This window comes from Pleurodeles waltl, chromosome 8 (genome assembly GCF_031143425.1).
Source record: "Pleurodeles waltl isolate 20211129_DDA chromosome 8, aPleWal1.hap1.20221129, whole genome shotgun sequence".
NCBI lineage: Eukaryota > Metazoa > Chordata > Amphibia > Caudata > Salamandridae > Pleurodeles > Pleurodeles waltl.
The window spans coordinates 305,884,888-306,029,066 of record NC_090447.1 but is presented as its reverse complement, the minus strand read 5'-3'; positions in this window follow the sequence as shown (position 1 = coordinate 306,029,066).

The window sequence follows — 144,179 nt, the reverse complement described above, 5'->3', positions numbered from 1 at the left end:
AGGAGAAGTTCCTGGCGCCTTCCGTTGTTGCAGAATCTTTGGTTTCTTCCACCCTGTGGCAGACCTTTTGCACCTTCATCTGTGTTTAGTGGGCTCCTGCCTCCCCCCCCCACCCCCAGACACTTGCATGACTCTTGGACTTTGTCCCCTTCCTTTGCAGGTCCTCAGGTCCAAGAATCCGTCTTCAGTGCTTTGCAGTCAGTTGTTGCCTTTGCAGAGTCCCCTATATCGACTTTACTGTCTTTATGGGGTAGTAGGGTAACTTTACTCCTACTTTTCAGGGTCTTGGGGTGGGGTATCTTGGACACCCTTAGTGTTTTCTTGCACTCCAAGTGACCCTCTACACACTACACTAGGCTTGGGGTCCATTTATGGTTCGCATTCCACTTTTGGAGTATATGGTTTGTGTTGCCCCTAGGCCTATTGTGTCCTATTGCATCCTATTGTATTCTACAGTGTTTGCACTACTTTTCTAACTGTTTACTTTCCTGATTTTGGTTTGGGTGTGTATTTTACTTACCTCCTAAGGGAGTATATCCTCTGAGATATTTCTGACACATTGTCACTAAAATAAAGTACCTTTATTTTTAGTAACTCTGAGCATTGTGTTTCTTATGATATAGTGCTACATGATATAAGTGGTATAGTAGGAGATTTGCATGTCTCCTAGTTCAGCCTAAGCTGCTCTGTTATAGCTACCTCTATCAGCCTAAGCTGCTAGAACACTACTAATCTACTAATAATGGATAGCTGGACCTGGCACAAGGTGTAAATACCATCAGGTACCCACTGTAAACCAGGCCAGCCTCCTACACCGTCACATGCAGCATATAGCTCCTGCAGCACCCTTCACAAAATGGTGCTAACTTCGGGTCATATTTACGGAGATTTGGCGTTGATCAGTATAGCAAGTCACCTTGCTGCGCTGTTCTACGCCAATGTAAAAGAGCAGGAATGCAATGTATTATTGCAATGCGGTGCATTCTTGTCCTTTCCCCCTGCACTGGGGTCGTTTTGGCAGCCTAGCGTGGGTTAATTAATTTAACAATACACAGATAAAGTGAGCAGTCATATTTCAAACAGTATGTCGATTGTAAGCGTGCAATGACCCTCTTTCAATCTCACGTGACATTTTCTTGCCAGACAATATTGACTTTGCCATGTACCAGGCATGTAGTAGTTCTGTGGGTTTTCAGATTTACTGTTCACCCGACTTTTGGGTTAAGTCATTGAAATTCACTTGGCACTACTCTATGATTTAGTAAAATGCAAGGAGTAATATCACAAGTTGTCTGCTTTAGGTATATTTAGCGAAGAACATAAGCTCGGGCAAGGTACAAAAATGATAGTATGCTGACATCTAGTGGGCAATGCTACACTATGCAGTGTAAACCCTTGTTTTTGCATCAACGGAAATCCGGGAGAATCTACATAGATAGAGAAATGATTGTGGATTTATTCATTCTGTAGAGAACTGAAACGTTTCTTATACATTGCTTTTTAAATTAATTTAAATAAAAATAAAAAAAAATACTCTAAAATCATACAGACGAAAGCTAACACTTTCATTCACGTCGAAGAACCAACACTATTCAGATCACTTTTAAACTTTCACTTTTGATGTTCGGCTATTACGTACCTATCAACATCATAGAACCACTTGAAAAAATGTTCACGGGCTCAAACACGGTAAGGGTCATTATGGGTGAGACTAGTGTGGCACTACCAGCTGTCTATGTGATTTATAGGGAGCTGCTTCCCTCTCACTGTAAAATCGTGACAGTAATAGAGCTCACCACAAACTGTCCTGGATGGATGAATTAGGTACTGATTGCAACAATCAATTCTTTGTAAAATTTCACAGTGTAGAAGATATATTTTGCGACAGAAAACAGCGTGACTCCTACCTTAATAGCAAGTCTAAGAGAAGAACTTCTACAAAAGGAAAGCGTTATTAGCACTCTCTTTTTTAATTCTGGCTGTCATTTGTTCACTTCACAAATGCATGCCAATGTATCCAGGTCTCTTACACCGGCATCCTTTTTTAGGTTTAGCTTAGTTCAGCTATTTACTAATCGTTTTGTAATTAATATACCGAGCGTGGGCTTTGAGACAGCCCATTGTAGCCATTAGTTTACTTGGGTGATCCCACTTCAAGTGAATATCGATTGTTACTCCGCAATCATTTAACCTGGAGTATTTTTACATCGCATATGTATTCACATCTGCAGTTCATATTAATGTCAATTTAAAATGTATATGCAACGTAATTTATAATTATATATGCACACTTCTATATATGTGTGTTTGTGTAAGCTATATACATATTTATAAAGATAGATGATAGATTCAATTTCAAATATTTAAATTAACTTATTAGATTTAATGTAATTTTATTTTTACAATTATATTCAAAATAAATATTTAATTTCCACATTCTTAAAAACTGAAATGTACTTTTTAAAATGACCTGATATCAAATGCACCTATACTTACACATCCTAATTTATATAATTCCCATATTACTACACACTACCCATCCCTGAACCCTAAAACCCCGTACTACTGTAATCACTACCCATCACTGAGCTATAAACCTCCTTACTAGGCCTATTTACTACCCATCCCTAAATCCTAATAAACTCCTTTCACTACGCAGCCCCTAAACCCTAAAATTTTTTAATAAGCCTATTCACTACCCATTCATGAGGCCTAAAGACCTATTATTACTCATATTTACTACCCACGCATGAACCCCAAAACCCTTATTGCTCATGTACAATACCCATCCCTGAACCCTAAACACTCCTTAGTGTCCCTATACACTACCCATTCCTATGGCCTCATGCTTTTCCACCCTTAAACACAACCCAGTCCAGAATCATAAAATCTCCTTACTACCCCTATTTACTTCCTTTCCCTGAAATCTAACATAACCTAATTATTTCTATAAATTACTAATCCTTGAACATCAAAAACGCTTACTATCCATATACACTACTCACCCTGAGTCCTAAAACAACTTACTACCTCTATACGCTACTGTTGGAAAAAGGGTGGACACCAAAATGTCATTACAAGATTTATTCTTGATACAAGGACAATAGAGGTAAGTAAACAACACGACTAGCAGTAACACAAGTCTGCTTCTACCACCCTTCTCCACTCTTATGTCATTGCATTTCACCACTACACTCTGTTACATACATGCATTCCACACATTCCATTCCCCACTCATTCAACATACAGTAGCAAACTACCACGTATCTCACACCTTTACAATTAAGCACAAGGCAAACTGCCACCATACATTACAGCAACATCTAACCTACCCTCTAATCCTATATGAAATAAGTTTGAACAAAATTGTGATTAAGCTTTACAACTGACAATTACACCCTTAACATCTAATCTACCACATAATCCCACACCTAACAGGCAATAAACGCTTAGGGCCTGCTTTACAATGCCCTTGTGCCTCCTTGCGCCACACTAGTGTAATTATTTTTTGTGCTAATGTGGCGTTAAGGAGGCCCTTCCACAGCCACATATTTACAAAGTGGCACATTGTAAGCATGGGGGCGTTTCCCTGTAAGGAGGTCCGGAAAAATGGGACAATGAAATCTACAAAATTACCTGAATAATTTTTTCTATCATTTTTAATCCTGCACAAGGCAGGCGTTAAACTGACAGACCCATAGTAACCTATGGGGATCCTTTGTGCTTTGCTGTACTAGCTCCATAATTTATGGCACTAATGCAGCAAAGTGCCACAATAGAGTCATAAATTATGACGCTGTTATGGAACCGACCGCCATGGTGCCTCGTAGTGTAAATATGGCACAACCATGGTGTTGTTAGGTGGGGCAGGAGCAGTGCAAGAAAAGTGCTGCATCTGGACCGATGCACCACTTTCTTGTAAATCTGGCCCTTACATTTCATTCCAAGTTATTCCACACCTTCATATCTTTGCATACCATCAAGCGGCAGCCCTTCATGCTGATCTGGGTTTCCTAAACAGCTAGCCCCATTACTTACACTCATACCCAACTACCTATCACCGATACCAGGAATACATTACCATTGTTTTGAACTCCATCAACACTCTCGCTTGAACCTCCACCACACTTCCCATCCACCTGGTTACTTTGAATAAAGACACTCTTCCCAAATTCCTTATATCCCTTTCTTGGAGTCTTTACTGCTGTGTCCATTGCTTCACTCACTCTCCGAGGATTTGACCACAATGCTTGTCCCTTTTGTCCAATACCAGGCCTCTTAATCCTTATCAAATCGGATACCTTAAGGGTTGACTCCTATTGCTCCCTTTTCACCTCCCAGCTTCACATCCATTGGCTGCCCCATTTTTGCCTTACTCTCTCACTTCCACATATTCACTAAAGTTCACCTTCCTTTCTTGTCTTTGCAAACACCAACATCGAACATGTTTATTGCTTGGTTTCTGACCTCTTAGCAATTCAAATGGCAGTTTCTCTATATGACCAGAAGGTTGCCTGTCATGTCTTTCTCCAGCATAACCCTGGCTTCAGATCCAGTTGTTTTGATTTATTGATCACTTACTCTATTGTAATGTTTCACCAAACCATTCACATTTGGTGAAATAAATCTACCCAGACGTGCTTAATTCATCTTACTGTCAAAAATTCAGTATTTTCTTTGAGATAAATTCTAAACCGTTATCTGAAAATAACTGTTCTGGGATGCCTTCCTGATAAAACACATCCTGTAGGAGTCCTGTAACTTGGGGGCATATTTATACTCTGTTTGCACCAGATTTGCATTTTTTTTTTAATGCAAATCCGGTGCAAACTTAATTCCATATTTATATTTTGATGCTATACCCGCCTACCATCCAAATATTGGAGGTAATGTCATTTTTTTACAGTGAAACCTACCTTGCATCAATGAGATGCAAGGTAGTCATTCCCGAGCAAAAAAAGACTCTAAGGCCTTTGCGCCTTATTTCTCCTCCTGTGCAAAAAGCACGCATAGGAGGAGGAGGGCCTTAAATAATGGCACTAAGCCTGTTTAGTGCCATTATTTAATGCCTGGGTCAGGGCAGGAGTTACGGGACCTGTGGGCTCATTTCCATGGTCGAAGACCATGGCAGCAGTCCACAGGTGCCCTTCCCTGCCCTCAGGGACACCCCCAGCTACCCCACCCACACCTGGAGGACACCTAAGTATGGGGGGGACCCATCCAAGGTAAGTAAAAAAAAAATGCTTACTAGTGCCATAGGGGGGCCTAACTTGCCTAATTCCCCTGGGCATGACCATTGGGCAGGGGGGCATGACTCCTGTCTTTACTAAGACAGGAGTCATGTCCATGGGGGTTGTGCGTCAAAAAATGCATAACTTTTTCTGACTAGCGCCATTATTTGACTCACAACCTCCTGTTTCCCCTACGCCTCTCCCACCCGGTTAGCATCATTTATTTTTACGCTAACCGGGCCTTGCCACTGGATAGCGTCATTCCTTAAATATGATGCCCTGTTGGCGTCCAGGAATGGCGCTAGCCAGCGGTAAACTTTTTGATGCAAACCTGTGCTAATGGATGTTTGTGTCAAAACGTATAAATCAGGGCCTTAGTGTTTCTCAAAATTTTTCAGAACTACAGCCCATTTATATATTGTAGCTTTGCATAGAACAAATACTGCCCAAGCGCATTAAATCACTATTTTAAGCACAGAAGATTAAGGGGTTGATTTAAGAGCCCCTAGTGCCTCCTTGTACCAAATTAACATAATTTACAAATTTACAGTGTGGCACAATGCATGCATTTCACCACTTTGTGACCCTTTGCATTACAATATGCCTGCACCAGGCATCTTGTATGCAAGGCAGGTGTTCCCCCATTAGATTTCTTGCATAATTTTTTTCTGATCTTTTAGTGCCTGTCAGAGCAGGGACTAAAAGGAGGCACACCTTTGTTTGTTTTCAATGGGCCTCAATGGGCTTTGCAGGAGTAGCATCACATTTTTTATGCTAATCCTGCAAAGCTCCAAACTAGTGTCAGAAATGTTGATGCTAGTTTCCCTAACTACCGCCATGGTGTGCCGTATCTTAGATATGGCGCACAAATGGTGGCGTTAGGGGGCAATACGGGGCGCTGCACTTGACGCAGCACCACCTTTCTTAAATCAGGCCCTACGTTATTTGTCTACAGTAAACACCAGGACTAGAACCTGGTTCTCACATCCAAAGTCAGCAGCTCTGACCATTATGAAACATCCACATTTCTCAATTCCCATTTGAAAGTCATACAGAAGAGGGATGATTGTGTATGATCATGCATAGTGAGCACATTCTCTGTTGAAATGGCCTTGTGAAGTAAAAAACAGCAGCAAAAACAATTGGAAGTTATTGGAAGGTTTACCTGTAGTCTTGCTTGGGAATACTTGCAATAATGTGTGTTTTAATACTGGACCAATGACATAGTTTAGCATCTTTGCACTACTGATGCGGAAACACTTTTCTGGTTGGGGACACTGACATCAATGTTACATCACTGAAGTCATGGGGATTGTGAAAATACCTAGCTTTGCACAAAGTGTAGTAAATGTATTTAGCAGGAGAATGGCAAGAGTGTAGTTTGTGGCTGGTGAAAATTTGGAGCACCCTGACACAAATATATTGCTAAAGCATCATGCAGTAATGCACTGTCATTTACAGATAGCACATGTTCCATTGAAATGCTAACTACATTTGAATACACACATACAGTTTAATTGATAAAACAATATAGCACATAAATAATAATGTGTGGCAATTGGATTTAAGTGAATATCTATGATTGGCCCATTATCAAGTAAAAGCATCTTCATTTGTTTCGATCCTATTAAAACCTTTGTTTCTATTACACCTCAGAATTACCGTAAACTGCTTTATTTTTGCTTATCTAACTGCTGATATGTTCTGAAATGTGAGTGCAGTTCATTCTCAGGCAACTATTTTTTTTCTGTGTTACAAAAAATGACATCCTGCAGCCTTTCCATTCACACTCCCTTGCTCCCATCAAGATTGCCAGAAGGTTCACTTTAAAACCTACTCCAACTTTGAAGCCAGAGAAAGAAAAGTAAGCACCACTTCCATGTTAAAAGAATAGGCAGCAATTTACAGAAAGACATAGCTTGACATTCGACCTATGTCTTTGAAGCACAGCACTTTATAAAATAAATGCAAAATGTGAAGGCATCTTGTTTTTTGCACTTTTTTGGACTCACCAGAAACCGCCTGTCACTCCACCAGTAGGACATGACCCACAATTCAGGTAACACTGCTGTAACTGCTTCAGTAGTAACTCCATCTCCCATCTGCACTTGTGACCACTTAGACCAGCACTCACTTAAGACTAGTGAAGAAGAATCTTTTTGGGGCAACATAGAAATTAGTTCTATGAAGGCAACCACCAGTTTCCTCCATGATCCTTCTGGTAATTGAACTACACACATGGGAGCAGTTAACACACAAGCTGGCTTGTCTCTACATCCACACACTGACCATTCTCTTATCCATTTATCAATTTTGGTATCCATCCCAGGCCATCAAAAGTATTCTCTGAACTTCCTCTAAGTGTGTGACATATTTCAATGACCTTCATGTGCTAATGATATAATCTCTCTCAATCCAACAGGTGGCACAATTTTGTCCCCTCATTCTTTCTACATTCTTAAAATTTACAGCCACCTCAAGCTCTTCATCATTATGCTTCATCATCCTCTCTCATCTCCTCACTATACAATTATAACTATAACTTGTATATTATATCTGCCTGTCCATTCACTCTTCCAGGCACCTATTTTACCCCTAAGTGATTCACTTGTAACTTGGATGCTAACATCACCAATCTAGGTGTCAAAGCCTGAACTTTACTAGGTGCCAGCTAATTCACTACTGAATGTTGGTCAGTTCTTAACCAAAAATTACTTCCCCCTAAACTAGTTCAAAAATATTGTACCACCCATGAACAAACCAACAGTTCCTACTCAATCATAGAGCAATTTTTCCCCAAATCATGTAATGCTCTTGACCCATATACTACAATCCTTTTAGATCCTCAATCCTTATGTACCTACACTGCCCCTAACGCATATCCATTTGCATACATTGCTAGCACGTATTTCTACCCACTTATAAATGGTTTTAGACATGGATCTTTCAAACTTTATTCCTTTAAGCTCACAGGCAACTCATCATGTTCGCTCTTCCATTCACACTTGGCATTTTTCATTAGGAGCCTACGCAAAACTTCTACTTTGCTTGAATGGTTTTCAATACACCTTGAGTAGAACTCAGCCCTAAGAATGACATCAATTGCTCCTTATCTACAGGAGACTGAGCATTTGTGATTGTCTTAACATGATCATTCTCAGGCATTATCCTGCTCTTAAACGTTTTATGACCTAAATATTCTACTTCACTTCCGCCCATTACGAAATTTATAAAGGAGCAGTTTTCTGGCTAATACTTGTGAACTACCCTAAATTCCTCTCTGTTTTGAGTAGATGTTATGCAGCACTCTGATCCTGAAAGGGCATTGTTTTAACTTATACTTGTTGCTCTCTTGAATCTAAACTATACCTCTCTGGTGAGCTCCAACAAGAGTGAAAACACATGCATCAGGGGTTGCTTTTATTCATTCCAGGTTGACTTGGATGGTGTTTTACCAGTGCAAAGCTGTGATTCTGTGGCTGAAATGCTAACGTTGTTTGTCATTTTTCTGCTCTATACACTGTGTAGATATGTAGATATAGGTAGGTCAGAATTTCCAGAGGAAGTGTTTTTTGTTTTGCTAATAATTTTGGTGCCTCGTGACAAATCTGCACAAAACATTTTTAAAAGAAAGTAATTTCATCTCACTCTTTTGCAGAAAGTTTTACACTGATGCATCTAGCAGGGAACTACTGGTGTCCAGATATGCTCTTATTGGACAATTTAAAGAGGGCTTATCAATCCCGTCTAGCTGGTCAGAATATGAATGATATGTTGTACCAGCCATACAGGACTCCGGAATAAGGACCCTGGGTCATGAAAATGAATTAACAAAAATGTAAGTGGGAAGGATGAGCACTCCATGACAACCAGGGGCATGTAATGGGGGGTCCAAAATCTGAACAACATGTTGTGTCAGCCATAACAGGACTCAGGGACATGTTCCTCTTTGAAATGAATTGTAGTTAATACTGGATGTTGAGGGTAACAAAAAGAAGCACATATAAAGAGTGACAACAGATTTTAGTCACAAGATAAATCACTTGTTGGTAGTGTTACACCCATTTTAAAAACTTTGTATGTTCTCAGATGATTTTACCCTGTGAAAAATGCTGACACTCTGCTGAGGTATGATGAACCATGTTTAAGAGAATAGTTTTCGATCTCAATTTTCTTAGAGTTTATGGAAAATGTGCAGAAGCTAAAATGAGAGCACATGTTCAGTCTGATCACAAGAGCTTCCTTAACCATGTGAGAACAAAGTCTGATATTCTGAGCCAATCATGTACTTCCAAAAGCAGCAGCCTTTTTAATTAATGCCTGAGTGTTCTACTGTCGCTTCACCCCATTTTTCTAGTGAACAACTAGAGCGCTAAATTTCTGCGTTTGTGACAGGGGAATGCCACATCTGAGCACCATCTTGATGAAATTAAAGCTGCAAGACATCAAGCATTTCTTTTAGAAAGTAATAGAATTGGGGGAAGGAAACCAATTTTAGAGACATTATGGCTGGTGCAATCAAAAGCTAAAAACTATACATATTTTCTATGAATTATCAAATATCTTCCTCATCAATGTCAGAAAAAAAATTAGTATGCTGTGTGAAACCTACTTTCAACACCAACAGCAGCTGGTAGGTTGATTACCTAGTGTTCCACTGGAGCTTTACCGCAGAGCTCTAATGAGCAACTAGTGTGCTAAGAGTCTGTCTTTATGACATATGTGTGGCACACCTAAATTCCAAATTGATGGAATCAATGGAATCAATGCTGTAAAAATGAATGCATTTCCTGCAGAGGAGTCTACAGCAAAAGAACAAAATAAAGTGGTACTTATTATTATAGATAATATGGTTAGTGCTCTCTAGCGCTAAAATGAGGACACATTTTGCATTCTCAAATCTTACTTGTGAATTCCAATAATACATTCTGAAATGCAGAAAGAAACATGTACTTCCAATTGCAGGAGCACTCTGTCAGTTAACTCCTTAGTGATCAACTGACGTTTCACGATGGCGTTCTATTTAACAACTAAGAATTAACATTTTGTAATTATGAAAATGTGCAGCACGCTTTAAAGTAATCTTTATGGAATCCAAGCTGTAAAAATGACAGATATTTCCTACAGAAAATACTCTCATAAATTAGCAAAATGATGGATTATTTTTGTCATAGAAATTATTGTTAGTGTTGTATAACTATAAAATAAGGGCACGTTTTCTTCTCAAATAGTTTTTTCATCCATTTCAAGGGTATTTCTTGCTAATAGTACATTTTGATATCCTTCCTTATAGACTATACTGTTCAGCTTTGCTTGATGTCTCCTGCTTCTACCATGTAGGTTCCTTCCCCTTTGGTGCCATTTGAAAAGAGTTACATAAGCTTTCCTGTTAACCCAATCTCACCTCACTTCCTGACATATCCAGCCTATTCTTCTCTGTCAGGGGGAAACAAAAACAAACCCCAGATCATCATGTGTTTAACCCTCTGGTAGCTTGACACATATCAGTGAAGCTTAACTTAGAGGCCAAGTCTAAAGTATTTATGCAGCACATCAAATTGTAATAAAGTGAAAACACAACACAATAAAGATTCCACACCAATTTAGAAAAGTAGTGCAACATTTAATATGTGATTTGACACCAAAATGACTAAATCCAATGAGTAGAACCGGAGGTATGCATATTTTTGATATTCATGTAAAAAATGGTGTTAAAAAGCACAAAGCATGAAATGTGATTATTGGTCAGGCTGGACTGGTAAAGATCACAAGTTTGGGCTGACATGATGGCACATTAGCCAGACACAGGGACCCTTAAATATTGGATGTGTCACACTGCTGCAGCCCTGAAGAGCTGAGTGGCTGCGATGAAAGGTCCTGCTTTGTCATTGAGGATGCCATTGATGTGGGGCTTGTGATGTGTCATGTACCGGCAGTCCTAAAGAAGCTGATGGCTGCAATGCGGAGTCCTGCCTGGTTGTCAAGGAAGCTTTTGACTAGGATCTTGTGATACGAAGTCCTACAGTGAAGGGGAGGAGACTTGCATCGTTCAGTGGTGGTTCCAAAGCAAAGCTTCAAGGAGTACCTTCAGATCCACATCCAAGGGTTCAGGACCGCAGTGACACCAATTGAGGGTCAAGACTCACAGTAAGCTGAGTCCAGGTGCTGGTTTATGGGTGGTGGAGCCTGTCTGTCCCTGAGACTACTGATCCGGAGGCCAGCCAACTAGCCCTCTGAGTCACTCTGGTGGTCCTGGGATCAAGATACAGGTTCAGTCCTTCTTGATCAGGTAGCAGGGCAGCAGGGCAACACAGTAGCAGTCGTTTTTGTAGAGGGGCACAGCAGTCCTTCTGAGTTTTCCACAGGTCCAGAGGTGTACTGAAGAGTTAGATGTGAGGGTCAAAAATGCAGAGCTGGTGCCAGTTGTGAAGTAGGAGAAGGGGCTGGAGATTTACAGACCAAGAGATATTTGGAATGTCATGCCTCCCTGCCATGGGTCCAGCTTGTCTGGGGTCACAAAAGACCAATGTCATACACTTTGTGATTGTCACCAGGTAGAGCCTTCATGATGTGCGAGTGTGGTAGGTGAACGCTCGTCCCTCTTATCAAGTCAAAGATGGTTCATCCTGCCAATACCTACAGCCCTTTGTTTTACTGTCTGGCAGCAATTTACGAAGACTAGCTACATTCAGTCATTTGACCCAGGATTCAGGCAGCAGGCGCCATATACTTGCAACTAGAAAATTCCAACTTTCTAAATTTAGCATTTTCAGAATTGTGACTTAAAATCTGACTCTAGCAAAAAGAGGACATTACATTACAATTACAATTACCAAACTCAACATTCCTCTCTACTCTTAACTGAATAACTAGTTTAGACATTTTTCCCTACTAGGGCATGCAAAAGTTGAAAGTATATGTCCAACTTTTCAAATGTACTGCACCCTGCTCTGTGGGCTGTTTAGGGCCTATATGAGGGGGGACTTGCATGTATTAAAAGAGAAGGTTTAGGCCTGGCAGAAAGTTTTTTTTTGCCAGATCAAAATGGTAATTTAATCTGCATACACAAGTTGCAATGACAGGTCTGCTATATGCTTAAAGGGCTGCTTAAGTGGGTGGCACAATCAGTGCTGCAGGACCACTAACAGTATTTAATTTATAGGTCCTTGGTACAGGTAGTACCACCTTACTAGGGAATTGCAAGTGGCAAATTGGGTGTATGACAATTGTACCTTGTGTACAGGATAAAGCACAAACACTTTAACACTGGTTAGAACTGGAAAGTGCATGAAGACCTAAGGCCAATTAATCCAAGATCAGAAAAAATGGAGGAGTAAGGCAAAATGTTTGGGGGAAGACCAACCCAAGGCTGACAGATCTATCACCCATATGTAAGCCTTAATACCCATAATGGCAGAGTACAGATATTTCATAGTAGGACAAGTAGGAATTAATGGTAAATATGTCCATAAAGTGACATATCCTCAGAAAAAAATGTCAATGTGGAACGAAGCAGGGGGGGTTCTAACCATCCTACAAAGAACTAATATAGCATGCTAGCCACAGCAAATAAATGTTTCACACGCAATGAACAAGTGGACAATGATGGGATTTGTGTAAACTTTTAAGTTTAAACTGGGTACATCAAAGGCAGCAGAAGTGACAGCTTTCCTCACACACAACACAGGCACCTCACATGAGGCATCAGTGCATGCTTCTCAAACAGATAGAACAAACATTCTGGCAAATGAAAGGTAACCATAAGAGCTGGCCATCATTGCGGATGTCTTTTGAGCCCAATAGTTAGGCTGTCCTAGGAAATAGTATAGTATAATGGTGGTTGATGCTTATAATTCGCACATCTGAAACAAAAGAACAGTGTCCAATGATGGATGCAGCGAGTCCTTGGTCGGGTGCTGACCTGGTAACAATACCCAACCACTCAGGGTATTCAATTGCAAAGAACAAAGAAAGAAAGAAACCTTCCTTTGAGCCGTGCTGGAAAGTCAATTTCAAAAAAGAAAATACCAGGGCACTCCAGAAACTAGTCCACCGTGAGCAGAAATCCAAAATCTTTGATTCCTTATGTTGAAATCATAGAGAAGATAAATGTGCAGAAACAGCCAACACGTGTTTCGTCCAACAGGACTTTTTCAAGGCTTAAACAATGAAAAGTGGTATTTCTTTAAGTACATCAATACATCACAAAAGTGGTGAATAACAATTGGAACATCAAACGAGTAGAAATATTACAAGAAAAACTTATAGAAAAAGGGTTATTTTTAAGAAAAAAAAATCAAAAAAACTATTTTTGAGTTGAGATACTCTCATGCTGAGTCAGAGACCAGAGTCTTCTAAGAAATGCCAAACATATAGTGCACTTACGGAATCAGAGATGGTGAAATGATTAATAAGAAGCTAAACTAAAAAACAGATATAATTATTTGAAGACACAAAACATAGTTGTTGGATAAGAGAAGTAGAGCAGGGACTCTATGTTCAGAGCTGAAAAAAGACAAATAGATGCCTAAAAGAGCTGGTGTGATGTGCATAAAGACATATAAAGACCCAAACGTAGTAATAGAGAAACACCTCACCCATATGTATGAGCACATGAACAGTTTATGTGTAGATGGCCAAAGAACAGCCCTATATATGGTAAGAGGTTTCGCCTGTGATGAAGACTGATTGATTTAAGATAATGAGTGAAAAAGATTATCTCTAGAGAGTAAATTAAATATAGTTAGTAAACATACCAAAACTTTTTTCATTTATCCGAGGGAAAGTGTCCAAAACGAATAATGCGACTGGATTACTTCCTGAATTGATTAATGATGTTTCCTAGTCATAGGCAATGTAGGTTTTGTATGGTGTTTGGGCCGATATGCCAGCAATCCATGAATCTTGTGTGTAGTACGTGTTAGGGGGCCCTGATAAGTCCAATTACCTATGGAACGAAAAGTATTTTTGAAGATAGGCACCATAAGAGAGACCCACCGCTAATCAAACAAAAATTACAAAGCAGAAACAATATGTGAATTCTCAGGCGCAAAAGTAGATACAGTCAGTAGTAATGAGACTGAGAAAGATAAGAGTCTAAAAGTGATACAAAAAGAGGTTGTGAGCTAATGGGGAAAACCCAAAAAATAGCAGTGAGGGACCCCATGTGCATTTGGTGCACCTAAAAACAGAATGGGGACCGGTAAGAATGGTAAAAAATTTGCTGTTTAAACTGAGGACTATACACTGATAGTCCTGGCAATTGCGACAAAATATACCTCACAAGTAACGATAATAAGTATAAAAAACTGTTTTGAGTAAAGAAGAGCATGACTGCATGATGGCGGTCCTGTATTTGGGAGAAGTATACAACAGCCAAAGCGTGCATGTGAAGTTAAAATAGAATAACACCGATACCAGTAACACACGTGTAAATGAATGCAAACCACAGGAACACTAGTGTGAGCAAGGAACCACTTACCCATACTCTCCCGGTCCCTGGAGAGTCGGACAGGCCGATTACGGCATGCGCGCGCTGTGAGATCAAGGTAACACAGCGCCCTGCCAGTGACTCCATATATAAAAGTAATAGAAGTTGAAAGAGGACTATATTAGAGGCAGAGTGATTTGTAACCGGAGCAACTGGGAAACCATGGGGGCCATCTTAGGAAGTGCAATATTTGCTATTTAGGCAAAGAAGTCTCTACGTATCATGGCGAAACAATGAAATACGAGGACACTTATACTCGGGAAGAACTTGATGAAATTAAAGAATAAAATGAGGATTAATTAGAGGTGGGTGAGTCACATGGTGTAAGTAAATAGACCTAGATGAACAAGATATTTCGTGTTTTAACTAAGAGAGAGGCCGCATACTCACAATAGTGTGAGAACGTGGCCAAAGAAAGCACCGAGTTGCAGAAGAGACTGAGTGCACTACTGTATAGATGTAAACATGAAGAGAAAAATAGAAATGAATAGTCAGGCAGGAAAGGAAAGAAGTGAGAACCCAAATAGACATATAGAACAAGTGAATTACTTATGTTACCTAACATAGTACCATATGCATGCAAAAACTGCCCAAAATCTATACAATGTCTTGTTATATAGTGTATAATGTCTAGCCCCAAAACGAGGAAACCTTGTTAATAAAATATTCATTACAGGGACGTCTGTAGACCGGGCCAAATGGCACCGGATCAAGCGTGCATGGGGAGATATACAGTGTGCACACTGATATACATGTATATATACATTTACAAGTCATAAGCGTACACATTAGAAATATCATAAAGAAAATTAATGAAATAACCAAGACCAAAAAGACAAGGAGGTACAGGGAGACACAATGTAACATTACAAGAACACAGGTGATTCCTTATGTAAGTTCAGGCCTTTTTCCACGGCTCTCAATTTTATGATCCACCTGCTCTCAAGGCGTCTCAGGGACACAGTCCTATTACCTCCTCTGGGTTGTTTGTTTAGTGAGTCGATTCCATGTACAGTGATGTCCAAAACTTCTCTTTGTCCATGTGCCTCATTGTAGTGTACTGCAAACGGATAGTTTGCGTTGGATACGCGAATGGCTCTCAAATGTTCCTGTATTCTTTCTTTTAGAGGCTGGATAGTACTTCCAACATAAATGAGACCACAAGTACAGACAATACAATACACAACAAAATTTGTATTACAGTTGATAAAATGCTTGATTTTGTGTGTGACGTGTGTTATATTGGAAGCATACTATTTTATCTTTGATGTAGCTGCAGATGTTACAATGGCCACACTTATATGAGCCTGGTGGGGGTTTGGGCAACCAAGTGTCATTGTTTGCAGATGGTATGAAGCTATGGCATAGATGGTCACGTAAGGTTAGTCCCCTCTTATATGTAATGCTTGGTCTTGTTGCCAAACCGCTTTTAAGTATGTTGTCAGTCAGCAGTAATGGCCAATGTTTCCGCATGATTTTGAAGATCTGGGTACTTAATGCACTATGGTTTATAATAAGAGATAGTTTCTTGTGTGTCTTAACTTTTTTGGAACTAATGAGAAGGTCAGACCGTTTGATTTTCTTAATCCTATTGCTGGCCTCTTTCAAAGTGTGAGGGTGGTAACCCCTCTGTGTAAATCGTAGTTCCATGTTGTGTAGTTCCTTCAGGAATACCCAGTCTTCACTACAGGTCCGACGGATCCTTGTGCTTTCCCCAAAGGGGATTGATTTTATCTGGGACTTCGGATGAGAGCTCATGGCATGTAGGTTCGCATTACATGCTGTGGGTTTCCTGAACAATTTGGTACAAATCTTGTTGTGGTCAATGTAGAGAGTAAGGTCTAGGAAGTTTATGGAAGACTTGCTGGCTTCATATGTGAATCTGATGTTGAAAGTATTCGCGTTGAGATGTTGGATAAAAAGCATCAAAGAGTGTGCATCACCAGACCAGAACAAAAGGATATCATCAATATATCTTCCCCAATACAGAATGTGTTGTGTTAGGGTGGGTGGACAAAATTGCCACACATGAGTTTTTTCTAAGTACCCCATATAGAGGTTAGCAAAAGATGGAGAAAATTTGGCCCCCATAGCCACTCCTTGTAGTTGGCGATACCAGCAACCATTATGTATAAAGATGTTGTTATCCAGAACCGTGCCAAATAAGGTCCAGCAACATGTTAGAGTGTTCAAGTAGAGAGACATCCCTGGTGTCAAGGTAGTGTTGGATGGCTAACAGGCCCTGTGTTCTCGGAATGCCAGTGTATAAAGAGGTGACATCCAAGGTTACTAAAAAATGCCCCTCTATCCATTTGAAATCTGTAACCTTCCATAATAAATCCTTGGTGTATCTGATGTACGAGGGTAGGTTATGAATCAAGGGTTGGAGAAAGATGTCTATATATTCCGATAGCTTCTCCGTGGGGGAACCTATGCCAGAAATGATGGGGCTGCCTGGGGGGAAGGTGCCCGGTTTGTGTATCTTGGGTAGGATGTAGATGCAAGGCGTTGTAGGTGTGGTGTTATAAAGATACTGCATACTGTTAGGCTGTCCTGTTTTCAGTGTTTATATTTTGTGGATTTCAGTGGTGTTTTCTCAATGTTTTCCAAACCTTTTGAAATCAGTGCCTATCAGTGTTCACCCTGCTGACTAACTCCCGAAATCGACAAAAACAAGGACCTGATTTGGAACTTGGCAGACAGGTTACTCCATCACAACAGTGACAGATATCTCGTCCTCTAAAATCTAAATCCCATTGAATAAATTGAGATTTAGATTTTGGCAGATGGGATATCTGTCACTGCTGTCACGAATTAACCCATCCGCCAAATTCTAAACCAGGCCCTGTGTTTTTCTAGACTTTGCAAAACATGTTGTTTTTTGCAATGATTGTTAAAAAGCCCTTATTTAATTTCAAGGAGAATAATTAATGGTTTATAGAGTCTTCACAATGGTAGTGTGTTTCTATTGGATTTATGTTAGAAGGTTTTAAGCACAGAATGCCCATGTATTGCACTCTTACTCATACTCAGATCTCATTACTCTCTCACATCTCATTATAACTCACCCCGTCAGGACTCTGTCTGGTTAACAGGACTATGAATGGACTAAAAATGTAAAAGTGCCACATTCAGATGTTTTGATAACAATCAATGGACACAACTGGGGGACATTCACCTACTCCCTGCCTCATATCATGATATTATAGGGATGGTCCGTCCTGCCAACAGAAAAGTACCATGTGAAACCTTTAACATTTTAAATTATACCAGATTAATTTGTAGCCCTGCATTCTAAGGCACTTGAAACGTGATACTTTAAGTATGCCTGCCACTGCTTTTCTGCACTCTGTGCCAGACTACATTAAGGTGGTGCTGCTTTTATGAAAACAGTTATAGTTGGCAAGTGTGTTCATGGCAACTGTTTCACTTTACATCAGTCTTGACCTTTTTGCAGACATCACATTGTATTCTGGTACTCTAAATGTTGCTATTAACATAGTAACTAAGGGCTCAAAGAACTCATCAGTGAAGCACAGTTGGGTGAAAAGTTTTATTAAATGTAACAAGGTAACCCAATGTTGTCCTATCAGAGAGGTAGGCTTTGCAGTAGTGAAAAACAAATATAGGAGTTTTTCACTACCAAGACGTATAAACGTAAAAGTATATGTCCAACATTTTAAATACACTGCATCCTGCCCTCTGGACTGTCCAGGGTCTACTATAGGGGTGAATTATATGTACTAAAACAAAATGTTGGTGCATGAAAAAGGTTTATTTTGCCAGGTCAAAATAGCAGTTTTAAACTGCACACATAGACTGCAATGACAAGCCTAAGACATGTTTAAAGGGCTACTTAAGTGGGTGGCACAATTGGTGCTGCAGGCCCACTAGTAACATTCAATTTACAGGCCATGGGTACATGTAGTACCTATACATTTAGCACTTTACTATGGACTTACAAGTACATTTAATATGCCAGTTGGATGTAAGCCAATTCTACAATTTTTACAGGAGAGCGCACAAGCACCTTAGTGTCCACAGAATCCTAAAAGCTAATAAAGATGGGTTCAGAAAACAGGAAGGTGAAGGCAAAATATTGATGATGACCCTGCAGAAAGGGCTAAGTCCAACAGTTGGTAAATCAGTGTACAGGAAATGTTACATAAGACAATGAGGACTACAAAGTGTAGGAGCCACATCATCCATACTGGTGGGCAGTTTTCTTAAGAGTTCTTTTTCTGGAGAAACACAAACTCAGGATTTAAAACATAACACAGTGGTAAGGGTTGGCTTTACTAATAAGAATTGTTTTCAACCTAAACAACCCTTTTTTAGCAACAGTAGGATAATGAAAGACAAGGGAAAACATAATGTACTAATCTATACCTTAAAGTTAGCAAGGAGCTCTTTCACAGGTCATTGCTCACTGTGCTATGTCAGGATTGCAATTTATGAACTACAAGTAACAAACGAATATCTCTGACAAGAGCAGTAATTCACTGAGCTATCAACATAAATAACAATGCTATCTACATGATACACATGCTTTGCAGCAGGCATATTTACCCTCTGCACTACTTTATTATGACTTTTTATTTTGAGCTGGTGGTTGCCAGTGAGGGCCACTGACACTCATTTTTGGAGACCAGCACTTATATTTCTGCATGAGACATTTGCAGAGAACAACAGAGGTAAAAATGTACAAAGATGTAAGACAGAGGAAGAGAAAGAAAATATCACAAAGTGAGAAAGCAGGAAGAGTGAGATAAAGGGGTAGTGAATACCTGGTAGTGGATAAAAAACTCATCAGGCAGATTCAAGACTATGGAGGCCTGGTATTGGGTGCACCAGCATTTAATTGCTCCCTTGGGCTTCAGAGCAGAGCTTCAGGCACCAGCACTCTCTATTTTACAAATTACCTACTTGTGGAATCTGCCACTAGGCAAAACTCTGAACTCTCTTCAGCAAGTACTTTAATCATCGGAGTTATCAGGACATTTTTATTATTTCCTGAAAAATTCTGGACACACATGGAACTCTGCAGCAGGTTTTTTTAACCCATGAGATAGTTCAAAACACAGTGGTGACACTGTTTGCACTCCCCTTGGCCATAGGGCTGAATGAGATTTTAATGTAGCTTGTCCAGTGAGACATACTTCTTCCAAACTATATAAAGATGCTATTGTTCAGCTCATCAGTATACTAGCACTGCAAGTTTAATTGGTAGGTCATTTTTAAGCGCAGACTACCCCTGCACTTGTAGAATAGGAGCTTGAGGTTAATGATTTTTGTCACTGTTAGTCTTGTCTAAGCAGGAACAGCTGCATGTTGTGCTGCTGGGTTTTACATGCAAAACTCTTCCGTTGTAATGTGTTCATTACTTACCAATAATGGCATCACTCCCAGTCCTACTCCCTCCCCTTCCTTCTTGCAATTGTTTTATTTGATGGATTAAAGTGTGCCTGACATTGGTTGCCACTATTGCTATGAAGGGGGAGAATAAAAGAAATAGAACAGCTCTTCGCTCAGAAAGCACAGTGAAACCTGTTATTGATTGGAATTGTATTCACTGCACAGCACTCGCCTTGCCATAAACTTTTCTTCTGAAATGAAGGATGGCTGCTGCGATGATATTTTTCATTTCCTGGAAGCGTTGCAGAAACGCTCCGAGAAGGGGGCTGATCTGAATGCGAGCCTGGAGGCTAGGACCGCGTGAACTGTCATGTCTGACAGATGACATCACTCAATAGCTGATACTTTGTCTGCCATTTTACGATTTTTCCGGATAGTGGAAGCTGGTGCAAAGAAGTTATAAAAATTCCGAGGTACCATCATAATGTCTTTTCTTCAGAGGTTTGGCGATATTTTAGGTGCTTGCTTTTAATATTTTAATTGAGAAATAAAACAAAAATTGAGAGGTAGTTAACTTTTCCAATGTATGCGATGTACCTTCTCAATACGGAATGTCAATAGAGGCAAGTCTTTCTCGTCTGTCTCTCAGCTTACAGAACATTGTTCCGAGCACTGACTATGTGCTGACGTGACTGTCTTAGACTGAAGCACTTTACTTTAAAACTCCTTACAAGTCTGCAAGAGAATCACCAGCCTTAGCAAGAAGAGGTTATACGAGGTGACCTGCAAACAGATGACTAGAAGTTTGGAGGCATATTTAGAAAGAAATGTCTTAGGACAGCCCTGTGACTATTTTTGCTGTGTTGCCCTATGCCAATTTGAAAGGGCAGAAATGTCCCCATTTGCAAGGTACCGTGCATTTCTGTCTTTCCCCCTGCACTGCACAATTAGCTGCCTAGAACCAATGCAGGCACCCTTGCAGCACGGCATAACAGTGCCTGCTTTGCATGCAGGATTGTTTTTGTGCACAAAAACAATTGATGGAGGCATTTCCCTCTTTCTATGTGTGCTGCGGAATACAGTACATACAGAAAGAGGAAAAATAGAGGAGCAATAAAAATATTTTTCCTCTTTGCACCTTTCCTGGAGAGAGAGGCCAGCTTTACAATGCCTTGTAAATCTGATAATGCATCAAAACCCATTGGTGCTACATGGAAAAGCTCACCACAAGGCCTGTGGAATGTCCCCCTAACGTAGTGTAAGGCAACACAGCGACTTGCGCTGCATCGCCTTACACCTAATCTACAAGGCCATGAAAGTCATGCAAAGTGGCTTTGCGTGGCCTCGTACAGATGGGTCGGCACTATGCGCCGTCAGAGTATCCAAAAAAGTGGTGCACTGGCAGTGCGAGGGGCTTGTAAATATGACCCCTTGTCATGGGGACGCGCAGCTAACACTTCTCTTGTAACAGCCCGGGGTGGGACTTCATCCCCCAGGCTTCCCGGCCTCCTGTGACATAAAACAGGTGTGACCTCGCGCGGCGCTACCTGGAGTTGTCACTGATGATAATATTTTGACCAATCCTCCGCTTGATTCTAACGGATTGGCACTATTAGATAAAGGAACCAACATGGCTCTTGTCCTGGACAGGGTGGATGAAGTAAAGAGATTGTTCTTATCATTAATAGGATTAATGAAGGAGAAAATGTCGTACAAATGTGGTTGTAAAGGCAGGTGGGGCGGTGGGGCGGTGGGGAGGCAAGGGGGGATGAAAACCCTGTAACAGCTAAACTAACCATATCAAATGACATCTCCCCTAGGGGGACTGTTTGTGAAAAACTGTTTACAATTGGTGCAGAGGGTCACCATCCAGCTCCTACAAGTAATCCTACTAGTGATAGGCGGAAGTTCAATAGAGCTTCTAACTTCAGGGATCCTCTGGGAAATCAGATTTGTAATACTGCTTACCCCGATGCTCCTGAAGATAGGTTAAGGACAAGGGGGAATAATACCTGTAAAGTAGCTGGTAGGGAGGTCGGGCCCCTTGCCTCCACGATCAAAACATTTGAACCTCCCATTAATATCCCTTCACACTATGATGCTGGTGGATCTGCAATCATGGCCCAGGGTCTAGGCCTAAAAAGTGGAGATAGCATAACCTACATGGTTGATGTCCCAAAGCTGACACCATGCTCTGTTGAGAATCATGAATCTTTGATTAACAAGGTAATCCATTGGCTACGTGTCCGACGCAACTGTCTTTCAGTTATTTGTTTGGATATTTTTGCTGCGTGTCGATGTAATCTTCCTGGATCGAAGTTTGATTTCATTTCTGTCCACCTTGCTGATAAGCTACTGGTGAACCAACTTATGGCTTTTGATTTACGTACTCGCCAGTATAGGGACTTGAGCAGGGTGGGGATTAGTCTTGTGTTGGAGCTACCTAGTGCTTGCTTGACCGCAACCCATGGAAGATCAAATCATTCCAAGGAAAATGACTCACCTATGGCAACAAAAACCTCTTGCCTGCAGCCAGCCCATGTATGACTAAATACTGTTCAGGAAGCACTCACGGGGATTCATCCTGAGGACTTGAAAATGAACGAGATCAATGGGGTGGTGTCACTTGGGACTTATAATGAGGATATGCACATGAAGGAGGCTGGATGCCCGACCCATGGGACTGAGCTAGACAACCATCAGTTAAACATAATGACTTGGAATCTAGCCTTGATAGGAAGTTGACTGACCTAGAGGGGATTACATATATTAGTAACCAAGACATCTGTCTGTTCCAGGAAATTTGGGCCGAGGATAAAATGAATATAGATGGATTCCTTTCATTTAGTATTCCTGCCCAACCACCAGAGAAGGGTCTAGGCCGTGCTAAAGGTGGCTTGCTAGTTCCCTTAAATATTAAGCTGCAATGTGACCAAATGACACTAGATATCGATTCTGTTGAGTTAATGGATATGCAAGTCTCCTTTCAGCAGAATTTTGAGATTATTTTTATTAATGTTTATGCCCGGTCTGTACCTCAAGGCTCTGAGTCTCAGACTTTAGCTTTATTGTCTGAATTTTTAGATACCTGGCATCCCTCGACCTTTTTAATTATAGCAGGTGATCTAAATTGTACCTTTGAAACCTCTGTTCTGCTCAGTGGATTAACGGTTAAAGCGGATGAATTTTGGGGAATTCCACAGATGATGAATACTCAGTATTTTACTCGATCTTGTGTGGCTTCCCAGCTGGCCTCTCTATGCTTAAAGTATGGCCTTAGGGCTTGCACTGGTCGTACGCCTTCTGATTTAACCTTCGCGCACACATTTAAACGAGGTATGTCCACAAGTGTTATTGATTATTTTTTGGTGGACGTCAGGTTGTGGCCTTTGCTGAGGGACATGAGGGTGGATTTGCGATGTGAGAGTGATCATTACCCCATGCTTCTTACTCTCTTTGGGGATGCATTTAGGAGAACACTTAATAATCAACATACAGTGGTTCCTTCCCCATGTTTGAGTAATAATTACACAAGGGTTGGCTGGCCAAGGGTGATGTCTAATCCCTATCTGATAAGTGGGATTTATCATCTGTTTGTAGATAATTTATTAGCTTATGAAGAGCAGGATGCTAATGATATCCCTATACTCAGTATACATGATAATATGTCTAAGAAATTACAGAGCTTCTTTTACAAAAAGGCTGCCTCTAGGCCCCATGAAGATAACTTGGTTAGTAATGGATGGTTTAATGAAGCCTGCTCCAGGGCAAAGTCTGGGTTAAAAACAGCTATCACAACTGTTTCCTTAGGGGAGATTCAACAAGCCAGACGTATTTATAAGGAGTCTACATCACAAGCAAAAAGGCTATGGGAAGACTCCATCTGGCGGGAATTATTGGATACTTCAAAATCTAACAATAATATGCTGCTCTGGTAACTGTTGTCTAAAAGGCAAAGAGGGGGCAGGAGTAATATTAAGAACCACATACAACCAGAAAGTTGGGTGGATCATTTCACCGATCTTTATGATATACCTGATAATGTTTTGTTATGCGATTTTCAAGGCTGTGACCATGTTCTCCCATTGATGTCAAATGTGAATATTAGTCCTGATTTACCAGGGGTGTGTGCCAATACTCCTGAGGATTATATCTTCTTCTCCATGGAGGAAACCATTGATGCAGTTAATTCACTAAAATCAGGCAAAGCTCCTGGTCCGGATAAGCTTCCGGGAGATCTTTATAGATCAGAGCCAATTATATGGTACTGGTATATAAATTTGATCTCTAATAAAATCGCTGCAGGTGGTGTAATCCCGAATACGTGGAAAGGGACCGAAATGATCCCTATCTATACAAAGGGCAATCTATACAAAGGGCAATGCAAACCTCCCAATCAATTATAGACCTATTAGTCTCATTGACAATTTCCCCAAAATTTTTGCTAACAACTATTAGGGAGGTTGATAAGTTGGGTTCAAGACCATCAGGTCCTTTCTCCACTACAGGCGGGTTTCCGCCCAAAAACCAGCAGGGTAGTTCAGGTTTTTAGGTTGGCCATCTTACATTGGAAATATGTAGCCCTTGCCAAGCAACCTTTATATGTTGTTTTTGTAGACCCACGATTTGCTTCCGATCTGGTTCCAAGAGAAAAATTGTGGGAAGTGCTACATAGATCAGGAACCCCAGTTAATATAATCCAAATGTTAAAGCGGTTGCACGAAAATACATATGCGCACGTGCGATGGGGTAATCAAGGTGAGCTGACTGAAAGGAGTTCATCAGTGTTGTGTGTTGGCTCTAATATTATTTACCCTATTTATCAATGAGGTGGTTCAGGCCTTGATGTCCTGCCAGAACGATGCTCCTTCATCGAATGCACAGAAAACTCAAATTCTTCTCTTTGCTGATGATTCCCTTCTCATCTCTAAGACACCGATGGGTCTTCAAGCTCTTGTTGACAGATTTAAATTATTTTGCATGGACTACGGGCTGGAGTTGAATATTATCAAAACCAAATTGATGGTGTTTAATTCTGGACCCTGCAGGAGATGCACCATTAAACTGGATGGAGTTCCTCTAAGCATAGTTAGTTCAATAGATTACCTGGGCGTGAGGTTGACAAGTAAATTACCCTGGGTGGACCAGATCAGTAAATGTGCAGGGCTTTTACAGCATAGAGCAGCACCTATTCTGCACTTTTATAAAAGCTAAATGACAAAAGCTGTGTCTTCAGCTATCAAGATTTATCTGGCAAAGGTGCAGGGAGCAGCCACCTATGGTGCAGAGATATGAGGATTTTCCAATAGCTATAGATTAACTATGAGTGAAAATAATTTTGCTAGGGCCTTGATCGCGTGTCCCAGCAGCACACCTCTGATCCCAATGTTTCTTGACTTGGGGCTAAACCTGAGTAGCTGATTTAATAGCTTTAAGACCCTTGATATATTGGATAAGGATATGGGCTGTCCCCGAATTGGATATATATAAGGCCTCACTTCTTGATTTATTAAAGAGACCAAATGCTGTTACTATCCCTTGGGTTAGACATGTGTCCAATTGGTTCCACACTCTGGGTCTGGGAGACCTTTGGGAGAACCATCATAAACTAGTGACATCCCACAAAACTGTTCTGAAATCTGTACACTGGTCCCATGTAAGGAACAACTATATTTGCTGTAAATCTCACTAATTAATATTTTCATTGATTTTAAGTGGTACCTGCTTTATGAGCCTTACTTAGATATCATACCAGATTTACTGGGCAAAGGTTTATATGCTCGATTTCATTTTGGGAGCTTACCGCTGATGTCCCTAACATGTAGTCGGACATTCCCATAGTTCAGAATTACCTACCTCATCTGTTTTGCTCGGTACAGTCCTTACAGGTGAGCACTTTGTGTGATGTCCACAGAATTCACCCCATGTATAAAAACTTATTTTCCCCATCCAAGATGGGCTGGACAGCTAATGTTCATCATGGCACGCATAAAGGAAGGGCCAGCACAATCCCACATCCTGTTTGTTCTTCTGCATGACGGACTCCTTTCAGATTCACCCAATTTCAGCTAAGTTTGGTTTTATTTAAGATTTCTTTGTGTATTTTGACTGTTTATTTGGGGGCTGGATGCCAGCCTACTCTATCAATTATCACTATTTATTTATGTAGTTTTGACTGCGTTTGGCTAAATCTATTGTAGGCATGTTACCTCTCCTAGAGATCTAATGGGTGGGAGGCAGCCAGTGCCTTCTCTTCTGCTTTGCTTTTTCTGTAGTTACTATGCTCTGTGCAGGTAATTTATCTGTGCAGCGGTCTCGAACCTTCAATCTCTCGCATCTCCATTGGTAGCCAACATGAGAATGCATGAAGTCCTGTTTGTGGTCAGAGGCTATTTATCACTAATTTTCCTGACAGTTTCCAATCATCTTTGCTTGAACAGCATGATGGAGGGAAAGTGAGTGACAAAGCTCAGGCACATTTCTGAGAAGAGCTCAGATGAGCAAGGTTTGTCTGACCTCCACACTGTGCCTTTACCTGACAATCATGCTGGAGTAGAACTGAACTTGATCCAGTCTATGAATAATACAGTGGTTGAAGCAGCATTAATGGCACAGGAGGGTCAGCCTCCTCTGAAACATTCAAGTCTGAGTTGAAGGAGGTGCTGACATATTTACAGACAATCTTTCATTCCCTGTTGTCGTGTTGCAGCAGGAGAATGATTATCTTTTCCTTCCAGTATAGGAGAAAAGAAACTGAAGCTCTTCCACTTCATAAAACAGTCAAAGGACTTTTATCAAGGGAATGAACTTATGTGGTGAAGTCCGGGTTTCACAGGTGTTAAAGCATCGGTCCTTAATCAGTAAACTTTCAAGGGGACGCGTATAGGTTGATGAACCATTTGACTCATTTAAGATGTTCTTACCATAGTTCCAGAACAGGAACAGTAATCAATACACAATAATCTATAATCATTAGTCAAATCAATTATCAATGGAATCAGTAATTGTCGCACACCATGACTTTTCAGCCATGAATAACCACACCTTTAGTAAAGTTTAGTAAGTTTATTTCCCTTATATTAACAATGCTAAAGTCATGTAGATTAATCTAAAAATCAAATGAAGCACATATCAAAACAGGACCTGTTGACCAAAACGACAGAAGAAACACAATCTAATCAAGGCTTGAATTACAACACATTCTAAAGCAACAGTGCAGATTAATAACAAAGTCAGTTGGATTAATTAATCACATACATCGAATTCAGCAAGATAGCTCGTCAAACATGTGTCCCTGCAAATTGTCAGTTGTGATGTGAATAGCCTCAACTGGCCCAGATTAGCATCAGCATGTGGGGCTTCATGCAAAACAATTTTGAACACAAATTTAGGAAAAAACATCTAGATGAGGAAAACCATTAAGACAGCACAGTTGGTACCTAGGAAGAAAAGGCATAAAAATGCAATTTAGTCACATTGTCATATCTATCTGTCTACGGTATGGGTCAGCAAGCAGAATCAGTCTTTGTCCTCAGGTCAATAATCGATCAGCATAACATCAAGCTCTCAGTCAGAGAGTATGAGCCCAATGTTGGAATCTCAAATATTTTTTAAAGTCTCTTCTTCTCTCAAAATGTGCATAAATCTAATCTGAAACTTTCTCTTCTGTCACATTATTATATCAAATTCACCCAAACTATCCCCTAATTCCCTATTGGTCAGTTAATCATACGTTATTACTCTACCCAATAATTCTTCTGTACCAAATCTATGAATTCCAATATTTCTTTCTTCACACAACATTGATTGGTCTACTTTACGATGCCCTCAGCATCCGGCTCGTCAGGTATCGAATTTGTTGCATCTTCGTCTCCAGTCAGTGTCTTCATTATTTGCGTCCTGGGAAAGAACTTCTCACACACATTACACATAGCTTCTTATAATTTTAAGGACACTGTCTCCTGTTAGTCGGCTCCCATGGAAAGCTTCTACTAAGCATTTTTAACAAGACAATTAACATTTCACAGTTAGTTCACTCTGTCAGCATTTTCTATATAATGCTAAGAAATACAGATTCTGCATGAGTCCTGGCAAAACTAGGCCAAGACACTCGCTAAATTAAGACCTCCAATTAATAAGCTAGAGCATATTTCATGACCCCTACTTTGACATATTACTACATTAATCTAATACATTTTCAATATTTCATAAGTATTAACCATCAATTAGTACATTTCGTGAACACTGGTGGCCATTGTTCGAGGTCACAATTTCAAACATGTGCATTACTTTTTCCATATGTTATTCATTTTCTACATATTTCATTATTCAAGATACATAAGCATTCATTCATAATTTCTAATTAAGACATCTGTTTCAGCAATCCCTCCTCGGATGACTAAATGTGTCATCACACTAATTACCATTCACAATTTTATAATTCTATTTCTTCGACATTTTGTCTTCTCCTTGAATTTTCCCTGTAAATTCTTTCCCTTTTCTTTTCTTATTTCCTCTGATCATTCCTAGACCCTTTCAATTTACTTCTGTTGCATAATTTGCATAATCCCCACATTCCTAATAGACAACCCACAACAATTAGTATCCCCTGTTTTATTTTGAATGGTACCCCATTCCAAATTCTACTAAGCCAATTTCCCACTGAAGAAAATCCCTTACCAACCTTTTCCCAAACACCTGGTTCTTTTCATTCCTTCAAATCATTACTTGCATTAGTCAGATTAGTAAGTAAGGGCCATATGTATGAAAGCTTTTTCCCATAGAGACAGAATGGGTAAAATACTTTTGTACATCTGGCCCAAAGTCTCTTATCTCTCTACTATTGTTAGGGATATATGAGCAACAATGCCTAGAATTAATCATTTTACAGACTCCGCCATCCTTTGCTAAAAGAATATCTAAAGCAAGATGGTTTTCAAGAGTCATAGCTCTATCCGCAGCTAATTCAGTATCTATCAGAAGTATAGCCCCTGAAGAATTTGTCAGCATGTTATCCACAATAGTAGACAACTTACAAATTTTGAACAAATTCAGGATGACTCCTACTGAAGTAATCACAGCACCAAATATATCCCCCACTATCGCAGAAGGGGACTCCCTCCTCTGTCTCTTATGATGTAATTCAGTCAATTTTGGAAACTTTTTCAAATCCTCCATCTGGTAAATCTTTGGGAAAACTATTCCCAAATAACATGTCCCATACCATCCTCTTGGAAGATGGTAATAAGCATTAAGTCCACAAATATAATATATCCCCGGAATCGCAGGGTCCTGCCCATTCAACATAAATGTCCATTTACTCTGAAACAGAAACACATGCCTACATTCACTGGTACCCACAAATAAAGTGTCAGTGCGAGATGTTGGCTTATATATACAAAGCTTCCCTACATGTAATGCATCTAAAGCTAATTTTCCTTGCGTCTTAATTGCAGTGTAAGCATAACCATTCTTGTAAGTTCTCTTCTCTAAGCCTTTTTCTAATTTCTCCTTCAGCGCCTTTCTCCTGTCATCAGTTTGTTCTAAGCATCTCTTCCCTAAAGGTGTAAGCTAGCATGTCAGATTGTTCTTATGCGCATAAGCTGTACCAAAAGTTAATGTTGGTTCAAAGAATCCTCAGACTAATACTATGCAATTATCCTTAGCTATTCTACTTAAATACCTAATGAGAGGAACAAACGAAAACACAACATCATGATTAGAATAAAAATACTGAATATACTCCCGGTTATAGAACTTTGTTAGGAACAGACTACAACTTATTCCGTAAGTTAGTGGAAGACTATGATAGGTGGCTTCTTCCTCGACTGATGAGGGAAGCTGCGTACACACAAGATAATCCTTTGCTTCCATCGTCTCAACATACTCACTCAACAAGCGATAGAAAATGTTAGAAGAAAGTTCTCCTTGCGCATTAGTATAATCATGAACATACTGCTTGTCTAACTTAAACCTCTCCACAGCTGTTAGTGTAGTAGTCACAAAAGCAGAAGTATGGTTGGCTCCTTTCACATCAAGAATATACATTCCCACAATCAATACTATAAACAATATTCCATACATAATTGCCAAAACAATGCTCATATTTTTACAGCGCCTAGAATCTCTAATCTGCTTTACTACGTCAGCCATGATCTGCAAAGAATCAGAAACCAGAAGTAACTTAGAAAACTTTGCAACAAAAATCAAAAGTAGACAATTCTTTCACTTCCAGGAACCCTTTTTCCTTGTCAGAATCAGTTAGCAACTTTGTCAAATCAGGTTTCAAAAGTCAAATCAGGTTATCAAATTTCTTTTCCTGTTTCTTTCAACAGTCTTTTTCCTAAAATTATTTTTCTCATTGTATCAACAGTTCAACTCCTTGATCTTCTTCAGGTCACCCCAAAATATTGACTTGGAACTTCCCTATAAAAACAAAAAAGACATAGGGGGTCATTATAACATTGGCGGTAAAAGCCGCTTACTGCCATGCAGAAGACCGCCAACACGCCACCGCAGCTGCGGATTTCCGCCACGGTCATTATGACCCACAGCTCGGAATCTGCCAAAATCCAGACACCCACATAAGTCCGCCACACCAAAGGTCAGTGATAAACTGGCGATAACAAAACCTCCACCGTCACGCCAATGGGAATACGCCCACACTATCACGACCCATGAATCCACGCGGCGGTCTTTCAACCATGGTATTCCATTGGCGGTACACACCGCCGCACTAAAAAAAAACACACACATTTACAAAACACTACCACATTGGACAATTACAAATACACACACCTGATACACATACACACACCACACCCACACACTCAATACAATATAAAACACACACCCACATCACCCACAAACCCTTATGACCACAATTGCGACTGAAGGCCAGAGAGAGACACCACCATCTACAAACTAGCATCCACAAGCACTCAACACCATCACTCACACAACATCCAAGCACCTCACACAACACACCTCTAAATATCACCCCACACATCACAACACACACCACCCCACACATCACCCACACCACCCCATGGCACCACAAAGACACCCCAGGTTCTCTGAGGAGGAGCTCAGGGTCATGGTGGAGGAAATCATCTGGGTAGAACCACAGCTATTCGGATCACAGGTGCAGCACACCACCATAGCTAGGAAGATGGAGCTATGGTGAAGAATCGTGGACAGGGTCAAAGCAGTGGGAAAGCACCCAAGAACTAGGGATGACATCAGGAGGAGGTGGAACGACATACGGGGGAAGGAGCGTTCTGTGGTCTCAAGATACCACCTTGCGGTTCAGAGGACTGGCGGCGGACCCCCACCTCCTCCCCCACAGCTAACAACATGGGAGGAGCAGATCTTGGCTATACTGCATCCTGAGGGCCTCACAGGAGTAGCAGGAGGAATGGACTCTGGTAAGTAGAAAAGGCACCTGTCGTCGCAAAGCCAAGTTGTGAAGCATACAGCAGGCCACGATGATCTGGCACACCTTCTTTGGTGAGTAGACTAGGGAACCACCTGTCATATGGAGGCACCTGAACCTGGCCTTCAGGAGGCCGAGGGTCCGCTCTATAATCCTCCTAGTTTGCCCATGGGCCTCATTGTAGAGTTCCTCTGCCCTTGTCGTGGGATTCCTCACTGGGGTCAGTAGCCATGACAGGTTGGGGTAACCAGAGTCACCTGCAAATGTCGAGGGACAACAGTTAGTCACACACTAACTCATAGGGACACACCCAGACACCTAGTCACACTGTATTGAGTCCATGTCCTGACCTAATAGCCACACACAGTGCCTCTGGAGATGCCCATCACATAAGGGTTGCTGCTATTCCGTAGAATATAACCGTCATGCACTGAGCCAGCAAATTTGGCATTCACATGGGAGATGTACTGGTCGGCCAAACACACCATCTGCATATTCATTGAATGGTAACTCTTCCGGTTTCTGTACACCTGTTCACTCCTGCGGGGGGGACCAAGGCCACATGTGTCCCATCAATGGCACCTATGATGTTGGGGATATGTCCCAGGGCATAGAAATCACCTTTCACTGTAGGCAAATCCTCCACCTGAGGGAAAACGATGTAGCTCCACATGTGTTTCAGCAGGGCAGACAGCACCCTGCACAACAAGTTGGAAAACATAGGCTGGGACATCCCTGATGCTATGCCCACTGTAGTTTGAAAAGACCCACTTGCTAGGAAATGGAGTACTGACAGCACCTGCACTTGAGGGGGGATTCCTGTGGGATGGCGGATAGCTGACATCAGGTCTGGCTCCAACTGGGCACACAGTTCCAGGATTGTTGTACGATCAAGTCTATAGGTGATGATCACATGTTGCTCCTCCATTGTCGACGGGTCCACCAGCAGTCTGTACACCGGAGGATGCCGCCATCTCCTCACATGCCCCAGCGGACGGTGCCTATGGAGAACAGCAAGCAGAGAGTCAACCAACTCTGAGGTACGTAAACACAGCTTAATTGGAAAATATTAGCAAATCAACATACGCCTGTATTAGTGCTTAAGCAAGGCCTAGATATGTGTGACACAGTCCAAAATAATGCCATGTGGCCCCCCGAAATGGCGGCTGCCTGACCTGTAAAGTGGAACAAGGGGTTATGAGGTAACTGTGCTGGTGTTGTACACCGTCGCGGTAGGCGGACGAAGACCGGAGCGCAATCCTGCATTGGTTAACATTGGACCCTATGGGTCCCAGGAGCCAATGACGATGTATGCCGGCAGTGACGGTACGCACCGCCGCGGACGTGACCACCATTTTCTCTCTGTTCAATCACTTGATACCTGATCTTCGACAGGAGAGGACCTACACTGCAACTGCTGCTGTGACCTCAGTCTGGAAGAGACAATGGCTTGTGTGTCTGGGGAAAGGGCCCCTGCCTTCAGCACGGAGGAGTTGGAAAAACTAGTGGATGGGGTCCTCCCCCAGTACACGCTACTCTACGGTCCTCCAGACAAACAGGTAAGTACACTGTGAGCATGCTTTATGGGCAATGCCTGTGTGGAGTGGTGTGGATGAAAGATAGGGGGGTGAGAATGAGGCGTGCATGAAACGACGGTGAGTGCATGTGCGTCATGGCAAGAGTAGGGATGCGGGCCAATGACTGTGACGGTGCGGACGGTAATATCTTCTCCTTTTCCCCTATACCATTCCTGTAGGTCAGCTCCCACCAGAAGAAGGACATTTGGCGTGCCATCGCCAAGGAAGTCCGGACCCTGGGGGTTTACCACAGATGGAGCACCCACTGCCGGAAAAGATGGGAGGACATTCGCCACTGGAGGAAGAAGTCGGCGGAGGCCCAGCTGGGGATGGCCTCCCAACGTGGGAGGGGTGCCCATCGCACCATGACCCCCCTGATGTTCAGGATCCTGGCAGTGGCGTACCCGGAGTTGGATGGGCGCTTGAGGGCATCACAGCAGCCACAAGGGGGTGTACACTCTCATTCTGCTGATTCAGTGCACATTGGAGGTGTCTGGGTGGGGGAGGTGTGCTGTGGGTTCCCCTAGGCCAGGGTGAGTTTAGTGGGCAAGGTCCCTTTTTAAGGCAGGCCCTGTGGCACCCCACCTGTGTACAGTGCCAACTACACCTAGTCAGGCTCCTGTGACATCCATGTGTGCATCAATTGGGCATAGCCTTGTAACCCATGTCTCTGGGAATGAATAGGGTACTCCAAGTGCACAGCGTAGAGCAGGGGGCTTCTGTGTCTATAGTGTCCGCCAACGGTAGCGGTATTGCATGCACTCAACATGTCTTTCTTCTGCCCCCCCCCTCCTTTCTGTGGTCTCCCTGTTCTTGTGTGCATTAGCATCATCAGGCGGAGGAGCAGTGGCACCGGAGCAGGAGGGAGCTGCATCCCACATGGCCCTGGAGGGCGACACAACGGAGTCTGAATTCACAAGTGGGACGGAGGGCGAAGGGAGCTCCACGGCAGGGACAGGAGCTGAGACCAGCGATACGGACTCCTCCTCTGATGGGAGCTCCCTTGCGGTGGCGGGCCCATCTGTGCCCCCCACATCTACAGGTACAGCCGCCACCCCCCCCTACCAGCACCGCCCTCCCAGCAGCCCCTCAGCGTGTGTCCTGTGCCTGCTCACCCAGGACGGTGGGCATCTCCTTTGTCCCAGGCACCTCAACCCCTGCCCTTGTTACCCCTGCTGCCCTCAGTGAGGAGGCTATTGACCTCCTCAGGTCCCTCACTTTTGGGCAGTCTACCATTTTGAATGCCATCCAGGGTGTAGAGAGGCAGTTGCAACAAACCAATGCATACCTGGAGGGCATTCATTCTGGTCAGGCAGCCCATCAGCGAGCTTTTCAGACTCTGGCCTCAGCACTGATGGCAGCCATTGTCCCTGTCTCTAGCCTCCCCCCTCCAACTTCCTCCACCCAGACCCAAACCCCTGTACCTCAGCCTATCCCAAGCACACCATCAGACCAGCATGCACACACCTCAACACACAAGGGAAGCTCTGGCAAACATAAGCACCACACATCCTACATGCACTCATGCAAACATCATGCACATGCAGACACAGCAACATCCACTGCCTCCACTGTGTCCCCCTCCTCCACATCTCCCTCCTTCCTCCCTGTCTCCCTGTCTCGTCTCCACTCACACCTGCATGCACTACATCCTCAGCCACTACGTCCATCACCAGCACACCCACCACCACACCCCGCTCACGTGCAGTGACCACCCTCACTACCATTCACACATCCCCTGTGTCCTCTACCAGTGTGTCTGTGAGCCCTCCTCCCAAGCTACACAAACCCAGCCACACACCCACCCAACAGCCATCCACCTCACAACAGCCTCCAGCCCATGCACCTTCACCCGAAGTCAGCAAACGTACACCTCCTACAACCACTACCTCTTCCTCCACTCCCAAACCCCCTCCATCTACCCGTCCCAGTGTTCCCAAAAAACGTTTCCTGTCCAACCTTAACCTCTTCCCCTCACGTCCCCCACCCCTTCAGTCTCCTAGGGCCCGCCTCTCCAGGTCCCAACCCAGCACCTCAGCCACAACATCTGCAGAACCAGTGGTGCCAGTAGTAGCCGGCTTCTGGAGTGCGCCAGGCAGCAGGGCAGCCAGTGTGGCAAGGAGCCAGAGCACGGACAGTCCCCGACCTGTAAAGCACAAAAAGTTGGCCAGTGCCCGGCGGGAGAGAGGAAAGAAATCAGCCACCAAAGCCGCTCCCAGGGGTACAGTTGGGAGTTTGGAGACAACTGCGCCACCATCCAAGGATGGGAAGGGGCACAGTAAAACCGGCAAGTCTGGGAAAATCTGCATGGCGGACAAGACTGCCACCAGTAGGGCTGCCCAGGGCACTGCCGCCACCAGCACCGCTGCCCAGGACACCACCGCCACCAGCACCGCTGCCCAGGACACTGCCGCCACCAGCACCGCTGCCCAGGACACCACCGCCACCAGCACCGCTGCACAGGACAGGACACCACCGCCACCAGCACCGCTGCCCAGGACACCACTGCCACCAGCACTGCTGCCAGGACACCGCCGCCACCAGCACCGCTGCCCAGGACACCGCCGCCACCAGCACCGCAGGCCAGTGAGCACCAAAGATTCTGAGGCTACTGAGGCCGCCATGAGCTGGATGAAGCACTCTGGGCACAGTGCCCCCTCCAGAACCAGTGGAGTATCACATTCACTCACACAGTCCTTGGCAGGATGAAGCACTCTGGGCACAAAGCCCCCTCCAGAACCAGTGGAGTATCACATCCACTACCTCAGTCCTTGGCAGGATGAAGCAGTCTGGGCATAAAGCCCCCTCCAGAACCAGTGGAGTTTCACATCCACTACCTCAGTCCTTTGCAGGATGAAGCACTCTGGGCACAAAGCCACCTCCAGAACCAGTGGAGTTTCACATCCACTCACACAGTCCTTGGCAGGATGAAGCACTCTGGGCACAATGCCCCCTCCAGAAACCAGTGGAGAATGTTATCCACTTGAGAGACTGTGGCTTTGCACTCCCCAGGATTGAATAGTGTGCAAACCACCTACTGTAGAGACTTGAGAGACTGTGGCTTTGCACTCCCCAGGATTGAACAGTGGGCAAACCACCCACTGTAGAGACTTGAGAGACTGTGGCTTTGCACTCCCCAGGATTGAACAGTGGGCAAACCACCCACTGTACAGACTTGAGAGACTGTGGTTTTGCACTCCCCAGGATTGAACAGTGGACATGGTGCCACCTCATGGATCTGGCGTTGTGCACTCATCCGGCTGAGGTGCCCTCCCTTCCCTTCCCCCCTGAGGTGCCTTTTTTATTTCTATCTGATGCCCCAGCAGTGTTCTCTCCATCCTGTTCGGGTATTGAGTGTGGGCCTCGCCCATGCCTTTTGGGTCCAGTGGTCCACGGACAATGATAGTGGAATACCTTGGACTTGTATTCTTGGTGTATATATTTTGTTTATAGTGTACATATCTTTCTATATGTATATATTTTTTATTACTGTCTTTGGATATATTACAATCATTCGACTCATTTCCTTTTGTCCTTGCATTCTTCCAGGGGGGGTTGGAGGGTGTAACTGTAATGTATCATGATGTATTAGTGTGTGTGTTGTCATGGGTGAGGGTGGAGGTGGGAGTGTTGCATGTGTTTGTCACTGTTTTTTCCCTCCCCCTCCCCTGTGTCGTGGGTGCAGTGCTCACTGTGGTTTTCACCGCCGGCGTTCGTGCTCTAGTAGAGGAGCAGGAAGATAAAGGCTGGTAGAATCTGAAGTTCCGGTTCCATGGCGTCCTGGTTCCTCGTGGGATGTGTAGAGGTGAGTGTTTCCTCTTCCAAGTCCTGTTTCTGCCGTGTTTTTGTTTGCGGTGAATCCACCCCAGAAAAGGTGGCGGATTGGACTGTCTTAATTCTGTGGGTGGTACATTGTCCTCCACCTGTCTGTTGGCGGTTACTGCCACATGTTTGTTTGTACCGCCTTGGCGGTCGGAGTGTTAAACTGGCTGTCTATGTTGGAGGTTTCCGCCATGGTCGTAATTCCATTTTTTTTTCGCCGGCCTGTTGGCTGTTTTACCGCCACTTTAACACCGACTGCCAGGGTTGTAATGACCACCATAAAATCTTGTTGGCATTCGTTGGTAGTTGAATACACCCATTCAGGTCCTGTGTATCTTTGACTTGCCATTCTCTTTCTTTTCAACTTTCGATCACCATTCAGCACTCCTTCACTTAGTTCTTCTTTTCTCGTAGTGTCTACTTCTTCCTCTACTGTTGGTTCGACTACCACCTCTTTCCTTTTCTCCACTTGCTATTTCGGCCACTTATCTCCTTTCAACAAACCTTCTGTCAGTATTCTCTTCAGGATTGAACTAAAATCCTTTTCGTTCCCTGTGGTTTTTTCTCTTGATGGACTTGCAACTGGTTCAGGAGGAGTCAGATCACTTTGACTTTGATCCACCTCAACTCCTTCCCCTTCTGGGTCTGGCAATTGCTCTGTCTGTCTCTCTGAATCATCTGCTTCTGGGAGAGCCCGCTGTACGTTAGGATCTCCTGCTGTTTCAGTTTCAATAGGTTCCTCAGCACCCTCCTGGAGGTCTCCACCCTCATCTCTCACAAAAGAGATGGAACAGCCTTCAGCGAGCTCGGGTTCGGCTTCAGTTCTTCCTTGCTCCTGTTCTGGTGCTGTAATTTGTCTCACTGTTGTTGGTACTCTCAACAACGCTTCTTCATGATCCAATGGACATGCCACTTTCTCTGTATGACTTGCGTAAATCCAGTTCAGAATTCCAGCACAATTCATGGCTGTCATAGTCATTAGGACCACTTGGTAAGGTCCCTTCCAACGAGGCTCCAAACACATCTTGCACACATGCTTCCGGACAACAACTCAGTCATTGGCCCTCAGGTTGTGCCCAGGGTCATGGATTGGTGGCAGTGTGGTGGCCTCCATCTGCTGAGAGAAAGCGCAAACTACATCAGCCAGACTCTTGCAGAAATCCAACACCATGTCATCTGTAATGTCCACAAGTGCATTGACTGGAACTGCTGGCAATCTCATTGCTCTGCCCATGAGGATCTCATGGGATGACAGTCCTGTCTTCCTGTCAGGTGTATTTCTCATTGACATCAACATCAAACGCAGTGCATCAGGCCATTTCAAATTCATAGCTGCTCACATTTTTGCAGTTCTTGACTTCAAGGTACCATTCATATGCACCACTAATCCTGATGCTTCAGGGCGGTAACCACAATGCAACTTTTGCTTGATGTTCAATGCTGCACGCAATAGTTTAATTACCTCATTATTGAAGTGAGTTCCCCCATATAATTTTAAAGAGATCGGAAATCCGAAGTTCGGTATCGGTTCGCTAAGCAACAGTTTCGCTACTGTGAGACTATCCTTTCTTCATGTAGGTACACTTCAATTCAGCGACTAAAGATGCAAACAATCACCAACACATATCTCAGATCTCCAAATACAGGCATCTCAATGAAATCCAATTGCATGCTGCTGAATGGACCTCCTGCTTTTCCAATGTGGCTCAAATTAACCACTGTCCCTTTCCCCGCATTTAATTGCTGACAAATAACATAACAATGGCACAATGCTTCAGCTGCTTCTCTAACTTTGAGGTTGAACCAATCAATTTTGAACAAACGTACCATGGCATCCCTCCCAATGTGTGCCTGACCACGATAATACCTTGCCATTTGGCAAAACCAACTGACCCTCTTCAGAAACCCACAATTCATCCTGTCTTTGAACACATTTCATTTTGCTCCATGAACGTTTCTCCTCTTTGTCAACATTACTCTGTAAAGATTTTAACTCTTCTAAAATGTCAATTATTTTTAATGCAAAACTTGTACATGCTGTGTCTTCTTTGGGTAACAATTCCCACTTGTCCCTGAACGATATACAGTTCAATGCACAAAACCTTGCGACTTGATCCGCAATATCCATTCCTCAATGACACCTGGGCCCTCATTACAACCTTGGCGGTCGGTGTTAAAGCAGTGGTAATACTGCCAACAGGTCGGCGGTAAGAAAAAATAGGATCACGACCACGGCGGGAACCGCCAACACAGACAGCCACTTTAACACTCCGACCGCCATGGCGGTAGCAACAAACACCACGGCGGTCACCGCCAACAGACAGGTGGAAGTCAATGTACCGCCCACCCCATTACAACCCGCCAATCCGCCAGCTTTTCCGAGGCAGTACCAATGCCATCAAAATCACGACGGAAGCAAAACACAGAAGGGAAACCACTCACCTCCTGACACTCAACGAAGAACCAGGACACTATGGAGCCCGAGATACAAGTCCTGCCCATGATGGTCTACTTCCTCATACAGGAAGAATATCAAAGGCGGCAGCGACGACCATGGTAAGTACTGCACCTAGAACACAGGGGCGGGGAGAAGGAAAAAAAAGTGACACACACACACGCAACACCCCCACCCTCTCCCACAACACCATACACACAAACACATGTAACAACATTACATGTACACCCCATAACCCCCTGGAAGAATGCAACGACAAAAGGAAATGAATGAAATTAGTGATATATTAGAAATAGGCAGATATACATTACGAATAGAAAAACAGTATATACAAATATTTATAATTTGTACAGAAGGCCGTATACTGCCCTTTGCAAATGTCCATGGTCCACTGGGCCAAAAATCATGGGCCAAGCCCACACTGGACTCCTGCCTCAATACGGAGAGAACTCTGCAGGGACATTAGGTTGAAAACACACAGGCACCTCATGGGGATGGGGAAGGGGGGTGCCTCAGCTGGAAGATGGAATAACGCCACTGCTCCTCAAGGGGGCTCCATGCCCACTGCTAGGTCCTGGGGAGTGCAAAGCCACAGTCTCTCAAGTGGGTGGGTTGCCCACTGCTTGGTCCTGGGGAGTGCAAAGCCACAGTCTCTCAAGTCTCTCTAGTAGGTGGGTTGCCCACTGCTTGGTCCTGGGGAGTGCAAGGCCACAGTCTCTCAAGTGGATGGCTTCTCCACTGGTTCTAGAGGGGGCTTTGTGCCCAGTGTGCTTCATCCTGCCAAGGAGGGAGTGAATGGATGCGTATCTCCACTGGTTCTGGAGGGGGCTTTGTGCCCAGTGTGCTTCATCCTGCCAAGGAGGGGGTGAGTGGATGCATATCTCCACTGGTTCTGGAGGTGGCTTTGTGCCCAATGTGCTTCATCCTGCCAAAGATAGGGTGAGTGGATGCATATCTCCACTGTTCTGGAGGGGGCTTTGTGCCCAGTGTGCTTCATCCTGCCAATGAGGGGGTGAGTGGATACCTATCTCAACTGGCTCTGTAGAGGGCTTTCTGCCCAGTGTGCTTCATCCTGCCAAGTATTGGGTGAGTGGATGCATATCTCCACTGGTTCTGGAGGGGGCTTTGTACCCAGTGTGCTTCATCTGGCCAAGGAGGGGGTGAGTGGATGCATATCTCCACTGGTTCTGGAGAGGGCTTTGTGCCCAGTGTGCTTTCCCCTACCCAGGAGGGGGTGAGTGGATGCATATCTCCACTGGTTCTGGAGGTGGCTTTGTGCCCAGTGTGCTTCATCCTGCCAAGGATAGGGTGAGTGGATGCATATCTCCACTGGTTCTGGAAGGGGCTTTGTGCCCAGTGATGCAGCACTTGGGGTGTGTCAGTTCAAATTCCCTCATCTGGGTGTCTGAGTCACGAGATTTGCAGGGACGAGGTAGCATGATACTCCATGGAGGCAGGGCCAGACTCCATCCTGCGGCGACTAAGGCTACAAACTGGTGGTATTGCCGGTGCTGGTGGGGGTGCTTCCAGTGGTGGTGGGAGGATCCAGGCCGTCTGGTTCAGCCTAGGACAGACGCACACTGGGGCTGCTGCTGCTGGTAGTGGTCCTACTGTCAGCGGTGCAGGTGGCGGTGCTTGCAGCGGGGATGCTGGCGGTGCTGCCCGTGGTGCAGGTTCTGCGAGTGGTGGAGGGAGGCAACAGCCTGTCTCCTGTAGCCTCGGATGGCTGCCCACTGGGGATGCTGCTGCTGACAGTAGTGGTGGCAGCAGCGGGGCAGGTGGCGGTGCAGGTGGCGGTGCTTGTGGCGTGGATGCTGGCGGTTCTGGCTGCGGTACAGGTGGCAGGGCTTTCGGTTCTGATTGTGGTCACCAGGCCCTCACCTTGAGCTTCTGAGGCCTGAAGTGCCTTGGCTTGGCTTTTCTGCCCCTTCCGCACCTTGGCAGATGCTGCTGGGACCTTGGCTCTGGCTACTGGAGTTTTGGAGGAGATTTTGCTGGGTGGGTCATGCTCCTTGCCCTTGCTGCATGCTGTCCCCTTCTTCACCTTGGCAGGTGGCGGAGTGGTTTGGTCCTTTGGAGGGGTCGGAGGCACACTGCCTGGCCTGATGGGTGCCCCCTTTGATCCTCTGGCAGTTGCAGGTACCACTGCGGACGCCGACTTGGTGGCTGAGGTGCTGGCCTGGGATCTGGACACCCTGGCCTGAGGGGAGGGGTAGGAAACAGGTCAATGTGTGCCAGGAAAGGTTTTTTAGACACACTGGGATTGGAAGATGGAGAGGGTTTGGGAGTGGAGCAAGAGGGAGTGGTTGTAGGAGGCGTCTGTCTGCTGAGTTTAGGTGAAGGTGCATTGGCTGGATGCTGTTGTGAGCTGGATGGCTGTTGGGTGGGTGGGTGCTTGCGTTTGTGTACTTTGGGAGGAGGGATCACAGGCACACTGGGAGAGGACACAGGGGACGTGTGCATGGTTGTGGGGTGGTGACTGCTCGTGAGGGGCGTGTTGTGATGGGCGTGCTGGTGACGGAGGTAGTGGATGAAGATGTAGTGCATGCAGGTGTGAGTGTAGACACTACTGGGAGGGAGGTGGACGAAGAAGAGGAGGGGGACACAGTGGAGGCAGTGGATGTTGGTGTGTTTGCATGGGTATGGTGCTTGTGTGAGTGCCTGTGAGATGAAGTGTGTGCTTATGTTTGGCTGAGACACTTTTGTGTGTTGATTTGGGTGAATGCTGTTCTGAAGGTGTGCTTGGGATAGGCTGGGGTTGAGGGGATTGGGTCTGGGTAGAGGAAGTTGGAGGGGGGAGGCTAGACACAGGGACAAGGGCTGCCATCAGTGCTGAGGCAAGAGCCTGAAATGCTCTCTGTTGGGCCGCCAGGCCAGAAAGAAAGCCCTCCAGGTATGCATTTGTTTGTTGCAAATACCTCTCGACACCCTGGATGGCACTCAGTATGGTTGACTGCCCAACAGTGAGGGATCTCAGGAGGTCAATAGCCTCCTCACTGAGGGCAGCAGAGATGACTGGGGCAGGGCCTGAGGTGCCTGGGGCAAAGGAGATGCCTACCCTCCTGGGTGAGCGGGCACGGGAAACAAGCTGAGGGGCTGCTGGGAGGGCAGTGCTGGTAGGGTGGGTGGTGGCTGTACCTGTTATTGGGGTGGGCACAGAGTTGTCCACCACCTCCAGGGAGCTTCCATTGAAGGAGGAGTCACTGTCTGTGGTCTCCCCTCCTGTCCCCATTGTAGTGCTCCCCTCTCCCTCCGTCCTGCTGGTGCCCTCACCCTCAGTGGATTCTGCCTCCAGGCCCATTTGGGATGCAGCTCCCTCCGTCACTGATGCCTCTGCTCCTCTGCCAGATGATGCTAATGCATATAAGGACAAGGTGACAAAACAAAATGGTGGGGAAGAGACAGGGAAACACTTGGTCAATGCCAGAAACACCACTACCGTTGGCGTGCACAACACACAGGGAGCAGCCCTATGCACTAGGCCATGCCCACCCATTTACTAAGACAGTCACCAGACCATGAGGTCCAATGCCTAACGCCAGCATTTGAACACCAGAAACCCACAGGACCCTGCTCAGTAGTAGATGCCCACTTACACTATTGGGGTAGGAGTGCTCCAGAGCCTGCCCAACAAGGGACCTACCCTGCCATGTTCACCGTGGCCTAGGGGCACCCACAGCCAACATCCCCCACCCAGGTACCTCCTAACATGCAGGTCCTCCCATCTCTTGCGGCAGTGGGTGCTCTGCCTGTCAAAGACCCCCAGGGACCTCACTTCTTTGGCGATGGCACGCCAAATACCCTTTTTCTGGTGGGCGCTGGCCTGGAGGGAAAAGACAGCAGAAAAGGGAATTAATCTCGGGTCTGGATCATCAGACTCATTACCCACCAGTTCCCACACATCCCCTGATGCACATACATTGACCACCTTACGTGCTGCACTCTGACCAGGACACCTCAGCACCCCCCAACATGTGGCTTACATACACAGCACTCGCTACATTCATGGCCCACGCATCATGCCCAGCTGGGCCTCCGCCGTCTTCTTGCTCCAGTGGCGAATGTCCTCCCATCTCTTACAGCAGTGGGTGCTCCGTCTGTGGTAGACCCCCAAGGTCCGGACGTACTTGGCAATGGCACGCCAAATATCTTTTTTCTGGTGGGCGCTGACCTACATGAATTGTACAGGGGCAAAAGAAAAGTTATTACCAAGTGCACCGTCACAGTCATTGGCCCCCATCCTTACCCTTGCCATGGTGCACATGCACTCACCGTCGTTTCATTCATGCCTCAATCTCCCCCCCATCTTTCATCCACCCCACTCCACACAGGCATAGCCCATACAGCATGCTCCCAGTGTACTCACCTGTTTGAATGGAGGACCGTAGAATAACGTGTACTGGGGTAGGACCCCATCCACCAGTTTCTCCAACCCCTCCGCAGTGAAGGCAGGGGCCCCTTTCCCAGACACATGAGCCCTGGTCGGTTCCAGGCACAGGTCACAGCAGCACTTGCAGTGTAGGGCCTCTCCTGTTGAAGGTCAGGTAGCAAGTGAGTGAACAGATAGAAAATGGTGGTCACGTCTGTGGCTGTGCATACCATCACCGCCAGCATACATCACCATCGGCTGCTGGAACCCATAGGGCCCAATGATAACCAATGCGAAGTTACGATGCAGTCATCGACCACCTACCGTGACAGCGCACAATGAAAGTGCAATTACTCCATTTCAACTTGTCCCTCTTCACAAGTCAGGCAGCCACCATTTGAGGGAGGCACAGGGCATGGGACCTAACTGCGTCACAGCAGACATTGGCACATCAACTGACTCTCGAGTTCACATGCTGTTTCTGTAAAGTAAAAAAATCCACATCAGTGGAATAGATTTGGGAATATGACCCTCTGCTCACCATTCTCTCACATAGGCTTCAACCGCTGAGGCAGAATATGAGATGGCGGCATCCTACGGTGTACAGACCCCTGGTGGACCTTGCGACTATGGAGGTCAGACACAGTATCATTACCTACAGACTTGATCGTGCCACAATCCAAGAACTGTGTGCCCAATTGGAGCCAGACTTGATGTCAGCTATCCGTCACCCCACAGGATTCCCCCCTCTAGTGAAGGTCCTGTCAGTGCTCCATTTCCTGGCAAGTGGTTCCTTCCAAATAACAGTGGCCATGGCATCAGGGATGTCTCAGTCAATGTTCTCTAAAGTGTTGACCAGAGTGTTGTCTGCCCTGTTGATACACATGCACAGCTACATCGTGTTCCCCCAGGTGGAGGATTTGGCAACAGTGAAGGCTGACTTTTATGACCTGGGACATATACCCAACATCATTGGTGTCATTGATGGTACACATGTGGCATTTGCCCCCCCCCCCCCGGATAAATGAACATGTCTACAGGGATAGAAAAAGCTAACTCTCGATGAATGTGCAGATGGTGTGTTTGGCGAACCAGTACATCTCCCATGTGAATGCCAAATATCCTGGCTCGGTTCATGATGCCTTTATCTTGAGGAATAGCAGCATTCCATATGAGATGGGCCAACTCCAGAGGCACCGGGTGTGGCTAATAGGTGAGCCAAAGGTCTCCACCCAGTATGAATTGGGGTATGACGTTGTCCCTAAGGGTGAGTATGTGGTTAACAGGTATACCTCAATATTTGCAGGTTACCCCAACCTCTCATGGCCACTGACCCCAATGAGGAATACTAGGACAAGGGCAGAGGAACGTTACAATGAGGCACATGGACATTCAAGGATGATCATTGAAAGGGCCTTCGGCCTCCTGAAGGGCAGGTTTGCGTGCCTCCATCTGACCGGAACCTGGCCTTCTCACCCAGGAAGGTGTGCCAGATAATTGTTGCATGTTGCATGTTGCACAACCTGGCTTTGAGACGCCAGGTGCCTTTTCTACAGGAGGATGTGCCTGGAAATGGTCTTGTGGCAGCGGTAGAGCCTGTGGACAGTGAGGAAGAGGTGGCAGAGAAAGAAGATGTGGACAACAGAACAAATCTAATATAACAGTACTTCCAGTGACACACAGGAAAGATACTGTAACTCCACTTTACATTTTAGTTATCTGTTGGACATTGTACAAGGCAGCCTCTTTCCCTTTGTCTATGGCCACTGACTGTTCCCTTTGGAATCTCTATTTTCAGATCTCTGTGCCTCAATCTGGCTCCTGCTATGTGTACTGCTGCCCAACAAAGGTCATCCTAAAGTATACTTCACTGAACATTTGAGTTGCAATGCTTTGATAATGTTGTACTAATACATTTGTGAATCGTTAGACAGACTCCAGATTGTTATTTGTTCCAAGGGTGTTTATTTAGGTGCTCATAAGTATAGGGGGATGTGCAAGGGGCTGGGGTGATGGTGGAGGAAAGTCCAGGGTAGAGTAAAGTCTCTTTGAATCAAAGGTGCATTGTCCAATGGGAAACAGGAAGGGGAGCAATGGCAGTTCAAGGTGGACAGGGTAACAGAGTGGGACAGAAGGGTGACAATCAGGAGAGTCTTATTTCCTGGCGGGGGTCTTGGCAATGTTCTCTGGCTTCTGCCTGGATCGCAGGGACCGTTTGCGGGGTGGTTCTCCTTCTGCAGGGGGTGGTGTGCTGGTGGCCTGTTGGTCCTGTGGTGGGGCCTTCTCTCCACTAGAGCAGGCGGAGGTGGAAGGATGTTCCTCAGTTTGGCTAGTATCAGGCGCCCATTGTTGTGCCACTGCCTCCCTTTTGGTCTTGCCCATGTCAGCCAGCACCCCTGCAATGGTGACCAGGATGGTCTATATTTTTGTTAGGTCATCCCTGATCCCCAGGTACTGTCCCTCCTGCAGCTGCTGGGTCTCCTGCAACTTGGCCAGTATCTGGCCCATCATCTACTGGGAATGGTGATATGCTCTCAGGATGTTGGGGAGTGCCTTGTGGAGAGTGAGTTCCCTGGGCCTGTCCTCCCCCTCTCACACAGCAGTCCTCCCAGCTTCCCTGTTGTCCTGTGCCTCTGTCCCCTGAACCATGTTCCCACTGCCACCGACCCAAGGTCCCTGATTATCTTGGGTTTGTGGCATTGCCTGGGGTCCTTGTAGTGGTGGACACACTGCTGATTGACGTGTCCTGGGGACAGTAGTATGGGTCCGCTGGGTGGGTGCTGTGCTGGTGTTTCCTGAGGGGAGAGGCTCTGTGGTGGGTTCGGACTGTGGCAGGGGAACTGACTGTCCAAAGGTTCCGGATGTGCCAGGCTGGTCATCCTGATCCAGGCATGCAGAGCTGCTGTCACCACTGTGGGCCTCTTCAGGTGGGGGACTGGATGTGGCTGGCACCTGCTCTCCGGTGACGGGGAATATGGGTTGTGTGGGAATGCAAATGCATTGTTAATGTGTCTGCATGTGCTATCTTGTGCATGGGTGTGTTTCCCTGTATGATTGTGAATTCCCTGTCAGCTAGGCCTTGTGTGAGTGGTGATTTTGTGGGCTGGGTGAGTCTCTCTACTGGGCATGCTGGGGTGATGGGTGTCCATGCATTGCTGTTGCATGCAGGGCTTCGGATTGGGATGGGGTTGTTGTGTTAGTGGGGTATATGTGAGGTGGTGGAGTGATGGGGTGAGGGTAGGGGTAGGAGTTTGTGATGGCATGCAGGTAGGGTGGGAGGGATAAAGTGGTTAAGATTTGACTTACTAGAATCCAGTCCTCCTGCTACTCCTGCCAGGCCCTCAGGATGCATGAACGCCAAGATTTGCTCCTCCCTTGTTGTTATTTGTGGGGGAGGAGGTGCCGGTCCACCGCCAGTCCTCTGTACTGCTAAATGGTGTCTTACAACCACTGAACGCACCTTCCCCCATAGGTCGTTCCACCTCTTCCTGATGTCATCCCTGGTTCTTGGGTGCTATCCAATGGCGTTGACCCTGTCCACGATTCTCTGCCATAGCTCCATCTTCCTTGCAATTGACGTCTGTTGCACCTGTGATCCGAATAGCTGTGGCTCTACCCGGATGATTTCCTCCACCATGATCCTTAGTTCCTCCTCAGAAAACCTGGGGTGTCTTTGGGGTGCCATGGATGTGGTGTATGTGATATGTGTGAGGATGTGTGGGGTGATGTGTTGGGTGATGTGTTGGGGTGTATGCTGTGATGTGCGTGAATGGTGTATGGGTGATGGTGTTCTGAGGCTCCTGGCTTGTCTCTCTCTCTCTGCCTGATGTCTAGTTTTTTGCTGTAAGGGATTGTGGGAAATGTGGTTCTGTGTTTTATAGCAGTGTGAGAGTGTCAGTGTGGTGTGTGTATGTGTGTCAGGTGTGTGTAGTTTGAATTATCCAATGTGGTGTGGTTTTGTAAGTGTGTGTGTATTTTGAGCGCAGCGGTGTGTACCCCCAATGGTGTACCGTGATTGAAAGACCACCACGTGGATTCTTGGGTCGTGACACTGTGGGCATATTCCTGTTGGCGTAAGTGTGTGGGTTTTGCTATCGCCAGTTTATCACTGACCTTTGGTGTGGCGGGCTTCTGTGGGTGTCTGTATTGTGGCGGAATTCTCAGTGTGGTTCATAATACCCGTGGCAGAATATTGCCACAGTCAGGGTATGTTGGCGGCCGTCAGCATGGCGGTAGGCAGCATTTACCGCCAGGGTTGTAATGAGGGCCATAGTCCTGCGACTTTAGATGTGCACTGCATTTTACCAAAGCAATTTCTTCTCCTTCTCTCCTCATTTCTCACCGGTGATCCAGTAGAGGTCAGAAAACCTCTCTGTGACCACAATTGACCAAAATCATGAACTATTCCAAATCCGTATTGACTATCTGTGTAGATAGTGACTCTCAATCGAGCAGAAACATGGCATGCCCTAATAGGAGTGACCAATTCCGCTAAATGGGCAGAATACACTCCTCGAAGCCAAGAAGCTTCTAAGGTACCTGTAATCGGGCACACAGCATATCCTGCTCTCAATGTCCCTGTGTTGTCTCTTCGACATGAACCATCAACAAAGACAATTTGGTAGTTTTCTTCCGATCGAGTATCTCTAATGTCAGGTCTCGGTTCTGTGCACAACTCAGTTACTGACAATCATGTTCATCATCTTCCTCTTTCTCAATTTCAGTAGTATCACCTGGAAGTAAAGGTGCTGGGTTCAGCACTATACATCTTTTCAATGTCACGTTTGGGGCACCCAAAATACTCGTCTCATACCTAGTCAACCTAGCACCAGTCAAGTATTGTGTTTTCATCCTTGTCAGCAAAATTTCAATCAAGACCATTCCAGTCAGGGGATATCCCATCATCACGCCTTCACACTGTGAAAGACTTTGACCAACTGCGCCCACTGTAGACAAACAACCTGGTAGGGCTACTGCAACTGGGTCCAAGGTAGCTGAAAAATATGCTACTGAGCGATGAGCACCTCCAAGGACATGAGTCAAAAAGGCAATGAACGTGCCTCACGCTCATGACAAAACAATGTGAAAGGTTTCGTGTAGTCAGGCATACCCAATGCTGGAGCTCTGCACGAAACTCTCTCAACTCAGTGAACGCTCTCATTTCATCGTGATCTAGCACTATGGGATCAGTGACATCCTTATGATTCAACTTCTGCAATGGTTTTTAAATTTCTGAAAAATCCAGGATCCATTAGCGACAGTAACCTACCATTCCCAGGAACATCCTTACATCTCTCTGTGTGGTTGGGGGGATATCTGCAGTATCATTGTAATCCTCTCCCTGGATATTTTCCTGGACCCCTTCTCAATTTGGTGACCCAAATACTTCACCACCTTCTGGCAGTACTGCAATTTCAGTGGTGACACTTTATGACCATACTTTCCCAAATGATTCAGCAGGGCAATCGAGTCATACTTACACTCATCCCTTGTCTTGGATGCAATCAATAGGTCATCAATGTACTGTACCAAAGTCGGCTGAAAAGGTAACTCTTATATTCCAAATTATTTTTCAAGATCTGATTGAACAAGGAATGTGACTCTGTGCACCCCTGAGGAAGTCTACACCAGCAGTAGACTTGATCCAGGAATTTGAAACAAAAGAGAAATTGACTATCCTCATGAAGAGGCAAAAAAAAGAATGCTTGAGACAAATCAACAACTGTGAACCATTCTGCATCACATGGAACCTGGAACATTATTACAGCTGGGTTGGGCACTACAGGACAACACTTGACCACTATGTCATTTACTTTTCTCAAATCTTGAAAAATTAAAACCTTCCACATGGCTTCTTCAAACCCATTATTGGTGAATTGCATGGGTTGCTCAACATCTCCTTCAAAACTCCCTGCTTCACGAAATCTGCAACTATCTGAGCCACTTTCATCAGGACATCTTGTGTTATGTTGTACTGTGGAAGCTTCGGAAACACGGCATTCAGTTTCAGAGTAACCTTAATCGGCTCCACTCCTTTATTCAAACGCACTTCTTTCCCTGTCAAATCCCACATGTTCTCTTGTACCGTTCCCTGCAAATCAGGGTGAAGCTCTTTCACTGTGAACATGGGGAAAAACTCAGTCAAGGGGTACTCCTCATTTGTAGTTTCACATTCAGTTTCTGAGGCTGGGTCCTCCTCATAATCAATATTTGCCTGAATCTCAATTCCATTATTTGATCTCAACTTGCACTGGATCTGTAATCGGGTTTGTCAAAAACTGATTTGCTACCCCTACAACCTGAACTGTTCGACCTGAAAGAGGCAGATTCAGAACTTCTGCACTTCTCACTGTAGAGCGTGTATCTACCAGAAATGAGACTTTGTGGCCCATTACCTTTCCCTCACATAGCGTCCTCTTTGATCTACTTCTAAAGAAGTCACAAGCACACATGGCTCCTCATCCGAACGGTCACTCGTCCATTCACCCTTTATTTCATTCTCACTGTGTAACGGAAATTGGTGCACTGTGTTACTACTTCTGTCTTGTCTCTGACCTGTGACCTGTTGAGAAAGCATCATCTGTTGCTGCTCCATCCGGCTTGAGGTATCTGCGCTTACTGTCTAGCTACCATAGGAACCTGCTGCTGCATCGGCTGCAACTGTGACACTTGTGCACAGGGCAATTGCACCTGCTGCATGGGCTGGAAATTCTGCACTTGATTCACATTATTCCGAAAATTTGCATTGGGGCCCCTTAATCTCAGTCCTCTTACATTGTGAAATGTATTGATGTAATTACCTTGCTGAACAACACCCTCCAGCACCATCATCGGACACTTCCGCTTCCAGTGTCCCGCAGCTCCGCAAATGTGACACGGCAATAGTTTCTTTGTTCCCTGTACATCATTTTGAACCACTACAGTATTTAAATCCGGACCATGATTCATTTTGCCTCCACGACCCCTACCTCTCATCTGAGGCTGAAACATGACAATTCCCTGCTTCTGCGGCATCACCTGTACGAAATGTCCTTGAACTTCTGTTTGAGCTGCCTTAATCTCCATCGCCATTGCTTTCTCTTTCAACTTTTTCTGCTTCAACTCAATCTCATCACTACAGTATTTCGCATACTGCAACACCTCATCAATCGGCTTTGCTTGCCAGCAAATCAAATGACTCTTAATCATCTGACCTATCTCAGGCCTCAATCCTTCCACAAAACTGAACACAAAATGGAGCATATCTTTCGGCTCAATTGCTTCTTTGCCACTGTACTCCTTGAATGCCTTCAATAATCTCTCATAGTACGCATGTATCAACTCCTTTACTTCCTGCACTGTCCAATCAGTCCTCTGCCAATCAATATTCTTTGGCGAAATCCTTGTTTTCAGGAACTTGATCACTTTATAGTAATATTTAATTACCTCAGGAGACGGTGCACCTGTATTCTTATCTCTCTCTGGTTCACTTGTTGGCCAATCTACAGCTTTCTTACACTCGACCTATCAGTCAGCTGGAACCGCTATCTCCAGTAATGTGTTCAAGTCCTCCCACAAACACTTTGCAAGCTTCACGAACCTGTCTGTCTGCTGATACCACTCTACTGGCTTTTCTCTCAATTTTGGGTAATCATTCGTAAATTACAAAATACAACTCCTACTCCAAGGAACGTGAACTAAATTTCCCGCTGGAATTTCTCTCATTGGTAACATTTTTACTGGATCCTTGTCCTGTTGTACAGTCTCAGCTACTTCTAGAGAATCTCTTTTCTTCTTGTATCTTTTCTTTACCCATCTGCCTTCCCTCTTCTCTAATGCTCCCCATACCTGAGCAGTCTGTAGTAATTCTTTAAGGTGCGCCTTCATTCCGGCTGACCGCGTGTGTTCAAAATCCTTGGCCTCAAAAGGTAATCTGTAACTTCTCTTCAGATGCTTCATTTTCTCTATTTCGATGCCATGTTTTTCTGCCGAATCTGCCAATCTCTGATGCACTTTGCCCACCTCTCGTGTAATCCTTGGGCATAAGTATCTCAACTCTGCTTCTGTGTATGACTCCAAACTATTCACCCCATTGTTCCCTCAACTAATTCATCCACTTCCATGCTTAATATGACACAATTTATTTGCCCCTCACCCTTAGAAGCATTCTGTGGGGTATTCGGTTTATCTAACCATTCGTTTAACTGCTGAGCTGTCAATACCTCTAATGAAATGTTACTCGCTTGAATCGGTGGCACCTGCTGTACCACTGCACTCGTAGTCTGTGGTGTCAATAGTTTCAAGCTCTGACCTGCACTTGGTCCATTCATAGCATCTGGAAGTGCAACAAGTGGACTGAAATCTAACAATGATCTCGACCCATCAAAGGTCTGACCCATGGAAGAGACTACCTGAATTTGTTTATTTGGTCCCCTCCTCATTAAACTCTGAGACATTGCTCCTTGTTTGTTCACAATCGGGTTCTTTTGCACGAATAATGGTACAGCTGGACCAACAGTATACAGCAGCGATATTGCATCTGGGGCTGCTGTGGCACCAGTAGTCTGTGGGAGAGTGACTCCCATGGTTTGATTCATTACTGGAGTCAAGTCTGACTGGATCCCTGTCATTGGTGTAAATCTCAGCAATACTTGTGGCTGCACTTGGTACAACAAAAATGGAGTCGGCTCTGTCTGGACCAACATTGGTCTCAGAACGACTTGCTCCGTAGGCACCTCTAAACTCAAAGTTTTTTCTAGAATAGGTACATCAGGATACATTCTCTGTATCGGTGGTGGCTGCATCGGTGCCTGAACTACGGGAGTAGCCAGCACATTAGGATTACCTTGCACCACACCCTGTGTCAGGTTAGCATAAACCTATACAGGACTCACTGTCCCTATCGCCTGTGCCGGGGCTGTTGAATCAGCAGTAGTACTTGGACAACTCTCATGCACCGCAAACAGTGGTGGTCAATCTCTCAATATCTGTGTAACAAGATCCTCAGCATCTGATTCCTCCTTCACTATGGAAAACCTTTTAGCTTTGTTACTCTCAGACAGGCTTTTATTAGTCTTTCCAGTTGCTCTTTTCCTTCCGTCTGATCCCCCTGCGTAATTGCTGGAAATAATTTAACATCCTGCAATGTCACTGATCTCCATTTCTTCTGTTCCCATTCCCATCTTGCTTCCGCTACAGACTTTTCTACCCTTCTTCTTTTCTCAAATTTAATCTGCTGTTGCTGTCTAGCTACCAGCTCCCAAACTTCTAATGCCTTAAACTGTGCTGGTCTCGTAAGGGGCTTCGCCATCCACAATTGCTCCAAAATTCTGAAACAAAATGTGCCATTCTCAGGAAATGCTAATCTCCTGTTTTTCTCTGTCAACTTGCACCATTGTTGTAACCAAAGACATTGTGCGATACCTCTCTCCTCCATTACAATGTAAGCCAGTGTATTTTCTGGCAGGGTAGGCTCTCCTACACTCACTCTAATGTATGTATCTCCTTTTAAGGCACTTTTCAATGCCTAGAAAAACTTAATCTTTTCTACTTTTGTTTATTTGAATCAGATCAGGAAATTAATTTTACTCCCAAGATTCCTTTCACCCACGTTCTCAACCAATTGCCTCCCCCAGATGTCTGCCAATCCGTGCGCGACCCTTCTCACTAACCAATCTATCATAGTGCGGCTCCAATGATGTCACACTCACACGTACTGCGGCTGACAAAGTCTTGCGGTTCGTCCTCCTAAACTCCAATTTACTTAACACTAATGCAAAATATTGCGAGCACTAATCAAAACCCAAAAACCAAAAACAAACCTGCTGGTTTACTACAGGAAGGTAACACAATCGCTTCACTGATGCAGCTATTTCTCTTTCTCGGTCTCCCAGATTCGCAAGCAAAATTCGAGAAGCAAATTTTACTCTCAACCGATCAATGGGTCTATCCTGGTGCACATAGGACTCACCAAATCTCAGTCAAAATTTCTTCACGTGCACTCTAACTCACACACTGACTTGTAGACCAGGCCCGATCAACCTACTAAACCAGACAGATTACAATTTATAATGAAGTGTCTCCTACACTTTCTCAATATACTCCGGACTATTAGACCACGCAGGGTCCGTACATCAACAAACACGTGGACAATTTTTGACCACAAAGTGCCACACACATGTGAAGTTCGACAACTTCCCTACTCTCATACTGCAGAGTACGCACAATCCTACTAAAACTTCATTTGGAGTACGCAAACTCCCTAAATTCTCACATACTTCACAATTCACCTGTGATTTGCATAAGCCTTCCAAGTGCAACCTATCTCTCTCACTGTATCACTAGAATGCCAGGGACATACCCAACACCACTAGCAGGATCTGGGAAAGTCATTACTGGGCTTAAGGGAACATCATTTTCTCTACAAATGTAATTTTGAAAAACAAAATCCAAATCTCAAAAATACTGTAAACTCCTACAAATACAAACCCATTAGTCTCTTTACGACAACTGTTAACACTCTGTACTGGACATTTATGACAAGCTTTTAAATAGACTACCTATCAGTCTGCTACCATAACTGTTAGCACGTTGGTCCTTAATAAGTAAACTTTCAAGGGGATGCGTATAGGTCGATGAACCTTTTGGCTCGTTTAAGATGTTCTTACCATTGTTTCAGAACAGGAACAATAATCAATACACAATAATCAATACTCATTAGTCAAATAAATAATCAATGGAGTCAGTAATTGTCACACATCATGACTTTTCAGCCATGAATAACCACACCTTTAGTAAACTTTAGCAAGTTTATTTCCCTTAAATTAACAATGCTAAAGTCATGTAGATTATTCTCAAAATCAAATGAAATACTTATAAAAACAGTACCGGTTGACCAAAACGACAGAAGAAACACAATCTAATCAAGGCTTGAATTCCAACGCATTCTAAAGCAACGGTGCAGATTAATAACAAAGTCAGTTGTGATGAAGTAATCACATACATCGAATTCAGCAAGATAGCTCTTCAAACATTTGTCCCTGCAAATTGTCAGTCGTGATGTGAATAGCCTCAACCAACCCAGATTAGCATCAGCATGTGGGCAATCTGCAAAACAATTTTGAACACAAATTTAGGAAAAAACATCTAGCTGAGGAAAACTATTAAGACAGCTCAGGTGGTACCTAGGAAGAAAGGCATAATAATGCAATTCAGTAAAATTGTCATATCTACCTCTCCACGGTATGGGTCAGCAAGCAGAATCAGTCTTCGTCCTCAGGTCATCAATTGATCAACATAACATCAAGCTCTCAGTCAGAGAATATGAGTCCAATGTCGGAATATCAAATCTTTCTAAAGACTCTTCTTCTCTCAAAATCTGCATAAGTCTAATCTGAAACTTTCGCCTCTGTCATGTTGTTATATAAAAGTCACCCAAACTATCCCCTAATTCCCTATTGGTCAGTTAATCATACATTATTACTCTACCCAATAATTCTTCTATATCAAATCTATAAATTCTAATATTTCTCTCTTCACACAACATTGATTGGTCTGCTTTACGATGTCCTCATCCATCATCCTGCTCGTCAGGTATCGAATTTGTTGCATCTTTGTCTCCAGTCAGTGTCTTCATTGTTCGTGTCCTGGGAAAGAATCTCTCGCACACATCACACATAGCTTGTTAAAATGTTAAGGACATTGTCTTCAGTTAGTCGGTTTCCATGGAAAGCTTCTACTAAGCATTTTTAACAAGACAATGAACATTTCACAGTTAGTTCACTCTGTCAGCATTTTCTATTTAACACTAAGAAATAAAGCTTCTGCATGAGGCCTGGCAAAACTAGGCCATGACGCTCACTAAGTTAAGACCTACAATAAATAAACTAGAGCATACTTCACGACCCCTAGTATGACATATTACTACATTAATCTAATACATTTTAAATATTTCATAAGTATGAACCATCAATTAGTACATTTCGTGAACACTGGTGGCCATTCTTCGAGGTCACAATTTCAAACATGTGGATTATTTTTTCTCTATGTTATTCATTGTACAAAGTCAATATTGATTCCTCCTTTGTCTGGGTTGTCTTAAGTGGTACCTTTACCTCAGATAGTGCTGCCACATCTGACCAGACTGTCTTCAGACTCCACAGATAACTTAAGTCATGACTATGTGAATGTGGGAGGACAAATCAAAGACTTTATCCCAGTCTGGGAAAAGGATGTTCCTGACATTTGGGTTCTTCAGCTAGTAAGAGACGGATACAAGACAGTTTTTCTCCCATCATCTGATGTTTTTGTAACGACTGCCACTCCTAGCAATCCTCTCAAGGTTCAAGGTCTCATGCAAGTAATTTTGAGCCTTTTACAAAAAGGTGCCATCATTCTCGTTCTAGAGAAAGAGAAAGGACTCAGGTGTTATTCCCTCATGTTCCTAGTATAGAAGAGAATGGGAGGATTCTGCTTAGAACTGAACCTCAAGAATGTCAATCTGTTCATTCTACATCAAATTTCAAGATGGTGAGTTTGAAACAGATATTATCTCTCATTTTCTTTGGCTGCTTTCTGGCATCCTTTGATTTCAGGATGCTTACTTTCACATTCCAATGCATCTTCTTTTTGCTATGGGTCAGCTCTTTCAATTCTGTGTTCTCCCTTTTGGCTTTGATTCTGCTTTGTGGATTTTTCATTAAAACTGCTGCTCCTTTGTTGAGCATTCTTCCTTCTCAGGGGTTTCTGGTCTTCCCTTACTTGGATGACTGGTTAATATCTGGCTCCTCTACTCTCAAAGGTCAAGAAGCAATCCAAGTTGTCTGCTTCTCTATAGAGGATTACAGGTTCATTTTAAACATTGGCAAGTCGCAACTCCTTCCACCTCAGCAGCTCCAGTTCATCAGAACCTTTTTTAATACTCAAAAAGGGAGGGTCTTGTTGCATCTTCAGTGCCAGCAGAAGTTGACGGATCATCTCAGATCATTTGCTCAAAGCCCAGAGTGCCTCTACAAGGAACTAGTTGGAAGTTCAAGGGGACATGATTGCCTCCCTTTCTCTAGTTTTCTGATCCTGCAGTGTACCTAGTGTACCATCTGTTGTCATTATGGGATTCAAATTCTTTGGATTATGACTCACCATAACCTCTGTCCCTCAGAAACAACAGTGGTAGCTCGACCAGTCTCACCTCAATAGGGGGTTCCCTTGGATCTTCCACTATCGCTGACCATCAAGACAGAAGCCAGCTCCTGAGGCTCTGCAGCAACTTTGGAACTGCACTTGGCCCAGGGACTTTGATCAGAAGATGAGCTTCTCATGACATCGAACTGGAATGAACATGAATCTTTACATAGAAAGCAGTATCGCTGAGAATGGATAGTTAGGGTCTCTCTTAATCATTTGGGGGGACACTCTTTCCCCTCTACTGGCTCACCTAGTAGTTCAGATTGGGCAGAGGAACATCCATTGAGTCTAACGGTGATGTATCTTCCAGGAAGTGAGAATGGGTGTGCAGATCAGTTGAGTTGCCCTCTTCCATCCTTGGTTACGATATCCTTCAATCCTCATATATTTCTGGAACTTGTGCAAACGTTTGGGCCTCAATGGCTGGATATTTATACCTCAACGGAGGATGCATGTCTTCTTCAGCTTTGCTCTTTCTTACCCTGCCAGGAAGCATGGGTGATAGATGCAATGAGTTTGTTTGGCCCTTGGGCTTCTCTATATATTTCCTCTCTTCCCCTCATCAACAGGATTCTTGGCAAGATCAAGAGGGAGAAGGTGGAAGCATTATTGGTGGTTCCATCTGGGAACTGGCAACCCTGGTTTCCACTGCTTTGTCATCTTGCCATGCCCCCTGCTCATGAATATTTCTTCTGACCTCGTCTCCTGTCAGTTTTTCCCTTCTTCCTTGGAAAACCCTGTGTCAATTGTCTCTGGGGGTTTGGAGACTGATAGGAGGAGGTTAGAGGCTTTGGGTTGTTCGGCTAAGATAGCTCTTTCTATTTAGAATTCCAGGAAATACTGCACTCTTAATATAAGAGGTATTGGAAGACGTTTTCATCTTGGTGTTCTTCTAAAGGACTTCTTCCATCTTCCTGTGGGGGACTGATGATTTTATAATTTTTGTGGAATGATTTCCTTCTGAGATGGTATATCTCTGTGCTTCATAGACAATCAGAAACAATTAAAGCAATAAGAGGGCCCTTCCTGCTTCATTTCGATCTTTTGGCTTCTTGTTTACTGAGCAGTGTTTTATCTGAGGAGACCGTTGTCCAGTCACTGGTGCCTCCTTGGGATTTACCTCTTCTTTTGACGGCCTTGCAGTTGTTTGAACCTCTTTCCTTGACATCGCTGGATTTTTTTAACCTGATAGATATTACCTATTGGCAGGGATAGGGTGAGATTGGAGCTTTACTCTGTCATACACCCTTTTTTACGATTATTTGAGGACAAGGTGGAGCTTCATCTGATCATGCCTTTTTACCTAAGGTATTAACTTCTTTCCACTTGCCTGAAGACTTGATTTTAGCAGTCTTTCTTTTTTCTTCCTCTAAGGATGATGAAGTTATTTGCCAGGAGCATTTTTGTTCAACCTAGAGAGGACTGCATCTTTTTGAAGTGGAGATGTTCTTTTTGTTATTTATGGGTAGGTTAACAATGGCCATCGTCCCACTATCTACACTTTGTCTCAATGGATTAGGACTGTTATTTCCCTGGCCTACCAGAAGTTAGGTGTTTCTGTTCCTCCATCAATGAAGGGCTGTTCTACTAGAGGGGTGTCCTGTTCATGCTTCACTTCACTGAAAGATAGGCTTCAATGAAAGATATTTGTGCCGCAGCCTCTAGGTCTTCCCCCAAATGCCTTGATTTTTCATTATAGATTGAAAATAGGTGACGTTTTTTCTTCAGATTTTGGTTTAGCAGTGCTGTCTGCAGTTAACGGATTGTGTGGATGTTTTTATATTTTTTATTTGTTTTCAAAATAATAAAGCGCTTTTGCATCATGCATATGTCCGACATCAGGATTTTTCACAGTAGCTTTGTTATATGCTAGCCTCTAAAGACTATGAAGAGGAAGACAGACAAGGTAGGTAATGATTCAATTACTTACCATTAATCTTTACTATTCTGAGACATAGGCCTTCATTATGACTTTGGTGTTCTTTTTAGAAGACCGCCGAAGCCGCGGGTGCCAGAAGACCACCAGTGCTGGCGGCCTTCCGACCACCATATTATGAGAACCAAAGGATTTCTGCCACAATTTGGGTGGAAGTCCTCCAGTAGTCATGCTGACGGTTAGAGGCACAAGGGCAGTTCCACCACCGGCCCCACTCTGCCAAAAGGAGTCTACCCGCTGTATTATGACCTGTAATACAGCCTGGCGGTGTCCTGATAGTGGGGCGCTGCCAGCGGTGGAAGCGCCTGTTCCCGTTCCCCGCTGGATTATCTCCTCGCCAGACAAGGTAAGTCAATCGTCCAACACGGGGGGTGGGAGGGTAGTGGGTGTTGTGTGTGAGTGGGTGTTGTCTGCGTGTGTGAATGTAAGTGTGTATGCGTGTGTATATGCATGTGTGGATGGGTGTGTGAATGCATGTGTGTATGCATGTGTGACTGGGTGTTTGAATGCTTGTGTGTATGCGTGCGTATGGGTGTTTGAATGCGGATATGATTGTTGAAGTGAGTGCGTGTATGGATGTGTGTGAGTGAATGCGTGTATGGATGTGTGTGAGTAAATGTGTATAAGAATGCGTGTGAGTGAATGCGTGTATGAATGCATGTGAGTGAATGCGTGCATGTAAGTGGTGAATGGGTGTATGCATGATGTTGGTGTGTGTTTGCGTGTATGCAGGGAGAGGGATTAGGGGTGCTGTACTGGAAAGGGGTTGAGGGGTGGGGGTGCTGCACTGGAAGAGGGGTGAGGGGTGGGGGTGTTCTACTGGAAGGGGGTTGGAGGTTCTGGTATGGAAGAGGGGGTGGGGAATTATTGGGATTGCAGGGGGAGTTGGGGGAGTCATCTGCCGGCAACAGGAAATACATTTCCTGTCACTGGTAGCCTTTCCACCAGGGTTTTTGTGGCAGTGCTCCTGCCATGGAAGCCCTGGTGGAAAACCGACTTGTGATAGCACTGGTAGTATTCAGTGGGTCGTTGGGTCAGAGATCCTAATCTCCAACCCGGCTGTCCAACTGCCCTGGCGATACAGGCAGGGATTTGGCAGGTTGGCAAAGGCACTCATAATGTGGCGGTCTTGACTGCGACCGTGGCCCTGGGGTCTTTGGACCCCCAGGATCATAATGAGGGCTGTAGTCTTCCTCATCACAGACCTTGGTTCTTGACCTTGGTTCTTGCCCTCTCTTCCTTTGGTGGGGGAAAATTGATGGAGTTTTTTGTAACTTGGCAGTTCAGGATGTGCAATTGTGCTGGCCCCGCCTTCATGCATTACATAACATACATTTCCTGTCTGAGCCATCTTGGGAAAATACATTTGTTATATATAGTGGTGACTTCTATGGACATCACACAAAGTCGTCACCTTTAAGGGCCGACTTGAAGAAGACTATGGGGGTCATTCTGACCTCGGCGGTAAAAGCCGCTTACCGCAGGTCAGAAGACCGCCACAATACCGCCGCGGTCAGCCGCCACAGTCATTCTGACCCACAACTGCCAAACCTCCAAAAATCCGACCTCCATTGCAGTCCGCCACATCAGCGGCCCGCGATAAACTGGAGATGACCAAACCTCCACCGCCACGCCAACAGAAATACGCCCATGCCATTACTATCCACAAATCCACGCGGCGGTCTTTCAAACGCGGTAGTCTATTGGCGGTACACACCGCCTCGGTCAAAATACCCACACCTTTACAAAACACTACCACATGGGACAATTTGAAATACACACACCTGATACACATACAAACAACACTCCCACACATCCAATACAATATAAAACACACACCCACATCACCCACAAACCCCTACTACCAAAAATCAGAGACGAAGAAGAGAGAGACACATCAGAGAATAGAGAGCCAGACACACAGAGGCACACTACAACATCACACACACCACATAGTAGCACAAAGCACCACACACCAACACACTCATCACCACATACACCACCCCACACCTCATCCACACCACCCCATGGCACCACAAAGACACCCACGCTTCACGGACCAAGAACTCAGGGTGATGGTGGAGGAAATCCTAAGAGTGGAACCCCAGCTCTTCGGCTCGCAGGTGCAGCACACCACCATAGCAAGGAAGGCGGAGCTATGGCAGTGGATCATGGACAGGGTCAACGCGGTGGGACAGCATCCCAGAAATAGGGACGACATCTGCAAACGATGGAACGACCTACGGGGGAAGGTGCGCTCGATGGTGTCGCGACACAACATCGCGGTGCAGAAGACTGGCGGAGGACCCCCACCCACCCCACCAGAATTCACAGCATGGGAGCAAGAAGTATTAAACATCCTGCATCCTGAGGGCCTCGCTGGAGTACCCGGAGGAATGGACTCTGGTAAGTCCTATCTCATATACTTCATCCCCCCCACCCCACCAGCATGCCAACCCACACCCCCACCCTCACCCCCAACCCACCATCACACATCATCCCTGAGAATGTATCCCTAGCACAACCCACCCAACCCCTCACCAACCCTTGCATGCCACCACAAACATTGGACACCCATTACCTAAGCAGGACCACTGCACATACCCATCCCCCCCACAAACCACCCTCACAACACCACCCACAAGGGAATGCCTGCACTGGGGGACAAGGGCACCCATAATTCGCACGCTTTTCCACACACAGAAACAATAACCATACTCTCTCACCCCATGCAGGACCCGAACGCCAACACACCGGTCAGGAGGGTCCTCAAATGTCCATCCCACCCCCGGAACAGGCCCCCAGTGAGGACAGCAGCTCTGGCGACCTGGAACCTGATGACCAGCCCGGACCATCGGGGACCTCTGGGCAGTGGGTTCCCCAAACACAGACACAGGCCACAGCAGACCCAAACCCCCCTGGGAACAACAGCACAGCTCCCACCCAGCGGGCCCATGCCTCTGTCTCTAGGACAGGTCAAGCAACGGTGTGTCTGCCACTACAGGGCACCCAGGCTAACCCAACACCCCAACAACAACAGGGACCTGGGGGCAGTGGTAGTGGGCACACCGTCCAGGGGACAGAGGCCCAGGCAAACAGAGCAACTCGGAGGGCTGCAGTGCGACAGGGGGGGGAGGAGAGGCCCAGGGAACCCACTCTCCAAGAGGCCCTCACTACCATCATGGGAGCATACCACCACTCCCAAGAGACGATGGCGACGGTACTGGCCAGGTTCACCGAGATACAGGCACAGCAGGAAGAACGCTACATGGGGTTCAGCAACCAACTCACCACCATCGCTACCGCCATGGGGAGCATGGTCCAGGCCCTCAACAGGATAGAAGACACGTTGCGGGACCATGTGGCACCACACAGGGCCACTGTCACTAGCCAGGACCAGCCTACCACCTCCGCCGGCGCTAGTGGACAGGAGGCCCCACCACAACGACAGGCCACAAGAACCCCACCTCCTGCTGAAGAACAACCACCCCGCAAGAGGAGCCTAAGACCCAAAAAAAAACAGAGTAGCATGCCAAGACCACCGCCAGCATGAGGTACCCCCAGAAGTCATCCCACTGTCCCACATTGCCACCCTGTCCAAACTCAAACAGCCCCTGCTCCGTCCTTCCACAGGCATATGGACAATAGACCTGTCAGACTGAGAACTGGACTCTGCCATGGACATCACTCCACCCCCACCCATCACCGTCATCATATAATGTACCATTATCTGAGCACACAAAATAAAACAATTATTGCACAGAAAACCGTTTGGAGTCATGCTGTATTCTCAAAAAATCGTACAACACATAACAGTTCACAATATGTGTTGTCAGTTAGTGATGACAACATAATAATGTCAATACGCTGTAGTACATGGCCAAACCAAGCAGAAGTCGGGCTATGAGTCATTAAGCACTGAGAAGGGAAGGGAAAAAGAATATGTTATTTAAAAGAGCTGGGGGGAAATACATAAAGTTGAGATGCATGAGGCTCTAAGTAACTGGGAAATGGCGTGGCTGAATCTTACCTGTGTGCTACTGAAAATACTGTTGTATGACAGCTTCCCTGTTGTCTGTTTCCTCACCGTCGTCTTCCTCCTCTTCACTCTCCACAGGCTCCACGGCTTCTACGACACCACCATCTGGACCATCCTCCTGCAGGAAAGGCACCTGGCGTCGCAAAGCCAGGTTGTGAAGCATACAGCAGGCCACGATGATGTGGCACACCTTCTTTGGTGAGTACATTAGGGATCCACCTGTCATATGCAGGCACCTAAACCTGGCCTTCAGGAGGCCGAAGGTCCTTTCAATGACCCTCCTAGTACGCCCATGGGCCTCATTGTACCGTTCCTCTGCCCTGGTCCTGGGATTCCTCACTGGGGTCAATAGCCACGGCAGGTTGGGGTAACCAGAGTCACCGATTAGCCACACACGCTGTCTCTGTAGCTGTTCCATCACATAGGGGACGCTGCTATTACGCATAACATACGCATCATGCACTGACCCAGGGAACTTGGCATTTACATGGGAGATGTACTGGTCTGCCAAACAGACATCCTGCACATTCATAGAATGGTAATTTTTCCTATTTCTGTACACCTGTTCATCGTCATTTGGGGGTACTAATGCCACATGGGTCCCATCAATGGCACCAATGATGTTGGGGATATGTCCAAGGGCATAGAAATCACCCTTCACTGTGGCCAAATCACCCTCTTCTTTGAATATGATGTAGCTCCTCATGAGTTTCATCAGGGCAGACAACACTCTGGACAGAATATTTGAAAACATAGGCTGAGACATTCCAGATGACATGGCCACTGTTGTCTGGAATGAGCCACTTGCAAAGAAATGGAGGACTGATAGAACCTGCACTAGAGGGGGAATTCCTGTGGGTTGGCGGATAGGTGACATCAGGTCTGGCTCCAGCTGGGCACACAGTTCATGTATAGTGGCTCGGTCAAGTCGGTATCGGAGTATTATATGGCGTTCTTCCATTGTCGACAGGTCAACCAGCGGCCGGTACACGGGAGGATTCCTCCTTCTCCTCACAAGTCCCTGCGGACGGTGCCTAGGAAGGACAACATGGAGCACTGAGTCAATCAACTCACAGGTACGTACAACACAGCTTGCACAGTACACGAAAATGTTTTGACTGCTATGTTTGTATGTGTGCAAATGCAAGGCCTAAGCCTGTGTGACGCAGTAGAATTTAAGCCATGTGGGCCCTTGAAATGGCGGCTGCCTGACCTCTAAACTGGGACAATGGGATGTGAGGTCAATGCGCTGGCGTGGCACACCGTGGCGGTAGGCGGTCGAAGACCGCTGTACGAAGTCGCATTGGTTAACATTGAACCCTATGGGATTCAGGAGCCAATGACGATGTGCGCCGGCGGTCGCGGTACGCACCGCCGCGGTACGCACCGCCGCGGGCGTGACCGCCATTTTCTATCTGATTAATCACTCGAGACCTGATCATCCACAGGAGAGGACCTATACTGCAAGTGCTGCTGTGAACTCGGTCTGGAAGTGACAATGGCTGCTGCGACTGGGGAAAGGGCCCCTGCCTTCACGTCTGAAGAGTTGGAGAAACTCGTGGACGGGGTCCTCCCCCAGTATGCGCTACTCTACGGTCCTCCAGACCAACAGGTGAGTACACTGAGTGCACATTGAATGGGTAATGCCTGTGTGGAGTGGGGTGGCTGTCAGTTGGTGGGGTGGGGAGAAAATGAGGAATGCAACGCACGACTGATGAGAGTATGGGCCACATGGCAAGGGTGGGGAGGGGGGGCATGTACTCCAAACATGCAGAAATGTGACGTTTTCTCTTTCCCACCCTGTACATGTCAAACAGGTGAGCGCCCATCAGAAAATCGATATTTGGCGTGCCATCGCCAAGGAAGTCCGGGCCCTAGGGGTCTACACCAGACGGGGCACCCACTGTCGGAAGAGGTGGGAGGACATCCGCCGCGGAACCCGAAAGACCGCCGAGTCACTGCTGGGGATGGCCTCCCGACCTAGGAGGGGTGCCAGTCGTACCCTGACCCCCCTGATGTCCCGGATCCAGGCGGTGGCCTACCCTGATTTGGATGGGCGCTTGAGGACATCACAGCAGACACAAGAGGGTGAGTATCAGCACATTCTCCTATCTTTACGCGCAGTGGAGGCGTCTGGGTGGGGGAGGAGGGCTGTGGGTGACAGTAGGCCAGGGCGTTTCTGTAGTGTAGTCCCCTCCCTTAGACATGGCCCTGTGCCCCCGCACACCACCTCTGTAGGGTGCCAAGTGCAGCTATCCATGGTCCTACATCACCCATGAGCGCGTCTGTTGTCCCTCGACCTGTTGGCCTTTTCAGAAGTACTGAGTAGTGTACCCCAAGTTCGCATGAGGCACCTGTGTCTGTCCTCTCCGCCAAGGCTATTGACAAGGCATGCACTCAACTTTGTTTTCTTTCTCCCCCCACCCTTATTCTTTGTTTCTTGTGCATTAGCATCATCAGGCGGAGGAGAATTGGCGTCGGAGCACGAGGGAGCTGCAGGTCACCAGGCCCCGGTGGGCACTGACACAGACACCGAGGGCACCAGTGATCCGGAGGGCGAGGGGAGCACCACAACGGGGGCCAGTGGAGACACCAGCGACACGGACACGTCCTCGTTTGGGAGCTCCCTAGCGGGGGCGGCAACATCTGTGCCCCCAGCAACAACAGGTACAGCCGCCACCCAGCGCACCAGCACCGCCCTCTCAGCAGCCCCTCAGTCTTCGCTCCGTGCCCGTTCACCCAGGAAGGCGCGCGTCTCCTTCGCCCCAGGCACCTCAGCCCCTGCCTCTGTTACCCCTGCTGCCCTCAGTGCGGAGCTCATTGACCTCGTGAGGACGCTCATTGTTGGGCAGACTACCCTTTTGAATGCCATCCAGGGGGTGCAAAGGGAGGTGCAACAGAGCAATGCCTACCTGGAGGGCATTCATTCGGGTCAGGCTGCCCATCAACGAGCTTTCACTTCTCTGGCCTCAGCACTGACGGCAGCCATTGTCCCTGTCTCCAGTCTCCCTCTTCTAACTGCCTTCAGCCTTTCTCTGTCTCCTGTTCCTCAGCCTATCCCATCCACACCATCTGACCAGCCTGCACACACCTCAACACCCAAGGCCAGCTCATCCAAACATAAGCACCACAGAACACACAAGCATTCACCCAAGCAACACCCAGTTGCAGACATACCAACAGTCACTACCACCTCTGTGTCCCCCTCCTCCTCGTCTCCCTCCTCCCTCCCTGTGAAGTCTACACTCACACCTGCATGCACACCAACATCAGCCAGTTCTTCCATCACCGGCACACCCTCCACTACAGTCCTCACACGTGCAGTCACCACCCCCACTGCCATGTACACGTCCCCTGTGTGCTCTCCCACTGTGTCTGTCACCCCCTCTTCCAAGACACATAAACGCAGGCAGACACCCAAACAACAGCCAACCACCTCACGACAGCCTACGTCTCAGTCACCTGCACCCAAGGACAGCACACCTGACTCTCCTACAACCTCATCCTCTTCCTCCACTTCTATCTCCACTACTCCTACCCTTTACCCTGGTCCAAATAAATATTACCTCTCAAATGTTGACCTCTTTCCCTCCCCTGACCCACCCCCTCCATCTGGGAAAAGTCCCAAAGGCACCTCAGCCACCACCAGCCCAGCTTCCAAGGTACAAGTGGTGCATGGAATATGGAGTCCACCCTTTGGCGGCAGTGACACTTCAATGAGCAGCAAGGGGACTGGCAGCCCCCCCCAGGCAAGAGGACCCGGAAAGTGAAGGGCCGCCGTGAGCGGACTGAGATGGCTGCCCCCAAGGAGGTGACTTAGGCCACTTCACCTGCCACAACAGCCAGGGGAGGCAAGGGCCCGAGAGCCCCATCTAAGGAGCAGAAGGGCAGCAGGGCGGAGAGGCCAGCCAGCAGGAGCGCGGAGCAGGAGGGCCCCACACGCCCCATCCCGGCTGCAAGGGACAACACCAAAGGGCCCAGGACTCCGTCTCCGAAGGGGCCTGACACTGCACGTTCGGAGGGAGAGTGAGCAGGTTGTCCAGGCCAGGTCTGACTCCCTACACTGACTGGAAGAGCACCGCTGAACAGGGCCCAGCCGTGCAGAAGAGCACCGCTGAAGAGGGCCCCGCCGTGCAGAAGAGCACCGCTGAAGAGGGCCCCGCCGTGCAGAAGAGCACCGCTGAAGAGGGCCCCGCCGTGAAGACAAGCACCGCTGAAGAGGGCCCCGCCGTGCAGAAGAGCACCGCCTAACAGGGCCCCGCCGTGCAGAAGAGCACCGCTGAACAGGGCCCGCCGTGCAGAAGAGCACCGCTGAACAGGGCCCCGCCGTGCAGAAGAGCACCGCTGAACAGGGCCCCGCTGTGAAGACAAGCACCGCTGAACAGGGCCCCGCCGTGAAGACAAGCACCGCTGAACAGGGCCCGCCGTGCAGAAGAGCACCGCTGAACAGGGCCCCGCCGTGAAGACAAGCACCGCTGAAGAGGGCCCTGCCGTGAAGACAAGCACCGCTGAACAGGGCCCCGCCGTGCAGAAGAGCACCGCTGAACAGGGCCCCGCCGTGAAGACAAGCACCGCTGAACAGGGCCCCGCCGTGCAGAAGAGCACCGCTGAACAGGGCCCCGCCGTGCAGAAGAGCACCGCTGAAGAGGGCCCCGCCGTGAAGACAAGCACCGCTGAACAGGGCCCGCCGTGCAGAAGAGCACCGCTGAACAGGGCCCCGCCGTGAAGACAAGCACCGCTGAAGAGGGCCCTGCCGTGAAGACAAGCACCGCTGAACAGGGCCCCGCCGTGCAGAAGAGCACCGCTGAACAGGGCCCCGCCGTGAAGACAAGCACCGCTGAACAGAGCCCCGCCGTGCAGAAGAGCACCGCTGAACAGGGCCCCGCCGTGCAGAAGAGCACCGTTAAAGAGGGCCCCGCCGTGAAGACAAGCACCGCTGAACAAGGCCCTGCCGTGAAGACAAGCACCGCTCCGCTGGGCCCTTCCTGTCAAGCACCGCTCCGCTGGGCCCCGCCGTCTCAAGCACTGCTCCGCTGGGCCCCGCCGTCTCAAGCACCGCTCCGCTGGGCCCCGCCATCTCAAGCACCGCTCCGCTGGGCCCTTCCTGTCAAGCACCGCTCCGCTGGGCCCCTCCGTCTCAAGCACCGCTCCGCTGGGCCCCGCCGTCTCAAGCACCGCTCCGCTGGGTCCTTCCTGTCAAGCACCGCTCCGCTGGGCCCCGCCGTCTCAAGCACCGCTCCGCTGGGCCCGCCGTCTCAAGCACCGCTCCGCTGGGCCCTTCCTGTCAAGCACCGCTCGCTGGGCCCCGCCGTCTCAAGCACCGCTCCGCTGGGCCCCGCCGTCTCAAGCACCGCCCCGCTGGGCCCCGCCGTCTCAAGCACCGCTCCGCTGAGCCCTTCCTGTCAAGCACCGCTCCGCTGGGTCCCGCCGTCTCAAGCACCGCTCCGCTGGGCCCCGCCGTCTCAAGCACCGCTCCGCTGGGCCCCACCGTCTCAAGCACCGCTCCGCTGGGCCCTTCCTGTCAAGCACCGCTCCGCTGGGCCCCGCCGTCTCAAGCACCGCTCCGCTGGGCCCCGCCGTCTCAAGCACCGCTCCGCTGGGCCCTTCCTGTCAGGCACTGTTCAGGGTTCACTGTGCCCACCATGCATCCTCCTTGTCCAGTGGGGACATTTATCCACCTGATGGACTGTGGCTTTGCACTCCCCAGGATGGCACAGTGGGCAACCCACCCACTGTAGAGACTTGAGAGACTGTGGCTTTGCACTCCCCAGGATGGCACAGTGGGCATGGTGGGCCCATCGTGGATCTGGCGTCGTGGACTCATGTGGCTGTGGTGCCCCCCCCTTCCCTTCCCCCTGAGGTGCCTGTAGTTTTGTCACCAGATGCCCCTGCAGTGTTCTCTCCAAAGGACTCAGGTCTCCTGTGTGGGCTTTGCCCTTGTTTCGCTACACTTTGGCCCACGGACATTATGGATTCGTAAGATGTGCAGGACTACTTGCTTCAGTTATCCACTGCTGTGTAAATAATTTGTTTATCAGAAGAACGTTTTGATGGTTGATAATACTTTTCTGAGACTATTTTGTTCATAAATATTTATTCTCAATTTGGTTATGTGATTGTATTTTTTACGGGTGTTTGGGTGGTGTCACTGTGACTTGTTGCTCTGCATTGGTGTGTACATCTTGGGGGGGGTGGGGGTCGCATATGTGTGTGCCCGTAACCTTTCCTCCTCCCCCCCTCCCGTGTGTCGTAGGTGCAGTAATCACCGTTGACGTCTGCGGCGGAGTTCGTACTCGTGGTAGATGAGCAGGTAGACGAGAGCAGGTATGATGTTCAATTCGGGTTCCATGCTGTCCTCCGTCCTCGTGGAGTGCGTAGAGGTGAGCGTTTTCCCGTTCGTAGTCTGTTTCCGCCATGTTTTTATCGGCGGTGCTCCCGCCCCGGAAAAGGTGGCGGATTGGTGAGTTGTGATAGGGTGGGCGGTACATTGTCTGCCGCCTGCCTGTTGGCGGTGACCGCCGCGCTGTTTGTTTGTCCCGCCGTGGCGGTCAGAGTGTTAAGTTGGCGGTCTCTGTTGGCGGTTCCCGCCAGGGTCAGAATTCCATTTTTCGGACCGCCAGCCTGTTGGCGGGTTGGCCGCCGCTTTATCACCGACCGCCAGGGTCAGAATCACCCCCTATGACTTTATTAGTCCTAGATGCACTTATGGATGCATACAAACAATATCAATAAATTATTTTTCAAAACAAACACCAATCCATTTTGAATAAGTGACAAACGTTACAGGTACCACTTTAATTTTACATAGTTAGAATTCAACTCTTTGTTCGCGTTCTTGTTCCTCACCTAATCAAGGTGCCATTTTAACACAAGGCAAAGCTGTATTTTTACCACGCACGTGTTTAGCATATGTATATGCTTTATGTTATGGTTTGTTTTATGTCATAAACACATGACAGCATAAATAGAAGAACAAGTGGTGTACCTTTAGAGCATACATTGTACATAGTCTACAGTGCCTACCTGTTATTTAAACACAAAAATATGCTTAATTTGATTTGGATTTCTGTGTAAAGCATAACCGTGGTTCAGCATACCTTATGAATGCATGCATCTGCATTTGTCTCATACACAGTGCAATGAGAGAGTGGCAAATATTTGCTGCATGCAATCCTAGCAATGACAGCCACAAAAATGCATAAGCATATACCTATTTATCTATGATTGTGCTGTCTGTTGGTATATGCTATAAAAGCAAAGAAAGAATTAATTGTGTTTTCCTCTACAGGAAGTGACCTCACTGCAATTCACATCATTTACATCTTCTGAAATGACATCACTGCATTATACAGTATTCATCGCTCGAGGAAGTGACATCACGTGCTTTCCACCAAACCTTCTTTAAAAAAGAAACAAGACATACAGGAAGTGGCAACACAACTTTTACAAACATCCACCTCTTCATTGAGTAGTCACTTGTTTCACACTAAAACATCTTTAAAAGAAGAGGCCATTCAAGGAAAACACATTTCCCAGTTTCCACATCTATAGGAAGTTGGATAATCCTATTGCATTTCCCAGGATTCACTTCTACAAGAAGTCACACCACTGGATTTTCCAGGTCCCACTTATTTAGGAAGTGACTGCAAATGGTTCCACACAAAAACCAACTTTCAAAGAAGAAGCCATGCATGTGGACCTTATTTCCCACCATTCAATGCTCTAGGAAGTGACATCACGGGCTTCCCATTAAACTCATCTTTAAAAGAAGACGGCAGACAAACAGCCTCATTTCCCAGTATCAATGTCTACAGAAAGTGACATCATTACATTGGCCACTATCCACCTCTTCAGCATCATTTGTCCCCCCAAAAATGTTAAAAGAAGTAGACATACAAGTGGGCCTCATTTATCAGTATCCACCTCTACAGGAAGTGACATCAGTGTGTTTCCCAGCATCCACCTCTTGAAGAAGTAACACAACTAGTTTCACACCAAAACTATCTTTTCAAGGCAGACCAAATCCTAATACTTCTGAAGATACCCACATTTGACTTTGCTAACAACAGTCCCCCAATCACTCACTTACCCTTCATCAGCATGATCCTTGAAAAAGCTGCCTGCGTTCACCTTTCAGATCACAGCATTGCCAAAAATCCTACATGACCACCAGTCTGGATTCAGATCACTCAGTGAGATAGTTAACTTTCTTTTGTAGATGACTCCACTCTGACCACAGACAAAGGTGACCCTTACCTTCTTTTATTTCTGGACTATTCAGCGATCTTTGACATAAATCATCTTTCCAACCTTATCTACACATGAGGTATTGAATAAGAATTACAGAAAGTGTCCTTCACAGGTTTTCCTCTTATCTCTTCAATAGACACCGGTAGATTCACATTGGCACCTCTTTGTTGCATAAGATTTGCATCACCTGCTGTGTCCCTCTAGATTCTATCTTGTCTCCTGTCACTTTCACCATCTACATGACGTCCAATGGAGCAGTACTCAACAACAGTAGCATCAAAAGTCATGAAGGCAGTGTTGATTCAGAACTACACCTGAATGTATCCTCTGTGGCAGATATCTAACTAATCAATTGTTGTCTGCACCTCAGCCAGACCTGGAAGTTAAGCATATATCTGAAGATGTCCTGTTATTTTCAAGCATGCAGCAACTAATCCAAACCTTGCTTAATGACTTAACCCCTAATGGCTTGGAAAACCACCTTTCACTCAAGTTGCATGAATTCATCCTGGACACACCCCTCACCCTCAAGGAACACATTGCCAAGAAAGCAAGGATGGTCTAGTACCCGCTCTCTCTACTGAACAATGTTTAATCATGACTTCCAGAAAGTTACTTCAGAGCTGCTATTCATGTCCTCATACCCTTGCATCTGGATGGGGAAAAGGTCCTGGCCCATGGCCTTCCAAACTCCACACTGGCCCTCCATATAGGCATGGTACACACACTACAGTACATTTTATTAGGCAGATGAATTATAAACATATTGCCCCATTTCTGATGGATCTCCACTGGCTCCTATCACCAGCTTGCACCATCGTCCACCTTCAAAACCAGTGCACCATTTACAAAGCCAACATGACCAGCAAACTCGCCAGTCTGGCCAATCTGGCTACCAAGCTCACCATCTTTGGAGGCCCTGAGCACACCTGCATCAATGACACCACCAAAAGGAATTCAAGAAGGGTAAAATAGAAAAAATCAAGACAAAGACCCTCATTCCAACCCTGGCGGTCTATGACCGCCAGGGTGGATGTCGCCGGAAGCACCGCCAACAGGCTGTCGGTGCTTCATTTGGCATTCCGACCGCGGCTGTAAAGCCGTGGTCGCCCAGCCGGGTCCGGCGGTTTCCTGCCGGATTACCCCCAGCTGGGAGAATCCTCCATGGTGGCGCTGCAAGCAGCGCCGCCATGGGGATTCCGACCCCCTTCCCGCCAGCCTGTTTCTGGCGGTTTTCACCGCCAGAAACAGGATGGCGGGAACGGGTGTCGTGGGGCCCCTGGGGGCCCCTGCACTGCCCATGCCACTGGCATGGGCAGTGCAGGGGCCCCCTAACAGGGCCACAGCATGATTTTCAACTGCACCCGTCGCACCTCTGCAACACCGCCGGCTCCATTCGGAGCCGGCTTCTATGTTGCAGGGCCTTTCCCGCTGGGCCGGCGGGCGCTCCCTTGGCGGGCGCCCGCCGGCCCAGCGGGAAAGTAAGAATGGCCTCCGCGGTCTTCTGACCGCAGAGCAGTCATTTGACGGGGTAAGTTTGGCGGGCGACAACCGCCGCCCGCCAAACTTGGAATGACCCCCATAATGCCTTCTCTATGCACCTAAAATCTGGAACAGCCTCCTGTGTTCATCAGAACTTCCCCAACACTGCTCCATAACAGGAATGCACCCCTTTAAATATCACCATGTCACTGTGCAGTAACAGTGCTCTACTGCTCCCAGAGCCCCTCTGGTTTGTCATTAATTTGTTGACTGTATTTTTGAATAACACTCCATGTTCTTATGCATAGGTTCACATTAAACAAATTCTACATGCATATATCAGAGCTCAGAAACGCTAGTATGTATTATATATAAACACAAGCACAATTTGGAAGATTTACTATGATGGGGCATTGGCTTTTGGAGGGAAGATAGTATTGCCTCAAAAAGAAGTTTGAATAGTAAGAAGGAAAAGAAGAAAAATATAATTAAAGTTTTCCTAAACTGCTCTTCGGCACAATTGATACAACAAAATGGATGAGTAAGCACATCTGAACATATTTAAACAATGACTTTCTAGACACTAGACTAGGATTGCTTTTCTCACTGATGTAATACATTTTAGGTGAATCTAATACAGACCACAAATTCAAGCATGTGTAACACTGCTCGCCATTGAAACATACATTAGATATAAAGGAAATCTACATACAAATTCTCATTACAAAGACAAGTGCAGTGTTATGTAACCATATTTTAGATTGTACAAATCTTGCAAGGAGCATGTTTCTGTAAAACACGCAGCCACAGGTACAAGTAGACTTTCGCAACCAGCATTGCTCTGCACTTAACTGACCAACACTGCACCTTCCAAAAACAATGGGGCATATTTAAAAAACAGTGCAGAGCCAAATTTCTTGCACCCTATAGCGCCCACTACCACCACTATGTGTGTGCTGCATTTCAAATACAGCGCACCCTTGTGCAGGAGTATTGCCAACATTTTGGTGCAACTCTTGTAGAGTACATAGGGGCCCATTATATTCAAAGGCATGCCCCCATTTAAAGGCTGCTCTGAGCAGGCGTTAAAAGTGCCGAACAAAAATGGTGCAAGGAAATCTGTTGAACTTTCTTGCGCCATGTTTTCGGCCCAGCTAACGGGGGAGAGTCCCCTTTGCATTTGCATACATAATGCCAGGCACAGGCATAATGTAGCTCAAAGGGTTACAAAGTGTCACATGCATTGCGCCACTTTGTAACTATGGTGTGATGGTTTTGGCCATCTAATGCCACATTAGCAAAAAAAATGACGCAAATGTGATGTTGGAATGGCGCTAGGGGCTCTTAAATATGCCCCAAAGTACGCCCCACAATTTCAATGTATGGCTAACCCTTTCAGAAAATGGTACGTACCAGAGCATGTTTATGGCGGACAGAGTGTATTTGTTAGGAACAGTGCTGAGAATGTTAACATATTGCACCAGAGAAGATGTACAGTCCACTTCGTTGCCAGACCAGCATTGTAATAGATCTGTAGTGTTAATGTGATCTAAAGCAAACCACACAAAAATAGCTTATGCTATTTGTACATACATTTTAATATACAGATCTGAATCATAGCTTCCAACTCTAGTTTTGACTTAATCATCCTACAATTCTTTTCTTTAGTGAAGTGATAGTGCAGGAGCTATCAATCACTCAATCAATTTATAAAGCGCGCTACTCACCCGTCAGGGTCTCAAGGTGCTGGGGGGGTGGGAGCTACTGGTCGAATAGCTATATTTTGAGGCATTTTCTGAAGGTCAGGAGGTCTTGGGTCTTGTGTAGTTGGAGCGGTAGGGAGTTCCAGGTCTTGGCGGTGAGGTGAGAGAAGGATCTACCTCCGGTGGTGGTGCGGTGAATGCAGGGGACGGAGGTGAGGGCGAGGCTGGCGGAGCGGAGCTGGCAGACGGGGGTGTGGAATTTGAGTCTGTCGTTGAGGTATGCTGGACCTGTGTTGTAAAGGTATTTTTGTGCCTGGGTGAGTAGTTTGAAGGTAATCCTCTTCGATACGGGTAGCCAGTGTAGTTCTCTGAGGTGGGCAGAGATGTGGTTGCGGCGTGGGACGTCAAGGATGAGTCGTGCAGAGGCGTTTTGGATACGTTGCATTTTCGTTTGTAGTTTGGTCGTGGTTCCTGCATAGAGTGCGTTGCCGAAGTCCAGTCGGCTGCTGACTAGGACGTGGGTGACTGTTTTTCTGGTTTCGACGGGAATCCACTTGAAGATCTTGCATGCGGAGGCTGAGTCATGCTGAGTGCTGAGTCAAGGATGATGCCCAGGTTCCGTACTTGGGTGGTGGGGGTGGGGGCGGCTCCGAGGGAGGTAGGCCACCAGGATTCGTTCCAGGCGGAAGGGTTGCTGCCGAGGATGAGGACCTCTGTTATGTCTGTGTTTAGCTTGAGGCGGCTTGATTCCATCCAGTTGGCGATGGTGTGAAGTCCCTTGTGGAGGTTGTTTCTTGCTGTTGTGAGGTCTTTCGTGAGCGAGATGATCAACTGGGTGTCGTCTGCGTAGGATACTATGTTGATGTGGTGGAATCGTGCGATGTTGGCGAGGGGAGCCATGTAAACGTTGAAAAGTGTTGGGCTGAGGGAGGATCCCTGTGGGACGCCACCGATGGTTTTGGAGGAATCGCACAGGTAGGGCGGAAGGCGGACTCTCTGGGTTCTGCCAGAGAGGAAAGAGGAGATCCAGTCGAGAGCCTTGCCGCGTATCCTGGTGTTGTGGAGGCGTGTTCAAAGGGTGTGGTGACAGACGGTGTTGAAAGCTGGGGAGAGGCCCAAGAGGATGAGGGCTGCGGTTTCGCCTTTGTCGAGCATGGTCCTGATGTAATCTGTGGCAGCAATGAGTGCGGTCTCCGTGCTGTGGTTCTTGTGAAATCCAGATTGAGAGGTATTGAGCGCTTTGCTGTATTCCAGGTAGCGGGATAGTTGGCTGTTCACGATTTTTTCAATTACCTTCGCTGGGAATGGGAGGTGGGAGATGGGCTGGTAGTTTTTGGGGTCATCTGGATCTGCTTTAGGTTTCTTGACGTCGACGTGTTTCCATCTCTCCGGGAAGGTGGCTGTCTCGAAGGAGCTGTTGATGATGGTACAGAGGTGGGGGCGATGATGTTGCTGGCTTTGTTGAAAATCTGGTGCGGGCAAGGGTACGAGGGGGAGCCGGAGTGGATGGAGGCTATGGTGTTGATGGTGTCTTCATTTTTGACGTAAGTCCAGGAGCATAGAGGGTTGGTGTTTTTTGATGCGTTGGGTTCGTTGTTGTCTGCGATTGGCTGATGGCTATGGGGTTTGAACCTGTTGTGGATGTCTTCGATCTTTCTACAGAAGTGAGTGGAGAGGGAGTTGCAGAGTTCCTGTGATGGCCAGGGTTCGTGGGAGCAGGTCCTGGGGTGGGAGAGTTCTTTGATGATGCCGAAGAGCTCTTTGTTGTTGTGGGCATTGGTGTCTATGCAGCTTTTGTAGTAGGTTCTTTTGGTAGTGTGGATCAGCTGGTGATGTTTGCGGATGGCAGTCTTGAGGGCGGTGTGGTTGGATTCGGTGGGTACAAGGCGCCAGGTCTTCTCCATTATTCGACATTCCCATTTGGAGACTTGCAGGTCGGGGTGAACCAGCTGGCCTTGGGTCTGTGGTGGGTGTCTGAGGGTTGTTTAAGTGGTGCGAGGGTGTTTGCGCAGTCTTCTGTCCATTTATGCAGGTAGGTGGCGGCTGTGCTGGGGTCCCAGGTCCTGGGAGGAGGTGCCTGTGTGAGGGTGGAGATCAGCTGTTCTTTTGAGATTCTGTTCCAGTAGCAGTGGGGGGATTGAGTGGTGAGGTGGTGAGTGACCGACTTCTGAAAGGAGAAATGGATGCAGCGATGGTCGGTCCAGAGGAGTTCAGTGGTGTGGCTGAAGGAGACGTGGTTGCTGGCTGAGAAGATGAGGTCGAGGGTGTGACCTGCGGTGAGGGTGGGCGACGTGACGAGTTGCTTGAGGCCGAGGTTGGCGAAGGTATCGCGCCGCAGCTGCCATAAGAGGGGTGGTGGAAGGTAGTGGCAGCTGGGAGGAGGGAGGGATTGGCCAATGGGAGAGCAGGAGGGACGAGTCTTCAGGGCTCAGCGGCGGGGAAAAAAAAGGACATTTGAGGTGGAGGGAGGGGGGCAGGGCTGCGAGGACGCAGCGGCATGGGTGTGCAGCAAAGCCCAAAAAACGGGGAAAAAAAGAAGAATGGCACCTGAGTGGAGGCGGCAGGGGCAGCGGTGTGGGGAGCGACCTGCCTGCCAGAAGCAGTGTCAAGGGTCGCTTCTTTCACCGTGCCGTGGCTGCCATAAGAGGGAAGGTGGGAGGGAGTGGCAGCTGGGAGGAGGGATGTATCGGCCAATGGGAGAGCGGAGAGGCGGGCCGCAGGGCTCAGCGGTGGGAAAAAAAAGGAAATTCGAGGTGGAGGGAGGGGGCAGGGTCGCAGGGACGCAGCGGTGTGGGTTTTCAGCAGTTGCCAAAACAAACGGGGAAAAAAAGAAGAATGGCACCTGAGTGGAGGCGGCAGGGGCAGCGGTGTGAGGAGCGACCTGCCTGCCAGAATCAGGGTCAAGGGTCGCATCTTTCACCACGCCGCGGCTGCCATAAGAGGGGAGGTGGGAGGGAGTGGCAGCTGGGAGGAGGGAGGGAGGGATTGGCCAATGTGAGAGCAGGGGGGGCAGGGCCGCAGGGCTCAGAGGTGGGAAAAAATAAGGAAATTCGAGGTGGAGGGAGGGGGGGCCGCGGGGCCGCAGCGGCGTGGGTGTTCAGCAGTAGCCAAAAAAATGGGGAAAAAAGAAGAAAGGCACCTGAGTGGAGGCGGCAGGGGCAGCAGTGTGGGGAGCGACCTGCCTGCCAGAAGCTAAGGGAAAGTCATCCTGAATGTTTGCTATATGAACTGGCCACACCACGACATAGCATCCATAGAGTCAGCTATATAAGGTGTTGTTGTCACTGAGCAAAGTTCCAAAAATACAGTAGTGAATTTGTCACTACCTGCAAAATAACTAGCCTGTCGGTAAGGTAGACATCCTTGCACCATTGTGCCAGTGTGCCTGCATAGGCACTAGGCAGCACACAGTGCACCAGCACTAGTAGAGAGCAAAAGTGCAACATGTCTCAGTAGATATAGGCCCGTATTTATACTTTTTGACGCTAAACGCAGTTTAGCGTCAAAAAATTTTGTGCCGGCTAACGTCATTCTGAAGCGCCATGCGGGCGCCGTATTTATTGAATGGCGTTAGCCGGCGCAAGCAGACCGGCGCTGCCTGGTGTGCGTGGAAAAAAAACACGTACACCAGGCAGCGCCGGCGTTGGGAAAAGTGGCGCTAGGGCGTCTTAAAAATGGTGCAAGTCAGGTTGACGCAAAAAATCGCCTCCACCCGATTTGCGCCATTTTTAACGACGCCCAGACGCCATTTACATGACTCCTGTCTTAGTAAAGACAGGAGTCATGCCCCCTTGCCCAATGGCCATGCCCAGGGGACTTATGTCCCCTGGGCATGGTCATTGGGCATAGTGGCATGTAGGGGGGCACAAATAAGGCCCCCCTATGCCACCCAAAAAAAAAAAAAAAAAAAAAGAAATTTATACTTACCTGAACTTACCTGAATGTCCCTGGGATGGGTCCCTCCATCCTTGGGTGTCCTCCTGGGGTGGGTGCCAGGTGTTGAAAAGTGGCGCAAATGCGGGGTTTTTTGACCCGACCACTCCCGGGCGTGATTTTTGCCCGGGAGTATAAATACGACGCATTTGCGTCGCCGTCATTTTTTTAGACGGGAACACCTTCCTTGCATCTCATTAACGCATGGAAGGCGTTCACGCACAAAAAAATGACGCTATTTGCCCATACTTTGGCGCTAGACGCGTCTAACGCCAAAGTATAAATATGGCGTTAGTTTTGCGCCGAATTTGCGTCGAAAAAAACAACGCTAATTCGGCGCAAACGGAGTATAAATATGCCCCATAATGTTTTTCTGCTGTCTCCCTTCCATGCAACGTAGCGCAGCAACTTTGCTTCCTGCCCTGTGTTGCGTGAAATGTTGGAACATATGCACCTAAGTGTACACATCTTTCTCCACTTACAAAATTAGATTGAGATTGCTTCAGTTCCATTTTCCGTCAATACATACCAGTGCAATGAAAGCATCCTGTGTTTAAACGCTATATTTATGCTGTGAATATATGCATAATGTCATGATAAACGGCATTTTTTATTGTAAAGTGATCTAGGGCCAGATATAGCAAGGTCAGAATTTGTGATTCTGAAAGTCAGTGCAAATCCTGATGCAGAACGGTGTTTCAGACACCGTCTGCGACTCGCTAGGGGGTCGCAAAGACCCACCTCATAAATATTAATGAGGTAGGTCGCATTTTGCGAACCCATAGCGAGTCCCTGCACTCACAGGGATGGTGGCCTGCTGAAGTCAGCAGACCTCCATGTCTGTGACTGCTTTTTCAATAAAGCAGTCTTTTTTTAATTTATTTTGCAGTCCGTTTTCCTTAAAGGAAAACGAGTTGCAAAATAAAAAAAATAACAAAACCATTTGTTTTTGTTTTTTCAGTGTAGGCAGTGGTCCATTGGACCACTGCCTGCTCTGAAAAATATCTTTTGGGCAACATTCACAAAGGGGAAGGGGTCCATTGGGACCCCTTCCTTTTTGCGAATGAGTTACCACCAGTGTGACACTGGTGGTAACGGCGAATTGCTTTGCGACTGCATTCGCAGTCACAAAGCAATTCTGCATTGCGATGCGAGTCGCAAATAGGAAGGGAACACCCCTTCCTATTTGCGAGTCGCATTCACAATTTGCGAGTCGTTACCGACTCGCAAATTGTGAATGTACATCGCAGAAGGCTGTTTGCATGGCGCAAACTGCAATTTTCGCAGTTTGCACCATGCAAACAGCTTACTACATCTGGCCCCAAGTTCCTCTCTTGCTTGTCACTGCTTAAGTATGTTTTAGCAGGGGTTGCAGCGAGGAACTTAACAGCAGCATCGTGCCTCTTATCAGAAGTCTGGGACTCTTGAATAGGGGAACTATTTACCTCTGTAAAGCCTGCAAGAGGCCACGCCCTTCATGCATAGGAATAATCCTGCTCCTTCTCATGCTGGTTGGCAGGAAGTTTCATGCAATTATAACAATTAAATTGTATTTAAATACATTAATGAAGAACATTTGCAAGAATGCATTATTCAAATAAAATGGATTAGAGCTGGCACAAAGAAAACAAGTTGAACGTGAATAAAAAATTAAATTACACCAGTATATAACTCATAAAAGAAGACTTGCAAATCCAAACGTTGGGCCTTTGCAAGATGGTGTTTTGATTATGTTTTTATTTTATTGTTCCAATTATTGATGACACAAAATCACACTGTCATATGCTTGATATAAAAATGCTAAGTTAAAAAACTATCACATATAATTTGAAAGATCAGCACATGTGGTTACTACTGGGCCTGTACAGTTAGAATAAATATAAAAACCTTTTTTGTTTTAATGTGCAAAACATGACAATCTTATAATTAATTACATGCACAGACATTAGTAATGTCATTAGTCATGGACCGCCAGGGCCAACGACCGTGGGAGCACCGCCAACAGGCTGGCGGTGCTCCCATGGGCATTCTGACCGCGGCGGTACAGCCGCGGTCAGAAACGGAAAACCGGCGGTGTTCCGCCGGTTTCCCGCTGCCCTGGGGAATCCTCCATGGCGGCGCTGCAGGCAGCACCGCCATGGGGATTCCGACCCCCTTACCGCCAGCCTGGTTCTGGCGGTTTTGACCGCCAGAACCTGGCTGGCGGTAACGGGTGTCGTGGGGCCCCTGGGGGCCCCTTCAGTGCCCATGCCAATGGCCTAATAAACGGTATTCGCACACATGCAATAATTCAAAGAAATTACATAACGATCAGTGAATTGTCATAATAATTAATTGCATAAAATTATACACACTCCGAAAAAAATTGTACATCAGAATTTAACATAATCAAAGGAAAGTTCCATCAAACCGATATTGTAAATGTAAAGTTCATAAAAATTATTTTCATCCAATTGTCCTGATTTCCACATTGAAATATTATTGCTTCCACATTGAAATATTATTGCTTCACAGTTGCACAATTTGAATCCCAAATATTCATCAATATCCAAAATGAATGTAATCCTTTCAAAGATTATCGAATGAGTGTCCATCCCATCGTCCCGCAGTCGACACGTGTTTCATCCCGGGAGTGCCCATGGATTTCATCAGGACCTCCTACAACAATATTTACATATATACTCTTATAGTATATCTTGTAATTGTAAAGTATTTACATATATGTCTAAATAGGTGTGCTGTGAGAACCCAAATATCACAAGATAAATTTTATCAGACCCCATAATATGTGTCCTTTGTGATTATAACAAACCTGGGTGAGCATACTATTATCTGTGACTAAAAACATTCCTGTGAACAAGCATGTTTTTTAGTGATATTCAAACGTGACCATTTCCCTCCTACTACTCAAACAATGCCTCTTACAACATTCATGTGAGCTTAATCCATGCTGCAATCCTACCTTTCAAGATTGCTCCACTTGTTAAATTGTTGATGTGTCCCTTGTCCTCTATTTACCCTTATACGGTCTTCTGATAAAATAAAATAAAATTCGAGATACGTTCTCATATTCTCCTCTAATTTTATATCATGTGATATCTGAAGTTAAGCTCTAATTGACATCTTACCGCTATTTAGTGTTGTGACGTCGCCACGCGAGTACGCTACTCCGTCCGTCTTCCAATATCTATGAGCCGCAGCGCCTCGGCTGCCAGCGTTATATACATCTATCGGATGTAGAAATAAATGACAGACAGCAGCGTAGGAGCGTCTGTGTGTTTCCCATTAATAGAAATAGAAAAAGGACTCCATTATTCGGCGAGTTTGCACTATTTAAATTAATATCAGGGCTCCACATCGCTCCTAAAATTAGGAGCTTCTATCTTAATTTCCAAGTACTATGATGAAAACATCATAAAACTGACCCTATTATTATTCAATTGTCTTAACTTATGACTACATTTAGCCCCAGATATGTTAATATCACATTACTTTGCGTGAAACCCTATGTGTTATGTATCCCAATTTTGATAATACACTGTGTCAGTAGGTAGGGTTAGACTTGAAAACAATTGCAATGTATTAAGGTGTAGCCCACCCTTATCCATTAAGTGATAACCTCCAACTATTCATTATGTATCTCCCAGGAAGTACTCCATTTCATAGTCAGTATTTAAACCCTGCTCTACAGCTCTTAACTTCAAAATCCAATATGACTCCTTTCTCCTAAGGGCTAATTCCCTATTTCCACCACGTGGGTTAACTGCACACTGGTCAAAACCAAAAAATGTAAACATTTTATATTTAGCCTGTCTTTGGCATATCTTCATGTGTGAAGCTATGGGGTAGCGTTCGTCCTCTTAATTAATTGCCCTCCAGTGTTCGGAGATTCTGACCTTTAACGGACGTATCGTACTGCCTATATATATCTTATCACATTTACATATAATCATATACATCACAAACTTTGTATTACAGTCTATATGTGATTTAATAGACACTGGGTTACCATAGCAATCCACAAATTCCTTCTTGGGCTGACAAGCCCATTTGCATACTGTGCATGAACCACATTTAAAAAAACCTAAATTGCGCTTCCCTAGCCAATCAAAAATCTTTCTCTCCAATGGGTAGCTTGGGCTCAATATATTATTGAGGGTATTACCCCTTCTATATACAACATCAGGTATATTACCAATGTACTTCTTGAGTACATCATCCTGAGTTAATATTGACCAGTATTTTTTCATACTCCTAATCAGTATCTTAGATTTCTCCGTGTAATCTAAAATAATCCTAATCTTCTGATCCTCATCTCTAACTTGGGTGTCACCCTCTTGTGTATCCTGACCTAGTGTCTGTCTGCGTGACATTTTCCTCACTTTCTGCATAGATTTCCTAATAATGTTCTCGGAGTATCCCCTGGCTAAAAATCTCCGTCCCATTTTATCAATTTCTTGGAGGAAATCACTATTTTTAATGCAATTTCTTCTTGCTCTAATCATTTCTCCAAGCGGTATCGCCTCTATCTGATGCTGTGGATGAGCACTGGTGGAATGCAGTATATTGTTACATGAGGTTGGTTTGCGATACAATCTACTCTCTATTTTATTTAATCCCATGGGGATTCCGACCCCCTTACCGCCAGCCTGGTTCTGGCGGTTTTGACCGCCAGAACCTGGCTGGCGGTAACGGGTGTCGTGGGGACCCTGGGGGCCCCTTCAGTGCCCATGCCAATGGCATGGGCACTGCAGGGGCCCCCTAACAGGGCCCCACTAAGATTTTCAGTGTCTGCATATCAGACACTGAAAATCGCGACGGGTGCAACTGCACCCGTCGCACCCTTCCCACTCCGCCGGCTCCATTTGGAGCCGGCTTCCTCGTGGGAAGGGGTTTCCCGCTGGGCGGGCGGGCGGCCTTCTGGCAGTCGCCCGCCCGCCCAGCGGGAAACTCAGAATAACCGCGGCGGTCTTTTGACCGCGCAGCGGTATTCTGGCGGTTCCCGTTTGGCTGGCGGCACCCGCCGCCAGCCAAACTTAGAATCACCCCCATAGTTTGCATATAAAAATGTCTTGTTATTGTGTGCATCATTATTGATCAATCCAATATCAACATTCTCCCCTCTAGTTAAATTTTCAACTGTAACATCAACCCCACAAGTTATGACAGTCACACGTTGTTGGTACCTTCTGGTCCTACCTTCCATCATTACTTGTACCCTACCCTATTTGGAGACTGAGAGCCTCATTATGATCCTGGTGGACGGTGTTATTTTGGAGAAAGGTACTGCCAACAGGCTGGCGGTACCTTTCTCCAAAATATGACATTGGTGATTTGGCTCAAGCCAAACTGCCAATGTACCACTCCGTCCGCCAGGGCGGTAACAGCCGCTGGGCTGGAGACTTCGGTCCCCAGCCCGGCGGCCATCACAACCCCACCCTCGGGATTATGACCCACCTACTGCCATGGTTTTCATGGCAATCTTACCGCCATGAAAAGCAAGGCGGTAGGCACTATCACTATCCCTTCCCTGGCACTGATAGGAGTCTCCCCTGCCCCCCTCCCAGAGTCCTCCCCCACCCTTCCTCTTCCCCTCCCAAAATCCCCCGACATACACACACCTACACACACAGACATACACACTCATACACACACGCATACCCACATCCACCCACGCATGCATACATTCATACACTCACACCACAACACACACTAACATACATAAAAGCACTCACACATTCACACGACTCAACATACACTCATACCCATTCATGCACACATGCATTACACATGCCTCACACCCTCATACAAGCATACAAATACAATCACACACACACCCCCACACACACACACATCACCTCCCTTCCCTGTTGGAGAACCTGACTTACCTGCTTGCAGGGGGTCCTCTTACAGCAGGCAGAATGTGGCGCTGCTGCCAGCAGCATTCTCCACCAGCAGAACTCTGCCATGCCGTATCATGTGTCATGATACGGTCGGTGGCATTCTCCTAGCGTGGCGCTGCTGCTGGCAGCAGTGCCACCTTACTGCTGCCCGCCGCCATGACTGTAGCCGGAATTCCACTAGCCTTCTGGTGGAATTCTGGCTACGTTCATAATATCGTGGATGGTAGATAGCCACGGCGACGGTCTTTTGGAGGCTGTCGCCGTGGCAGTAGGTGGGATTTACCGCCAATGTCATAATGAGGGCCTGGGTTTTTATAGCAGGAAACCCCCAACTGTAGGAAACCACACAAAAACAGTAACACAATGAAAATGGGCAACAATGATGTGCACAAACCGGTCAGCCAGCAGGGAAGACCGGAGAACCAGTTTGTGAACCACTCCTGCTCAGGGGCACCACCCTCTTCACGCATGTCCTTCTGAAGTCAATGCAATGCTTGAACAGCAAGAGTCAGAATTTCATTGTGCATATCATTGTAAGGTATGAAAGTACAGCAGGATGCACTGATCTTAGCCCACACCTCATCCTCCATTGTAGTTATCAAGTCCAAGACATATCGATGTTGCATCATCATCAGGTGAATGGCTCTCAGTACTTCCTAGCTAGTGTTAAGGCTGAGCTCAGTTCTGTACATCATTATGACCATTTTTTACCATGTTATTTGCAACAAGCAGGCATTTGCTTTGGTCTGTAAGGTGAAGAAGGATATGGACCTCTTGTTGTTACATGGGCATCAGTGAACAGTTCATATTCCTTGTGAATGTCCTCATACTGAGCCCAACCAAAATAATCCGCAGCTCATCTCCTTTCAGCCTGATGTAACAGTGTTTTTTTCCTTAGCGGGTGTTGGTACAGTTCAGACAGATCTCCTCCAAGGATGACCAGGGTTGGGGTGTGTAAGCTGATGAGGGAGCAGAGGCCATGCCATCTAGGGACAAGCTGGGTGTAAGTAAACTCACCACATTGCCAGAAGATGTCCATCAGCATGGAGGTGCCCTATTGCATGTCAAGAATGTGCAGTATTATGCCATAGTTCTCATTCGTCCCCAGCGGGATGGTTCCTTTGCCTCTGAAACATAAGGGATACCATGGGAGTTTCTGCAATTAGGGGTTGCCTTTTGCCTTCTATCCATATGTACCTGTGTATTTCAGTGTCCCATATCTCCTGACACAGGGTATCTATGCTGTTGCCAGCAAGACCCATTCCCTTTCATGTCATCAAGGTGGATGGCTGTGCATTGAAACTCCATGTCTGGGGTCCATTTGCCATTAACAAAGGCAGCTCCAGACATGCTAAGGGCCACCCTGGGACCATGGATGGAAGCAGAAGCAGATAGGTTTGTGCACTGTATAGGTGGTTTAGCTACCTCCAAGAATCTCTTCTTGTGGAAATCTCGGAGCCAAACAGTGTCCTCCCCTACAGCTCCCTTCCTGGGCATCCTGTCTAGCTCAGTTTGGATATTTCTAGGCTTGTAAGCAGGTAAAGTGCTCTAGGATTGGTCTTATAGTGAGCCAGATTTACTATTACCCTATAAGGATCTACTCCATTAAGTTGTATTTTGGCCCTAGTTCTACACAGGTATAGGTGGAGAAGGCATTTTGCTTTTTTGAGGGGCAACCTCTTGAGATAAGTCAATCCTATCTGTGCCTACTTCTTGTGGTATCAGCAAACAGACATAAAATGACCGAGCTGATGTCTTGGAACCCACAGTGTTCATGTGCTGATACCACATGTTTTGTAGAAGAGCGCTGTGTAGTGCATGTGGATGCTAGTCTTGGGTGTGGTGTAATTAAAGGTGATGTGAAAGAGGTCGGTACACAAGTTTGGTGACATTTTTTAATTAACTACATTAGACCAAACTATTCTTCAGAAATGAAAGTCAGTGGTAGCCATAATGAAACAGAGAATGTACACATGTAACAGTGCGTAACTTTTCAACATCTTGGGGTGCATCCTGGAGGGATATCTGTAGCCCTCTGGGCAGGAGTTTGACTGCTTCGACAGTTCAGGACGTTTGTGGTGCAGTTCATCAGGAGTGTGCTAGGTAAGGTTTCACCCATACGTCAGAAAGGTAGACCCATGCATCTCCCTATTCCACCTTGAAGGATGTAGGAGTGGTGAAGATTATTCAGAAGGGTCTTTCAAATTTGTCTTGCCATTTTCTTACAAAGTTATGAATGTAAACCTCTTGACCAGATTGAGGTATTTGTTAAGGTAGCTTGGCGGTAGTGCACTTGGAGCTTTGATAGGTGACCTGTAAGAACTTGGCTGTTTTGGTTAGCTCTGAGAGATACAGATGACATTCATCCCCTAATGCTTGAGAGCTAGTCTCAGCCCTCAATTTGGTCCGTGTTTTGGTAATGGGTGTCCCCATCAGCCTACCGGTTACTATCTGGTGTGGTGTGAGGTAGTGATCGCTGTGGGGTGTGTTCCTCAGTGCAAACAAGGCTAGGGGCAAGCAGTGGAACCACCTCTTGTTGAGGCTGGTGCAAATTTTACTTATGTAATTTGTATCGCCAAGACCTTCTACTCCCATGTTGTTAGCTGTGGGGGAGGAGATGGGGGTCTGCCGCCAGTCCGCTGACCTGCAAGGTGGTGTCTTGAGACCACGGAACGCACCTTCCCCCGCAGGTCGTTCCACCTCTTCCTGATGTCATCCCTATTTCTTGGGTGCTGTCCCACTGCCTTGACCCTGTCCACTAGCCTCTCAACTACAACATTGCTTTGCGGGTGGTACACTAAGGCCTTCATTACAACATTGGCGGTAAAAGTCACGTACCGCCGTGCAGAAGACCGCCAAACACACCGCCGCAGCCGCGGAATTCCGCCACAGCTATTATGACTCACAGCTCGGAATCCGCCAAAATTCAGACACCCACACAAGTCCGCCACACCAAAGGTCAATGATAAACTCGCAAAAACAAAACCTCCACCGTCACGCCAACAGAAATACGCCCACACTATCATGACACACGAATCCACGCAGCGGTCTTTCAACCGCGGTATTCCATTGGCGGTTAATACCGCCGCGCTCAAAATACACACACTCTTACAAAACACAGCCACATTGGACAAATCGAAATACACACACCTGATACACATACACACACCACTCCCACACACCCATTACAATATAAAACACACACCCACATCACCCACAAACCCCTACAACAAAAATTGCTGAGAGAAGGACAGAGAGAGACACCACAAACAACTAACAAGCATCCACAGGCACACAATACCATCACCCACATAACTTCCATGCACCTCACACAACACACCACTAAATATCACCTCACTTATCACTATACACACCACCCCACACATCACCCACACCACCCCATGGCACGGAAAAGACACCCCAGGTTCTCTGAGGAGGAGCTCAGGGTCATGGTGGAGGAAATCGTCCGGGTAGAGCCACAGCTATTCAGATCACAGGTGCAGCACACCTCCATAGCTAGAAAGATGGAGCTATGGTGAAGAATAGTGGACAGGGTCAAGGCAGTGGGACAGCACCCAAGAAATAGGGATGATATCAGGAAGAGGTGGAATGACCTGCGGGGGAAGGTGCGTTCCGTGGTCTCAAGACACCACCTTGCGGGTCAGCGGACTGGCGGCAGACCCCCATCTCCTCCCCCACAGCTAACAACATGGGAGTAGAAGGTCTTTGCGATTCTGCATCCTGAGGGCCTCGCAGGAGTAGATGGAGGAATGGACTCTGGTAAGGCAAAGCTTTACTATTACATCCCCCACCCTAATTGCATGCCATCACATACCCGGGCCCAGGAACCCAGGAGAACTGGGATGGCTGCTGTGCGACAGGGGGAGGACAGGCCAAGGGAACCCACTCTCCACAAGGCCCTCTCCTCCATCATGGGAGCCTACCACCACTCCCAGGAGATGATGGCAACGGTACTGGCCAAGTTTCAGGAGACCCAGCGCCTGCAGGAGGAACAGTATTTGGGCATCAGGGAGGAACTCAGAGCCATCAATTCCACCCTGGGCACCATCGTAGGGGTGCTGAAAGAAGTACTCAACACCAGGAGGGACACTGTGGCACAACAGGGGGCCCCTGAAACTAGCCTGGATGATGAACTGCCCACCACCTCTGCCGGTGCTAGTGGACAGGAGGCACCGCCACAGGACCACCACACCAGCACCCCCAACCCCTGCAGAGGGAGAACCACCCCATAAACGGTCACTGAGATCCAGGACAAAGACAGAGAACGATGTCAAGACCCCCGCCAAGAAATGAGACCACCCTGAATGTCATCTGTATGTCCCACTTTGTCACCCTGTCCATCCTCAAACTGCCCCAACTCCACTTCCTATGCCCATTTGGGCAATGCACCTGTGAGACTAATAGACTGGACTCTGCCATGGACATTCCTCCACCATCACCCCTCACCATTTTACAACCACCTCCAATACTGAGCGCTTAAATAAACACTCTTAAAGCACAAAACAATCTGGAGTCAGTCTGTGATTTCGAAATAGTGTATTAGCAATTACAGTGGAAAAATGCTCTTTCAATTGTAATGTCAACATACCTATGTCACACAGCTCTAGTCCATGAGGAAACAAAGCAGATGTCACACTGTGGGACCCACATCTGTGAAATCGTAAGGGAAAGTGACAACTCAGTGACCATACACTGGGTAAAAACGACAGACAGTAGAGAGGTAGTAGTGTTAAAGTACATGTAGTAGGCAGGTTTGTATTCTTACCTGTGTCTCACTGGAAATATTGCAGGATCACTGAGTTACTGTTGTCCGTGTCCTCTTCTTCTGCTTCCTCATCTTCACTGTCCACAGGCTCCACAGCTGCAACAACACTGCCATCTGGACCATCTTCCTGCAGAAAGGCACCTGTTGTTGCATAGCTAAGTTGTGAAGCATACAGCAGGCCACGATGATCTGGCACACCTTCTTTGGTGAGTAGAATAGGGATCCACCTGTCATATGTAGGCACCTGAACCTGGCCTTCACGAGGCCGAAGGTCCGCTCTATTATCCGCCGAGTTCGCCCATGGGCCTCATTGTAGCGTTCCTCTGCCCTTGTCCTGGGATTCCTCACTGGGGTCAGTAGCCATGACAGGTTGGGGTAACCAGAGTCACCTGCAAACGGCGAGGGACAACTGTTAGACACACACTAACCTGTAGGGATATCCCCAGACCCAGACAACTATTCCCAATAACTTGCTTCCAGGTGCTCACCTATTAGCCAGACACACGGTGCCTCTGGAGTTGACCCATCACATAAGGGATGCTGCTATTCCGCAGAATGTAGGCGTCATGCACTGAGCCAGGGAACTTGGCATTAACATGGGAGATGTACTGGTCTGCCAAACACACCATCTGCACATTCATGGAATGATAACTCTTCCGGTTTCTGTACATCTGTTCACTCCTGCGGGGGGTACCAAAGCCACATGGGTCCCATCAATGGCACCTATGATGTTGGGGATATGTCCCAGGGCATAGAAGTCTCCTTTCACTGTAGGCAAATCCTCCACCTGAGGGAAAACGATGTAGCTCCGCATGTGTTTCAGCAGGGCAGACAACACTCTGGACAACACGTTGGAAAACATAGGCTGGGACATCCCTGATGCTATGGCCACTGTTGTTTGAAATTACCCACTTGCAAGGAAATGGAGTACTGACAGCACCTGCACTTGAGGGGGTATTCCTGTAGGATGGCGGATAGCTGACATCAGGTCTGGCTCCAGCTGGGCACACAGTTCCTGGATTGTGGCAAGGTCAAGCCTGTTGGTGATGATCACATGTCTTTCCTCCATTGTCGACAAGTCCACCAGCGGTCTGTACACCGGAGGATGCCGCCATCTCCTCACATGTCCCAGCGGACGGTGCCTATGAAGGACAACAGCGAGCACAGAGTCAAACAACTCAGAGGTACGTACCCACAGCTTACACAGAACACGAATCATAATCCGAAAATTGGCCTGTATGTGTGTTGAGGCTAGGCCTAGGTATGTGTGACCCAGTTTAAAATTAAGCCATGTGGGCCCCTGAAATGGCGGCTGCCTGACCTGTAAAGTGGGACAATGGGATATGAGGTAACTGCGCTGGAATTGTACACCGTTGCGGTAGGCGGTCAAAGACCGCGGCGCAATGCTGCATTGGTTAACATTGGACCCTATGGGTCCCAGGAGCCAATGACGATGTACGCCAGCGGTGACGGTACGCACTGCCGCGGGCGTGCCGGCCATTTTCTTTCTGTTCAATCACTCGATACCTGATCTTCGACAGAAGAGGACCTACACTGCAAGTGCTGCTGTGACCTTGATCTGGAAGAGACAATGGCTCCTGCGTCTGGGGACAGGGCCACTGCCTTCACGTCGGAAGAGTTGGAGAAAAACGTGGATGGGGTCCTCCCCCAGTACACGCTACTCTACGGTCCTTCAGACAAACAGGTAAATACACTGGGAGCATGCGGTATGGGCTATGCCTGTGTGGAGTGGGGTGGATGAAAGATGGGGGTGGGGAGATTGAGGCATGCATGAAACGACGGTGAGTGCATGTCCATCATGGCAAGGCTAGGGATGGGGGCCAATGACTGTGACGGTGCATTTGGTAATAACTTTTCTTTTTCCCCTGTACAATTCATGTAGGTCAGCGCCCACCAGAAAAAATATATTTGGCGTGCCATTGCCAAGTACATCAGGACCTTGGGGGTCTACCACAGACGGAGCACCCACTACTGTAAGAGATGGGAGGACATTTGCCACTGGAGCAAGAAGACGGCGGAGGCCCAGCTGGGGATGGCCTCCCAACGTGGGAGGGGTGCCCGTCGCACCATGACCCCCCTGATGTTCAGGATCCAGGCGGTGGCGTACCCGGAGTTAGATGGGTGCTTGGGGGCATCCCAGCAGCCACAAGGGGGTGAGTACAATCTCATTCTGCTGATTTTGCACTCAGCGGAGGTGTCTGGGTGGGGGAGGTGGGCTGTGGGTTTCCCTAGGCCAGGGCGAGTTTAGTAGGCAAGGACCCCTTGTTCTGGGAGACTCTGTGGCACCCCACCCCACCTGTGTACAGTGCCAAGTGCGCCTAGTCAGGCTCTTGTGTCATCCATGTGTGCAGATGTCGTCCATAGCCTTGTAGGCCATGTCCCAGGGATTGAACAGTGGAGCACAATTGCGCGGCGTAGTGCAGGGGGCTTCTGTGTCTATAGTGTCCACCAACGGTAGCGGTAATGCATGCACTCAACATGTCTTTCTTCTGTCGCCCCCCCCTTTTTGTGGTCTCCCTGTTCTTGTGTGCATTAGCATCATCAGGCGGAGGATCAGTGGCACCGGAGCACGAGGGAGCTGCATCCCACATGGCCTTGGAGGGCGAGACTACGGACTCGGAGTTCACCAGTGGGATGGAGGGCAAGGGGAGCTCCACGGCAGGGACAGGAGCTGACACCAGTGACACGGACTCGTCCTATGATGGGAGCTCCCTTGTGGTGACAGCAACATCTGTGCCCCCCGCATCTATAGGTACAGCTGCCACCCCCCCTACCAGCACCGCCCTCCCAACAGCCCCTCAGCCTTTGCCCTGTGCCCGCTCACCCAGGAGGGTGGGCATCACCTTCGCCCCAGGCACCTCAGCCCCTGCCCCTATCACCCCTGCTGCCCTCAGTGAAGAGGCCATTGACCTCCTCAGGTCACTCACTGTTGGGCAGTCTACCATTTTGAATGCCATCCAGGGTGTAGAAAGGCAGTTGCAACAAACAAATGCATTCCTGGAGGGCATTCATTCTGGTCAGGCGGCCCTTCAGCGAGCTTTTAAGACTCTGGCCTCAGCACTGATTGCAGCCATTGTCATTGTCTCTAGCCTCCCCCCTCCAACTTCCTCCACCCAGACCCAATCCCCTCTACCTCAGCCTATCCCAAGCACACCTTCAGACCAGCATGCACCCACGTCAACAGACAAGGGAAGCTCAGGCAAACATAAGCACCACACGTCCCACAGGCACTCACGCAAGCATCACACACATGCAGACACACCAACATCCACTGCCTCCACTGTGTCCCCCTGCTCCTCGTCTCCCTCCTCCCTCCCAGTCTCGTCTACACTCACACCTGCATGCACTACATCTACAGCCACTACTACCCTCACCAGCACACACACCACCACACCCCGCTCACGTGCAGTCACCACCCCACTGCCATTCACACGTCCCCTGTGTCCTCTCCCAGTGTGTCTGTGACACCACCTCCCAAGATACACAAATGCAGGCACACACCCACCCAACAGCCATCCACCTCACGACAGCCTCCAGCGCATGCACCTTCACCCAAAGTCACCAAGCGAACACCTCCTGCAATCACAACCTCTTCCTCCACTCCCAAACCACCTCCAGCTACCCATCCCAGTGTTTCCAAAAAACCTTTCATGTCCAACCTTGACCTCTTTCCCACACCTACCCCACCCCGTCCATCTCCTAGGGCCGACTTTCCAGGTCCCAACCTAGCACCTCAGCCACAACATCTCCTGGACCATTGGTGCCTGTAGTCACAGGAATCTGGAGTGCACTGGCCATCAGGGCAGCAAGTGTGGCACAGAGCCACAGCACGGACAGTCCTCCACCTGTGAAGCATTAAAAGTTGGCCAGTGCCAGGCGGGAGAGGGGGAACACTCCAGCCACCAAAGCCGCTCCCAGGGGTATAGGTGGGAGTGTGGAGTCAGCTGCGACACCTTCCAAGGTGGGGAAGGGCCACAAAAAAGTCAGCAGGTCTGGGAAGAGCAGCACGGTGGAGAAGACCGCCATCAGCCCCGCTCCCCAGGAGGCCACTGCCATCATCCCCGCTGCCCAGAAGGCCACCGCCATCATCCCCGATGCCCAGGAGGCCACCGCCAGCTCCTGCCCTGCTGCCCAAGAGGCCACCGCCATCAGCCCCGCTGGGCCAGAGAGGACCACCAGCACCAGCCCCACTGGGCCAGACACGACCGCCAGCACCAGCCCAGCTGGGCCAGACATGACCGCCAGCACCAGGCCCGCTGGGCTAGAGAGGACCGCCAGCACCAGCCCCGCTAGGCCAGACAGGACCACCAGCACCAGCCCCACTGGGCCATACACGACCGCCAGCATCAGCCCCACTCGGCCAAAGAGGACCGCCAGCGCCAGCCCCGCTGGGCCAGAGAGGACTGCCAGCACCAGCCCCGCTGGGCCAGAGAGGACCGCCAGCACCAGCCCCGCTGGGGCCAGACACGACCGCCAGCACCAGCCCCGCTGGGCCAGAGAGGACCGCCAGCACCAGCCCTGCTGGGCCAGACAGGATGGCCAGCACCAGCCCCACTGGGTCTGACACGAGCACCAGCCCCGCTGGGCCATGAAGGACCACCAGCAGCTGAGTCACTGCAAAGGACCCCGCCGCAACAAGCACAGCTGAACAGGGCACCACCGCAACAAGCACCGCTGAACAGGGCACCGCCGCCACAAGCACCGCTGAACAGGGCACCGCCGCAACAAGCACCGCTGATCAGGGTACTGCCGCCACAAGCACCGCTGAACAGGGCACTGCCGCCACATGCACCGCTGGCCCAAGAGCGCCAAGGGCACTGACGCTACTGAGTCCGTCACGAGCAGGATGAAGCACTCTGGGCACCTAGCCCCCTCCAGAACCAGTGGAGAAAGGCATCCACTACCTCATTACTTGGCAGGATGAAGCACTCTGGGCACCAAGCCCCCTCCAGAACCAGTGGAGAGATACATCCACTACCTCAGTCCTTGGCAGGATGAAGCACTCTGGGCACCAAGCCCACTCCAGAACCAGTGGAGAAAGGCATCCACTTGAGAGACTGTGGCTTTGCACTCCCCAGGATGGAACAGTGGGCAAACCAGCCACTGTAGAGTCTTGGGGGACTGTGGCTTTGCACTCCCCAGGATGGATCAGTGGGCAAACCACCCACTGTAGAGACATGAGAGACTGTGGCTTTGCACTCCCCAGGATGGAACAGTGGGCAACCCACCCACTGTAGAGACTTGAGAGACTGTGGCTTTGCCCTCCCCAGGATGGAACAGTGGGCAAACCACCCACTGTAGATACTTGAGAGACTGTAGCTTTGCACTCCCCAGGATGGAACAGTGGGCAACCCACCCACTGTAGAGTTGAGAGGCTGTGGCTTTGCCCTCCCCAGGATGGAACAGTGGGCAACCCACCCACTGTAGAGACTTGAGAGACTGTGGCTTGGTACTCCCCAGGATGGAACAGTGGGCAAACCACCCATTGTAGAGACTTGAGAGACTGTGGCTTTGCACTCCCCAGGACTGAACAGTGGGCATGTGGCCCCCTCGTGGATTTGGCGTTGTGCACTCAACCGGCTGCGGTGCCCCTCCTTTCCCTCCCCCTGAGGTGCCTGTTTTATTGCTATCTGATGCTCCTGCAGTGTTCTCTCCGTCATGGTCGGGGATCTTGTGTGGGCCTCACACATACCGTGTGGGCCCAGTGTTCCACAGACTTCAATGGAGCACTAACTGGACTACCACTCTCTGTGTATATTTTGTTTATAGTGTATATATGTATATCTTTGCGTACTGCATTTTCATATTACAATAGTTACACTCATTTTCTTTGGTCTTTGCATTCTTCCGGGGGAATTGGGGGTGTAACTATGATGTATCATGATGTATTAGTGTGTGTGTTGTCGTGGGTGATGGTGGGGGTGGGTGTGTTGCGTGTTGCGTGTGTGTTTCCGTGTTTTTTCCCTCCCCCCTCCCCTGTGTCGTAGGTGCAGTACTCACCGTGGTCTTTGCCGCCGGCGTTCGTGCTCCTGGTAGAGGAGCAAGAAGTTAGGGCTGGCAGGATCTGCAGCTCTGGTTCCATGGCGTCCGGATTCCTCGTGGGGTGTGTAGAGGTGAGCGTTTTCCCTTCAAAGTCCTGTTTCCGCTGTGTTTTTGTCCATGGTGAATCCGCCCCGGAAAAGGTGGTGGATTGGTAGGTTGTGATATTGTGGGCGGTACTTTGTCCTCCGCCTGTCTGTTGGCGGTGACCGCCAAGCTGTTTGTTTGTACCGCTGTGGCGGTCAGAGTGTTAAAGTGGCTGTCTTTGTTGGAGGTTTCCGCCACGGTCGTAATTCCAATTTTTTAACCGCCGGCCTGTTGGCGGTCTTACCGACGCTTTAACACCGCCCGCCAGGGTTGTAATGACCACCTAAGTATAGTTTATGTGTAATCCCTAATAGAGTACAGATATGGTCATGCATGGAGTTAACGAAGTGCTTTCCGTTGACCGACCGAATAACGTCTCCTGGGAATTACCTCTCTGACAAGAACATCACTGCTGCCTTGGCATCACAATGTACGCAGGGACCGGCTTCGATCCGCCTAGAGTATGGGCATACCTCTACAATTAGGTGCTGATAGCTAGCACATCAAGCTATTATATCAATGAAGTTGATGTGGAATGCCCTAAAAGGCCACGCTGGTCTGGGAATAGCCAGTGACACAACCCTGAGGACAGGTTTAGGGAAGTGTAATTGGTGATGGAGCATTCATTCAGGTACATTGTCACTATTTCAGAGAAGTTGGGAATAAACCAGTCACTTTGAAGTTTTGCCACAGTGTTGTCCTTAGCTGTGTGTTAGTAAGTGTAATTGAGGCAAAGCTATGTTGACTAAGCTCTGCAGCATAACAGGCTTCCCTGTGGGGGTGTGTCTGTATATGAGATATTAGGTTGTGTGCTGTCTGTGTGCAGCTCCTAGATACCTTACCCATCGCTATTACACCTGCAATTCCTATATGTGTAATCCTGCTGTTTCCAGGTAAGGCTTGTCGTGGGGCATTCTGACTTTGAAACTTGGGTGTACCCGAGTCTCCTCAACCGTACCATATGCAGCTCTTTATGCAGTTTGGTCAGCTTTCCCACTGGAAACGAAATCCTTGCCTCAGTGGTGGATGGTGCATTTTACCACTGGCATGAATTTAGGCAGGGTCAGTGTACTGAAGAGTAACTCTAGCAGGTTTCGGTGTGCGACAGATGTGTCGTCTTACTTTAGAAACCCATGCCTTTTCTACCTTCCTATGCTTGAGTGTACTATGGTGGTGACATTAGCTGAGTCCGAATAAATTGCTACGGTCTTACCTGAGCTTTGGGTGAGGGCTTCAATTAGTGCTGTCAGCTCTTCTACCTATACTGAGAGGTGGGGGAGGAAAGTTAGCTGCATGAGGACCTGCAACTTCTCCGAGGTCATATGGCTATGGGCCATGAGTACTGCGGCTCTCGTTTTCCTAACCCCCAACCCTTGATTGATCATGGAAGAACAGTTGATGAACAGTGCCTTACTATCTGGGATGAGGTCATCCTCTGCCCGGCTGATCCCCTCAGGGGTGAATGTCACACAGTCATGGGTCTCTTCCACCTTCTGTACCTCATGGGCTAGGAAGGTGGCTGTATTCACTGGGTGGCACCATGCTACCTTTAGTGACAGGCTGGAGACAATCATCTCATAGCTTGAAACCTGTTACATAGTCAATGTGCTCTTGCTCTTTTTGATAATCTCAAACACCACATTTTCTGCATAAGGCATCAGCGGTGCCCAGATCATGATGGTGGTGCTTTTGTCAACAGCAAAAGTTGATGCTGCCAGCACCTTCTTGAATGAGAAGTGACTGTGAATGACAAAGCCTAAGAGCCCGCTGTAGTATGCAAGGAGCTTGTGCCCCAGAGGATATTTTTGTGTCAGAACTGCTGACATGACTCACCCATCACTACGGCTGAATAGGAACAATTCTTTCCTATAATTTGGCGTCCCTAACATTGGGGAATGTGTGATCTCTGTCTTGAGCTTGCAAACGGTGTTGTGCTTCTCAGGCGTCAAGGCTGATTCCTTGTGGCCAGCTTTCACCTTTTTCATGGCCTCGAGTAAAGGGGCAAAAAGTGTGCTGTGATCGAAGACCCACTGCCGGACATAGTTGCACAGCCCTTTTTGATTTCAGTGGTTGTATATCCCTAATAGAGTCTTTGCACTCTGGTGTGATTCGTCGATCGGCTGTGGATGTCAGTTGACCCAGAAAACTAACCTCCTGTTGCACGAACTGCGGCCTAGATTTATACTTGCTTTGTGCTGAATTAGCGTAATTATTTTTACTCCATATATATATATATTTTGATGCTGGACCCGTCTAGCATCAAAGTATTGGAGTTAGGTCATTTTTTGGATGCGTGATACCACCTTGTGTCAATGAGATGCACGGTCCGTGTTCCCATCCAAACAATGAATCAAAGCTACTAGAGCCATATTTATCCACCCGGGCAAAAATGATGCACCGGTGGGATGCGGACCCAAAAAATTACATTAACTCCAATTTGCGTCAAATTTTATTGCCTGGGTCAGACCGGGCATTAAAATGAGGCCCACACATCACTACTTAAGGAAAACACACAGAAGCAACATTACAAACCCACAGGACAAGATGGAAGTGCTACTGCTCCAGCTTGTGAGGCGACGCAAAGGACAGCAACAACAACAGCAACCACCACAACGGGGCCCACAAAGGCAACGCAGAAGGCAGGAGAGACTATTCAGAAACAGGACAACCCTCCTTGGCCTCAGGGAACAAGATATTATAAGGACAGACAAACTCAACCGGCAAGCCATACTACAACTGTGACAAAGCTGCTAGCTGTTCTGCACATGCTGGCAAGTGACTCATTTCAAACAACGGCTGCCCTGATTGATGGTGTGTCACAGCAGTTATTCTCGGTAGTCCTGCCACAGGTGTTAGACACGATTATTTGTCTGACACCCGCTACATCAGCTTCCCCAACACCCAGCAAATGCAGCAGGAGATAAAACAGGGGTTCTACCAATTTGAAGGCTTCCCGCATGTGCTCGGTGCAATTGACTGCACCCATTTCCGACTTTTTCCACCTGCAGCAACAGAGCATTTTTACCAAAATCACAAACACGCATTCCATAAATGTGCAGGCCATAGTGGACCACCGGGGGCTATTCACAAACCTTTTGGTCAAATATCCTGGAAGTGTCCATGATGCCTACATATTGAGGCACAGCATGATCAACAAACATTTCCAAGATGAACAATATGGAAATGGCTTACTTGTGGGTAAATCAACAAACATGGTCATTTACACACAACACACCAACCCTGTAGGACATACAAGACATATACCACTCCAAAAACACATGATCAGGGTAACACATGTGCAGGTGACAACATATATGCCCCATGCTGCAGTACAGTACAATCACTGCATACCGCAAACACATAAACCCTGATGTATGTAACACACCCACAACTTGACAGGCACAACACGTGAAGGACAGGTACCCTTTGCAAACAGAAGATGTACACACACCACTACAAGTGACCACAAGCTGCCTACTATGTACACTTCACACAAACAGTACACCAAACAAAAAACAGCACAGCAATGTCAATGGCATGCACCATTCTCGTGTAACGTACGTCACACATAGGCACAGATTCCCTATAATAATGCTGTGTAAGTCTCTGCCACAACAAACATCAAATGCCAGAAAACTGCTGCCAATACCAACTACATCTCATCAACACATACCTGACATCCCTGTAGTGTGCATATACATCTGCCTGATGCATTGAGTTACACACATAGGAATACAACATTAATGTCTATCACATACCATGTGGCAGATTTGTGAGACGTGGCACCACACCCACTGTAGTGCCACCTCACATGCACCACTTACTGACCCACAACACCATCATGTGTGTACCGTAAACAATAAATGGCCCACCATGGGGCAGAGTCACTGTTAGACAGTGCAGATCATGGATGCCATAGTGAGACCCTGTAGGAGTATTTAGGACATCACTGACCTTACGTGCACTGTGCTAAGGGACACATTTGCTAAGTAGCTGAGCTACATCCCATAGCCTGCACTGTGCCTGTGTGGACAGTATAAATGCTGATTCATGTTTTAGAAGACAGGCGAGACACCAGTAGTGATGCTGATCATCCTGAAACAATGGGATGCACACCCTGGTAGCTGGCACAAACATCAGCTGCCACTCAGGAACACTAAGGAGCCAATGTAAGAGACCCCAGTGCCCTTGTCATCCCTGCACTGTATATACAAGTTGGCGGATGACCACTCTTTTGTGACTTGAAGCTACATTGGAAATCGGCCATTCTCCCACGCAACACTTAGCGTGGAAGGGGCTTGCATTGTGTGTAGTTGCAGGTCTGTCACCACAAGATACATAGCATTATAATACTGACACAGATGAAGGTGTCACCTCAAATCTGAGGCAGTGCCAACATCAAACACCACCCCAGGGGTGCCGTTTGCAGGTTGCAATAAGGAAATAGACTGTGATTTGACCTCATATGAATGTGCCACCTATGCCTGCTGCATATTGCTGCGCACACAGAAAAAGCCAATTGACCATCAAAAATGTATATGTATAGGAACGTGTCCCTTCCTGCATAGATACATTCACCTCCACAGGACAGTTAGCCAGGCACCCTGGTGCAAGGTTGGTAGTCTTGGTGCATGGCTGCATATTATGCATTGGTGCAGGGGACAACAAAGGGTTGCCTAGTAACATGTCACACATGCTGCATTCCTGCATAGTGAAAATGTTGAAGCACAGTGCTGCCAATGTTGGTGCTGTGTTGTGCATTGTCATGTACTCATTAAAATGGGCCTAAGTGTTGCACTTCATCTGTAATGACACATGTCAAAATGGCTGGGATGTCCAGGATCTGTAGGGCTACCAGGTTGTCACCACATCTGACCCCAGGAACTCACACCACACTATAATTGTATGAGTCACAACCAACTCGAAATAACAACTGCCATGCTAGTTATACCTTTTATCTTTTGCAGAGGATCAGGGTTATGGCATACAGCCATGGATGATGACCCCATTTACAAACCCAAGCACAGCAGCAGAGCATGCATACACTGAGGGACACCCTAAGACACACAATATCGTAGAAAGGACATTTGGCATACTGAAAACAATATTCAGGTGCCTGGACCTCACAGGAGGAATCCTTCTATACGCCCCACACATTGTTTGCAAAATCGTCCTGACGTGCTATCATACAAAACATATGTGTGCAGATGAACGTTCTGATGTATGACCAGGTTGATGATCTGCCTGAGGAGGAGGAGGAGGATGGTGTTGATGATATGGAGGGGGAACAGCACAACACAGCTTCTGGGATACGCCAGAGACAGCACATAGTTAACAACTTTTACTCTTAAGAACCACTAAATTCACCTTGTTAATTTTGAAAATAAACACTTCACTAATACAACCAATCCTGCTTTGGTCTCTTCAATTTCCACTGCGCATAGCATAGGAGTGTGAGTCAAAGCTCAGGGATCCCATTACAAATAGGAATCTGACAAGTACTATTGCGCCATCATATGTGATGTGTAAGATTGTACTGCCACCATCACACACATCACTAACAGCCTCATCACTGGTATGTGACAACTGAAGGACAAAATCTAAGGACCACTACATATTTTGTACATCCACTTTGCCAACTTGTTAGTCAATAGGTCATCAGACACAGCTATCTCATGTCCAAATAGGATTTATGCATGAGGCCCACACATGAGGTAGTGGATGTCAAAAACTAGAAATTGAGGCATGTTGGAACACTGTCACAACTCAGTGTGAGAGTAGCAATGGCTGCATGGAACATGTATGACGAGGTGGGGACATCATTAGTAACTATGGTCATCATGATTTGCCAAGGTATAACAACCAATGAAAGAAGTTGGGCATGAGCGGAATATCAATGGTAATCTGTCCTGCCACTGCCATGGGGCATAATCCTGACACAGGGTACACATGACCTCACACATTGCACGCACACCTCTGTGGAATGCACATCAGCATAGATGAGACCATATGCAGCTAGGGCTGCAGGTCCACCACAAAAAAACAACAACCATTGGTAATTGCAACAAGTTTAATCAACCTTTTGTTATTAAACCATGTTCTGGGTGGAATGTAGGCAGAGTGTGTCATATTCACTATGTACCAAAGATGTTCACATGTCAGTCAAATATGCAGGCTTCACACAAGTCACCATAAACTCAAAATCTACACACGGAGACAGTAGTAGGGTAATATTTCCTAGGTAGCAATGGTTCACCCATCATCAACAATGCCTGACCTGTGTAAGTATCTTTAAATACTGTGCTCTGTATGACAACATCACACATCACAGACAAAAACACAAAACACAATCACAAATCAGAACTATTGCATTGTACTGAATACCAAACATATGTGGATACACTGTTATAACACAGGCATATGTATGCACGACGTGCAATAATTTACATGCTGCTGACTCTGTACCCCACACATTGGTGGGACAGACCGACACACCCTCATCACAATGTTCCATGGACTAACACATGTGGCCATAACCAATATGCCACACTGCAGCACAGCCCATGTCATATGTATGTTGATTCAGGGTGCATCTACGGACAATGCAAAAAGCCACTCAGGAATTGAGTCAAAAAATATGACTCAAATGCGTCTAAAACATCAGCAAACACAAAATAAATGCTACATTGGCCTTTAGTGTGAATTCCACCTTCGTACTCCTCTCAATACTGCCTTCAGTGAAATTGACCCGTAACACTCATGTATCTATATAAACGACACACGTGCATTATGCGTCAGAAAAACCCTATGCAAATGTCAAATGTGTCAAATAAATACACGCATAGCTGAAAAACATGATGCACAGCGACAGGAAGTGATGTGACAGGAAATCCTGTCTACAAACATGGTACAGTGGTTGTAGTTTCACTTTCTCTTTATAGTGTGTGCCTTTCTGACTGCACGGTTGTATTTTGGAGCTGGTGGTTTTGTCCTGGTTATGTATTGAAGTTTGTGATGTCCCTCCTGTCATGTCCTGTTAAGTATTGTGTGCATTTTGTCCCAGTGGTTGTGATTTTGTGTGTTTTTTGTCTATATTTGTATTTGTACTGTGGGGTGTCTGTCCGGGGTAGTTAAGCATTTGGGATAGTTGGGATTAGTTAGTGGGATTAACTTTCCATTTATTTTTATGTTTCTTGGAATTCAGGTCAACTTTGACCATATTCAACAGTCTGGTAGGGGGAGGCTGACGAAGATCTTAGAGGAGGAGCTGGGTGGTTTTGTGTGGCTGGTATGCCACTACCAGCCCATGATGCTAGAGATGGGTGGCCGGGTCATCCAGGGATACCGGACCGAGGCCAGGTGGCTGCAGTGGGGCAAGGTGCTTCACCACTTGAAGTTAGTGTATAGGAGAGGCAGGAATGAGCACTAGCTCAAGCATTTCTGGGTAGATCTGGTGGCCAGGGAGAAGGATCTGCTCGATTACCTTGGTGCTGAGATCGGCGGACCTGTTGGTGAGTCTCCTATTGGCATACTATTTACTGTTCACAGCTCTTGTATGACAGTAGCAGATGAGTTGGAGTGCTGCATGCAATGCTTGCGGACAGGTTGTATGAAACCAGAATGAAGTGTATCTGTGCCAGTCTAGGCCTGGATACACATGTCCAACCATGATACCAATGCAGGTCAGATGTCTGGTGAGTGCTGCACAACCATCACCTAGGCACACATTTCAGAGGCCATGGCGACACTTGTGCCCCGGCATAGTTTCATGTATGAAATGCCAAGGCACCACCAGCTTACCATATTTTCCCTGGATTGTGTCAACAACGTTGGGCAATGCATTTATTGTGCAACTTTGTCATCATTTCATACACATGACCCCTGGCCCTGCCATTATGTTACCAAAGGGTGCATACCCACCCTAGGGGCCAATGTATATGGGGCATTTGATACTATTAGACAACTTTGCCACATCAACCAAGTATTAATCAATGCATGATCATTGCTGACTGAAAATTGAGCAGCATGTCTATCACAAAGCACCTCTGGGTACCTTGCAGGACAAGCTTGAGTACCTGAGTCATATGTTTTGCAAAGTGCCCGGGTAGTGTCATGTTATTTTTACACAACTCCCCCTTATACCATGTTGTTGCGTCTTCTGTAGATGGCCCATATATGGTTGTTGCAGAGTGTAGCACTACATGAGCCTCTAGCCCAGTGTTAGTGTTCAGATGTGTGGCTCTAACTCAGCTGATTGTCTGTGTCATTGTGTGATCGTAGTGGGGTGTCTGTTGCACTGTTTTCCACTAGGGTAACTAGCTCACTCTTCTCAACTAGTTCACACTGAAATGTGTAGTCTACTCTCAGTGACTGTGATATGACACTAAGCATGGTTTTCCATTCATGTCTTACAGGTGGACCTGCCCCCTACATTATCAGTGAAGTGGTGTGATTTGAGGACCCAGATGTATCCAGCAAGTGTGATAATGTGTGTCCTGTGAAGTAATCCACGGTTTGGTGTGAGTGAGTCATGTGTGTTGAATACAATGGCAGATGTGATAAGCTGTCCAGTGATCAGATATCAGAGTAGGCTGGATGCTGACATTGTGGCCCATTTAAAGGATCCCCATACACCACCAAAGGGTCATATCTTGTGAGACTCATGGGTGTACAGTGGCCTGCATCGTGTACACAAGGTGATGACAAGCCACATGTAGGGCCATATGTGACTAAGAATGACAGAGTGCAATGCTGTGAGAATATTGGTAGTGACGTACTCCATCATTCTCAAAACACGGGGATGCACCATATTGAACTGAATTTGGTGCATAGATAGAGGACTGGGCTGGAAATTGTCCCCCAGCATGGTGCTCCGTGTTTTCCACTCCATGTTTGTTACACTTATGTGGAATGTAATTGGCTTGCATGCAGGACAAGGCCAAATATGTGCTGGCATGGAAATGGGTATGTATGGAATAGTAGTGGCAGATCAGGTATTGATGGGTGTCTACACTTGGACACATGAATGTAGATGTGATAGGCCTATGGCTAGTCTTTCTAGTTGTCAGCCCTCCTAAGATATGGTCCACTCCTTGACTCCATGTATGTGTGGGCATGCCTTGGTGGATGACCAGGACAGTTGAGATGATGGATTGCATGGCCATCCCCCCTTAGGCTAAGGGGGAGAGGAATACCAATTTAGTAGGTGGATGAGATGCTCATTGTGTAGGTGACAGTCATATTGATCAGGCTTTCATGTGTCCTTATCAGCTCTGACCCCTTATAGTTACCAACAGCATCCCATTCTCCCATTAACATGTCCAAGTTTCTGATGATGTATGGTTGTAAATAGACACAGATGATGAGAAAGTTTGGGCCTATTCTATGTAAAGTTTGAGCTGTCTTTGCAGTATTCTTTCTTATGCAAATGTGATGCACACTTCCATATGTTTAGTTCATTTTCCCGTGTTGTGTCGCTTTTGTGTCAATAAAATGATGCTAAGGCAGCATTGTCATTATATTTATCAAGGCTATTGTCTTTTCTGGAATGTGAGTTGGAGTGCATGTGTAATTAGATGTAGCAGTGTAAGCTACTAATCTGTACAGACTCCACACAATGCTGACACTGATGGTTGCCTATCTCAATTTAACAGCTGCCAACATGAGCAATGAGGAGCTACGCGCTTTTCAAAAGAGGGCAGTGAGTTACCACCATATCCTGGAAATGGAATCTGGGTTCCGTAAAATGGCTTGCCTTACCTTGCAGAGAAGGCAACGGGGAATGGCGGGCATTCCCACAAGGGGTCCCCACAGTGGCAAAGAAGGCGCTGCAAACACCTAGCTCCTCAGCAGTGCGGTGGGCACAGCTGGCACCACTCCCACAACATTGGCTGCAACTACTTCAACAACAACAGTGCAACAGCCCACACCAACTGCTGCCATGGACACAAAATTGCTGCAGGATCTGCAAAGGGACATTTCTCTGGTCCTGAAACATTTGGACAGTTTGGAGAAGGAGGTGGCCGCCAACACCAAGAGGCTAAAATTAATAAAAACAAACTGAAGAATGCAAAACTGTAAGTCACATCTTAACTGCACCTCCAAGTTCTGTCCCCTCCCTTCTGATTTGAGTTATGTTTTATTGTGGGTTTTAGGGGATTAGTGTTAGGTTAGTGTAGGTATGTAGTTTAGCTAGGATAAGTGGGTTTGGGGGGTGGGTTATTTACTTATTACGTGTTAATTCGTGGGTAGGGTCATTTTTGGGTAAACATGTGTTTTAAAAAAATACAAAAAAATATATATTTATTTAGATTTATTTAGTAGATGTGTAGTATTAATATAGGATGTTCTGCATGTGTCTTATGACTTAAGAGTGTCACGACTCACGTGCTGCTGGCGCCTGGAAACCGCAGATCTAGTGGCGTAGGTCTTGAGGGTTCGGCCTTGGCCCAGAAAAGGGTGACTCTTTCTAGTAGCCACGGTGCTGCAGGCAGTGGAAACGCCAAGAACAGACCGTGCCCTTTAGAATTAGTGCCAGAGGGAAAAAAACCCAATAAAGGGGAAAAAACCTCCAAAAAATGGATTCCTGAAACGAAAACAAAACCAGGAATCAAACAGGAACAAAATGCAGGTAAATGCAAAATGGAAAAGATTCAGAACCGAAGGCTAAGAATCAGGAGCGAAGACACAATCTGAGCAGAAAGTGATGCAGCGCAAGGAAAGGGAGAAAACAGAGCCCTTATATACCAAGAAACAGGAAGTGACCAACAGGAAGTAAAAAGACACCATTTTAGATAGGGAAAAAGTACATAGGATAGAATAGAACAGGAACCATAGAAAATAGGGACCAAGGAATGCTGGGAAGAAAAAGGTAACATGGGAAGGGGGAAAGACATAAAGAAAGGACAGAAAAATGCCTCGAAAAAGCAAAGAAGAAAAAGAAGAAGAAGAAAGAAAAAGAAACAGGTAAGGAGGGGTCAGGGGAGAACAGGGACACAACAGAAGGCAGAGCGAGGCCCAAAATAATATCTGGGGCCTCGCGCTGTACAAAGAAGACTCGGGGGCGCCGCGTCTTGAGAACGCGCTGCACAGCGCGAGCCGAATGCTTGACTCGCGCCGCACCACGCGGCGCAACAGTAGGTCCCCCCCCCGAAGGTCTAGGTTTGAAGGGAAACAAACGATGAAAACGAGAAATCAAAAGAGGGGCGTGAACAGAAGAAGCATCTTCCCAAGAGCATTCACTAAGAGGATAACCCTTCCAGTGAATCAAATACTGAAGACGCCGGTGAAAAAGGCGAGAGTCACAAATTTCTTGAACCTCATATTCAGGGACATCATTCACCAACACAGGAGGAGGACAAGGAAACTGACGAGAGAAAGGATCAGGGACATAAGGTTTGAGTTGGGATACATGAAAGACCGGATGAATTTTCCAAGTATGAGGCAAGCGAAGACGAACAGTGACAGGATTGAGCAACTGAAGAATACGAAAAGGCCCATAATAGCGAGGCGTGAACTTATTCAGAGAAAGGCGAGAGGGCAAGAATTTGGAAGAAAGCCAGACTTTATCCTGAGGGTGATAATCAGGAGTGGGTCCACGTTTCTTATCAGCGATCTTCTTCATATATCTCTTAGTGTGCAATAAATTAGATCTAATTAGCTTATGGAGTTGCAGGAGACGTTTGGAAAAAGATGTAATGGCAGGCAGAGGAGAGGTAGATTGAGGAGCAGTAGGAAAAGAGGTCGGATGATAGCCATAGGAACAGAAAAAGGGAGTGACCTTGGAGGCACTATGGACAGAATTGTTGTAGGAATATTCAGCAATAGGAAGATAAGTGTTCCAGTTGCTTTGGGTGGAATTACAAAAACAACGAAGGTATTGTTCTAGTCCTTGATTCAAACGCTCAGTTTGTCCATTGGTCTGAGGATGGAAACCGGATGATAGTGCTATATTGATATTTAGTGTCTTGCAAAAATGTTTCCAAAACCGGGAAATATACTGGGGACCCCTGTCAGACACAATGGTATGTGGAAGTCCATGGAGACGGAAAATATGGTCGATAAATATCTGGCTCAATTCTTGGGATGTTGGTAATTTCTTTAGAGCAGTAAAGTGGGCCATCTTAGTGAAAGAATCAACAGTGACCATGATAACCTGGTTTCCAGCTGATGGCGGAAGTGAACACATAAAGTCAGTGGAAATAGTATGCCATGGCGTTGGTGGAACTGGCAAAGGCTGTAGTAATCCTGCAGGTCTGCTACGGGGAATCTTGACTTGGGCACATATGGGACAAGCCTGAACATATCTTTCGACATCTGATTTCCAGGTAGGCCACCAGAAAGATCGCGAAAGAAGTTCTTGTGTGGCCTTAATACCTCTATGTCCAGCAACCGGTGAATCATGGCACATCTGTAATGCTTTGTCTCGCACTCTGTTAGTAGGGAGGAATAACAGCTTCTGATGAAAAAAGAATCCTTCTTTCTTGCATAAAAAGGTTCTTAATTTCTCTATTTCGCTATTAGACAGGCTGGAATACTCCAGTTGTACCTCATCCAGAAAAGATTGAGCAACCCCAATGATCTTACTAGGCTCCAGTAGAAACTGAGATGGGGAAGGAGTACAATCTGGATAGCGTCGAGACAGAGCATCAGCCAGAATGTTTTGAGATCCAGGAATATAGGTGATGTAAAAGTCATACTGACTAAAGAAAAAGGCCCAACGCGCCTGGCGACTATTTTGGCATACAAAATTACTTAGACATTGCAGATTACGGTGATCTGTTCTCGCCTCGAAAGTCTCCTTGGATCCCATCAGAAACTGTCTCCATTCGATGCAGGCTGTCTTCAGAGCTAACAACTCTCTTTCTAGTACTGAGTAATGTTGTTCAGCTGAAGAGAGAATATGGGACAAATAGAAAACAGGATGTTCAAGACCATCATCTTCTTGAAGTTGAAGCAAGACTGCTCCAATAGCTTTTTCGGAAGCATCGGTAACTACGATAAACTGTTTATTGGTATCTGGATGTCTCAAGATGGGAGCTTGAGTGAATGCCTTCTTTAATTCTTGAAAAGCTGTTTCAGCCGCCTTGGTCCAGACAAACCCCTGTTTTAAATTTTCCTTCTTTAAGGTATGGGTTATATGGCTGGTCTGTTTAGCAAAGTCTTGAATGAACTGTCGGTAAAAATTTGCTAATCCTAGGAAACATTGTGTTTCTTTGATAGAAGAGGGAGAAGGCCACTCTAGAATTGCTTGTACCTTTTCTAGGTCCATAGCTATGCCGGTGGAACTTAAATGATAACCCAGATATTTGACTTCCGTCTTATCGAACTCACACTTTTCGGGTTTACAGTATAGTTGATGTGCTCGGAGTCTGTGAAGGACTTGTTTCACATGAGAAGAATGGAGTTCGGGGTGTCTGGAAAAAATAAGGATGTCGTCCAAGTAGATTACGAGTGTCTGGTTCAAGAGATCGGAAAATATTGAGTCCATAAACCTTTGAAATATAGCAGGAGCGTTCGTAAGACCAAAGGGCATGACTTTATATTCAAAATGACCGAACGGTGTCCTGAATGCTGTTTTCCACTCGTCTCCTTCTTTTATACGTAAAAGGTGGTAAGCTCCCCGAAGATCCAACTTGGTAAAACGTTGAGCCCCTCTGACTGCCTCTAAAATATCCTTAATGAGGGGCAAAGGATAACGATCCTTAATAGTTATCTTGTTTAGGCCTCGAAAGTCTATGCAAGGACGAAGATCTTTGGTCTTCTTAGGTACGAAAAAGAGAGGAGCCCCTGCTGGAGAAGATGATGGAACAATGAGACCACCCTGTACATTTTCCTCCAGATACTCCTTAAGAACTTCCTTTTCAGGTTCCGTGAGAGAATACATCCTCCCAAAGGGAACGACTGTTCCAGGTTCCAAAGGAATAGCACAATCGTACTCTCGATGTGGAGGTAATACAGGTCTGGATGGTTTTTGAAACACGTCTTGGAACTCTAAATAATGTTCAGGAACCCCTTGGACAGTGTTGATGGAATACTCCGTAGTACTCTTCATAGGTGTTAATCTGTTTGGTGACCAATATTTATCGGAAGCAAAGCAATTTTCTTGACAAAACTGTGAGGATAAAGAAATTGTCCGGGTTACCCAGTTCACATATGGGTTATGTCTAGTAAACCATGGAATTCCGAGAATAATGGTATGTTTGGGAGATGAAATGAGATCAAAAGAGAGGTGTTCTTGATGATTACCAAACTGTAAATTTAACATCAAGGTCGTAGTATCGACTGGACCTGAGGATATTAAAGATCCATCCACGGTGTGTACTTGTTCAGGAATGTCTTTGGGTTGAGTGGGAATTTGCAGATTAGTGGCCCATGTCTTATCCATGTATATACCACTAGCACCACAATCCAATAATGCCATAGTTCTTTCTTGGCGGCCATCAGGTAGTTGTAACATGACTGGTAACACGAACAAGTAAGTTGTATTGTCGTTGAATGAGCTGATAGAAGGTATAGCCGATGATCCCGTCCCCTCCCTTCTTACAGAGGACGGGAGGTGGCGTTTCCCAAGGGTCTAGGTGGACGTACAGGACATGTACGAAGCATGTGACCAGCAGAACCACAGTAGAGGCACAATCCCTTCTTCCGTCTGTCTTCCTTCTCACTAGCAGAGAGTGGCCCTCGAGTAGTATCCACTTGCATGGGTTCCCCTTCTATATCTTTAGCAGGAGGACGAGATTCCTCAGGATGAGGTGGATACATCCGTGAAGAGCTTGGCTGAGACGATCCTCTACTCCTTCTCTTCTCCATTCGTCGTTCTTGAAGACGATACTCGATGGAAAGTGCTTGATCCATGAGGCCATGAAGATCTTCAACTCTGGTGGAATGTACTAATTCATCCTTAATTTCTTCCTTAAGTCCTCTGCGAAACAAAGTTACCAGGGTACGCTCCACCCAAGTGGTCTGTGCCGCTAATTGACGGAAACGTGTAATATATCGGAGGACATCCTGGGAACCTTGCTGGATATCACATAATGCTTCCTCTGCCGAGGCTTCCAATCCTGGGCGACTAAACATTTGTTTGAAGCGGGTCACGAAGGCAGAATAGTCCGACAATACTGGATCGTTGGATGACACCATCGGGGTTGCCCAGGCCAAGGCAGGACCGGATAATGCACTAATAAGATATCCCACCTTTGTCCTGTCATGAGAGAATTGGGTAGGTCTGAAGGCGAAGTAAACCGTTAATGCATCCAGGAATTCACGCAGTTTAGTTGGTTCACCAGAGAAGCGAGGCGTAGAGGCGGAGATAGTCGGAACATCGCCACTGCGGAGGGCCAAAGCCTGTCGTAAGACCGCATTCTCGTTGCGCAATTGTTGCAATTCCTGAGCTTGTTGTTGAATAGTAGTCAAAAAAGATGAATCAGGATCTGCAGCCGCCGCCACTGTGTCATCCATAGTGTCAGAAGATGTCGGAATGGTTTGGCGCTGCATTCTGTCACGACTCACGTGCTGCTGGCGCCTGGAAACCGCAGATCTAGTGGCGTAGGTCTTGAGGGTTCGGCCTTGGCCCAGAAAAGGGCGACTCTTTCTAGTAGCCACGGTGCTGCAGGCAGTGGAAACGCCAAGAACAGACCGTGCCCTTTAGAATTAGTGCCAGAGGGAAAAAACCCCAATAAAGGGGAAAAAAACTCCAAAAAATGGATTCCTGAAACGAAAACAAAACCAGGAATCAAACAGGAACAAAATGCAGGTAAATGCAAAATGGAAAAGATTCAGAACCGAAGGCTAAGAATCAGGAGCGAAGACACAATCTGAGCAGAAAGTGATGCAGCGCAAGGAAAGGGAGAAAACAGAGCCCTTATATACCAAGAAACAGGAAGTGACCAACAGGAAGTAAAAAGACACCATTTTAGATAGGGAAAAAGTACATAGGATAGAATAGAACAGGAACCATAGAAAATAGGGACCAAGGAATGCTGGGAAGAAAAAGGTAACATGGGAAGGGGGAAAGACATAAAGAAAGGACAGAAAAATGCCTCGAAAAAGCAAAGAAGAAAAAGAAGAAGAAGAAAGAAAAAGAAACAGGTAAGGAGGGGTCAGGGGAGAACAGGGACACAACAGAAGGCAGAGCGAGGCCCAAAATAATATCTGGGGCCTCGCGCTGTACAAAGAAGACTCGGGGGGCGCCGCGTCTTGAGAACGCGCTGCGCAGCGCGAGCCGAATGCTCGACTCGCGCCGCACCACGCGGCGCAACAAAGAGGGGTGGGGGGCAATGTTTAGTTTGTGGTGTTAAATGTGTTAGTTAAATTTAGCATAGGGTAGTTATCTTTAGTTGTTGATTAAGTATAGTTAGAATAGGTTTGTTTAGGATAGGGTAGGTTTTATTACATTTTGAGGTTCAGTTTAATACTTAAGAAACAGTTTTGCGTACTCCTATTCATTTTGTGTTATATACCAGTGTCTTAGGGTCTTCCCATGAGTATACAGTGCAAATTGTGTATTGGCCTAGTGATTACCTCCAGTATCCGAATACCTCTCTTGACATGTGCATCACTTGTTGACAACTGAGGTGTCACATTGGCAGCAACAACACATCTACTTGTTGTCAACATCTGGGCAGTGCGCGCTCTACGGGCGACTGGAATGCAAAAACCTAACCATTTCAAGCTAACATAATTTATGTATTGTACTGATATGATGTTGTTTAACCTTTTGCATTGCAGAGTTTAAGACTGAAGACTTATGTTCAGTATGCATATAAATACTGTTCACATGTAATGTACTGCTGCAGGCTTTCAGACTGCGTCAGGGTGTGGTCCCCTTCCAGGGCCTTCTAGAAGCTTTCCCTGCAGCATGTCTGGGTGTGGTTGGTGGGCTGGGCTAAGACTCTATAAAAGGGAGCCAGTCTAGCTCCACATTCTCACTATTCAGAGGTCCCAGTGCAGAGCAGCAGCAACTTCCTGAGCTCCTGTTCCGGAGGCCTACTTTGATCTTCCAGACCTCGACATTTCACTTGGCTGGAGGATTTTTGATCAGGGTGGTAAGGCGGAGGTCGGGCTGGGCCCCCGATCCCGTTCTCGAAGGATTTCGAGTTCTTGGGCCTATTTAGTATGATCATTCTATTTTGCTCTTGTGCTTGAGAAAGTGTGCTTGATATTTAATGGCATTTACATGCTGACATTTGAATCGGCTAGAGGCGCGATTCTTTCCTCATGTACAAATCTAGATATTCATTGTGTGCAACCATATTCTGACATTTACAAAGTTGAATTCGAATCGGCTAGACGTGCGATTCTTTCCTCGTGTACAAATCTAGATATTCATTGTGCGCAATCATTTTCTGACATTTACAAGGTTGAATTTGAATCGGCAAGAAGCGCAATTCTTTACTCGCGTACAAATCTATATATAAATTGTGCGCAACCATTTTATGGCATTTACAAGGTTCTCACTGACCATCCTCTGAGTCTTGTGTGTGTCCCCATGGCTGGTTCCTGGTTGATTGAGGTTACCCTGGGGTCTCTACTGGCTTTCTCGGTCCATTTTGCCTCTCATTTGCTCTGTTTTCTGCATTAGCATCTAAAGTTTAAGTTAATGCAGTTAAAAATGGTTCATTCCTGTTTTGTGACAAATGTACGTGCCGTAAAACAGCTTAGAGTAATTTCTGCAGCGTTAACATCATTTTCCTTACGACAGGGCGCAATGGTGAATGTCCCAAAAATTGACTCTAACCAGTTTTTAGCGCTTTCGTGCATCATGGTATAAATATTACACCCACAGCGCTACAAAATGGTGTTAGCCAGCGCTAAGCTTTTTGACACAAAACTGCGTTTGCACGGTATTGCGTCAAAAAGTATAAATGTGGCCCTGCATCTTCTCCTTCTCTACTTTGTATCCTCTCTCAGCAAGTGCAGTAAGTAGGGCTATTGTGTACTGATGACACAGGTCCTTGGAGGGACTGTATATCAAGATGTCGTCAGAATTGAGTATCAGAGTGCTAACTAATCATAGAAGTTGGCAAGGTCCTTCCTCAGTATTGTACTGAACATACTGTGAGAATCACAATACCCTTATGTAGTCTTTGGTATAGCATCTGAACCCATCAGAAACTGAACACAGTCAGGTACTAACTGTTGGGGTGTAGCAGAATGCAAAAAAATCCTTTCTTGATGTCTACCACAGATAAATAGCGGGCTTCTGCAAGTATGTTGGCTAGTATGATGAAGGAAACTGGCACCACAGGGAATTCCTGGGCCACAACATCATTAAGGGGGTGCAGATCCTGCACCAGGTGCCAGGTCCCTCCCTTACTCTTCGTGACTGGGAAGATCAGTATATTGCACGGGGAAACCTCTAAGTGGAGGACTCACTGATCAATTAGTGCTTCTATTGTGGGCACTATGTCCCCATCAGCTTCCTTGGAGAGGTGCTGTTGCATCCTCAGTAGGATGGCCCCTTCGCACAAGGTTATCTTTACCGACTCAGCACTATTTATGAGCCCCAATATATAGAGAGCCCTTACCCATAGCTGCAATGGTACTACCGACAAGTCTTGCTCCTGCTCCTTTGACAGTACTGCCATGGGTGATGGGTCCCCATTCAGCGTTTCCACGCTAATCTTAACTAAGTCGACAAATATGATCTCTGAAGCTCCTGGGCACTCGATGAACAGTTCTTCACTAGTTACCCCGCGTACACTGAAACCGGGTGCGACAAAAATAATCATTGCCCACATGGCATCAGCTTGGTAAGTGGCCAGCAGTACACCATACTAAGACAACACTTCAATGGCCTCCATGCAGAGCAACGCCTTCTCTTGGGGTTCATATCAAGGTGACCCTCTCAGCAGAACTCAAATTTGTGGGGTAGCTGCAGCCTACAGCCCAGCAGTCGTGGTTTGTTAGCAATGATTGTGAGGACTGCTTTGGTAAAGGCCTTCAAAGACCTAAGTCTTGATGCAGTAACCCCAGGGGTTGGGCAGGTCATTTGTCCATCTTCTGAGAAATTATTATCATGTTTAGTTTCACTATTAAGCCTCTCCCTGGAAGATTTTCAGAGATGAGGGATGATTAAGAAGTCATCCCTTAATGCAGCTGCCTCCCACATCTAACTCTAAGGGGTATCATGAAGGGGACTCTTGTGAGCAAGCCCTAAAACCCCTGTGCATCCATGGAGTATTTGGACAAGGGCACAATTCCCTGTCTATTAGGAAGGAATATGGTACGTTATTTACCAGTACTGTCACAGTAGGCTCTTCCTCTGACCGTCAAGTTACTGGCAGGATGGGGCAGATGAGAAAGGGTGAGCGTATGTCATCTACCAGATGCAGGGCTGACCCTTGTTACCTGGTCCTGAAAGCGGAAAAGAGATTGAGACCCAGCCACATCCTTTAGAGTCCCGTGTACAACCTCCTTGGACCCTGCTATGAAGTGTTTTGCCCTCTCCAAACCTCTGTGGTGGAAGCCCCATTGGTATAGATTCCTTCTGCACCATTGCGGTCACAGCTGTTCTAACCAGGGCCATCTGCTTCCAGTTCAAGGAATTTGCAGTAACAATCTGGTCTTTTTCTAACTACTTCTTGCCCTTTTTCTCTTCCCTTCTTGCCTTGACTTGTCGTCTCTCCCATTTTACAAGGCACTGCTACTTGTAGGAGAAATTACAATTTGGATTTCCCTTCCCGTACCTGATGCAGTCCTCTGCCATAGCCAAGTCCTCTGGCTCAAATGACCCTCCTCTAGGCCAGGACTGGTCAAATTGGTTGGTTATCCAACTCCAATCTGGCAGCAAGTAAAAAAACAAGCGAACAAACAATTCCCCATTGTTTCTTGCTATTACATCCTAAGGGGTCAGCCTGTGATTGTCATGTGCTTTGGCCCAGCAGCACCCACTTTCGTTGGTGAATTCTGGACAACTGGGATCCAAACCCTCATAGTTGCTAAATGTGAGTGCTAAGAACCTCATTGTTACTCGTTTGTGCTCTCCCAAGCCAGCAGAATTAGATGTTCTCTGAACAGCCAGGGTTCAGCCTGCTGACCACGATGAATGGTTGAGCTACATGGTGCCCTAGTGCTGGGCTTTGGTGTTGCAGGAAGTGTCAGGGCTTGTCGGCCTATTGGTCCACCAGGCTTAGATCTAACAACCTGCTGTTCAGTAGGGGCCCCTTGACTTCCCTCAACTGGCGCTTTAGTGCATCCTAATGCAGGGATAACCGGCAAGGGGGAGAGCACCTCCATGCCTATATATGGAGAGGGAGGTGCAGAGGCCTTGCTTGCTAACGGGAAGCTCAAGGTTATCCAAAAAATAGGAACGAGCTCTAGTAATGCTTCCTTTTGTCCTTCTTTTGCCCTGTATATTTTGTTTGTACATATATCCTTGTGTGTCCAATTATATTAGTGTTGAAGTTTCCCTCTTTTGGCAGAACTTGCTCAGCTATTTTTAAGTACTGTGTGTTCTAACCTTCTATTTCTATAGGTTTTTCTTCTCTAAGTTGCTAACATTTCTGTTTTTATGGATTTCTAAATTTTACCATAGTGATGGGGAACTAGCTACAAGGGTATTACTGGACCTACTCAGGAAGTAGTATATATATATATATATATATATACATATATATATATATGTATATATATATGTATATATATATGTGTGTGTGTGTGTATATATCTGTATATATATATATATATATATATATATATATATATATATATATATATGGAAGATGCAGGATCACAAATAAACAACAGCCTGCTGGGGCAAAAATCTGGATCCCAAAGGATACAATGAGTCACAAGAAAATGTAATATCCAAGAAGTGTCTCAAACAGATGATCTCACTAAAGAACAAAAATATATTTCTACTACAACGTTTCAGCTTCCGCCTTCCTCAGGTAGTATAAGATGGTTTTCTCAGTGGCTGACACTGCTGGATTTTCAAAAAGCATCATGAGTGAAGATTCCAATTGGAATGTGGAATCAATGCAGTCCTGAGAACTCTTCAGATATGCATAAATCAAGTGGTATTGTCAGTGATGTTCAGTCCATCTGGATGCAGTGATATAACTGATCTGTACCACAAGCCTACAGATGCTCATTTGTATCTAAACTGGACTTCATGTCACCCATGCCACACTAAACTCAGCATCATCTACAGCCAAGCAATCAGAATAAGACACATCAGCAGCAATGAAGACACTTGTAAAGGCCATCTACAGGAGCTTGTTAGATTATTTAAAAAGCGAAGCTATCCTCTGCATATCATTCTGCAACAAATTGACAAGTCTTTGCAGTTACCCAGGAAAGCACTTTTTGGGAATAACAACAGACGAAACAAAAGTGACAGAATCCCATTTGTGGATGACTATCATCCATCAGCTCCCAATTACAGAAATATAATACAAACAACTTTTCCCTTACTATCTACTTGTGAAAATGTGCAAAAGCTTTTTCCATAACCGACAGTCATTGCTTACCGCAGAGCTCCCAATTTACGATCACTTATTGTGAGAGATGAACTTAAGCAAGCTGTAACAAATGCAGAAGTTTGTTGCTGTGATTCTAAAAGGTGCATCACTTCTTTTACAAACATCATCTGTAACTATCTCTGTTACAAGAAGGACCAATGGAATAAGACAGCCTCTCACATGTTGCTTAACATGCATTATTTATGTGATTCAGTGCCAACGTCAAAGCTGTAAAAAACAATGTGTTGGCCAAACTGTGAATGACCTCTGTACACGATTCAGGAACCATAAATCAGCAATAATTAACAAGAAACTTGACCAGCCTGTAGCCAATCATTTTAACCTTGTGGACCATTTACTATCAGATTTGACGTTTTTCCCTGTGGAACATGTTTTAAAGGAAAAACTACTGGACATCAGAGAAAATGTCTGGATGTACCCTTTAAAAACACTCCATCCAGATGAACTGAACATCACTGACAATATCACTTGATTTCTGCATTTCTGAAGAGTTCTCAGGACTGCATTGATTCCACATTCCAATTGGAAACTTCACTCATGATGCTTTTTGAAAATCAAGCAGTGTCAGCTGTGCAGCCACTGAGCAAACCATCTTGTACTACCTGAGGAAGGCGGAAGCTGAAACGTTGTAGTAGAAATATATTTTTGTTCTTTAGTGAGATCATCTGTTTGAGTCACTTCTTTCTTGGATATATATATCTATCTATATCTATATCTATATATATATATATATATATATATATATATATATATATATATATATATATATACAATTTCAAGGCATTTTCCACATTAACATCGTCGATGTGGAGCATTTGAGAATTCACTTAGATTTAGAAGAAGAATCTGTGGAGGTCCGTGGAAGATCAAACTCTGAGGATCTTTAGGATTATGAATTATGTCAAGCAGTGGCACTATCAACAGATGTAACAACGTTGAGTCAATGCAGGCCCAAATCAAGATTCTGCCCCCAACTTCCCACTGGGAATAAGGTGGATTTATTCCAAGAAGTGGTGGCAAATGGATTAACAAAGATCGCTCTTGCGTCAAGAAAGCAGAATTACACAAATATAACACAAGAAGATTGGGGGGCGATGAAAGTCTTAAGAGATGTTATTACTATTAGCATTAAAACATCAAATAAAGGAGGCAATATAGTGACTATTGATCTGAAAGACTACATAAAAGAAGCCAGAGGGCAGCTTAGTGATAAAGACAGTTATATCACATTGGAGAAAAATCTTATGGGAGAGCACACTGCAGAATACCATCAAAAACTACAAATGTGTCATGACAAGATCTTATTAGAACAAGAGGAAGTGAGATATCTTGAAGTAGATCATCCTACCATTCTCACAATATATATTTTGCCAAATGTACATAAAAATAGATCCAATCCACCAGGATGTCCAATTGTGAGTTCTACAGGATCATTATTCCAAAATACTTCTAGATTTGTGGATATCTTCTTATTTCTGCCTTCCATCTTGTCTAAGAGATTCTATGGACTTCTTAATTAGAAATAACAATATACCATGGAAAAAGGATGCCATCATGCCCATAATTGATGGGGTCTCCCTCTACACCTCAATAGCACATGAGGATGGTCTAAGAGTATGTAGGTATTTCCTAAGAAGTAGATCCATTAGTTTATAGGAACTTACTGAAATGGTATTGGAAATTATACAATACTGTTTAACACAAGGCATCTTTTTGTTTGATGGAATTTATTACCTGCAGAAAAGAGGAACAGCTATGGGAATATAATTTGCACTAACATATGGCAATCTCACCATGGGATTGTCGGAAGCAGAAACCATTTGGCATCTATTTCTAATCTGGGAATGAGAACATGAAGCCTTAGGGAAATGTACTGTCTCCCATAATGACAACCTTCAGCAACAATAATTCACTTATGAGGTAAGTACAACAAACATTAACTATTTGTGCATTGCTGTTTACATAAAAGATAATATGGTATGCACGTAAATTCATAGGAAGCCGACAAGTGTGAATAGCATTTTACATGTAAACAGTGGGCACCCTTGTGCGTTACAATGTACCTTATGGTGAGTTTTTGAGGCTGAAATGAAACTGCTCTGATGTGGTGGAACTAAAAATTTAATTGGATTACATGTTTAAGTGATTCACTCAAAGAGGGTATCCCAAATTGGTCCTCACAGACTCTATGATGAGGACTAAGAAACGAAAGAGAGGTGAACTCCAGATACTGAATTGAAAGACTAACCATGATGGACCCGTTGATGATGATGTCAGATATATTATGAGATTTGACACTGCTAGCCAAAATGTTAAAAAACTGTTGAATGAAAAGTGGAATCTACTATACTAGATGAAAAATTGAAAAGAGTGTCATTGAATCATCCATGGATTACCTATAAAAAGGCACCATCTTTAGGAGACCACCTAATGAAAAACTATATGGCTCCTCAGAATAAGTGTGGGTCCAACTGGCTAGAACAGAAACAGATTGGTTTTTGGAAATTCACAAAATGTAAAGCATACTGACTTTGAAAAAATATGATTGAGTTCATACTAAATAATGGAAAAATTATGAAGATAAAGGAAAGGATAACTTGTGATACCTCATATGTGGTCTATGTGTTAGAGTGTGGATGTGGCAAACAATATGCAGGCAGTACTATAAATAAGCTCAAACCCCGCATATTACAGCACCTTAGAGCAATCAATAATAACGATACAGCATATTCAATGGCAGAACATATCTGGGAACAACATAATAGAGACCAAACAAGGTTGAAATATTATGGTATCCAACATAATAGCCCGAGTCCCAGAGGAAGGGATTGGGAACAATGCATGCGCAGAACAGAATCCAAATGGATTACTTTGATGGGAACTGAGGCTCCATGGGGTTTACATGCAGATGCTGAATTATATGAACACTTACGAGAAGATGCAATTAATGTAGATTATTGAAGAAGGTGTTTTCTGAAGAGAAGTGACAAAATTTAGAAATATCTAAAATCAATGAAAGAAAATACAAACACCTTCCCTTTAGAGATAAGATATAAGGACAAATTGATCATGGAATCTTGGACAGTCAAATGAGAATGACCTCATTAGGATGACAAGTTTTACAGTAGAATACAATAAAAGACTGACGATCAATAATCTTAAAAGTTTGCATTTGCACTTTAGGAACTCGACTGGTGTTCTTCTTATTTCCATCAAATTACTATGCATTAATAATTCTTTGAGAATCTTCTGGTGTGCTTGTATTTTTTGTTTGTCATGTCTCTTTGCTCCTTCTTGTTGTTTGATCATGTAGCTGGCAGCCATTTTATGCATGCAGCCAGTGTTCATTTGCTACAGACTTGCATGTGTTCTTTCTTTGTTCCACATACCTCCTTGATCCGTGTTGTTGTTGTTTGACCATGTGGCTGGCAGCCATTTTGTCCATCCAGCCAGTGTCCCTTTGCTTTTGGCTTGCATGTGTTTTTCGTTTGCCATGCCTCCTTGATCCTTGTTGTTGTTTGACCTCGTGGGTGGCAGTTATTTTGTGCGTCCAGATAGTGTGTCTTTGCTAATAAGCTTACATACAAACATCATCAATTATTGATCATTTGTTTATTTTAAGTTTATATGTTATTTTTTAATTCAATTGTTTATTTCATTTTGCATTTTTATTCAAAAAATGTATTTTATTTTTTATTTTGTTTTTTTTCTCCTTTAATTTTATTTCTTTAGTTTTTCTTTTCTTTATTTTTAATTTTAATTGTATTTAATTCTACATTTTGCCTTGATGCATTTATACACACCCATTCCTCCATCAATCTACCAAAGACGCCCAGCTGCAATACAGCATTGTGTTGCTTTAGGTGTATAATAATTATATTTTCTCACGGACACCCTGGCTGCAGAGCACTGCAGACAAATTAGCAGCTTAATTCATTTTTTTTTATAATTATTCCATTTTCCTAGGACCACCTTGCCACCATAGGTTTTTTAAAGGATTATCCCATTTACTTGTGCACCTCTCTCTGACTACCCAAGGTGTCTCCTTTAAAGCAAATGGAGATAAAGCAAAGAGCTATATCTGCATGTTGTGCTACCTGATTTGAAATTAAATGTTATGGTGTGGTGGTGTGAATATCTCAGATCACTTGCAGTACTGCCAAAGAGAAGGCCTTATAGTTACTTTGGTCCTCTAAATTCCTCTGCTTGTGCATCTTAGTGAAACTTGCAAATTAGAGCTTAAGATGGCCCCAAATAAAGTTGCTCGCACGAAAGTGATCAGGGAGAAGAAGCAACTTTCCACCAGTGGTGTGCCAACCACATCCTTTTTTGAGAGACATGTGCCAGCCACTCCAGCCTCTAAGGAGGAACCTGGGAGCAACATTTCCACATAAACAGCACCATCCCACCCTAATCCCAAGACCATGTCTATCACTGAGTCAGCCACTGCAATCATGGCGACACCCATGATCAGTGACGTTGATTTGTCCCTTTTGCAAAGTAGTACCCAATCATTTCAGAAAACAGAGCAAAGTGGAGAGCAGCTACAGCCACCAATAGTAGATCTTCCTGATGTTGGAGCACAGCAGGAGGTCGAGCTTCCTGCCAAGCAAGAAGATCCTTTTTTAGAATAAATGGCTCTCAGACCTCTAGTAAGAAAAAAGAAGGATCCCACTCCATCATCATTTCCAAGCACCACTTCTGGTGACGATGATTGGGACATTGAGTGGACCCCTGCAGAGGCCAGGAGAGGTCAGGCGAGGCAAGGGAAAATAAAAGTTCCAGAAAACCTTGGAATCATGGAAGGGGATAATGATGATGAGGATGATGATGATGATGAGTCAGTCATTGTGAAAGCTGGCCCAGAGGAGTCTGACATTAATGTATAACCTGTTACAAGGAATGTGGCACAGTCAGTACTGCCAGCTTCCATATTTGTTAGCGCCCAGCAGAGACCTGCACCAACCCGTATCTCAGTAGAAGTATCCACTGCAGAGAGGCAATCAACATACCTACCTACATCCAGTTGTTGTTCAGGCATTGGCAGTGGCCCAATAAGAAAGTACAGCTCCCCAGTTTGGTACATTTTCATGATTAGCAAATAGGAAGAGAACATTGCGATATGCTCCATTTGCCACGTGAGAATTCAGTGAGGTTGGATGGAGGCCAGATGACCCATATGAAAAAACATCACGTAATACGGTGGGAGGAGCACCTTAAAAAATGGCTGAATGTGGTTGCGGTGGTGAAGGTGAGGAGAGCTGGAAAACATCAGCTACAACTGGTCAAATCATTGTTGAAGGTGAGGAAAAAGATGGTGACATCCTCACTCACAAAACAGCCCTGTCCCCAGCAGTGCACCAGAATGACCTGCCTCATCAACCTAACAATGGCACATGAATACTCAGAGTCAGATGGAAACACCACGGCATATAGTGAACCACGACACACATTGAGTCTGCCACCACCTGCATCTCTAAAGTCACCTGCATCAGCGGCCCCACTAATGAAGAAAATCTAGGCTTCAATTACGGGCATGGTTAGTCAGGAGCGATCCCATGACCACAGCCACCCAATGCACATTTGTAGAATAGGAAGCTGGCAAAAATGTTAGCACTGGACCTCCTGCCTTTTTCTTTTGTGAAAGGAGTGGGATTCTTAGAGTTTGTGGCAGCTATATGCCTGAAATGGACGGTTCCAAGTTGGACCTAATTTGCCAGAGTTGCTGTTTCTGCACTGAATCATGATGTGCTGCAATTGGTTGGACAAGCTTTTCAGCAAATTGTTGTCCACACTATCCACCTGACGACAGACATGTGAACCAGTTGTCAGGCAACGGATTACATGTGCATCGCTGCACACTAGATCTCTTTTGTGAGAGTAAAACAAATGTCTACAGGTCTTGGCCCTGAAGAAAGTTTTAAGAGTGTGCAACAGTAGTCATGTTTGCCATGGAGAAATCACACACATGCAAACATCTTGGAGGAATTTAATAGCAAGGTGTTTGAATGCCTGCAACCCAGAGGTCTCAAATTAGATTTGTTGCCATGGATAATGGCAGAAACACAGTCAAAGCCATAGCAGACAGTGGTTATTTCAGGGTCCTATGTTTGGTGCACTGCATCAACCTGGTTGTGCAAGACGTTCTAAAAAAAGAAGACATAGTTAGCAACATTCTGACCACCTGCAGATGACTCTGCATGCATTTCAGCCATTCTTTTAAAGCCCAGAAATAGTTGCTGATTATTCAACAGAGTACCAGTTAAGGCCCTGATACAGGAGGTGCCAATATGTTGGAATTCAACCTATTATGTGTTTTAAAGTCTGTTTGAGCAGTACGGAAAGATCAATGACTATGTCATTCTAAGAGGAAGAAATGCAATTGGGAAATCTATGACCAAAGATGTGGACAAATGAGGCCTAGAAGGATGCCTGTCACAGATGCTGCTTATTTTTTTAAGTTTTAATGTGGGACATTAGCAAGGAGGACAGTACGATGGGGCAAAGCTATCTTGTTGTTGCATCTGCTACAGGACCAGCTAAAGAAGGTGTCAAAAACGTTTAGACTCGGAGGTGTTAACAAAATCCCAGAAGCTCATGCCTTGGTTGAGAGCCTACACTGTAGCTTGACTTGTAGTGCAAGTCTGCAAAATGATATTATCTCATCCTGGGAGTACATCTATGCCACCCTACCACGATACAAAACCATTCTTTCCTCTTTCTTTACTTTTTCTGTAGGGAATGTTTCATAATAAAAGAGGTGCATTGTTGAGCAAGCATGAGAACTGGAAGAAGAACAGCTGGAACTTAGATTCCCACTCCACAGTACTGGGGTGATGCCTTCAACATCAAGAGATGGCAGTCTTGTCTCACAGCAGTCAACACCAGCAACAAGAACACCTGCAACAACAGCATCAGAAGAATTGGACCCAACCTCTGCATTGGCTTGGTTACAAGTGGCAGGTTTTAAGTCCAGTGCAGAGGCGAAGACAAAAGAGTTTGAGCAAGTGTTAACCAAGCACTATCTGGACCCAGTAGAGGGACCTGGGGGCCTCAACTCTGTGTGAGGAGCGAGAGGGGGCTCTCAGCACTTCAGAGGGCCCTCAGAGCACCATATAGCACTCATAGGAGTCCGAAGACATGGGGACAAAGGAGATGCAAAATGCGGTTGGTGCAGCACTACAAAGGAAGGTCCCAAGCCGCCAGAGATAAACTCAGTGACTTGAGCGTCACAGGATAGAGTGCTGGGGACCTGGGCCAGGCTGTGCATGAAGGAATTTTGCAAATAGTACAGAGAGGCCTCAGGAGGTGAAGAAGTCGTGGTGCACAGGGGAACTGTTGTTCTGGGGGAAGGCAAGGTCTTACCTCCTCCAAATTGGGACAGCAGGACCACCGGACAGTGTGTGTCGATGGGGTCCACCTTTGTGTTCCAAGGAGCACGCTCGTCACCAGGAGAGGAGTCCAAGAGAACCGGTCGTTGACTTAAAAGGTGCCTGTGTGAGCAGGGGAGTGACTCCGTCACCCCACAGGGGATTTCTTCAATCCTTTGGGTGTGGAGTGAAGGCAGGGAGTCCTCAGAGCATGCCCACTGTGGATACTGTTGCAGTTGCTAGCTGGGGCTGAAGTTGCAGAAGAAAAGTATCCCTTGTGGATACTTTGTTGCTGATACAGCGGTTCATGGAGCAGGCTGCGGTTGATCCGAGGTCAGAGGATAAAGTAGTAGTTGCAAAAGATTCCTGCTGGAAACATGCAAGTAGAATCAGAAGAGAACCCACAGGAGAGACCCTAAATAGCCCTGAGAGGGGGATTGGCTACCCTATCAGGTAGGACCTATCAGGAGGGGTCTCTGACGTCACCTGCTGGCACTAGCCACTCAGAGCCCTCCAGAGTGTCCCCACACCTTGCAAAGCAAGATGGATGAAGTCTGGGACACACTGGAGGAGCTCTGGGCACCACCCCTAGGGTGGTGATGGACAGTGAACGGTCACTCCCCTTTCCTTTGCCAAGTTTCATTCTAGAGCAGGGGACAAGGGGTCCCTGAACAGGTGTAGACTGGCTTATGCAAGGAGGTCACCATCTGTGCCCTTCAAAGCATTTCCAGAGGCTGGGGGAGGCTACCCCTCCCCAGCCTGTAACACCTATTTCCAAAGGGAGAGGGTTTAACACCCTGTTCCCAGAGGAAATGCTTTGTTCTGCCTTCCTGGGACTGAGCTGCTCAGACCCCAGGAGGGCAGAACCCTGTCTGTGAGGTGGCAGCAGCTGTAGCTGCAGTGCAAGCCTCATAGAGCTGGTTTGGCAGTAATGGGGGTCCATAGTGGAGAACCTAGGATGCATGGAATTGGCTCCCCAATAACAGATTTTGAATGGGGGGACAATTAAATGATCTTAGACACCTTACATGGCCATATTCAGAGTTACCATTATGAGGCTACATATAGGTATTGACCTATATGTAGTGCACACGTGTAATGGTGTCCCGGCACTCACAAAGTCCCGAGAAATGCCCCTGAACTATGTGGGGGCACCTTTGCTAGTGCAAGGGTGCCCCCACACTTAGTAACTTTGCACCTAACCTTCAGCAAGTGAAGGTTAGACATATAGGTGACTTATTAGTTGCTTAAGAGCAGTGAAAATGGCTGTGAAATAATGTGGGTAGAGTGTTGTCCGTCCTAATTGAACACATGTGCAGTTATGTTGTTTTCCCCCAAGTTGAAGATTTGGCCACAGTGAAGGCCGAGGTCTATGCAATGGGACATATCCCCAACATAATTAGGGCGATTGATGGAACACATATTGCATTTGTCCCCCCTGCCAGAATTAACAGGTGTTCAGAAATCGGAAGGGTTTCCACTCTATGAATGTACAGATGGTGTGCCTTTCGGACCAGTACATCTCCCACATCAATGCTAAGTATCCTGGGTCAGTGCATGATGCCTTTGTCCTGAGGAATAGCAGCATCCCACATGTGATGGGCCAACTACAGAGGCACAGGGTGTGACTAATAGATAAGTCCTGCCTCCCACCCAGTAGATGTTTGTGTATGGGTATGGTGTGGGCCATATGGTATAGTGCATGACAAATTGGTGTCCCTTAATATTTCAGGTGACTCTGGTTACCCCAGCCTATCATGACTGCGGACCCCTGTGGGAAGTGCCAGGACAAGGGCAGAAGAATGTTATAATGAGGCCAATGGGCGAACCAGAAGCATAATTGAAAGGACCTTTGGCCTCTTGAAGGCCAGGTTCTGGTGCCTCCATCTGACAGGTGGATCTCTGTGCTACTCACCCAAGAAGGTCTACCAGATAGTGGTGGCATGCTGCATGTTGCATAACCTGGCCCTCAGATGCCATGTCCCATTCCTGCAGGAGGAGGAGCCTGGAGATGCCCGTGTGCCAGCAGTGGACCCTGTGGACAGTGAGGATGAGGAGGCAGAGGATGAGGATGAGGACAGCAGGTCATCAGTGATCAGACAATACTTCCAATGACACACAGGTAGGACAGTGTTACTTCACATTTCAATGAAATTTGTTTGAATTTCTGTGTCACTGGCATGCTGATATTTCCCACCTCTATGCCCGCATATTGTTCCCTCTGGTAATTCATTTTGCAGATGTTGGTAACCTCACATATACTCCTGGTGTGATCACTGCAGACAGCTACAGGTAATTAATCTATGCTCATTTTCTGTACAGTTGAATTGCAATGTTTGTACCTGTTTCAATGAATACATAATTGACATATATGAAAATCTCTAAAAGTCGTGTTTTTCCAAGGGTGTTTATTGAAGTGTTAAAATATAGAGGGGCTAGGGCAATTGGATGGGGTGATGATGGAGAAAAGTCCAGGGTATTTTTCTAGTCTGTTTGTAGCACAGGTGCATTGTCCAAGGGGACATAGGAAGGGAAGCAATGGCAGTTCAAGGTAGACAGGGTGACTGACTGGGACACAAGGGTGACAATCATGAGAGTCTCATTTCCTGACAGGGGTCTTGGCAAGTGTCTCTGGCTTCAGTCTGGATCACAAGGAACGTTTGGGGGGTGGTTCTCCTTCTGTAGGGGGAGGGGTGCTGGTGGCCTGTGAGTCCTGTGACGGGGCCTCCTGGCCACTAGCGGTAACAAAGGTGGAAGGCTGTACAGATGTCTGGCTAGTGGCAGGGGCCCGCTGTTGTGTGACTGCCTCCCTCATAATAATGGCCATGTTGCCAGCACCCCTGCTATCGAGTCCTCCCTGATTCCCTGGTACTGTCCCTCCTGCAGCCACCTGTTCTCCTGCACATTGTCCAGGATCTGGCCCATTGTGTCCCGGGAATGTTGATAGGCTCCCAGGATCTCTGCAAGTGCCTCCTGGAGAGTCGGTTCCCTGGGCCTGTCCTCCCCCTGGCGCACAGCACTCCTGCCAGTGTCCCTGTTGGCCTTTGCCTCTGTCCCCTGAACCGTGTGCCTACTGCCACTGGCCCCAGGTCCCTGATTGTTTCGGGTATGAGGTGTGGCCTGGGGTCCCTTTAGAGGTGGACACACTGCTGATTGAAGTGTCCTGGAGGCAGAGGAGTGGGTACGCTGAGTGGGTGCTGTGGTGGTGTTTCCTGATAGGGGAGGCTCTGTGGTGGTCTGTGACTGGGCCTGGGTAACCGGCTTTCCAGAGGTCCCTGTTGGGCCAGGTAAGTCATCCAGATCCTGAAGACCAGAGTTGCTGTCATCACTGTGGGCCTCTTGTTGGGGGACTGGATATTGCTGGCACCTCCTCTCATCTGACATTGGCAGGGGTACCTGTGGGGATGTAAATTATATGTTATGGTTTCTGTGTCTGACATATTGTACATCCGTGGCTTGCCCTCTTTGGTTGTATTTGCCCTATCAGCTTTCACTTGTGTATGTTGGTATATGGTGGGATGATTAGTTCTTTATAGTGTGCATGCTTTAGTGATGAGTGTCCATGCAGGGCTGTGAGGTGTATCCATCCATTGGTAGAGCTTGCAGGGCTTGGCATTTGGATGAGTGAGATGTGATGGTGGGGTGTGTGGGAAGTGGTGGAGTGAGGGTTGGGGTATAGAATGGCATGCAGGTAGGGGGGTAGTAGTAGTAGAGAGTTGACTTACCAGAGTCCAGTCCTCTTCCTACTCTGGCCAGACCATCAGGATGCATGATTGCCAAGATTTGTTTCTCCCATGCTATTAGTTATGGGGGAGGAGTGGGGGACCACTGCCAGTCTTCTGTACAGCGAGCTGGTCTCTTGCTGCAATGGAACGTACCTTCCCCCGTAGGTTGTTCCACCTCTTCCTGATGTCATCCCTAGTTCTTGGGTGCTGTCCCACGGCGTTGACCCTGTCCGCGATTCTCCGCCATAGCTCCTTCTTGATAGCTATCGATATCTGCTGCACCTGTGCTCCAAATAGCTGTGGCTCTACCCTGATGATTTCCTCCACCATGACCCTTAGCTCCTCCTTTGTGAAACGGGGATGTCTTTGTGGTGCCCTTGGGTGTTGTGTGAGGTATGTAGGTGAGGGTGTGTTGGGTAATGTGTTGGGGTGTGTGATGTGGGGTGCGTTAGTGGTGTATAGGTGTGTATAGTGTGTGGCTCTGGTTGTGTCTGTGTTCTTGATGTCTCTCTGCTGGCAATAGTTTGGAATGGTAAAGGGTTGTGGGTACCTTGGGTGAGTGTTTTATAGTGCTGTGGGTGTGGTGTGTGTATGGGTGTCAGGTGTGTGTTGCTTGAATTGTCCAATATGGTATTGTTTTGTCTGTGGGTGTCCATATAGGGTGCAGCGGTATGTACCACCAATAGTTTACTGCCGTTGAATGTCTACCCTGGTGATTCATAGGTCATAATGTGGTGGGCGTAGTTCTGTTGGTGTAACGGTGTGGATTTGGATACCGCCAGTTTATCACTGACATTTGGTGTGGCAGATTTGGCTATGTGGCTGAATACTGATGGATTGGTGTGTGTTGGTGAAAGGATATCCGCCACGGCAGCGGTAAGTTGGCGGCAGTCAGCGTGGCCGTAAGTGGGATTTACCACCAATGTCATAATGAGAGCCTAAGTGTGGACTATAACCTAGGACCAACACCATGCACAGAGACAGAGAAAACAAAATGGCCACGCCAATGCAAATCATGTGGTGCCGTTTGTGTGACATTTGGAACATTAGAATACAAATTGCACTCCCTTGCATGAAAAATATAGTATGAACGGATGCACCAAACAACTCCGTACACTGGTGGAATTCAATGGAGCTCATGGAGTTTTTTAATAACTTCACAGATTTCCACGTATTGGGACTCCGTGAGCTCTGCCCAACCCTAATCAAAATCACCATTTAACAAACAAATGCATGAAGAATCATAATCCTAGGTAAAAGTTTAATTATTCATTTATGGCAATTTAGAATTTGGTGACAAAATAGGTAGCCATTCTTTGACAACAACTTGCACTAATCAGCAATATCTTCATTTAAACATTAAAACATAGACAAAAACACAACATTCAACATTTAAGACAAACACATCCACACCGGTCTACCAGCATCATAATATCAACATTGCACCATTTCAACTGCCAGGGGAAAAGCTGACCAGGTCCCAAAAATAAGGAGAACAGCCCATCTGCAATACTGTAGCCCTGTCAGCTCCTACCTGATATTAACCTGAGGACAAGGGGATCTCTGCACTGCACGGGAAGTGGGGAGCCTGATACTGCTGTCTCTATTAGCTCAGGAGAAAGATTACAGCAATTTATGTGGAGAAAGAAAACACGTACTTCAATGATCATAGACCCTTCTTGGCAATTGTTCTAATACCCTAACATCCAAATTTTACCTATATCACAAACAAGGGTCCTGTGTACCATTTGTGTCACACCCAGTGATCCAAGAGAAACACCCCTCTCACTTCTTACAAATACCACCAGTTTTAAGAAACCAGTGACACTGAGAAAACCAGGTTAGCCTATTAAGATTGAGATGTGAGCCCTATATCACACCCAGAGCCTATGCTTACCAACTGAGTTACGCCCAGCGGTACAAGTAAAGGCACCTCTTAAAAAGAGAGTTGTTGCTATATCAATGCTACAGCCTTATGTGTACCATCTGTGTCACATCCAGTGGTCCAAGTAGCCAGCAACTCATAAACCCTGTATCGCACCCAGGGGTCAATTGTACCCTCTGTATTATACACAGCGGTCCAAGCAATCACCCTGTCTGACTCTAACAATCAAGAAAGTGATTTCTGCAGACTATGCTTTTTCCTAGTTTGCCACACGTCAAATTCTAGGACTAAGGATCTGACATAGTCTCTTACCCATGAAACATCAGAGCCTTGGACCTCCGCCCCACAGATTCAGCAGCACTTCCAATCAAATGCGGAAAATGTGAAACGTTTGGGCGTGGTCCCCTTCACTTGGTCGCAGTCAGGTTCGAAGAACCAACTAGCTCCTGGCTGGCTCACCAAAATGTTGCTTGAATGACAATTTATCTGAAAAAACAGGAGACAACAGGCTACTTGCAAAACAGGATCAGATTGTGTAAACATAACAGCTAGGAGAGCAGTTATAGAACTGGGTTCTGAGGACTGTCTCTCATTGTACATTGAACTTAAGCAATGTTTATATATTCCTCTAGGTGCAATAAAACCAAAACATGTGAACACTTGTCATGGAGTCATAGATACAAATTCAAGATACGGTATGTCTCGACCTGGTGTGGACACAATGTGGGCCAGCGAGTACATGTCCAGATGTCCAGCCTGAGAGGTGCGTGGTCACTGTGTGTGCTGTCCTGATTGGCTAAGCGGACCTAATTACATGTTGCATCTAACTTTATGGTGTTTTGGGAATGCATGCCTACCTCTGGCAATGTGTGCTTTATTGGGGTAAAACTCCGGGGACCATTGCACAATTTCAGTGTTGCTGCATATTTGTGGGATCTGATCTAAGTTCTCTTGTTTGCATATTTGGCTGCCAGCTAAGTGTTGCCGTGCAGCCATTAGTGTGACCTGGCAGCCATTAACTTTTCAGGCCTGAGACTCAGAGACTGCCTGATCACATACCTACATGCTTGAGGTGATGTAGAGTTCACAACAGGGGAATCTAACAGGGGTGATACAACTTTGTTTGCATATACAAAATGTATCTTTTGAGTGTAAAAATATCTTGTCATGTGCATCATAATTGATCAGTCCAATACTAACACCACAACACTAAAAACATAACACAATAAAAAACCTCAGGCCAATTTAGAACTATGAAGAAATATTTAACAGGAAACATGACAAAAGAACTTTAAAATCCAATCAGGGAAACCAGATATCTAAATTATTAGGTTAAGCTGAAAAGCTCAAAGAAAGAGCATACAATCTATTAGTGCAGTTGACTGGGAACTTGCACTTGTTTTGGCAAGCTGTGATGCACCGGAATTCTCAGAAACTTAATGGATTGACTGTGTCAAAGATTTTATCTTAGCATTCTTTCCTAGAGTTTGAAATTCACCAGCTGTGGACAGCTGAAGGCTATTTCTAATAAAGGCCTCTCCAATTTAGATATGCATTTGAGAAAGCCCCACTGAAGCTCCACTGAAGGTCTTGGTTTTGGCAGGAAAAGCAATAAGCAGAAAATTAAAAATTTTGTGCCCACCGAAGACCTCTAGTTGCCCAGATACCGGGGTGCCTTTGTCTCATCCCAAATTCTACATGGGTACTTAGGGCCTGATTTAGGTCTTAATGAAGGGAATACTCTGTTACAAACGTGACGGATATCCCATCCACCTTATTACGTTCTCCATAGGACATCGTAGGATTGCACTAAGGAAGACGGGAAATCTCTCATGTTTGTGATGGAGTACTCCCCTCCGCCAAGATCCTAATCAGGCCCTTGGTAATTTGTTTGGAGCTTGATTTTTACCAGTTGGGATGCCATTGATAGGTAGGACATGTTGAAGCCACATACCTTTGCTGTAGGAATTTTCAAAGCTTTTTGAGCAGAAAAAATCTCTGTCTGGCCCAAACCTGATTTTCTTGCCCACCAAGGTCACTTCTTTTTTGGATGGTGTCAGGAGGTGGTCTCCGCCCTCTGGAGGTTGAAAATTCTCTATGTTCCAACTTTTCATTTTTTTGTAGAATCTCCTCCAGGTCACTCCTAGGGCTTCCATGACTTCAGCATCAGCTTCTGGAGACTCTAAATAACTTTAGCCAAAGCTACCAGCAGGGTCCAGTTAGGGTCCATGTGTAACATATCAATTAGTCACAACCAAAAAGAGCCTCTTGCAGCTTGGTATGTTCCTCTAGCCACACATGAAGAAAGCCAACTGACCGTTGGAATTCCCTTGTGTGTTCTGGGTACACGTGAGAGCAGGTTGAGCCTTCCAGGTCTCCTTGCATGTCACAGACAATAAGCGTCTTCCTCTTCTATTGATCCATAAGTTCAGAGATGTTCTAAGAAGCTGGGAGTGAGGTACGACTTTGTGCACTTCACTAGCCAGTAGGTGGAGATAGCACACTGACCAACGAATAAAGAGTTCTGAAGGAAAACATTCCCTCTTTTTGCAGCACATCCTCTTTGCCTTACTGTAAACTGTTTCTCAATGTACCATTCCCAGTAAAAATCAAAATGGCAGAACCTTTCCCCCCCCTCAAGAGTCTTGTGACAGGGTCAGTTTTTATATTTCCAGGTTCACCTGTAGCAGTTTAGTATTACATATTTGTCTTTGTTTTTCATCAATTTTCTGTTAATACATTACACAAGCCATTTCAACATTCAAAACATGTAAACAAAAAACAAAATGGGAAAAAAGGGCTGCAGAAGAAGGGTTGGTAAATGGCATCAACAAAGGGTTTGAGGTGCTGAAATCACTTCCTCCCAGCTTTCAGGACCAGGCAGACTTGAATTAGAAAAACAAATTTTTTAACACAATTTTGGCATTTTACTGGGAGATACTAAATTTTTACTATTTTTTGTGCTTTTAGCCTCCTTTCAGTTAGTGACAGAAATAGGTGTGAAACCAATACTGGATCCCAGAAAGCTAAACATTTCTGAAAAGAAGATAACATTCTGAATTCAGCAAGGGGTCACTTGTGTAGATACTACAAGGTTTACTTGCAGAAAATAACAGCTAAAATAAAAAAATATTGAAATTGAGGTGAAAAAAACTGCCATTTCTGTCCACATTTTACTGTGTAACTTTGTCTGCGATCTCAGATTTTTTAAAGCAATATGCCGTTATGTCTGCTGGACTCATCTGGTTGTGGGGATATATAGAGCTTGTAGGTTCATCAAGAATCCTAGGTACCAAGAGCCAATAAATGAGCTGCACCTCGCAATGGGTTTTCATTCTATACGGTTATGCAGCAATTAATTTGGTGAAATATAAAGAGTGAAAAATAGGTATCAATAAAACTTTTGTATTTCCAAAATGGCACAAGATAAGGTGTTGAGAAGCAGTGGGTATTTGCACATTTCTGAATTCTGGGGTCCCCATGCTAGCATGTGAATTACAGAGCATTTCTCAAACAGACGTCTTTTTTAAACACTGTCTTACATTTGGAAGGAAAAAATGTAGAGAAAGACAAGGGGCAATAACACTTGTCCAGCTATTCTGTTCCCCTATGTCTCCTGATACAAATGGTACCTCACTTGCGTGGGTAGGCCTAACGCCCCGACAGGAAACACAACATGGACACATCAAATTTTTACATTGAAAACTGACTTGTTTTTTGGAAAAAGCCTAGCTGTGGATTTTGCCCTCTAGCTCAGCCGGCACCTAAAGAAACCTACCAAACCTGTGCATTTTTTAAAACTAGATACCTAGGGGATTCCGAGATGGTGCTCTCACCAGGTTCTGTTAACCAGAATCCTTTGCAAACCTCAAAATGTGGCCAAAAACACTTTTTCCTCATATTTCGGTGACAGAAAGTACTGGAATCTGAGAGGAGTCACACATTTTCTTCCACCCAGTATTCCCCCAAGTCTCCCGACAAAAATGGTAACTCACTTGTGTGGGTAGGCCTAGTGCCCGCAAAAGGAAATGCCCCAAAACACTATCTGGACACATCAACATTCAAAAATAAAAAACTACCTGCTTTTGCGGGGGGCGTGGTGGGGGGTGGGGAGGCACCTGTTTTTCTTGTCCTGGGCTCAGCAGCCATACAGGGAAACCTACCAAACACAGACATTTCTGAAAACTAGACAACCAAGGGAGTCTAGGGAGGGGTGACTAGCGTGGATCCCCCAGTGTTTTCTTACCCAGAATCATCAGCAAACCTCAAATTTAGCTAAAAAACAAATCAAATTTTTCCCACATTTCTGTGTGGGATCACCGCACCGGGACGAATTTCCTACCACCCAACGCTCCTCTCAGTCTCCCAGTAAAAATGATACCTCACTTGTGTAGGTGGGCCTATTGCCTGTGACAGGGGAGAGACAAAAACATGTCAAATTTGAGGGAGAACCAAAGTGTGTCCAAAAGAGCAGTTTGAAAAAAACATTTTTAGGCTGACAAGTGGGGCAGAATCTGTATGGATGAGACAATAATGGGTGGTAGGAATTTTGTAGATTTCTGCAGATTCCAGAAGGTTCCATCACAAAAATGTGGGAGAAATGTGTGATTTCCAGCAAAGTTGGAGGTTTGCAGGGCATTGTGGGTAAGAAAATGGGGTGGGGTGCATGTGAAGTACACCATCCTGGAATCACCCAGATGTTTAGTTTTCAGATGTGTCTAGGTGTTGTGGATTTTTCTACGTGGCAGCGCCCAAAGTCCAAAAAGTGCAGCACTCACCATTCCAAGTGGGACAATTTTGAGAGTTCGCCAAGCTCTCATGGCCCAGATGTAAAATCAAAACCCAAAATAATCAAATGTCCTATTGCTTGCTACGGGACAAGTTGTTTTAGTATGCTGTGGGAGAGCTGAAAGACTGTTACCCCCTTCAGTTGGGGTGGGGGCATAACCAGACCCATACTGGCTGGTAGCCACCACCCCACTGTTTTTTTATTTTTATTCCCTAGTATCCAGTAGACTTTTTGCCCAGAGGAGTGTATCGGGGGTAATTGTCCCATCTTCCCACTGGTAGGCAGAACAACTTTGGCCCCATTTATTTGGGGTGGGGGTATGGCCATACCCCCACCCTCTTATTTTAAAAATAAAATCTTTCCTGGTCTCTGGGGGGCTTTCTGCCATCCTTGGGGGCAGATGAGCCTTCCAAAAATAGGCCGATTTGCCCCCATGGGGGGCAGATATGGCCAACAGTAATGTGCCCCCATGCGGAGCGACCCTTGCTCAAGGGGCTGCCCCCCAAAACAAAACATATAGATACATACACACCAATCCCTGGTGCCTAAGTGGTTTCGGACCCCTGTAGGCAGATTGGCCTAATACAAACAGGCCGATCTGCCCCCAAGGGGAGCAGAAATGGCCTAAAATAAATTACCCCCACCCCCATGGGAGCAACCCTTGCCTAAGGGGTCACTCCCCTTGTGTGAAATTGGTGGGTAAAAAAATCTCCAGGGCCTAGTGGTTTCTGCCCCCCTTGGAGCAGATCGGCCTAATAAAAATAGGTCCATCTGCCTCCAAGGGGGACAGAAATGGCATAAAATTAAATTTGCCCCCCAAGGGAGGGCTCCTTCACTAAGGGGTCGCTCCCCACATCTAAAAAAAAAAAAAAAAAAAAAAAAGAATATCCCTGGTGACTAGGGGTTTCTGCCCCCACGGGGGAAGATCAGCTTAATTATAATAAGCCCATCTGCCCCCAGGGGTGTCAGAAAAGCCCTACAAATATTTCCCCCCCCGGGGAATGGCCCTTGCACAAGGGGCCGCTCCCTTTATGTGTAAAAATAAAAAATAAATCCCTGGTGTTTAGTGGCATTTCTGCTGCCCAATCGCATTGAGAGAGACATGAAAGGAAAGGAAATGTCTTTTTTCTCCTTTCATGCCTCTCTCGCTCCCTCCACGTGATCGGAGGAGAAATGCTTTTCTGAGCTTCCAGCATGGAGGGGAAGGCCTGTGCTGAGGTCAGCGCACGATTGTGCACTGACGTCATCAGACAACACAGGGATGAGGGGGGCAGGAGTGGAAGGGGAAGCGATTCCCCTTCCATCCCTGCCCAGGGGAGGGGGGTGCGAGGCCCCCCGGGGGGAGCGCTAGCCCTTCCCCCGAGGGCCCCTACCTGGATGTAATGGTTACGTCCTGGGCACCCGAGGGGTTAAACATTCCTCAAATTGACATACTCACTTAATTGGATCTCTGAGTATAATAATTTTACCAGTGCATTCTTATACAGCACTTTACGTCAGGTGCTTGTCCTGCCGTAAATGGCTATCGTTTTTCTAATCATTACTTTTTAAAGGCCTTTTTGGTTATGGCATGGTTCAGGATATATTTGTGGTCAGGTATTACCTTCTGTGAGTGCTTCGAGAGTGCCATTTTGCCAGCAAGTGAAAATTCATGGGACCTAATGTCTTACTTAGTTATAAAATTAAGCTGTACCTCATCCCAATCTGAATAGCTATTACTTTCATTAATACATTGTCTGTCTTCTTTTAGGGCAGACATTTCTATGCTGGAGTTTAGGCATTGCAACTACTAGAGCTAAATCAATGAATCTGCATGGTTGTTTATTCTGTTTGGGTCTTGACATGCATTGGAGATGATGCAAGACCTTTAACAGTCACTTCATGTATTGCCTCGTTAATGTAGTTCCAGTTTTCCTATGTCATGTTACACATTCATACCATATGGTAAAAGTTCCCCATCAGTGCTTGGCACCTAGGGCATTGCCTGTTTTCACTTGGGAAGATATGGGGTAACTTTACAGGTACTAGACAGGTCTGGTAGTTAAACAATGTGTATGTGAAGCAGTGATTTTGAGTCACTCTCTTAACATATGTCAGCACCCATGCCATCTACCACTTTTTTGAAGGGCAACCATATCAGGGTGGTAAGCTGAGGCTTGTCCCTATATAACATGATAGCAACATGCCTACTATGTTCATAAACAAACATAAAGATAGAATTTCTGCCTTGTCTGGGTCTACATTATCTGTTCCCTAGGTATGCACAATAGCTCAAATTATTGTGTTGTGAGAGATACATTTCCTGGCTCACAGTCCAAAAGTCCGTAGTCCAAGTTAAGTTATATTAAAAAGTATTTTAAGATCAAGGGCCTGATTTATAGTTCTTCAAACAGGAAACTCTGTCACAAACATGGCAGATATCTTGCCTACTACATTACAACTGTCATAGTATATAATGCACTTGTAATACAGAGGATTGAATATCTTTCACATTTGTGACAGGGTATCCAGTCTGCCAAAATCTAAATCCAGCCCCAAGTCTCTATGTAACTTTAACTAACCTTTCCTAACCTTAGTCTTTTAGGGGCAGTACATGTTATTTTGTAACACGGAATGATCCAAAATTTAAACATAATTAAATCAATTAATACCTGCGGCCATTCATATGAAGGATATTGCAAGCAGCCTGAGAGTTCAGTGTGTGTGAAATTTTAATTGCATTTTTGTATCCTGTGAATTCAGTGAATATGACGTCATGGAGATGTACAAAGTTCACCAAAGGTACCTACATAGTTCTACTTCTCACACCAACATTTCCTCAAATAGATGTTCCAAAAGTCATGGATGAATGATGGATGGGACATAAGAATATAGAAAAGCTTTTCTCCCCAATGCGATCTAACAAGCTGCAGGAAGGAACACTTGGTGCAGGTCAGCTATGGCCTTTTTTCTTCACAAACAGAAGTGCCATGATCTGCCTTCTGATAGCAGGAAAAGAAGAAAGATCATGCCTTATGAAAAATAGCAAGTTGCTTCTGGGTCGCCAGCACAGCAGAGAAATTCCATCTACAATACAGACCATACTTTTAGCTATCAATTTTTATTCATTTTTAATATTTGCCTTCTTCAGGGTGAATGTGGGTCGGTTTAAGGACATATACAAATTATGAAGCCTTTTTGCCTTTTAAAAAGCTCTCTCTCTTTGGTCTCTTGCTTCTATTTGTTCATAGACTATCTAAGGTGCTAGTGGCATGTAAGGAAGGACATTTTTAGTTGTTTGTGGTCTCTACTACTGCACCTTTCTGGAAGTTGAGATGAAGGTCATCCTTCTAAATGACTCCTAAGTTTCTTACTTTGGTCTTGATGAGAGCAATTTTCGTTGGAGCCGGGGAGGCAAATCAAGTCTGTTTGAGGAGGTGCTGTGGACTTGTGATGAGAAATTTGTATTTGAGGTGTTCAGTTTGAGTCTGCATTGGCAAATTATGGCTTCTATGACATGAAGACCTATTTATAAAGCTGAGAATATGTCAGAGTCCATTGATACAGTTGTCTAGATATTTGCATCATCTGTATGGGAGTGAAAGTAACATGCCAATTTCACATCAGCATTGCAGCATAACTTATGTTCATAAAAATGCCTACAATTTACAAGTGAATTTGTAACACAGGAAGCATGCACCACACTGCACAATGTGTATGCACCGCAGTGCTGTTTAGTTAAATATCAGCACCCAAATCAAAGGTTCAAGTGAACTAGTTGTGGACAGAATAGATTTCTCAAAAAAGTTTGGCATAAGACTTCAAGTGGTGTCCAACTGGCCTTTTCAAGGTGATTGGACACATGCAGCTACTGGATTTAGGCATTAGAAGAAATAGGGAGGAAGGAGATTGTACATATAAGAATCACGTTACTAGATGAGAGTGAGAAAATTACTTATAGGAGTACAAATTCATACATATGACCAAATCTGTTCAGTACTGGAGCATAGCATCCACTGAACTACTTAGGGACATAGGGTTTACACCCTTATTATCATAACCTGATGCATTTAAGACATTATGGTCCTCATTACAACCCTGGTGGTCAGTGATAAAGTGACACTAATACCGCCAACAGGCTGGTGGTAACTACCGCCAAATTATGACCATGGCGGAAAGATCTCAGATAGACAGCCACTTTACCACACCGACCGCCAGAGTATAAAAAACAGCCACCACGGCGGTATCCACCTACAGCCAGGCAGAAGTCAATATTCCGCCCACCATATTAAAACGCTTCAATCCGCCACCTTTTCTGTGTCGATACCAACAACAGCAGAAGCCTGCAGGAAATAGACCTCAGAAGGGAAAGGACTCACTGCAAATCTTTCCTGTGATATTTTACGTCCTGCTCCACCACGAATACCAATGACGGCAAAGATGACCACAGTTTAGTACAGCCACCTAGCACACAGGGGAAGGGGGGAGGAAAAAGAAAAAGACATGCACACGCAACCCCCCACCCCAACACCATACACACAATCAGATGCAGTAAGAAAACATATTGACCTCGTACCCCTCAGGAATAATGCAAGGACAACACAAATAGATGAAAGTGAGTGTAATAATATAAACACACTAAAATTACAAACATTTAATCTAAAAGTATATACATATGTACAGTTCAAGGGACACTGCCCAGTCCTCAATGTGCATGGGCCACAGGGCCACATGACAAAGTCCAAAGCCCCACTTGTCTCCTGTACCAACACGGAGAGAACACTGCAGGGGCATCAGTTGGAAAATAGGCAGGCACCTCAGCGTGACAGGGAACGGGGGCACCTCAGCCGGCAAATGGAACAACACACTGGTTCTGGAGGGGGCAACATGCCCTGTGCTTGGTCCTGGGGAGTACAAGGCCACAGTCTCTGGAGTGAGTGACTTGCCCAAATGCTCTGGAGGGGGCAACATGCCCTGTGCTTGGTCCTGGGGAGTACAAGGCCACAGTCTCTCGAGTGGGTGACTTGCCCACATGCTCTGGAGGGGGCATCATGCCCTGTGCTTGAGATCCTGGGGAGGATGGGGTGAGTGGGTGTCATACCCATTAGTTCTGAAGTGGGGCATTGTGCTGTATACTTCTGATCCTGGAGAGGATGGGGTGTGTGGGTGTCATACCCACTGGTTCTGGAGGGGGCATTGTGCCCAGTGCTTCTAATCCTGGCAAGGATGGGGTGAGTGGGTGTCATACCCACTGGTTCTGGACGGGGCATCGTGCCCTGTGCTTCTGATCCTGTGGAGGATGGGATGAGTGGGTATCATACCCATTGGTTCTGGAGGGGAGGATGGGGTGAGTGGGTATCATACCCACTGGTTCTGGAGGGAGCATCATGCCCTGTGCTTCTGATCCAGGGGAGTGCAAGGTCACAGTCTCTCAGCTGGGTGTCATACCCACAGGATTTACAGGGGGCAGGCCGTACAACAGCCCATGGACGCAGGTCTACAGACGGTCTGCCGGCGGTGATGGCTGCTCAGTGGTGGTAGTGGTGCTGCTGCTGGTGGTGGTGGTGGTGGTTGTGAGGGGAAGCTCCTGCCCATCCCCTGAAGCCTCGGCTGGCCCATAACTATGGTTGTTTTTGGGGACTCTGACTCAGTCCCAGCCCCTTGTCCTTCCTGCCTGCTGGTGCAGGCCCCTTGCCCTTCCTGGCAGAAGCTCGACATGGCTCCTTTCTCTTCATTGCAGCACTTGGGGCAGGCTCCTTGCCCTTCCTGGCAGCAGCTGGGGATGGCACCTTGCTCTTCTTGGCAGCACTTGGGGCAGGCTCCTTACCCTTCCTGGCAGCAGCTGGGGATGGCACCTTGTCCTTTCTTGCGGCAGCTGGGGATGGCAAATTGCCCTTCAGGGCAGCAGCGGGGGGGGTGGCTCCTTGCCCTTTCGGGCAGCCCTTGGGGCAAGCACCCTTTCCATGAGGCTGCCTGGTGCAATGAACCCTTTACCACCACGAGTGGGTGTGGACACTACTGGGCCCGTGGCCTGGGTGGCTGAGGTGCTTGCCTGGGTTTTAGCCACCCTGGCCAAACGTGAAGGATGGGGGGAGGGATACGGAAGAGGTCAATGGTGGAGAGGAAAAGTTGCTTAGGTACGTTGGGGTGGGAATAGGGAGAAGGTTTGGGAGTGGAGGAAGAGGGAGTGGTTGTGGGAGGTGTCTGTCTGCTGTGTTTGGGTGCAGGTGCATGGGCTGGATGCTGTTGTGAGGTGGATGGTTGTTGGATGTCTGAGTGCTTGCATTTGTGTACCTTGGGAGAGGTGGACAGACAGAGCGGGAGAGGACACAGGGACGTCTGCATGGCTGTTGTGGTGGTGTCTGCCAGTGAGGTGTGTGTTCTGATAGATGTACTAGTGATGGCGGTAGTGGATGAGGATGTAGTGCATGCAGGTGTGAGTGTAGATGCACTGGGAGGGAGGTGAAGGATGAGGAGGAGGGGGCCACAGTGGAGGCAGTGGATGTTGGTATATCTGCATCTGGATGGTGTTTGTGTGAGTGCCTGTGGGATGATGTGTGGTGCTTGCGTTTGCCTGTGCCACTCTTGTGTGTTGTCCTGTGTGTATGCTCGTCTGCCTGTGTGCTTGGGATAGGTTAGGGTTGAGAGGAATGGGATTGGGAAGAGGAAGTTGGAGGGGGAGGTGGAAACAGGGACAATGGGTGCCATCAGAGAAGAGGCCAGAGCCTGGATTGATCTCTGTTGGGCCACCAATCCAGTGTGAATGCCCTCCAGGAATATATTAGTCTGCTGCATTTGGGCTGCCAGCCCCTGGATGGCATTCACAATGGTTGACTGCCCTACAGAGATGGATCTCAGGAGGTCAACAGCCTCCTCACTCAGGGCAGCAGGGCTAACTGGGGCAGGGCCTGAGGTGCCTGGGACGAAGGAGATGCCCACCCTCCTGGGTGAGCGAGCATGGGAAACTCGATGAGGGGATGCTGGGAGGGCAGTGCTGGTACGGGGGTTGCGGCAGCACCTGTAGCTGGGGTGATCACAGGAAAGTCCGCAACTATCGGGGAGCTTTCATCGGAGGAGGGTCTATGTCTCCACCGTGGTGCTCCCCTCGCCCCCATCCCACTGGTGCCCTCACCGTTGGTGGACCCTTCCTCCTGGGTCCTGAGGGATGCAGCTCCCTCCGTACCCGGTGCCTCTGCTCCCCCGCCAGATGATGCTAATGCACATAAGGACAGGAGGACAAAACAAAAAGTGGGGGGGGAGAGACAAAGGATACACTGGGTCAATGGCTACACCAACACCACCATTGGTGTACATACCACCCTCACACACAGGGAACAGGCCTACGTGCTATGCAATGCACTACCAGTCACAATGCTAGCCACCAGGGCATGGGACACATACCGCCAACTGCAGCATGCCTGGGACCCACACAGCCCTGCCCAGTAGTAGATACCTACAAGCTAGGTAGGAGGAATATCACATCAGAACCCTGCCCAACATGGGACCTACCCTGCAATGTCAGGACTGGCCTATGGGCACCCACAGATACACATCTACCACTTGGATACCACCCCAGCAGGCATAAGTTGTAATGATGGGCACTGTACTCACCCCTTGTGGCTGCTGTGATGCCCTGAAGCGCCCATCCATCTCCGGATAGGCCATCGGCAGTATGCAGGCCATCAGGGGATTAGGGTTCAACGGGCACCGCTTCCTCATTGGGAGGCCATCCCCAGTAGGGCCTTTGCGGACTTCCGTGCCGAGCATTTCAGGTCCTCCCACTGTTTCTGACAGTGGGTGCTCTGCATGCCGTATACCCCCAGGGTCCGCACGTCCTTGGGGATGGCACGCCATATACCCTTCTTTTGATGGGTGACGACCTGCAGAGAAATAAACACAGGGAAAGGTATTAGTCAGACCATCCTGCCTGTTACACTTAAGGCCCACCATACCCCTTCACATTGCCATTTGTACACACCGGGCCCAACACACAAGCTGCATGCTGCACAGGGGACATCCACCAACCCCCCCTACACGAGGCCTTCACACACACCACTCCATGCATTCCTGCCCCATGCATTGTGCTCACAGTGTACTCACCTGTTGGTCTGGAGGCCCATACAGCATTCCGTACTGGGGTAGGACCCCATCCACCAGTCTCTCCAACTCCACCCAGTCACACACGCCATGGTAGGTTCCAGACACAGGTCACAGCAGCACATGCAGTTTAGGTCCTCTCCTGTTGAAGGTAAGGTAGCAAGTGAGTGAACAGATAGAAAATGGCAGTGACGTACGCGGCGATGCATAACTTCACCATCGGCGTATATCACCATTGGCCACTGTACCCCATAGGGGGCAATATTATTCAATGAGGCGTTGCACGACGGTTCCCGAACGCCTCCCCCAACAGCGCACAACATCAGAAGGAATTACCTCACTTCCACCTGTCCCTCCACACAGGGTAGGCGGATGACATTTCAGGAGGGGACGGCAGGCCCTGGATTATAACTGCATCACAGTTCACAATTGGACATACAGGACAAATGCCACTTATGCATTTAAATTAACATCATGCATTGTACTGTTGTGGCTACAATGCTCAGTTTATGACCGGCTCCTCAGTCTTTTGCCCCATAAATTGCTACTGCTGCAGATGAATAGTAGATGGAGACATACCCCCGTGCACAGACCCCTGGTGGTCTTGGCAACAATAGAGGGCAGGTGCATTATCCTCACCTACAGACTTGACAAGGCCACAATTACGTAGCTGTGTGCCAACTGGAGCCTGACCTGATATCTGCTATCTGTCACACCACTGGGATCTCCCCTGTTGTGCAAGTTCTATCTGTGCTCCATTTCCTGGCAACTAGTTATTTCCCAGTGACAGTGGGCTTGGCAGCAGGAATGTCACAGCCAATGTTCTCAATAGTGCTGACCAGAGTGTTGTCTACCCTGATTAAACACATGTGCAGCTACATTGTTTTCCCCCAGGTGGAGGATTTGGCCACAGTGAAAGCTGACTTCTATCCAATGGGATATATCCCCAACATAATTGGAGCAATTGATGGAGCACATATTACATTTGTCCCCCCACCGCTCTCCCCGGCAAAATGAACAGATATTCAGAAATCAAAAGAGTTTTCATTCCATGAAATGTCCAGATGGTGTGCCTGCCGGACCAGTACATCTCCCATGTCAATGCTAAGTATCCTTGGTCTGTGCATAATGCCTTTATCCTAAGGAATAGCAGCATCCCAAATGTGATGGCCCAACTACAGAGGCACAGGGTGTGGCTAATAGGTGAGCACTGGTTACCACCCAGTGGATGCTGTTGTAAGGGTGTGGTGTAGGCCATATGGGATAGCGTGTAGCTAAATGTTGTCCCTCCATATTTGCAGGTGACTCAAGTTACCCCAGCCTAACATGACTACTGACCCCTGTGAGGAATCCCAGGACAAGGGCAGAAGAACATTACAATGAGGCAAATGGGCATGCAAGAAGTATAATAGAACATACCTTTGGCCTCCTGAAGGCCAGGTTTTGGTGGCTCCATCTAACAGGTAAATCTCTGTGCTAATCACCCAAGAAGGTCTGCCAGATAATCGTGACATGCTCTATATTGCACAACCTTGCCTTGAGATGCCATGTGCCTTTTCTGTAGGAGGAGGAGGTTGGAGATGGCCGTGTGGTAGCAGTGGACCCTGTGGACAGTGAGGATGAGGAGGCAGAGGTAGAGGATGAGGACAACAGAACTGGAGTGATCAGACAATACTTCCATGGCACACAGGTAGGACAGTGTTACTTCATCTTTCATTGACAGTGTCTTGTTTATCTTTGTCACTGTCATGCTGCTATTTCCTACTTCTATGCCCA